The sequence below is a fragment of the Hoplias malabaricus genome, chromosome 16 (assembly GCF_029633855.1).
Source record: "Hoplias malabaricus isolate fHopMal1 chromosome 16, fHopMal1.hap1, whole genome shotgun sequence".
Taxonomy (NCBI): domain Eukaryota; kingdom Metazoa; phylum Chordata; class Actinopteri; order Characiformes; family Erythrinidae; genus Hoplias; species Hoplias malabaricus.
Genome location: NC_089815.1, coordinates 9,204,631 through 9,348,809, shown reverse-complemented (window position 1 = coordinate 9,348,809; position 144,179 = coordinate 9,204,631). Strand labels below are relative to the sequence as shown.

The following is a 144,179-nucleotide window of genomic DNA, read 5'->3' as shown; positions in this document are numbered from 1 at the left end:
ACACATAAATATAAAATTCTAGGTACACCTGGTAATGTTATGTTTTTTTTTCTTTAATGTGAAAATAAGTTATCGTATACCCAAATAAAATTAAATAATATTATAAAATATTCTTTCTGTAAATTTTAATGCATTTGAAAATACTGATATATATTCTCTATTGTATTAAGTAATTATAATCTGTAATTTTGCATTAAAGTGTGTGTAAAATGTGTTAGAATGCATCAATGCAGAGCACATCTATATTCTCTGTAATTAGAGCGATGCCCAAACATTCCGTGGAGTCGACTCAGAAATGTGTAGAATCGAATAGCCCGAATCAGTAACCTTCCGCCTGCAGTAGAAGTGCTGAGGCTAGGACCACCGCCATTTTGAATGTCTGGTCCGTTCCTCCCTCCGTCTTCAGCACAGAAGAGCGCAGTTGTTTTCTGGTGTCATTGCGGCTGGTGAGTACAGCGTGCGCTGGAGATACGGGAATAAACGGTGCGTTTGGGCGGATAGTGAAATCGGGACTCGCCCGGTTGTTTCTGTCCGTCCCCCGTTAGAGTGGTAGAGAAGGAATTAGTCTTGGGGAGATGGGGTTGAAGTTGGCTCATGTTCGTCTTTTTTTTCCACTCGGATTCTCTGCTACATCTTAAACGAAACAGCCCGAACCCCAGGAGAGTGAACCTAAGAGAAGTATAGTGAGCAAACAATTAGAAACTCGCCGCTGTTGTTAAAGTGTACTCTGGGACTGTCTGCTTTCGCTAAGCTAACGTTCCTCTGCTCGGTTACACAGCGCTGGCTCAGGGAGGCTAGGGGTTAGCTTTAGCTTTCAGCAACTGAGAGATATCAGGCGGCTCCTACTGACACACACAAACCCAAATTAGGCTTTAAATTCACCTTTCTGACAACACCGGCGCCAAATTTAAGCTTTCACTCAGCTCCCTTCAAAATAATGCGTGTGCTTTCATCCGGAAAAGACAGAAAGATAACATTACCGTTAATCCGAGCTGAGGCCTTGCTACACTTTGCTAACGACCCTTTTCCGAGTTTGAAAACGCGCAACTATAAAGACATTAAATAAACAGAGCTAAATAGATAAGGAGGCGAGCTACTGCCTTGTATGTATATCCATAATGAATGTGTTATAAAGTCGCTTTTCATATGAACACATTCCCACAGGTATTTGGAGCTGATGTTCAACTTGACTCTGGGCCTCATTTCGTTCAGCGGCTGATATGACTAAAAGCAATAATACATTTTCATCATATTTACAATTTAGAAGCGTTCATGCTCCTGTCACTTCGGAGGTTTAATATTTCCCCCTGTAGTTATCGCGATGACAGGCTCCAGAAAATTGAACTGTAACTCAGTATTTCGGGTCTCGTATAAAAAACGCATATCGTCCCTATTTATAAAATATATTTTGATGAAAAACTTAGGTTATGTTGGTGTTAGCACGTACCTTGCAGTAAAGCATCAAAATATTTAAAACAACATTTGTGTAGTTAGTGTGAATAACTGATTTTCGTTCATATCCGCTTTTTCAGCCAATGGCGGGTTATCCCGCCCCTCGCATTGAAGGAATAAGGAGGGTGTCAGCCCGAACAGCTTTTTAAACGAGGTTGAGTGGAGGGCACACAATCAGACCAAATGTCCTTTCGTATAACCGGTCTTAAATCTTCTGTAAAGATGGTGGTTTCGATCACGCTGTAACTATTCCTTTGCCCTAGGTATTGACAAACGCTATTGCCTTTTGTTAACTTTTATACCATGTCTGAAATATAAACTATTATGCGCAATACTGCATATCTTTGCCTTGTACTGAGCAACGACCATGTTGAATCTCTGTTCATCAGTACACTAATTGCCTTTGAAAAGACTAAAGGCAGCCCCCCCTTCCCATCTCACTTTTAACGACTCTTCTATTGTAATATACTATTATTTTGCAAAGAGAGAGGATCTTTCACTGTCAGCATTGGCATGAGTCATTATTTAAAACTTGATTGTAATAATAACACACGTTGTTGTTTTTATTGGAGCAACAAAACAAGAGAAAGAGTGATTTAAGACCCCTATCTGATTGAGAAGACAGGAGCATGCCATAACTCTATCAGAGATTCCATGGTTAGATTTTGTCATTAGGAAAACGGTCAGTGACCTAAAACAACACATACAAAGTTGTTTTGTATAAGGTCGACATAAAGGTCATGCAAAACTGAACTATGATGCCTGAGCTACATACATGAGGTTTTTAAGAACTGGAGTAAACCGTAAAAATATAAATTAAATTCTTTCATGTAGTGAAAAGACCTGATTGGAATTTTTTTGTAGATTGTTGAATATAGACCTTTTATATAAAATAATGACATATCGTTTAAAACCACTTAAACTTTCCGTTTGTGGCATTTCCTGTGTTGATTTTTTTTATAGTATTGTGCAAGCAGGGGCGAATAGAGGAAGTTGCCATATGCACTGATAAATGTGTACTTACAGGTTGAGCCCTCTTCTGTGTTAAAATCAAACCTTCAAGTGCAGTGTTTGAATACAGGGTACAGCAAATTTGCATTCTCTCCCTGGAAATATAGGATAAGGCTCTTTTTTTTCCTCTTTCTCTCTCTTTCCTGTACCTCAGAGTATAATTGGTAGGCTTGTTTATAGTGAACCCTCAGGCACAATGAAGTGTTCACTGTTTTAATAACTTGCTGTGAAAAAAATCAAAGTTTATTGCTGAGGTGTTCATATAAGGAAGCAAGCACGTGACTGTGAGGTGTAAAGGTTTTCAGGCTGTTTTTCTGTTTAGTTCAGTATTTTTTCTAAAAGGTACAGAGTAATGTAAAGCTATGAGTAGTTCTTGTTTAGATGTGCAGACAGTAGCCTCCTATTAAACTTGGATTCTGTGTGGATGTTCTTCTCTGGACCACATTAGTACTGAGTGGGACAGTACTCAATGTGTCACTAGGTTGGTTCCCTGTGGGATTTTCAATTGTTTGTTCCTTTTCTGGTTGCTAGGTTCATCCTCCCTCTGACCGATCCCCATTTCTCCAAAGGCAATGTGCACTGCCTAGGTGAACTGTTAAAAATCCTGCTGAGGGCAATGTTGTTGTTCTCTGTGTAAATTTTTGTTCCTTACAAATGTCAAGATAGCAGGACCAAGTTATTTAAAGCTGGAGTAGAATATTTATTTTAAAGCATTTTATGTTTGATATATGTATAGCATATGATAAGCATATATTTATATGAACTTTTTGTCAACATAGAAATTAATAAAGCCATTGCCATGACGATTAAATAGGACAATTTCTGGCCGTCATGGGACAATAAAGACACTCTATGATTATTTTTACCCCTTATTTGAGTGTCTGCTTACCCACTTCATGACCTGCCTGCATGTGCCTGCTCTACAACCTGCATACACTCTCATTGGCCAGGTGCAGTTTTTCACCTGGCTCTACCCACACATCACACAAAGCTAGCAACCTTGCTGCACAAGGCAGAGAAAATTAAACTAACACCTAAACTACTCCAGCACAAGCATACTACATATTATTAACTTTTTTTTTGTATCCGTATGAAAAGAAATTGAGATTATCATTCTGGTCTGTTTTTCCGTTATATATAAATGACCCAAACATTGCAGTATATATATTGAGAGAAAACTAATGAAATGAGAGAAAATAATGAATGAATGAATATTGAGAGAGAACTGTTTGTATTTTTCCGGAATGCAAAGGGCTGTGACCTCTTATTCTGCTTTGATCACTGAATTCTTTCTTGATCTGTGCAGCCAGGCCTTATTGACTGCATTGTTCTCCAAGCTTCCCTTTCTCCATGCCATTACAGTTAAACCAACCTGACATTTCCTCCTAAATGTCATTTGCAATCATCAGCTATGTATTGAACAGGAAGTTTTTCCTATCAAGTTAAGTCATTCCTGCTTTGATGAGGACCTTCCTACTGAAACAAATTTCAAAGGCTTTTCCAAAGAGTTATTTGGCCTCTAGAATATGCCCAAAAGACAATGGTGTGAACTGCAGCCTGTCAGCAAAGTTGGCATAGTTGAACTTACATATTTGAATGACACATGCATCCTTTGGTACTATTTATCATTAATGGCGTGGCTAAATGATGTTTACAGACAGGTATGATGTTGAAACCTGTGTTATTAAGTTTGTTGAACAAATTGATATTAATGCTGTTGTGCTGATTAGTTGTTGCAAACTTGTCTTTAGGCCTGTCAGAATGCCATTACAGCTAAACGCATTCTTGTGATTGTTGCAGCGTGATTAGGGCAAGATGTCTAGTAGGAGACCGTGTAGATTTTTGAATGAGACAGACAAGCTCTGATTATTTCACAGCTTTGCTAATGAGCTGACATACTGTCTTGTCTGTGGTATGGGAACACTTACATCATGGGCACACAATTTGGTGAGGAAAATGAAATGAAAACATGTTCTTTCTTTGTTTGCACTAACGGGTTTGCTGGCCATTGGGTTGCTGTCAAAATCTAAATAATGCCTAGTTTTCTTTGACTTGTTTCATGATCCAAAAAATAGACCATGGCTCATTTAAATGATTTATTTGAAACAGAATTATTTCAGTATTTTGTCAAGTGAATGCTCTGCATTCATCCCACCTTTATGTAATGGATAATTTGAGTTGTGCTGAGTAAGAGAGTAGTACATTTGCCTTCAGTGCTGTTTACTTTTACACTGTCTTTTTAGCAAGCCCTGTTTTCCCTGCAACATCATCAGCTGGTTTGCTGAGAGGGAACAAGATCTTAAAATGTCTTTGTTCAGCAAGTAATCATTGTAGTTTGTCTCTTGCTGTAGCAGCTTAATTATGTGCTGCATGCTAACAGATAAAAGAGACCTGTTTATCTGAGATGGCAAGCTATGAAGCCACTCTCATGAGTGTAGGCAGGGGAAATAAACATTCTGGGCATGTTTGTGGCATGCTGTTTGTAGTTGGAATTGATTAGCATATTGTACATACTCTCTTCAAGCCTTTGGGTGTGATTAAAAGTCTCTCAAGCCATGTTCCTCTCTGTGAAAGGTTGTACATACTTTAGTGTCTTTGTGCCTTCCATCCACTGACTTTGTAAACCCATTTGTGGACATGCATATTAAAGGGGCTCACTTATTACAAGCTATTTCTTCACTGTCTTTCCTCAAGTCAAAGGTAGTGCCAGAAAGCTGTGTCACATTGGATTAAAAATGTCATATCCTTTTAGCCACTGCTAGCAGTGAGTCATTTCCGGCCTCTGAGCTCTGTGTGTGTGTGTGTGTGTGTGTAAACATGTTCAAATTTTTTGCTATCTCTGCCACAGAGCAGTCGTTGAATTTTCAGTCAAAGCTAACTCCCAGCTTATACCTGTGGCTTTGATAAATGACCCATCACTCCCACCTTTGTATCATGCCCCATGTGCACAAGCAATTTGCTGTTACCTTTTTAAAATTTTTAATGAAATAGGCTCTAATCTGATATGACTGCTTTGGTCCTGGCCAACAGAGCCTCTATTTACTTTACTGCACACCTTGCAAAAAAAGGAAGCTGATAAAATAGTGCTTTGTTGTGTGTGTACTGTGAAGGCAGTTGTTTAAGATGGTTGCCATCTCTGGCCAGGTGTTTAAACTGCGGTCTGCTCTTGTAGTTTTTTTTTTTTTTTTGGTAACATTAACCTCAACACATTCTCATGCATCAGGTTTTAATACTTTTGCTAATCCCTCACCTTAAGGTTAATCTTGTTTATTTCTCTTGTGTCCTTGTCTATCAGGAAATCCATTAAATACTGGACTTTAGTTTTGGTTCATATTTGTTGTTTTAAAAGCAGGTTGTTGATATTACTCAGCCTACCAAGCTGAGTGTGAATAGGTGAGAATGTAATCTTAGCACTACGCATGTGCTTCTTTAATTTTTAATTGGATCCTAGCACACTGAAACCTTAGTACGAACCTCTGAAGCCTCATGAAGAAGGAATGGAATTTCACATGGTTTCACTGTTATCCATCACAGCTGTTGAGCATGATGAGCATGATCGTCCATTTTTGTGCATGCATTTAATGTTTTTAGTAGTAGCATAGCCTGTGTGAAGCATTTGTCAAATGTTGTGCCCCCATTGTGATATTTAATGATATGCAGGGCTCTACAGATTAAGGACTTGCTGAGCTTGATATTTGCAATTTGCTAAAGGAAGGACTTTTTTCAAAGTGACTACAGTTGTGCATAATATAGGTCTAGCTTACTTTTAGTTATTTTGTCTAAAGAATAACAACATTTGTAAGGGAGCAATAAGTGTCAAACATTCAGAAATGCAAAGATTTTATAAAACAGAAGGATCTTGAAGAGAATATTCAGTTAAAGCTAAATCTGGCTGTAATTTTTAAATAGCTGGTAATGACTGCTCTAGTTTTACCCTTGTAACATGGATTAAGCCTAGTCTTGGGCTATATCATCCTTCCAATTGAAAACCACAATTCAAAATGTTGTGTAGTCCATGGCTAGACTTAAAGGAAACATTTGTGGGGAAACACTGCACTAAGCTCCACGACTTTTTAAAGTGGAATGTATGTTTGAGGGGAAAATGACTGCTTGTATGTGTTGCTTAAGTGGAACTTGTCTTTAGGTTTTTATTCACTGTTTGAAATTCCACATAAAATCCTCATTTTTGGTTTGTGCTTTACAACATTTGGAGTCCTGTCCAGTGGAAAGAGAGGTGGATCTTTTAATATACTGATGAAGTTTGTCAGTATTTAATTTGTCCACAGTTTACTATAGTGCTCCCTACTGTCACTCGAATCATTTCAGTTTTACAACCCTTCATACAGTACTGTTAATTAAGAATTTTTTGGAATCTGACCTTGGTAATCTTATCTTGTTTCATAGCTCAGATTGAACATTTTTGAACATAATTTGTTTTGATGTGATTGGTGTTGCTGAAATAAGATTTATTGTTTGTTCACAGAAAAATTCTGTGGTTCTTAAAACCCATGTTTGATTGAAGTCTTCAGATTCTAGAATTCTTAGCTGCATGCTGGTGATAGGCAAATATTAATCTATAGTAATGGGTTCTATTCTTGTAATTAGCTATAAGAGCGCTATATTTAAAGTCAAAAATGTAGATTAAGCTAAATTACAATTTATTTTTTATAAAAATTTATTTTGGACTTTGAAGCCTTCAAAAGCACAATTTACCTTTGACCAAGTTACTTGTAAGCTAGAGTTTGCAGCAACTGTCTCTTACTACTGACAGCGTAAAGTGATCTCTCATTTATCTTAGTAAATGTGCCTAATGTTACTGCTTTAATGGCTTATTGGCTGGCATTTTGCCTTCATTGCAGAGGATGCCAGCTCCGATCAGACTTCGGGAGCTCATCCGGACCATCCGGACAGCTCGGACCCAGGCAGAGGAGCGAGAGATGATCCAAAAGGAGTGTGCTGCCATCAGGTCATCCTTCAGAGAAGAAGACAATACTTACCGGTGTCGAAATGTGGCAAAGCTGCTATATATGCACATGTTGGGATACCCAGCACATTTTGGTCAGGTATATCAAGTACTGTCTTGAATACATTCTGCTGTCAATTCTGGAAGCAATGCTATAGAATGTCTAATGTTGTGCCTTTGTGAATTTAGCCATTTTTGATATGTCATATCTCATTTTCCAGTTGGAGTGCCTGAAGCTGATTGCATCACAGAAGTTCACAGACAAGCGAATAGGGTACTTGGGGGCCATGTTGCTGCTGGATGAGAGACAAGATGTTCATCTACTTATGACAAACTGCATTAAGAAGTAAGCAAATAAGCAAAGAAGTAAGCAACAACTGCAGTCAATTAGTTGTTTTTATATTGTTGGCATCTGACTGTTTAGATAGTTGTGTTTCATATCTAATTTGGTAAACCACAATCAAAGTGAAGTGTCCTCTACCTGCTCTCTTCTCTCATGTTAGTCCTCACTGCCAGGCACATACGCAGGTCCAATATTTGCATCAACAGCTGTCCCAATGCTTTACCTTACTCATAGCCAGCTCCTGCTTCTTTGTACTTCTGAAACATTTAGTGGTCCCTCAAATTGTGTTAACTTTTTGTTGTTTCTTATTTTTTGTTTTTCTTGTCTTATTGTGTTCTCTGTAGTGATTTAAATCACAGTACACAGTATGTCCAAGGACTTGCTTTGTGTACACTGGGTTGCATGGGTTCATCAGAAATGTGTCGTGACCTGGCTGGGGAAGTGGAGAAGCTTCTAAAAACATCCAACTCCTACTTAAGAAAAAAGGTAGTTTACTGCTTTCGTGTCCTGTACAGTGATGTGTTGCTGACTTTCTATTGCAGCAGGATGAGTGAACTTTTAAGATCATGAGATTCTGTCCCTGCAGGCAGCTTTGTGTGCAGTTCATGTAATTCGCAAGGTCCCAGAGTTGATGGAGATGTTTCTGCCTGCAACAAAAAACTTGCTGAGCGAAAAGAATCATGGTGAGGGGAACAAACGTATTGTATGTTGTCATGTCAATATATAATTTTAGATTTCAAAATTATTTTATTTTATTCAAAGGCAACTAGTCCATAGACATTTTATTTTTTAATCCTTTGGTAGGGGTTCTCCACACATCTGTTGTTCTACTCACTGAAATGTGTGAACGAAGTCCTGATATGCTCACTCACTTTAGGAAGGTATGTAGCCATCCTGTAACATTTTGTTTATTAGTTTGTTTTATTGTTTGTTTGTTTTTCCTTTTTCTTTTTTATTGGGTGCTAACTTGCGTCACTGCTGAAGTATCGTTGCTCTGTATAACAATATTTTAGTAATTTGACTAGTAGATGTAGATGCTCTTTTGACTCTTGCACTGTATTTTCAATGGAGGTGAATATGGGCTCTCCCCCTCCTGTTTTCTGTATGTATTTTGCTATGCTCTGCCTCAGCCTGAACTGCTGTGCCAACACGCCCACCTCTCATACTCATGATCGTAACATTTATTTTAAGCTCTTTTCTGAAAGTGAACTCTCTTTCTTCCAGCTCCCCCCCCTAACATCTACTTCATATTTTTTCTGTCATTTGTCTTTGTTACAATTCCTGCATTGTGTTAGAATGAAAAGGTAAGAGGACATTCTGGTTTCATAGCTGGTGCATGCTCTTAAAGAATTTCACCTCACCGTGGTCACTGTAGATGTAGTTCACTTCCTGATTTTTCAAGTTTTTTGGGTTTTTTCTTAATTATTATATTTATTCATTTATTTGTCTTTTTCAATGTTGTTTTTTTTAGTTTGGGTTCTGAATGTCATCACAAGACTTTATAATTTGTATTTTATTAGTAATCCAGCATTCACCATTTAGACCTTATTAATTGCCATTCATTTGATAGACATTGATTTTTGATAAAGACTGTTTGAGCTGTTTGTTTGTCTCACAGGCACAGATAAAATTAGGCATTAGCCTAAAACTAACATGGGATCAAATGTAAATGGAACCGTGGTTATTGCTGATTATATAGGTCATGGAATTTGGGTAAATCCCATAAAATTATAATCATGACTGATTCATCCATTTAATTGACTTACCTTGAACATCCTAACCAACTAATTTCCTGTCTTAGAGCTAGAGTACCCCTACACTACACATTCTTGTGTTGTCACGGTTCTGACATACATCTATTTAACTTGATCTTATTAGCTGTTTATTTTATTAAAATGTTTTAGCAAAAGGAAATGCACAGATGTGCGGTGTAGGAATGCCCCAGTTCCAAGATTGGGAAATCCTGTCCTAACTGAATGCGTTTTAAAAAAAAATCCAGACCGTTGTAAAATGAAATCACCCCATTGTGTTTACAGTTGCTCCCCTATTTTACTTGTTTTACTTTGCTGTGTGTAGCTGTTTTGCTTTATTTACAGTTTTAATGTAATATACTCTTGAAAGTATTTGCTCTTTTTTTGGTGTTTCTTTATTATTTTTTTATTATAATTTTTTTTTACTGAACTTTTCCTAGCTGGTTCCACAACTGGTGCGAATCCTGAAGAACCTGATCATGTCTGGTTACTCTCCTGAACATGACGTTTCTGGCATCAGTGACCCATTTTTGCAGGTATACCTCACACAATTTTGGTGCTATTCTCATTACTACCAACATTGGGGGGCTTTAATTTTTTTATTTTATTTATTTATTTATTTATTTCGCATCCTACATCCAGTCAACTCATTGCACATTGTCCTCTGGATTAATTTCAGGTCCGGATATTAAGGCTACTGAGAATTCTGGGGAAAAGTGATGATGATTCTAGTGAGGCCATGAATGACATTCTTGCACAGGTGAAGCATTTGAATAAAGTGTTTACAGCTCAATGTTGTAAGCAATTGAACAGTTAAAAACATTCTTTTTCTTGACCTCTAGGTTGCAACAAACACAGAAACAAGTAAAAATGTAGGCAATGCAATCTTGTATGAAACTGTTCTCACCATTATGGACATCAAATCAGAGAGTGGATTAAGGGTAAGTGGGGCATGCTTTTGTTTATGATGTTTTGTTTAGAATGTCACTTTGTTTCTGAACGTGTTTTTGTTCATATGACAGGTATTAGCCATAAACATCCTGGGACGTTTTCTTCTAAACAATGATAAAAACATCAGGTAATGATTTTTCTTTTTCATTTACAAGGTACAGTTACCACAGTAGCAGACCTAAATTATTATTATTTTTTTAATCGTATAAATTTCAGTGTCAATTTGAATAATTTAGTTTCATTAAGGTTAATTGAATAAAAATATCCACCTCGTATGATATTAATGATGGTAATAAAAGCCATATTGAAGCAATCTCAAGTAGTTGGAATTGGCATTTTGCATCAAAGATATTTTTCTCTTCATTCTCTCTTTACAGATATGTGGCATTAACATCTTTACTGAAAACAGTGCAGACAGATCATAATGCAGTGCAGAGGCATCGGAGCACAATTGTGGACTGTTTGAAAGACCTGGATGTGTCCATCAAAAGGTAATTCATTAGTTCTTGCTTATTTTCTCTGTTCTGTCTCTGTGAATAGCATGGTAGTGAAAGACTACCTGTGGTCTGTTCTCCTCCATAGACGTGCAATGGAGCTGAGCTTTGCCTTGGTTAATGGCAATAACATCCGTGGCATGATGAAGGAGCTGCTGTATTTCTTGGACTCCTGTGACCCAGAGTTCAAAGCTGATTGTGCATCAGGGGTCTTCTTGGCTGCTGAGAAGTAAGTCTGAGCTTTAGTCCTCCTGCTGTGCTCAAAGAAAACACAGCACTGAAGGTTTTAGAGGTGGTTTGTGTGCAGAGCAGTGGGTGTTGAATTCAGTACCATATTTTTAAAGTACAATAAAAGCTGAGAATAGTGGAAATCTGTCTGTTTTCTATCTTGTCTGTCCACACATACACCATGGATTTGAGTTGCTTTGTTTAAATTGAACTGTGTGGAAAACCCACTTGCCTAGTAGATTTTTAAAGACTTGTAGACCAGAGCTTGCAACCAGTGAATAAAGATGCTGTGTGATGAATAAATGAGTGATCCATCGTCAGAGCATAACGCTGTTGACACATTCATTTCTCTGACAGCATTACTTGCAAACAGACAAATAGTAGAGCTTAGTTTAATCTGTTGTGACTAGTGTTTTACTATATTTGATTACATGTTGATGTTTCCGAAGGTGTGCTTGAAAATTAATTCTGAAATTGAATTTGAATTTTTGTATATTTGAATTATATTAACTGGTGTTTGTAATTGATTACGTTTATGTTAAAAACAATGCTCTGTTTGTTTAATTAAAAAAATAATAATTATAAATAAAACAAAAAAAAGATTCATAATTCAGATCATGAATCTAGGCCAGAGGTGAACAATCCAGGCTTCCTAGGATAGAGTTATTCAACACAACGTTTAAGTGAACACATCTGAATGTTAATGCCGCTTTAACCAGTTCAGTTGCCCAGCTTTTCTGTTTAACATTACAAGAAAACATGCATAATCTCCAGATTATTAAAGCCACAGAACATTGCTTAGTATTTTAAACAAGACAGTGTAAGTGTATGATCATGGAAATCCTGTTACTGTCTGTTCAGACCAAACTGCAAAACTGAATCACTGTATTGAAATGAAGTTCAAGCAACTGGTTTATTAACCAGAAAACATTGATAATGGAACCAGTAATTGATTTAGAAATATTTACTTTTCTGTATAAATTTTGGCAGTATATCGCAATTCTGCTCTTGGCTTTTTAACATGTTAAATGCTTGTGCCACTTCTGTTTAACCTTATACAACCTAACCCAAGTGCTCACCAGAAAGAAAAGGCTTAGGGCAGGTTTTGGGAGAAACCTAGGAGACGGCTGTCTTGATTGGTGGCCGTGAGATGATGGCACAGTGGTTTGTTGATGCTGCATTCAGTCACACTATGGAAATTTACTTTTCCTGAGAAACCCATGTGGTTCAACTCTGGCCTAGATTCATATGAGATGAATTTAAAAGGTCTGCATTCATGGATCTGAATTTCTTAAATGTAAATATTTTACCACCTCGTAATTTAAAAATTCACATAAAAAGCATTGTTAAACTTCAAATTCATAATTTGTGACATTATATCCAGTTTATCAAATGAGTTTAATTTCACCATTAAATCCATTAATATCACCATTAAAATTAAGAGTTCCCTCTTTATATTTGTGTGTGTATGTGTAATCTAACACAATGTACTGAGTGTGCCAGACTAATTTAATTTTAGTTTTGTCATGTCCACAAATGTTTGGTTAGTCTCCTTGTGTTATACGTAAGCTCACTTCTCTCTTTTTAAGGTAATTTTCTTGAAAATGTTGACTATATAGAAAAGAGCAGAACTTGCGGTTTGAAAATTAGCTCTTTCCATTTGTCGTGATGTTAATCATTGTTAGCTAAACTGGTTTCCTGAACGGAAATTCAAGTTTGTATTGTTATTATAGTGCTCCAAGCAATGCGAGTAAAGAAATTGACGTACCATAAATCTTTTTCAGGAATAAACATTTCAGGTCATTCAAAGGCTTTGAACTACATTTGTATAAGTTAATCAGTTAAAACATTTAGCCTATTAGCTTGAAAAAGTTGTGGCTGGCTTCATGTGTTTTGGAGGATAAAGTTGATATGTACTTCTACAGAAAACACACTTTTGCATATTCTAATATCTAATGAATCCAAAAATAAATTGAAAATGTGGCATGTAAAAACCTTATGGCATATATGTGTGTGTGTGTGTGTGTGTGTTTGTGTGTGTGTATGATATGCCAGTTTAAACTGTTCACTTTTTTGTAAGTCTGTAAGTGCCATTTACTTTAGTTCACATGCATTAACTTTATACTTCGAAAAAATGAACAAACATACTTTTACTGTGAATATTCAAACTTGTGTATAAAGCTATATATTTAAAACTTATGTTTGTGTGTTTTTTTTCCCTTCTCTTTCTCTCTGTCTATCTATTCAAGGTATGCACCCTCCAAAAGATGGCACATAGACACCATTATGAGGGTGTTAACAACGGTAAAATATTACGCAATTTTAGACTATAGCTTAGTTGTGTCAAAATGTAGACTGAAGTCATTGCTAGGTTTTTAGTGACATTTTAAAATGATAGATATTATATCCATTGCTTGCTGTTGCATGTTGATAATGATAATACGTTGTCTGAAATTAATTTATTTTGTAAATTTATGTTGACAGCAGCTGCACTTAAATGGTTAATTCATTAAGACATTACTGTGCTGTGTAAGGATACGATATCTTTTGTATCTTATAGGCAGGGAGTTATGTCAGAGATGACTCCGTCCCAAATCTCATCCAGCTCATCACAAACAGTGTGGAGATGCATGCTTATACTGTACAAAGGCTCTACAAAGCTCTTCTGGATGACATATCACAGGTAAAAGCCCTGTGTATGGTTTTTTTTTTTCTTCCCCCCCTTCCCTTCTTCTTTCCCCCCTCTTTATTATTACCTATGTATTTTGGCTGAAAGAATGTATAAAACCTTTTTTCTGTTTTTCCTATAGCAACCCCTCGTGCAGGTTGCGTCTTGGTGCATAGGGGAGTATGGAGACCTACTGGTCTCAGGCCAGTGTGAAGAAGAGGAGCCCATCCAGGTTAGCCTACATGACACATTCTTTGACAAATGCACACGTACATACTATCTTGCCTAGTAACAAAAATTATTTATGGGCACAGGTTACAGAAGATGAAGTTTTAGATGTTTTGGAAGGACTCCTTGTTTCCAACTTGTCCACCCCTGTAACCCGAGGTTATGCACTGACTGCTATCATGAAACTGTCCACACGTTTCAGTAGTGTGAAGTAAGTAATTTTGTGAACCACAAAGTATATAAAATTAATTTACACATTTATTTATATTTATTATTTGTTTATATTTACTTATATCCCCATGCTCATTTGTTTCATTTACATTTTCCAGCCGAATAAAAAAAGTGGTGTCGATATATGGTAGCAGCATAGATGTGGAGTTGCAGCAGAGAGCTGTGGAGTACAATGCACTTTTCAAGAAATACGATCACATGAGGTAAGAGCTGTGTTCCTCACTCTCATTGGCCACAGAAGATTAAATCAGTTAAACATGCTTGCTAAGACAGGTCTGGTTACAAGCCTTGGTCCACATCAGTTTGCACCGTTTCATGTGCCTTTTGTAAACAAGGGTGGGCTTTTAAAATGTGAAATAAATTAAGAAAACATTCTTTGTGCGTTTGTATTCCACTACTGCGTCTTAAAAACTACTGTGATTTCCCTTATACATTTTTTTAAGGATTAATAATTTGCACTATTCTTTCATCTCTCAAGGCCTGCCTTACTAGAGAGAATGCCTATTATGGAGAAAACAGCCACTAATGGCCCTACAGAGATTGTACAGACAAACGGAGAGACAGAATCTTCTGCACTGGACTCAAAACACTTGCCCAGCATTAATCAGCCAACGAATCAAGTAAGGCATCCTATTGTTAGATCAATTACTTTAAATGTGTCCTATTCAGACATGATTTAAAATTTGTGTTTAACTTGTTTAGTTGGAGAACTGTGCTCTTCATCCAAAAAATAAATGTAATGTATGTAGGAAAAAAAACAGCTTAAGTTTAAAAAAATTTTTTATTTCAAATCAGTGCTTGTTTTCTGTTCTGCAGGCAAATGATTTATTGGACTTACTGGGTGGTAATGACGTTGTGCCCGTAATCCAGACACCCCTGCCGACTAAACCTGCCTCAGCTGGGGGAGAGCTACTCGATTTGTTGGGAGATCTATCGCTGTCTGGTAGGCTAGCACTCATTTCCTAAGCTTCAAATACATGCTGTAGTTAATAGCTCACATCCATGTAGAATTTAGTCTTTTTGCCACTCCAGTGTCGCTTTTGTTTGATCACAACATAGAGTAGATCTGTATTGACAGGAACATGGTGCTTCATGTCTTCGTTGCTCCCCTAATTCCTACCCACACCAGTCTGTTCCTCCACGCTTCATAGGTGGTCCAACCCCTGCCCCTGCTCCCTCCGTGCCCATCACCCAACCCACTTTCCTACTGGATGGCCTATCCTCACAACCCCTCTTCAATGACACTGCAGCAGGTGAGCTCACTGCAATGCCCCATTTGTCCCAGTGACTGTGCTTTTAGACACTGACTCAGCAAAACATAAAAGAAGCAGACCTCATACTTCTCGTTCTTCTTTTGAAGGTATCCCTCCAATGACTGCATACAACAAGAATGGCCTGAAAATTGACTTCACATTTGAAAGGTCCAATCCTAATCCCAACATTTCAGTAATCACCATTCATGCCTCCAACTCTACTGAGGTGGACATGACAGACTTTGTATTCCAAGCTGCAGTACCAAAGGTCTGACACATTACAATATATTTGTTTCATTACAGTAGATGTCTTCCTTTATCTATTGTTGTTTATGGGCTGCATTGTTGCTGTCTCGCACATGCTTTCACACTTAAACTCAATATGTTTTCATATTTTTGTGCAGACATTCCAACTGCAGCTCCTCTCCCCCAGCAGTAACATTGTTCCAGCACTCAACCAGGGAAATGTCACACAGGTCATCAGGGTCCTTAACCCACAGAAGGTGAGACCTGTAGTGAATAATGATTAAACGTTGGGTTGCTGCTTGTGTTTTTTGCCAGTGACTGGATTAGGTACAGAATAAAGGCTACAGTGAATCAGCTGTTGAAACTCAGGTTAGATTAAGTTGGTTAAAATGTCTTTTTCATGGCAACAGGAACTGTGCTGATCATGAACTCTTGGATTAATGTTTTTGCAGTTCTTGAAAAAGTCTGACTTCTAATCTTTTTCAAAATTACAGCAACAGCTGCGAATGCGGATCAAGTTGACGTACACGTTCAAAGGTGCACCTGTTCAAGACTTGGCCGAGGTGAACAACTTCCCCCCTCAGTCCTGGCAGTGATTTCGCTGTTGCTCTTGATCTTAAAGACCCCCATCAAGGGAACTATGGGAAAGATCACCCTTACCCATCCTCGACTGATCCCTCCTGTGACATCATTGCATGGGAAGCAGTGGAATCTTATACACACACACACACCCACACACACACACCGAGAGAGAGTTGATGGTATGAAGACCATGACTATTACAACGACAATGATGAACCATCCCCCAGAAACATCTCAAGACATATCCATTTTATAAACTGCCCCCTCCCCCTCTCTGATTTGGTCTTGCCACAATTTTTGCTTTTCTGTGTTTTTGTCGGTCTCTTCCTTTTCTCACTTGTGCTCAGGTGTTTACCTCAGTGCGCACACAAACACACGCATACTTACATGCATCCCAATTTTGTCCCTTTCACTGTCTGTAAATTTAATTTATCAATTTCATGGTCACTCTGGAGAGGAGCTTGTTGGTATGAGCACTTGTTTGCTTTGTTTATTCTTGTTGGATTTTCTCTCGTTTTTAATCTTGATTGTTGGATGGGTTAGGGTCATTTTTAATAGAAAAAACTTTATGAATTATTATATAAATTGCATAGTCTATGAATGTTTGCACCTTGTCCAACTGTCACTGGCTTTTCAGAGTGTAGAGGAACACGGTTTGTGATGGGGCTTGAAAGTAATCATTGCGTGGCATTTTATTACCTCAAGAGTCCAATTGTCTCTTTACTGATCTTGTGATGTAAAGAATATCAGATTAATGCTCCAAATGGAACCTATGTGGTTGATTTGCCATGTTCATTCAGAATCATATGTTGCACAGCATGCATGTTATTGCTGTCATTTGTTGACACCACTTTCAAGATTTGTCCATGAATACTTGACAGTTTAACATCATGATTACACGTTAGGTGTCCACTTTTAAACCCAATATATTATCTTGAGTTGTTAATTTAATGCTGATGGACTAAAGTTTGGTAGCTTAGAAGATATGGATGTTGATAATGATCCCCTTCTAGGTCTATTTGTGTCACAAATTGGCATACTACTAATTCTGCCCAAGAATAAACTTAAACTTACTAGACTTTCCTAGGTGATAGAACAGTCGTTCCACAACCTTCTCTTATCTGGCATTGCGTTTTTGTTAGGCTGCATCTGTGTCAAAATACGTGGAATTTGAGGTATGGAAACTTAAGTTGGTCTGTATAAGGAATCGCATGGCATATTGGTACAATTTTCAGGTGATAAAAGCAGCAAAAGAGAATTTAGGTCAATGTTCCAGTGTCAACAATTATCAAAAAACAAAATAAATTTGAATTGATTAAAGGCAGTGTTGATCCAGGTGTTGACAGCATAGATGAAAATATACACTGTAGGTGCAAGCCATTTTGAATGTAGTTATATGCACTGAATGGATTTACTAGTTTGTTCTTTTTTTTTTTTTTTTTTTTTTTTTTCTGCAGCGATTTTGAAGTAAACATTTATTGCCTGATTTCAAAGCGATGTGCCTTTTGCCAAAACTGGTAGAACTACAGTCCTGAGATGTCTTGAGTGTGACTAGCAGCAAATGATGCCACAGGAGAAAGCAAAAAGAGTTTTCAATCTGTAAAATGAAGGACATTGACTTTACATTTCACATTAAGTTCTATTCATAGAGGGCTCTAATCGTTATGGCAGACACTGAGCATGTACCCTAGTGTGTCTACATCTTTGTGTAAGATGCAGATGCAAGGCTGTCTTTTCTCATAGGGTGAAGACAGGTGGAAACAGTAACCTAAATACCTCACACCTATTATAACTTTTATGTTTAAAGCTGGCAACAGTACCATGATAGATTTATCAAATTATATGCATGTTTTCAAGCCATCTTGGGGACAACCCTAACCTTCATAAGTCCACCACATAACTAACAAACTTACCCGGCTCTCTTGCTGCTCTTCATTCAAGTCTTCATATACACACAGTGACCAGATTTTACAAATTAATATTCACTATGCCTCATTATTTGAGTTTGGTGACCAAATCAGAGATGTTTCTTTTGGCTTTGGAAATACTTGTGAGCAATGTTATGTGTATATGGAGAAAGACTTTGTTCTGTTACTTTATTGTTCTTTCAGAATTTTTTTTTTTGACTTTTGGCTATTTCTGTACATATTGAGGGCTTTTAAGATGCAACTGTCCTTGTCATCCCATTTTTTTTAAAAAGCTATTTTCTAAAACTTCCTTCCAGTACTGCACAGTAATCATACTCAGAATCATAGTCTAATTTAACAACTTCCCTGTTTGATTGTTTATTCAGATGAAAATGTATTATCTGCTGCCTGTACATTGTATATAATTGTAAAAGATTACAAAAAAAAAAACAAATTAAATAAACTCCAATGTGAAGACCTGTGGAGATTAGTTAGGGCCTCTACTTGTACACAAGTGTAAAGAATCAACCTTGCATTTCATTTACTCTTGATTTCAACTTGTGGTTTCATACTCTTCCCTTTTGTTGATTGAGTAGATTGCTTGATTGGTGGTTTATGTGATGCACTACTGAAAGGAGGTCTTGCAGTGCAATGTGGGGACATTTTGTGAATGCATTTTTCCACCTGCTCTGCCCCATGCCCCAACCCAAAGTCCATCCTCTCACTTGAGTTGCTTACTCTTATGAAAAGAAACCGGATTTATGTGCCAGCAGAACTGCAGTAAAAATTCATAAGTTGCTTGTTGGTTTTGTCACTTTATAGTAGTTTTTTTTTTGTTTGTTTGTTTTCTTCCCCCGCCCCCATTTTTGGTGCCTCTACATTTTCCAGATATACCCCATTAAGCCCAGCCCCACACAGATTGATACAGTTAGTGATGAAATCACTTATTCTTTGGCTAGGTCTTTAGATGATTTTGTTTTTAAATAGGTGTATTGTGTCTGCGTACATACCATCTCAAAGTCTTTTGTTCCTGTACTGGATTCACAAAGCAGGGGCAGACGAATGAAAAGTGAAGAATCCTTACGTCATCGACTGTCCTGAATGTTTCTCTATCACTGTGTACCAGCCACTGAATACATTTAACATGTGAACTGTAGTCATACAGTGTTTATCATTCTAACATGATGGGTAAATGTTTATAAGGGCACTACATGTATGTGAATAAAGGAGAGGGGAAATGAACAGAAACCTTAGGGAAACATGCTGCTTTTTAGACTTACTTTATTCAATCAACTCAAAGGTGTGCGTGTGTTTGGAGAGAACCCTGAGAGAAGTGCAAGAGGTGCAGTGTCTTGTCTGGGTGCACTTTCAAGCTGTTGAGCATATTTTATTTTTTGGCTGCGATGATTTTTTTGACTCTCAGCTTCGGAGATGCATGTGTAAACCAATTGTAAATAGCGTCATTTTTACTCCTTCTGCAAACATCCTGTCAACACGAAGTTTCGATCCTTAAGGTTCACCCTGCTTCCCTAACATCTTGACATATGCTGACCTGACCTTTTTCCAAAAGAAATTTAATGTTCTGTTAACTCGAGTAAACTTTGACTGAGGTTCTTTCTTTCCTAGGCTGGAGGTTGGTTATGGGACCTGGCTATAAAACCATTCATTTGGATGTAGTTGTTTGACCAGGTGTACGCTCATAAATCACATGCTTGGATGATAACCTCCTCCATCCAAATCCCTTCTTTGTATACTGTAAAAGCTATTGGTTGTTCTTTTGGACTTGTATCTATACATGTGGCTCCTTCCCTGCTGTTTTACACTTGCTATCTGACCACAACCAAACATATGCAGGGTGAGAGAGGTGGATATTCTCTTGACTTTTTTGCCCCAATGAGTTTGACATGCTGAATTGAATCACATTGTCCCGTGTCTTCAAAGGAGTGAGTGCTGGACTGAAAATAATTTGTGAAGATGATGAATGAAAATAACTTGTAATCTATTACATGGGATATTTTAGACTTATGCTGTGTATTATTGTCTTTTGGGTTGGAGAAAATGATGACCACAAGAAATAAAAAAGTCAATACTAACATTGTATTATGTAGTATGATTATTAGTAGTTGTACTCTGACATAGACCAAATCAGTTATGATCTGCAGACATGATCTGGTGTGTTCCTTGGAAACTAACAAAATCAGAATTGTGCGCAGTGATGCACATGGAACCCAGACATTCAAAGTTCTTTAGTAGCTCTAAAAGATACATCACATGAAATAGTTACACAATGCCATTATCAGGATTAAAACAGAAAGGGATGGTAAAAACATGGATATATTTGCGCTGTAGATGTAACCCCTAGTTCTTATAACCAAATGGAATCATGTCAGCTTTTTTAAGGCAAAACACGCAATGAATTCCACTTTAAAATATTGGAACCTAGAAATGCTTTGAGAATAGATCCAGTTCAAACACAACACGTCTGCCCTCTTGTGGGAAAATGGCAGAACCACAGTATGCTGCATTATCCTGTACATCTGTGCTGTAAGATTACCTCAGTATATATTGTACCTTTCCTGGAAGTTATTAAATGAATTTACTCTTAATTTTATCTATTTGTTTAGAGGTGGGGGTGGCAAGGTTGTGCAACAGGTAGTGTTTCTGGGCTTGGCTGTTCAAACCCCACCCCAGCTAACTGTCTGTGATGAGATTTTTTTTTATTTTTTCCTCCCACAGTCCAAGACACATGGCCATACGTGGATTGGCTATTTAAAAGTGTCTGATGCCCTGTGATGGTACTGTTACCCCATCCAGAGTGTCTCCCTGCCTTTCGTCCATTATTTCCAATTGTATGCCCTTGACCCATTACAACCCAAAATAAAGACGTTATAGAAAAGAAATGAGTTAACATTTTGGTGTTTGCATTTGTACACTGATGAGCCACAAGATTAAAACCACTGAACAATGAAGTGAAAAACCTTTTACAACAGCACCCTTCAAGGGGTGGATGAGAAATATTAGACAAGTGAATAGTCAGTTCTTGAAGTTAATGCATTGGTAGCAGGAAAATGGGCAAGTGTAAGCATCTGAGTGCTTTTTATGAGGGCCAAATTGTGATGGTCATAATGTTTTGGCCTGAGCATCTCCAAAACAGCAAATCTTCTATTGTGTTTTTGTATACAGTGGTCAGTACCCACCAAAAATTATTTGAAGGGAAATAAAATCTAGCTGAGAAGTGCTACTGTTGCACAAACTGCTAAAAAAAAGAAATAATAGTGTATTTCTGTCGGCTGATTATGGGTTTCTGTGCCCATGTTGTCCCCGTTGTGTCCCTTGCACATCAGAGAGCCTTAGGCGTCCATCATTCACTGGTTCTTCTTCCTTGGGTCACATTTGGTGTGTAGTAATTATGGTAAACTAAGAATACACCCCACAATACCTGAAGATTTGCAGATGATCTGACCAAAACATTAAGACCACCACAGTCTGGCCCCCTAAACATGTCCATTTTTCCTTCTTCCATTTCCTAATATATAATTTATATAACCTTTGATAGGTGTCACTGTAAGCATATAATGTTTATTCATTTAACCTGTGAATCGTTTTACTTTTGTGGCTAAAATTTGTATTTATTTACAAACCCATTTTCCAGGAAAGTATGAATGTTTTGTAAAATATAATAATAACATTGGCGACTCAAAAGTGTCCGTAGGTGTGTGTGTGTGAGTGAATGTGTGTGTGTGTCTGTGTTGCCCTGTGAAGGACTGGCACCCCCTCCAGGGTGTATTCCCACCTTGCGCCCAATGATTCCAGGTAGGCTCTGGACCCACCGCGACCCTGAACTGGATAAGCGCTTACAGATAATGAATGAATGAATGAATGAATGAACAAGGACCTGAGAAATTTCTTTGTATTGAACCTTTAATTAACTGACAAAAGGGCAAAAAAGATTTGCAGTGTTTTCAGTGACCAACTTGAATGTGGTTTGTAAATATTACATTTTGAATCGAATGCCTGCAACACACCAAGAAAAAGGGGACAGGGGCAAAATAGGCGTTAAAAATGTAACATTAAACTATTAGATGTATATAAAGATCATTCACTAAAGGCTCGGGTTATGTGAGCAAAAGCTATCTATGGCTCATTACTTTGTGCCAAACTTAATGAGGAAATTGCCAAATAAGTCAAACAGAACATGTGCTGGGTTTTCTGGAGTCCATGTTTTATGAAAAATGAATGTTGTGCTTTCTGAGATAATGAGAAACGGGACTATCCAGATTGCTATTATGTTTTTTATCAGTGCCGACATCTCTCATCATCAATGACCACACCCTGGGTGACTTGCATACACAAGAAGTTTCTATCGATGTGGATGGTGTCTTTTTCTGGCCAGCCTGTAGTCCAGATCTGCCTCCTGTGGTGCACCATGAAGAGGAGTATCAGGCAACAGTGACCATGGATTGTTGAGCTTGCAAAACTTGAACAATTAGGGTCATCAGGTGCCAAGTGATTAAATTGTTGTAATCAAAAAGAAATGTTGTGTAACACAGTGGTAAACATGCCTCTGTGCCAAAGTTTTTGGAGTGTGTTGCAGGCATCGGATTCTTTTTTGCCAGTTTTGTCTGTTTTTGTGAGTTAAATAAAGCTTCAAGATAACTAACACAAAAATCCAAATGAAGATATTTCAAATGATGTATACTTTACAGGCCACAAGCTCTGAGCTCAACACTAGCACACACTTGTCTCAACATTTATTAGCATACACTGAACAGCCACAACATAACTGCCTAATATTATACAGGCTGCACTCATGTTGTCATAACAGCTCAAACCAATCAAGGCATGGACTCCATAAGACCTATGATGGTGTCCTATGGTATCTGGTACACACAGGACCAGACATTAGCAGCAAATACCTTAAATTTTGTAACCTGTGAGCTGGGCCTCCACATCACATTATTGGGCAGAGATCTTGGAAATTTGCAGTCCAAGTTAACACCTTGTTCCTCAGATCATTCATAACAAAATCCTGCAGTGTTATCCTACTGAAAAACGGGTATACCTTTGTCATGAATGGTTGTACTTGGTCTCCAACAGTGTTAATATCCACAAATGCCAGGACAAGAGGTTCACACAGCATCTCGCTGCTTCTGCCAGCTTGCCATATTCCTGTAGTGTCTTCTGCTGCTATCTCTTCCCCTTCTAAGTGAAAAACACTAACACCCAACTGACCACAGGAATTAAAATGTGATTCTCCAGACAAGGCCATGTTCTTCCTTTGCTTCATCATCTAGTTTTGATGTTCATGCTCAATGTAGGTGCTTTTAGCTGTGGACAGGGGTCAGTATGGGCACTCTGAGCAGTCTGCAGCTATGTAGGCCCATACTCAGCAAGCTTTACAACCATTATTATTATTATTATTATTATTATTGTTACACTTATATAGCGCCTTTCTAGACACCCAAGGACGCTTTACAATCTACACTGCTCAGAATGCTCAATTCACACACACACTGGCGAGAAGCGGCAGCCAAACGCGCACAGCGTACTCTCAACCAGAAACGACCGTCCACCTGGAGGACTGCATCGGGCACTAGGGTTTAACCCAGGACAGAGCGCCAATCCATATCTGGGCTCACACATACAGACATTCATTCACACACCAGGACAGTTATTAGAGAAGCCAATTCACCTACCCTCCATGTTTTTGGACCATAATAATTTGACCCCTTTCAAAATTTCAGACTTCAAGAATGGACTCTTCTGATATTTTTGAGTATATGCCACCTCTGAAGGGTACCACCACAGTGATAGCAAAAGTTACCACCACAGTGGCAAATTGTCTGACAGTGTGGTGCTCACTCCATAGAACACAAGAACACGATTATATTGTTACACTGCCCGATGCTGAAAGGCTGTTGTATTCGCTCTTGCTGATGCCATTAATTTTTTTTTTTCATTGTTAAAAACAACTATTTGTGTGCAATTAGTTTAACAAATACTCCTGTATCTGGTCGGGCATGGAAAACTTTTACCTACATAATATCAGATATCAAATAAGTCCAAATTAGTGCATCTCCCGTTTTTCTACTGGTTTGATCCTGTTGCACAAACAATAAAGCAAAATACTTAGATGGTACAATCAGTGCACCTGTGTGGGGCGTCAGCATGAATAATTTATGACCTGTGAAGTCCCGGAATGGGCAGTGTCTCATGAATAATAATTAAACCCGCCCTCTAATGTTTATTGAGCACGGATCTGACAGCGGAGCGGTTTGGTCCTATTATGGCGTCTCACCGAATCAGGATGGGCTTCTTGCTTCGCCAAGTCCTGTGCAGGAATTTACCGCTCTTCAACTGCTATCTTACAGCAGGACGTTTGGGTGAATAATTACAAAACGAGGTAAATGTAGGCGAGATGAAGGACGAGGAGAAGGCGGCGAGGCCGGCTCAAAGTGCCGAGGCAGAGGGAAAAAGCGGCGCTGGAGCGGAGGACGGCGGTCGGGGCTGCGCGGCGGCTGCGGGGCCAAAGACCGGACTCGGAGAGACGTCGGGGGCCCGGGGCGTGTCTGGAATACGGGTTTTAAAGGTAGTTAATTCTGCTGACATGACACCACTGGTATACGTTCCAGCAGCTAGCTAACGTTACCGAGCAGCGTGGAGAGGAGGGAGGGATGGTGCTGTTAACTAGGGCCGAGGCGCCTACGTGTAAATTCGTGAACAGCATCGATAACGCCTCGGTACCACCGACCCTCCCTTAGCAATGGCTGGGCTCTCTGTGATAGTTTGACCGTGTTTTTAACCCTACACCCGCCACTTCGTTTCATGACTTTCGCCCTGACGTAACGGTCACGCATTAACGGCAACGGGCTTTTAACTGTAGCGCGCGACATGCTAACTTACAGTAACTGTCATCCGTGTAACCTGTTAGCGCCGTCGCTAACTCTGTCTGAGGGGAACCTGTGAATGGACGTCGAAGAAAGGCGGGATATGAACCCACTTTAGAAGGTCTAGAAGCAGGCATATTGTTCACGATCCGTTATTAATATGAAAACCTTATCTCTGTCGTCACTGAAAAAAAGCATTGGTAAAATATTACGTTACAGGGCGATGACTATCTTCAAGAGTCTGAGATGGGTTGTATTTTGATGGATTCTTTTAGAGCATCAATCTTTTTTTTTTGTCTTTTCCCTTATGCTCCAAATCTTATGGAAATATAAATACAGAGGAATTTTTCATGTAATCTTTTCCTCAGAAAATACATGTCTTCTTGGTTTGTGTGGAGCTACATTGAAATAGAGAACATGTTACAGCTCAAACTGAAACATTGAATCATTACTGACGGTGAGTCAGCTAGACTGAGAGCTGTATTGATGGATGGCAGCGGTGTGTGTGTGTGAGAGAGTGTGTGTGTTGGTCATATTTTTATAATAGCCTGCAGAAATGTATTTGCTGGTATTGCTTTGCTGTTGGTGTTCTGAACCCTTGCCGTGAAGTTTGCACTGAAGCAGCCGCAGACGGCCTGGCCCATTCTCCATCTCCGCCAGGGCGTACAGCTCTGTGGACCATGATTTCATCACTCTGACTAATGACCTGATGCCTAACTGCCTGTCTGTGAATCAGGCCTGGCGACTCGCGTCAGAGTGTTTGTGCCCTGTGTAAATATTTGGGCCCCCTTGGTCCACAGTTGGGGGAAACCAAGTCTGTGTTGCTGTGTGGAATGCCATACCCTGGTTGGAGAACTGTACCATTTCACGCCGTTAATTTGACCATTAAAACCTGTACAGTAATGACTAATGTTTTGCACTTTGAGAAGTTCAGACCACAATATTTTCACTTACCCTTTTAATGTCAAGTGCACTGGTGTTGCTTTTCTAAGTGGTGTTTCTAAAACAGAGCTGATGTAATTGATTTCTTGTGTGGTCTGAGCCTCACCTCAATCTCTTCTCCTGTGTCACGTCACAGCGTAACATGAAGAGGAATGGCAGCCGTGGCTGTGTGACTAGGAAGACGCGGTTTGGTTCACGAGAGAGGGACTGGCTGAAAGGGGATGCTCTCCGGGGCTGTGTTTGCTTGTATGGGGCCACTGAGCCCCAAGCACCAGTCCCAGGGCCACAGACAACGTCTACAAGCCAGCCGGACCTGAAACTGGTGCTGTGTTCAACTAGCACCTCAGTGGAGGAGCTGTGTGCCCAACGCGGTGTCCAAAGCCTGTACCTGCAGCTGCATGGAGACCTCATCAGGTATAACACACCGTATTTTTTCAGCCATACTGACTTGCTGCTGTAACTAATCAATAAACAACACCAACACTCATCACCTCAGCACACACATGCACACATTTCTGACCTGACATGTCTGGTAAAGTCACAATCTACATTTTCTTCCTGTCATATAATGCATGAAAGCAGCTTTGTATAATAAGCAGACCTCCACTAACTCAGCTTATGGGTGTACCTTTCTCCCACTCTCTTTTTTCATTTTTCCTGCATGTTTGGTTTTATTAGAGGAGACTGTGGTCTTTTAGCTTCCTCTTACAATATTTTTGCTGACAATCTGTTTGTTTTAATTCTTAGTACAAATAATATGCACATAAAATGGAAATAAAAAAATGAGTGGATTCCTGCCTGTCATGTCATGCAACACTGTCAGTGAATGCACTTTACCACAATCTTTATTTAATTACTATTTTTTTAAATCAACATTGGGTGGCACACTGGCGCAGCAGGTAGTGTCGCTGACACACAGCTCCAGGGTCCTGGTGTTGTAGGTTAGAGCCCTGCTCCAGGAGAATGTGTCTGTGAGGATTATGGTGTTTCCTCCAGGTGCTTGGGTTTCCTCCCACAGTCAAAAAATACACACTGGTAGGTGGATTGGCTACTCAAAAGTGTCTATAGGTGTCAGTGTATGAGTGAATGTGTGAGTGTATGGTCCCCTGCACTGGACGGGCCAGTGATTCTGTGTAGGCTCTCGACCCACCATAACCCTGAGCTGGATAAGCGGCTACAGTAAATAAATTAATTTATTGACTGGTATAGCAGTCAGAATTCACACCTTGTATAGATAAAATTCTGAAGTCAGATACTTCTACATTTCTCTAATTCACCATTCATAGGTAGTTGGTTCACTTTGTTCAAGCACCAATTTAAATGACATAAATTAGGTAACAGAATACATGCTTTATTGTTAAATTGTTTACACTGGTTTTATACAGTAATTGTTATTAGTTTGTTAATGAAACAAAAATAAATAGATAATAAAGTAAACTATCTGTATTTTTTTTACTTTGATGTATTAGCTTTTAGATAATTTGTTATAATATTACATAGAGCTTATATCATAGAGGGGGAACATTGTACCCGGAACCCAAGCAGAGCTGAATTGCATAACTTTATGGCTTAGTTATCTGAGCTCTGAAGATTAGTGCAATTCACCATAAACCTAAACCTTTCGAAATGCGCATTCTACTGTGTCTTACATACTCGGGTGTGAATATGTTGAATGATATGTGGGCTACATTTTTATATTAAGGGCAATTTTTGTATGATGGGAGATTGACATGTTTTGTCAAGAAAAGGCAGACTGTGCTGTACTCTCAATATTCTGTGGCCACAGTGAGAGCAGCTTAAAAGTTGTTTTCTGTTCTGAGAGAGGGGTAGTATAGATAGTGATTTTCCAGAACTCCCAACCAGACCTATTTGAAAAGCAAACAACACACACAACTATAGGTAGACACATTAACACACATGTATGCACTTTACAATGGTGTGAATAACCTTGTCTGTCCAGAACATGATACTGAGTTTGAATTCACAGGTGGAACTACAGTGGGTTTATAACTCATTTTGGATGAAAAAGCAGAATTTATGCTAAAGAGAAACTGTAAAATAACTCTGCTAAAGTTGAAAAAAATTGTCGCAATGCTACCTAAGCTCTCTGTAGGAGTGAGTGTATATGTTTGTGCCTTTTTTTGGTTGCAGTTTTTGTGGCGTTATGTGGGTTTCTGTTCTAATGTACATACATATACAGGCCTTTTGTGTCTCAGTGTTCACTTTTTGCAGTATTTAGAATGTATGCATGTGAGAGGGCGGCATGGTGGTGCAGCAGGTAGTGTCACAGTCACATAGCTCCAGGGACCTGGAGGTTGTGGGTACGATTGGGTGACTGTCTGTGAGGAGTTTGGTGTGTTCTCCCCATGTCTGGTGGGTTTCCTCCGGGTGCTCCGGTTTCCTCCCACAGTCCAAAAACACACGTTGGTAGGTGGATTGGCGACTCAAAAGTGTCCGTAGGTGTGAGTGTGTGTGTTGCCCTGTGAAGGACTGGCGCCCCCCCAACCCCCCCAAAAAATATCCCATATTTAAAACTGGAGCATATTTACAATACAAGACTCACCACTGAACTGTGAGAGTAAAAAATACGAAAACAAAATAATCATTCAGTAATCATGGTAAAATGTATTAGTTTTTTTATTTTTTAAATACTAATAGTAATAAAATAGTTATAGTATTTTAGTAATAGTAATAGTAGTAATAGTAATAGTAATAGTAATAAATAGATATATTTAATTTATATATTTAATATAAATAGATAACATAGTTATAATAAATAAATAGTAATAAATAGTTATTACTAATAGTAATAAAATAGTAAAACTAATAATTTTATAAAAAATTATTAGTTTTACCAAAATTAATTGTGATATTGATTTGCAAAGCACTATGGGCATCATATGCAGATATTGACTCAGGTGTAATCTAACATTCATTCATTCATTCATTATCTGTAAGTGCTTATACAGTTCAGGGTCGCGGTGGGTCCAGAGCCTACCTGGAATCATTGGGCGCAAGGTGGGAATACACTCTGGAGGGGGCGCCAATCCTTCACAGGGCAACACAGATACACATTCACTCACACACCTACGGACACTTTTGAGTCGCCAATCCACCTACCAGCGTGTGTTTTTGGACTGTGGGAGGAAACCCATGCGGACACGGGGAGAACACACCAACTCCTCACAGACAGTCACCCGGGAACTTTAACATAAAGTGTACGCTAGCATTAGAATTCAAACCAGAAAATACACATGACCAGCAAAGGAGAAAATGTTTCATAGGGCAGAAAAAATAGAAGCAGCAGAACACTGAAAAAATTAAAAGTTTTTTTAAAGCTTTTATTGTGTGTCACTTGTGGCGGTTTTACACTGTATGTCATCTGACTTGATGCAAAGCTCCACAGATCCACATGAAATGTAGTTTAGATTCTGGAGATGTACACTTCAGAGAATCTGTGAACCTCTGCATGTTATACTTATCCATGACTCCCTTCTCTACATCACAGTGCTGAAGTAAAAATGTATTATTTCCTCCTCCCTTTGCCTTTCTGTTTTTCTACAGGAGACTGGACTCTTCTGAGCGGCCACTTCAGATGGTGTATGACTACCTGACCACAATGGGCTATGACGACCCCCTGCGTGTGCAGCAAGAAGCTGCCAACTCTGACCTCAGCTGTATGATACGCTTCTACACTGGTGAGTACTGGAAGTGTTTCCCAGGCCCAGCCAAATTTGTGGAATGATCAGGCCTGGGTGCCAATGGGCTGATGGGGTGGTAAAGTGGTTACAGATATATAGATATTGCAAGGGTTTAAGAGGTGTCTGTTTCAAATAAACATCTCAGCTTGAAATTTAAAATTAGAATTTTTTTTTTTACCTGGAAAATGGTGCTGGAGTCTCTTTTATTTTTGTTGTGCTGAAGGGAAATAAATGCTGATGATGCTTAGTTGTTCTGACACAGCAAAAAGACACAGAAAAATATTAGATTCTCGACTCTCTTGGGTGCTAGTTTAGCACCCCCCCTCCCCTAGTCTCTCTCTTATATTTACCCCAGAGCCAGGCAACATGCTTTACAAACGACATGCTTTGATATGCATGCTTATCACCTTATGTTGAATGAAATATGTGTGTGTGTGTGAGATTCAGAATCCCTGCAGCCTCTTTATGTCACTAGAAGGAGATTGAGCTTTTTACAAAGTGGCTTTCATTTCTGCAGCCCTCACATTGCAAGAGCACCAATCTGTCTGTGTGTGATTAGTACCCAAGACTTTGCTATCTACGCTGTGCTTTTAGGTTTTGTATTCCTCATAGTATAGTGCATTTCTGTTTGCAGGTTTATCAAGGGCTTTGACTCTCAGGGGAGTAAAATGAGGTAAAAACATAAACACAGAAAGCTTACTATTTGCCATGATACCTCCCTTTTGCTGGCTGTTTATCCCTATGGTTTATCAGTGAGGAGTATGGGTGTGCTGATTTTGAAATTCTAGATAGATTTCTAAGTTAATTCTACTTGTAGATTCTACAGTAGTATGAGTACATGTTTCTACTTGTAGAATGAAAATAACTCTAAATTCATTCATTTTGTATAACCTTGATATAGTTTAATAATACATAACATGTATGAATGAATTAATGAAGAGTTAATTAACTAATAATTCTATAATAATAACTATTATATTATGTAAATATTTTATATTAGAAGTACTTAATCACTCAATGGCAGGTGAATATAAAGATATCTATTATTGGTGTAGCAGGGGAATTTGACTGTGTTATAATATGTACCATTGGCTGTGGTATTATTCAATGTGCTGGCAATTTGAGAGAGTGAAAAAATACAGAAATTGCACAACTAATGTGTGAAAGCTAAAAACATAAATTTAGTTTGCGCACACACACACACACACTAGTTAATTATACTTAACACTTGTAATGCTTTTTGGATTCAATACTTTAATTTTGGATTTGGATTCTCATTAGTTAATTAGTGAATAGTGTTTCAAACACCTTTTTCAACAGTCTAGCAAATGATTGGAAATTCCCCATAGAGATAAAAGATACCTCTGGAGGTTGCCCTTTTTGAGCAGGTCTTGGTGAGTTGGACCAGTGGCTGTTGTATAGAGAGCCTGAATAGACATGGGGAATGCACAGCTTCCCTTGGTCCAGGGTTTTGGGCAAACTAAACATCCATCCATCAGGGCAGTAGGGGAGGTGGAATGCTATTCTTCATCCCAAGGCACCTTGGACCTGTCAGGGTGGCTGTGGTAAGCAACAGCCCCTCATGACACTCAGATTGATGACCATGAGTGCTAGATGGATAGCCTGCACCTTCTTCATCTGTACACCGCAGCCTTTTGGGAAAGGTGGGCACAACACATTAGAGTCCTCAGAGGCACACACGTGCACATACGCAGGTGTGTGGCTATAGTCAGATCACATTAAACTTGCTGATAGGCTTTGGTTAGAGAGGAGACAAGGCATCTGATGTTCTGTAATGTTGTTCCTATTAATAACCACACTGGGTGTGTGGTATTGTGATGCTGAGTCAGTGTCACACTGAGTAGCCAAGATTGTAACGACAATACAAAAGACAAATGAGAGGAAGTGTTTCCTGCCTGGTCCTTTTATAGAGCATTTTAAATGGATTCAAATCTAGTTTGAATATAAAAATTCTAATTCTATTATATATATATATATAAGTAACTATATTTACACATCGGTACGGTCCTTTAATATAATGTACATCCCAAAAAATATTAAGACAGATATGCTGTAATGTTATATCCAGTAAGGAGACAGATCTGGCTGGATTTTTGCAAGCCTAGATCTGCAGTGACTGTAAGACACAAATATTTTAAAATATATATTGATCTGTGTGTTTCATAGTCAGTTTAACTGGTTTCCTGAATGGATAACCAATTTGAACCAGGTTAAGTTCCATTGAGTGTTATAGCAGTGGTTTACACCACATCATACTTGGTTCAATCGTTGGTTGTTAATTACATATAAGAATCAGAAAAAACATTTTGGTGCAGCACAGTGATGCAGCAGGTACAGTTGCTGCCACACAGCTTGAGGGTCCTGGGGTTTGTTGGTTGAATCCCCAACCCAGGTGACTGTCTTTAAGGAATTTGATGTGTTCTCTGCTTGGGTTTCACACTGTGGCTCTCTTTCTACGAACTATTCATAAATACATGTTTGTGGGTGCGCTCATTAATTTATGTCCTGCAATCACTTTATCATGTTCAGGTTCACATTGTATGCAGAGCTTACCTGGAGCCAGGACGTGGCACTAGTTCATCACAGGATACCACTTACTCACATCCATGGACACATTGGAGTAGGCAACCATCATGTGATTTTGTACTGTGGTAAGAAACCAGAGCACCTGGAGGGAACCCATACAAACACTGGGAGAACACATCAGACTCCTCACAGTGACCTGAGGCTGTTAGCAGAGACCAGACTAGATAGACATTTGCAGAAAATATAATAATTTTAATACAAGGGCAAAGCTTAAGGAATGTAACTAAAGGATCAATACTACGCAAAGGTATGTGCTAAAGGCACAGTTAGTCCGGCACAGATGTCTCCACTCAGTACTCAGGTGAGGGAGAGAAGCCTGCCATTCCTGTTTGGAGGGCTCGGAACTGCATAGATCCTTATGACCATACAGGGAGTCCTGGGAATTGAGGTCGGCAGGAGGAGCCGTGGCAGGGAAAAAGACAGGTGCGACTGCAAATACTGTGTTAGGAGGAGAGGACAGTGTAACAAAGGCGAGTTTCAAGCCCGCAATCCCAGTACTCTTTAGCTCTGTGACAGCGACCCTACCTGTTATATCACCCATTTCTTGGTCTGTTGAAGCCAGGCTAGTGGTCTGTGTACTGGCCAGGCCTTGGGAGAGTTTATGTGCCTTTTTTCTATGTCATATAAGAACATGTCAGTCTGTACTGGAATCCTTAGATGTGCTGTCACTGGGACGGTGATTGAGTTTTTTTGTCCAAGAATGAAAACTTTTGTAAGAGGCTGTTACTGTAGTAAAATAGGGTCTTCCAACTTTTTGACATAGTTTATATTCCTATACAACTGACTGAGATTTTCTCTTTTAAGAGACTAGGTTGTGGACAAAACATAAGATGAAAGAAGAAATAAGGGAGTTAACACTAATAAATGCTGACTTAATAAAGTCCATGCTGTAGAAAAAACACAAGCTTTTGGATCATTACTCTGGGGGAGAGGGGAGTCAGGGTAGAGGGTCAGCCATTCCAGCTGCAGCTCCTGGGGGAAAGAGATGTGAGTTCTGGCATTGCTCCATTCAGCCTGGCTGGGTGTTCCTCTGGAGCTCTGACCCAAACCAACCCCACCCCCTGCACTGAATTTCAGCTTGGGCCTCTGACCACCACAGTGGCCCGTAGGAAATAAATCATCTTTGGAGCTGGCTTTGGCCAGTTAATGAGATATTGATCTGCCAGGAGCCTTAACTTAAGGGAGAAAATGAAAACTAAATAAAGGATGTGTGTGCATGTGTATGTTTGTGTGTCTCTGTGACTGTGCTGACAGGAAGGCTGGGGCTTAGAGTCTGGGATCAGATTGATACATAAGAGATGGGAGATCAGTGTGGTTCCTCTCCCCTGTCTGGAGCAGATAACTGGAGACCATTAATAATCAGAGGAGTCGGGATCCAAGCACCAGCTTAGTTGTCTTCTATGATATAGACAACATTGAATTGCGTGGTTTACGATTTAGTTTTATTGCCTGAAATAATGTACAAAATGACATAAAACATTGTATACTCTCAGCACACAGTAAAAAAAGCAAAACATTTTGATGGTTTAGAGAGCTCTTCTATATATTGCAACCTTATGTGATATCAGCATTGCAAAGTCCAATATCATGTTAATGATTAACAAACGATTCATTATGATGCCCTATTCTCCACTATATGCAACTCATATTATTCATACTGATGTTGTATCTTTACAGCTAATTATAAGGAAGACCACAGTGACCAGGGTCATCTTCAGTATGTTATGGGAGCAGATTTACCTAAATCCTTAGTGAGGACTTTTCTGTCACTGTAGTTATATTACAGAGGTTTGGATCATTTTCTATTTTGATTGTCATCGTCTTGAGAACAGTGACTAAACTGAAGTAATTCAGATGAGGCCAGGCTGTACTGTGCAATTGTAATTTATGAGGTTTGTGTTGCTTGAAAAGAGGCCAAACATGTATTGGACATAAATGATTCATTCACTTTCCTAGCCAGACCTTTATGAGAGACAGCTTTCTTATTTTTGTCATATTTTGCTGGTAAGATCACACTTTATTCAACCCCTGGCAAAAATATGGATTCATCACACAGGATGCTTAACCAGTGTACAGAATAAAGTGGTTATAGAAGCTGAATGAATTAATGTTTGAGGTATGGTTCAAGAAGCCAAAATGTTCAGCATAAAAAAAGTTTTTTGTGTGCTCTCTCCGTGATATATTTGCTCCAAGTTAAAAAAGAAAAAAAAATCTGAGATCATCCTCTAATTGTGGTGATTCTGAAAATGTTGCAAGGGGATATAAATTATATGGTATGGTGGAGGGTAAAACATGCTCTGCTGGAAGTTGGGCCTGTAGTTTGAAGGTTTGGTCAATTGATGTGGTTTAAGTTTTTTTTCCATTCCATCCTTTAATGGCTTCTCTCTATTACGGATGTCTCCATATTTTATTTTTGAAATACAAGCCTAATGTACTTAAATTTTATTTTCTTTCTAATCAAAACGCTGTGCTTTTTTTCTGAAAATCCCGTTACCTGAGTTTCTCAGAGTTGAAAACATTAACCATTGAAGCTGATGTTTATTATTACCAGAGCTGCTCATTGGTTTTAGCTGTGTCCAGTATCTTCATTTCCACCACCAGTGGCACCCCTTGCAAGCTAACTTAATCTATGCAATCTTACATAGCTTACATAGACCTAACTAAGTGGACTATTCATTTGCAGGCTATAAATGGGATAGTCCTTTTTAACTGAGCTCTGCAAGAGTCGAGACTGTCCAAGATTTTAGACTTTGATGAGGCTATTTTAAAGTCAAGAGTCTGATGGGTTTTATACGTTTCATTCAATGTGGTTCAATAAGGAGTGTTTAGTCTTGACATACCTCTCTGGCTGAGTTAGAGTAAGACTTAAATATTTTCATAATAAAGTGTGCTGTCAACAAAACACAAAAACCTGAGCCAGGAAGTGACAAAGCCATTAGGCCTAGTTTGTTTTGATGATGCATGTAGCCCAGGCCCTGGCTTAGCATTATTACATACAGATGCAGAACGATGACGATACATGCATGTTTATATATCTATTATATGCTATTGCTGATGAGACATATATCATGGTATTGACTTTTTAAATTTTTAATATCTTTCTGATATTTACTTAGCATTTTATGGAGGATCTCAACAAGCTAATCTATATATGTTGTATTAAAATGAATCAAATAGACATTTATTATTATTGTTAATAATAATTTCAATATGAATTATTGTATAAACGTAGTCATTCTATTGTGTGCATCACAATGAATATGGACCAGAGAAGCAAAGGAGAGAGTTTTTTAAAAGAGGTCAGAAAGAAAATTCTTACGTCATGGTAAACATGCATTTTTTGCCATTGCACAATGAAATGTGACTTCCACATTTAACCCACCTGTGGCAGTGAAAACACACACACACACACACACACACACACACACACACACCCACCCAAGTGCATTACGGGCATTGAATACACACCCAAAGTGGCAGGCAGCTATCCCCTTGCTCAAGGGCACCTCACCTGAGGGATTGCCTTCAGTTTCCGTGTTCATCATGGGATCCAACCTTCCAGTTCAAGCTTGTCCTCAAATCATTAGGTTGTTTCTAGACAAGCATGTTAAAATTAAAGGGCATGAAACCATCCATGCAGCTTGATGTTCCTATGACTACAGATGCAAATATTAGTAAGAATTTTAAGGTCCATGGGACCATAGCCAACCTCCCTTGATATGGCCGCAAGAGGAAATTTGATCCCAGATTGAATGGAAAAATAGAACTCCAAGGTCAAGGTGCATCAGTGTCTTATTGCGTTTGCTCAGGAAGATTTTGGGCCAAACTACCTGTTGACAGAGGTAAAACTCTCATTCGTAGCCACTGTAATGGATTATTGTTAATTATTGCTTCTAAAGCCGGGGTTACACTACACAACATTTAGCCCAATTTTAACCCTAATATCTAGTGGGGCAGAGTCTGTATTAGTTGGCTTTAGTCTGCAGACTTTGGTGCAGTTACAAGTGCCAGGCTGGGGCTCCAACCCTTACAGACTTATTCTAATGTTCCATTCCACCTAGAAATCACTTGTTTAGTTCAGGAGCTTGGGGTCATGTAGTAAATCATCCCCCGTTGTGTAGTGTGTGCCTGACCTTTTCCAGTCTCTAAAAATGGTCAAAAAACTGGCATGAAGTGTGAGATACCCTGTCTGTTTATAATCTGTCCCAAATTTAAAAGTCATGTAGTGTCTCCAAGGCTTAAAGTTAATGCAACAAACCATTAGGTTAAACATTCCAACATATTTGTTTATGCCATTTGTTTTATTTAAATATTCTGTGGAATCAAAAATAACAATGAAATTAACAATGATACATGCCCATTAGCTTTGTCAGTTTTAAGTAATTACACACTTTAATTAATTTTAGACACTTTAATATCTGCAAATAAATAAACATATTTGACTGATTACGTGTTCTGCTTAGCAGAAGACCTATATGGTTTGTGTGTGTTTTTGTGGGGAGGGGGTGGTAAAATCAGTGGTTTGAGGTTTTTCAGTGGTTTGTCCTGTGAACTGCTAAATATTCCGGGACTTGAGTAAGTGATGATGATGATGATGTACATGTGCTTGCATAACATTTTGTTTTTAAGTTGAGTTTAAGTTGAGTTGAAGGTGCATTATAATTTGACATGGTATGTCTGTATGTCTATGGCTGCTTTCAAGGGACATTAAAGCTTTTGCCATGTGGTTCTGAGGTTTACAAACAATTGGAAGAAACGTATACACTAGCAACACATTTTGTGCAACATTTCATGATAAATTTATCTTTTTAGTACAGAGCATTTTCTTTACTATCAGCAGCTGTGTTCAGTTCAGAAAAGCATGTCATGATGCACCTAAAGGCCCATAAAGGCTGACATGGGGAGGTGAACTCAGAAGTATTTGGGGAGGAGTTCAGGAATGGCTTATGAATGACTAGTAATTTGAGTACTTAAAGTGAGGAGCTCAAGCATTGTGGCAAGGTAGAAAATTGACTAAAGCATGTACTATACCAAAGGGTGTGGTGCTGTCGCTAGACAAAGGTCCTCAGTGGCATAAGCTAGAAAGTTAGAAGCTGGGAGCAGTGTGGCTGGCATGAGGAGAGGATGGGACGAAATTCCATAGCAGTACCTGAGACAGAGAGAGGGCTGAAAACTTATAGGTTGGGAGCGGCAAAGCCGGAGAGAGGTTGGGCCAAATGTCTATGAAAGGAGAAAGTGCGAGCTGCAAAGCTAGGGTTGGGAGCAGAATAGCTGTGAGCAGAGTGGCAGTAAGTAAGATCAAGAAAGAGAAAGTGTGAGCTTTACAATGGACGCAGGGCGCTGCTTGTTTGTGAGGGGGAAGGCATAGGGTGAGGGTCCACAGCAACTTCTGATGAGAGAGCACAAGCTGTGAAATTGAAGGCTAGGGGCAGTACAGCCACAAAGTGAGGTGTTGGGACGAAGGTGAAGGCAAAGTGAAGCGGTTGGGACAAACATCCACTAAGCACACAAGCTGTTGAGTTAGAGGCTGGGAGGATGAGGAGAGTGTGAGAAAATAAGATGGAAACTGTGCAGTGAGGAAACTGCGTTGAGTGCACAGGGTTCTGGGCAGAAGGCAGGCCCGCAGCAGCGGGGGTGCAAGCTGGGAAGTTGGAGGCATGGAGCGGCAGCTTCCGCATGGGGAGAGGGTGGGATGATGAAGGCAGGGGTTGGGATGCTAAAGGGAGAGGGTTGGGAGGATAGAGAAAGAAATGGGATAATGATTAGAGACAGAAAATGAGAGGGGCTGTGTCTAAATGGGTGCAATGCTGTCAATCACGGTAATAATCCGAGGGAAGGAGGTGCTGATACAGAATGAATGCTTAAACGCGCTGCCTGCTTCCTGTTCCAATATTGTCAAATGCAATCATCCTGGCAAGCACTGGATGCTGTTATTTTGGGGCATGTTACTGGAACACAGCCGGAGAGGAGGAAATGGGAGGCTCGAGGCCATGTGCTGTTGGCAGAGGTAGGGGCGGGGTTTCACGCTTGTCTCGGTGGGAGGAGAAACAGGAGAAGTGTCAGTGCGGGAGCAGGTATGCTTAAAAGTTTTAGCTGTTGGGGCATGACAGCAGCTGATCTCGTTCCCCAAACACGAGACAGTCCGACAGTTGTTTCACCAAAGGAAGAGGAAATGGGAGGCTCAAGACCGTGCTGGTGGCAGAGGTAGAGGCAGGGTTACACTCTGGATGCTACTTGTAGTGCGAGGAGAAGCAGGAGAACCCGGGTCTCTGCTGCAGAGCTTGTAGCAGTGGAACCTGGCAGCAGCCATGACAATGGCACATTCGCTATCCCCAAACTTGAGGCAGTCCTGTAGCAGTGTAGCCGGAGATGGAGGTAAGGGGATACTCGAAGCCGTGCCGATGTCAGATGCGGAGGGGTGGGGGGGGGTCACTCAGGAGGCCGGTTGCAGTGGGATGAGAAGCAGGAGAGAGCAGAGGCCGTGCACAGATCCAGAGTGGGAAAGACCGGAACACTACACAAAGTTTAGACCTGCAGAAATGAACCCAGAGCAGAGGAGTGAACTGACATTGCGAAGCAGTCGAGTCGGGGTTAGTCTCATGAGCTAAATGCAACATGTTTGTCTAACTCTTCTAAAGTGCAATTATTTGTCATTGTAGAACATACCACAAAATGTGTCGCATTTAACCCATCTGTAGCAGTGAACTCACACACATACTAGTGCGCTAAGGGTTGTGAACACACACCCAGAACGGGGGGCCAGCCATCCCTGTTGTGGGTTCAGTGCTTTGGTCAAGGGTACTTCAGCCATGGATGTTTCCTGCCGGTCTGGGGGATTGAACTGGCAACCTTCCAGTATCAAGCCCGGTCCTCTAACCATTAGGCCCATATGTATAAACTGCCCATTCTATAGCAGCATGCTCCAGTTTCACCCTTTAAGTTGTCTTTAGCTCAGTGAGTAGGAAAGCCCAGCAATCAGACACACTTATTGATCTTACCCTAAGCAAGCTTACTGTCACAGCCACTTGATTCTTATCAGTTTTCAAACAAAATACACTCAGCTTGGGCATGGAGCTGCAGTCTGATCCCTCTGGCACTCTTTTAGGTTTGCAGGAAAAAAGCTGTGCTCAATCTATGGAGGCAGACACACCAGGTCTGATCTGCTCTTGTTTCAAAGCAGCAAATTTAATAGAAGCTTAAAGGGAAGTAAAAGTTCTGTGTGTCCTTTGTGCTTTGTTTGACCTGCAATTAACTAAAGTGTGTTTGAGCTCCGGCAGAGTTTACAGTTGTGTGTGTAATATGTGTCCTTTTACATACAAGGTGCCATATCGAGCCCACATTGGCTACATAATCTGATTGCAAAAATGAGTTTAATGTGGCAAAATCTGGCTCATTCATCAACCTGACTGCAAATAGGGAGAATGATCTCATGGAACAGAGCAGCGGCCTCTGAGCTGAGCTGTATTGGTGTGTGCTTCTGGGAGGAAGTGTTTCAGTGGAGATACGCTGATACCTGGCTGTTCCTATTTCATGATTACTTTATATGAGGGTCTTAAAGTCTTCAAAGATTGTTGACCATTTAAATATACTTTAGTCTTTCACTGAAACAAGAAAAACATTTTTCAGTGATTATTTACTTTATTTTAACAAATAGAGTGGCTGTTCATCAGTTGCAGTGGCAATGTTTGTGTGTTCTGATGTCATGTAAATTAGTAAAGCCTATGACAACTAAGTGCATGCATGTGAGTCATGTCAGACAATGAGAAAGAAGGGTATGACCTCTGTAACCCAATGATACCCGTGTGTGAGTGTGTGTGTGTGTGTGTGTGGATGGGGGGGGGGTGTCTCAATGGGAGGAGAGAAGCCCATATGACATCATATGCTGGCAGCTTCATTCTCCTTCATTCTTCGTCTCCTACATAGAGTGCTTGCAACATACTGTGCATATGGCCCTAATTAGCACATGGGTGTGTGTGCATGTGTGTGTGTCTCTGTGTGTGTATCAGAATCATACTGTGACAGCTGCCTCTTGGGAGGGTTCATTGCTACAAAGAACTCTATCAACTCCACCCATTGTGTGTAAGTGCGTACTAGCCCACACACAAATGCAATTTATTTTGTATAAAGCACACTCCAGTCAGTATAATATTTTCCTCTCGTTGTTTCCTTTCTTTACTGCGTGTGCGTGTGTGTGTGTGTGTGCGCGCGTGTGTCCAGTCCTTTGCAGGGTGAGACACACTCACACATTCACTCACCCATAATGGACACTTTGAGTAGCCAATCCACCTACCAATGTGATTTTTTTGTGACTATGGGTGGGAACCGGAGAACCCGGAGGAACACAAAGTAATGTAATAAAAGCCAAATGGGTTGATTTGATACAAAAACACACCACACCTAATAGAATTTTTTTGTTAATATTTAGCTTTACATTTGTTCTATAAATGACAGTAATAAACTGGTAAATGTAAACATGTTTAAAAATATTTATCATTCATTCATTTATTCATTTATTTTCTACAACTGCTTAATTCTGATTAGTGCTACAGTATTTCTGGAGACTACCCAGGATCACAGAGTGCAAGGCAAGAACACACTTGGTTGGGCAATAAAATCTATCAAAAGGCCTTACACTCCCAACCAGTCACTCACACACAGCGGTGGGCAATTTCACATGGTCAGTCCACCTACAATGTCTGTTTATGTATTGTGGGAGGACAACAGAGCACCCAGAGGTAACCCAGACACAGGGAGAACTCACCAAACTCCTCACAGACCCAGAACCCCAGAACACTGAAACTGTGATGCAGCAACAATAACTGTTGTACCAACAGTAAAGAAAGAAACAAAGAAAAAATAACAAAAACATGTACTGCTTAGAAACATTTACCTCATGTGTACTTCACTCTTAGGTGCTGGGGAGAGCACGGAGAGGCAGAGAAGTATTTATTTATTTATTTATTTATTTTTGCATATTTAATTGCAATGCTAGCAGCCTGGAATGCATTAGATAGTAATGGATCACAAAATTAACTCAAGTACATAAGATGGCCCATACATGCAACATGCATTAACAGTTGTAAAAGACACACTTCCTTTATGAACACAGAAGCATAAACTGATGAATTCAATTCAGTGGACCGAAAGCACTAGATTTGCTTATCTGACTTGAAAGAGTTTTTTCTCAAACATAACTGTGTGAAAAATAAATTAATATATATGTATACACCCATCGCTGTAATAAAAGTGTAGGCTTGTGTAGGCTTCAGATGCACCGCAACCCTGAACAGGATGATGTTACAGAAATGTATAATGTTTGTCTGCAGAGCGGCCATTGAATGCAGACCAGCAGGAGCGGACTCTACTGAAGGGGGTCTTCAGTGTCCGGAAGGGCAAGACACAACTTCACAAATGGGCAGAGCGGCAAGTCATTCTGTGTGGCACCTGCCTGATTGTGGCCTCTGTCAAAGACAGCTTAACGGGCAAGATGCACATCCTACCATTGGTTGGAGGAAAGGTAAGTTTGGACTGATTGTACCACTACCCTGTAACCTTGCTCTCTCTGCAAGGACAGAGTCACAGCTGGAGCACACAAACACAGCTGCAGATGACAAGAAATGGGAGAAGCAGGAAAAGGAATGCATGGGCACAGTCTGACCAACACAACTATATTTACTCTTGCTATGGAGTGTTTCAACTAGTATTTTTTAGTAGCAGTTGAATCTGGATACTGGGGATTACGGCGGTAAAGCGACTTTCACTAGCCTAGTTTTCATGTTTTTCTTAGAGTTTGTTGAAATGTAGTCTGTGTTGTTTTGGTTATGGATCTAGTCTGCACAATAAAAATTTCCTGTGTTTTCATCTAATAATCAGTAGCATAGAATATACATGCGCTAAATTTGAGTAAAAGAATATGTGTCCTCAGCTCTGTCTGGTATGAAATATTACACTGATCAGAACAGTGTCATTTACACAACAAAATAAAAATCATACAGGGGCAAGAATGAATGTATTTCTCTTGAAAATGCAGTATCCATTTCTGTTTGCTTAAAAGAAGTAGAATTTTTCATGGGCTTAAAGAAAAACACTACCTTATGTTTACTGGACTAGATTAAAATAATGTACAGTCAACTACAAATGCATTAATTTCAGGTACAGGAAACCACATTACATCACAAATCAATTACACCCAACAATATTTTTATAGTATTTGTCATTCTCACTTTTTTTATTCACAGACCTCATCTATTTAAATTAATTCTCTGTGTCCAGGTAGAAGAAGTGAAGAGGAGACAACACTGTCTGATGTTCAGCTCTGCTGGCCCCCAGGTCCAGACCTACTATGTTAACTTTGATACCCTGGCTGAACACCAGCGCTGGTATCGACAGGCCTCCAAAGTGAGTTGATGGGGTTTTATCTAATCAAACCATGCATTAAGTTCTCATTAGAGAGCCCAATATCGGGTGAATTTCTGACTGTGCCTAAGTCCCATTCATTCATCATATTTAGTCCTCATTCTCCTGTCATAAAAGGTGTGTGTTGTACACAGTGTACCCCAGAGTACACACACTGTACCAACCACCTGCAGAGCACAGCTTTGCTGAAACAGCTGGCTGTGTTTGCAGTTGTGTGTATGCTGGAAGCATTTATTGAAACAAAAAACATTTTTTTTTGGCTGTTTTTACGTGGTCAGACTTGCTTGCTTTCTGCATGTAGTTTCACTTTTGTGAAACCTGATAGTTACAAAAAGCCACTAAAAACACACAGTGTTGTATGCAGCACTTGTGAATACCAGTAGCTTGTATTTCTAGTAGCTTATATTGATTTAAGACATATCATTTGTGCTTTATATAGCCTGTGATTACAGTACACATTTTTTATGGTCTTTCTTCTGTATCCATTTATCTATTTATTATTATTTACTGTATTTTTAAATTTGGATCTTTGGGTTTTGTGTATATTCTATGAGAATTAATTTAAAAAATGCATTTGTTTGTACTTTATACCAAAATTATAATGTCTAGAAAAACTAAAGCTTATCATGTCATAGTTTAACTCATTTAATAATTTTCATTTTTTGGACCCAAAAGGAATCTCTAATCATTTGGTACATAATACTAGCTACAGAATCACTACTTAAATTTAATTAACAGTAGGTTAACAAATAAGGATATATGATGGCATTTATGGTCTTGTAAATAAATTAACATTACTCATCTAGCAAACTGAGCCCAAACTGAGCAACGAAGAACCATATATTTGAAATGTCTTGTAACCTTAAGTCTGAAATGAGATTATTTGATGCCCTCGTTTTAAAATCAGTCACTAAAGCATTGTTTTATTTTGTTCATTTTTAATGCATGCATGTTGAAAAACTGTTTGTCTCCATTGAAAAGACTGGACAAAAAAAACAGTGCTACTAAAAACAGAAATGTCTAATAAGGTTCTTTATTGCAAGGGCTCAATTGTTTATAAATGTTTTCATTGTCTATTTATGTTATATAAAGTGTAAAATGAGTTGCTGGTTAATTTACATGATGTAAGTTGAAATGTAGTTTCATGTAAGTTTAAGGCAAATTAAATTTAACTGTGTAAAACCACCCTTATTCATATGAACATATATCTTTGTCTCCCTCAGCCCTCTCTTTCTGCTTCTTATACACTGGTCTTTAATCACCTAATTAATATGTATCCCCTGCATGGACCCCATCAAAGTTTGAATACTTCCATCCAGGCAGCGATCACTCATACACAAAGACGTAGTAACAAAAAAAAACCCCAGAAGAATGAAAATCCAATTAGTCAGCTTTGGTTTGGAAAGGAGGCCTGTGTGAGGGAAAGAGCTGATTACCGTAATGACATGGGGAGAGAGATAGAAAGGGATAGGGAGGTAGAGTGGAATGCAGTAAGGAATTTCAATTTCAGAATATTTTTGAAATAGTTTGGCAAGGCAGAATTCAGTTAATACATTCATTTTGCACATGCATGAATTTTGTCTCTGAGTACGTTTGTCTGTGTTGCAATGGACTTAATGACTTTGCGGCTTTTTTGGTGTGTGTGTGTGTGTGTGTGTGTGTGTGTGTGTGTGTGTGTGTGTGTGTGTGTGTGTGTGTGTGTGTGTGTGTGTGTGTGTGTGGTGTCGGGGGAGGGGGCTGGTTTATAAAGACAGTCTTTCAATTCAGCTGAGAAATGAGCTTGCCCGAATGGCAGATAGCATCAAGAGACTTCAGTAGTGCTTCTACTAAGGCTTTCTTCTTTGTTGCTCTCTCTCTCATATTAAAACAGTCTGATCTGATACCTATGCATTAAATTCAAAAGCAGCTGTCCTTGAGGATCTAGAAAATAGTATCAGTATTGCTGGTGTACAAAATGAAAATATGTTACTTTATGATATACTAGGTATGTCATTATGATAATTTATATAAGGAATCAGTAACAAGCTGAGAAACTGAAAGCTTACACTTGCTTCCTCTGAGAAACGTTAAGTCTGTCATTGCATATTTTAAAGCTGGTCAGTTTATTGTTGGACTGTTCATTGGTCAGCTTACTGTGTTTGTTGGAGCTGTAGAATGAACAGGGTTCAAAAATACACAGGAGCCACATTTAGTTGTTTCTAACATATTTGCTAAATTCACAAAAACGAAATATTGTAATACATGTTGTGTATCATGAAAACATATTTAAGGGTGACTTTTAAATGCGAAGCACCCTATGGAGCTCATATGTAACTCACTCACACACTAAATCACTCATACACATACTCAGTCATGGTTAGCGATTGGCGCACAATGGATGCTATTTCTCACAAACCCAAATACAGGGACTGCTTTAACATGTGCCTATGTTATTTTTAATGCACAATAGGTACAGCACAGGAAATCTAAATTTTTATGTGGGTTGTGTGGTTTTACCATGTTACTGTTGTGTGTGTGTGTGTGTGTGTGTGTGTAGGTGGTCTCCCAGACCATCAGCTTGGTGGACTTGTCTTGCTACAGCCTAGAGGAGATGCCTGAATACCTTTTCTACAGCCAAGATGTCACACACCTGAATCTGCGACACAACTTCATGAGTCTAGAAGGTCCTAGAGGACTCTGTAACTTCAACAGGTAAAGGTTTTCCTTACACAAATAAAGGCCCATGTGATACCGACTACCATTCTTAGGAGACAAAATTGTTTGTTTCATTCTTAGAGAGAGTTTATGTAAGAGATGATGCTATTGAATGTTAATGAAACATTTATTTTAATTATTTAGCCACCATGTGAACAGGACTAAGGGCTGAAAAGCAAAAGGACTTTTAATTAACATGTTTTTGTGTGCACAATGAAGAATGGGTCTGCATGATAGCAGTTGTTTTGCTCATGACGTCTTTCACACCTAGCTGCATCTTGCTCTCTCTATCTATCCCTGACCCTCCCTCCCTCTTTCACTTTGCTCATCTCAGCTGCACGGTATATTTAGCAACTGTGTGGCACACATTTGTGGCAGGCATTTGTGTATGTTGTGTGTGGTAAGGCAAGGTGGGAACGCTTTCTCAAGCAGCCACCTTCAGCATATGTTGTGACTCAAGCAACCGTTTACGACTACAAAATAGGTTCCTATTCTCTACAGTCAGTAATGTGTGTAGGTGGGCATGTGACTATAGCTGTCATGTATGTACTGTGGGGCCTGACTGATATAGTTGATCAATAACATTTGACTCAGTCAACCAATATTCTGGTAATAAAAACACAGATATTTATTTTCTCTGTTTATATTTTTGCAACTGTTTAAGGTACACTGGAAAAGCAGCATATTTAAGTGACACTGGAATATATTTTCAGAATTTCTGATTTTCCTCTTTGGTTTTGCATTTGTAAGCCTATAGAAAAGATATTTGTCTCTTTAATGCTAATCCAGATTGTTGTAGTTCCATTTCCCTGTGCCAGGCTAGGCCCAAAAAAAAAAAAAAAAAAAATATATATATATATATATATATATATATATATATATATATACAAAATCTCAAAAATATGGGACCATTTTCTGAAAATGCAATAAAATCTGAAATATGTTAATTCACTTGCAAGTTTTATTTAAAAGAAAACTAGAAAACTAGGCAGTTTTCTAATTTTTTTAAATTACAGCTTCAAAATTGTGTTGCTTCACTGACCTGCAGTAGAATACATCTTCGTTGTTGCTACTCTGGGCTCAGCACTGCAGAAACTGCACTATAAATTTTGGAGGAGGGTAGGAAATGCTCCTACGTTAAGAATCTATGCTGTTGGATACACAAGAGCCCTAGTGAGCATTTATACTTTTGTGCCGGTGTCTGCCTTGCTCTGCAATTACACCGCCACACCACTAGGGCTGAATCCCAAACGTCTTCCTCAACTAGACATGGTACACAATGTAGTGGTGTAGTAGAATAAGTATTATAAATCTATAAAATGTGCAAATCGAGGGACTAGATTTTTGTTTGGCACCGAGTGTAGTTTACAAGTGGTGCCCCTATTCTCATTGAGTTTAAATTTTTCCCGGGGATGTCCTTATTTTTCCTTTGTTCAAACTTTTTATTCACATGTGATGTCCACGCAATTTCTATTTCTGTACTTCTTCAGTCCATCTTAAACGATGTCTGTCCAACTGCTGGCCAGTCACTGTCATAGTGGTTTGTATTGACGCGATGCTTTTCTGGAGAAGTGCACATGTTTGCGTTGACATGTTGCCTGTGGCGTGGCTTTGACAGTACACAGTGTAAATAAACACAGCCCTTTATCACGAAAGACACATTTCTGTAAACTCTGCTAGTTGTGGTCATTTTGTGTCCACTGTTAGTCCTCAGTTGAGAGAGAAGCGTTAGGATTGCAGCCAGTGACTGTTAACACTACAACTCTGTTTATACATCCCATTTTGGTTTACCGCTTCAAAATGACTTCAAATGCGCAGTGTGACAAGCTAAATAAACAGTAACAACTAATCAATAATGAAGTTTGTTGTGATTTTTTTTTTTATAATGGATTATTATTAATTTTGTTTATTAGTTAGTGCAGCCCTTGCTTGGATAATTTGGGGTCAGATAGGTTTGTTATGATCATCCATCCATGAAAGTCCTGTGTACAAATGCCACTCAGCTGTTATATCCAGGACACTAAAGCCATCGCTGCCATTACTGCAGGCAAGCGAAAGAGGCCAGGTCAGGCAGCCACTGTCATGCCTTAGAGACTTGCCCAACTCATGCTGCTAAAAAAAGCCTAACAAAGCAGCATTGTATATTTTTATGAGAGAAGGAACAATGGGCAGGTTTACTGTGACAATATTTCTCCTCCACTAACTGCCACAAAGTATATGAGTTAATGATTGTATATCTTATCTCTGCTGTGCCAGCTTTACTGATGGGGGAGGGCTCTCTGTGTGCTTGCAGGTTTTCCCAGTTGAAGAGTCTAAATCTGTCTCACAATCGGCTAGGTGTGTTCCCCGAGACTGTATGTGAGATCCAGACCCTATCTGAACTCAATCTCTCCTGTAATGGACTCAGCTCAATTCCACCTTGCATTGGCAACCTCCAGAGGTCAGAACACTGGGTTCATAGTCTCCATTTGACACACCTATTTCCTCAATCCCTAAGTGTCTGTCTGTTTATAATACACTTATTTTTATAGTCAGGATTTAGACTGCACTGTCATGCTGTTAAAAATGTATGCTCTACAATATAATACCATAATAATGGCACTGGCTTCTCATTTCTTCATAAAAGACCGTGAGGACTATGTATTTGCCTTACAGGTAGTGAAATCTAAACATATGATAATGAGGTTGGTTATGGATTTAAACTTTTTTCGTTATCATTTTTTCAAGTACACGAACATGTGCTTCTAACATGCGCCAGTTCTCTGTCAAACAGATTTATTTTTTATTTTCCAATTGGGCCAGTGAAATGTATTATGCTCATCTATGCTTGTTATGCAACCAGATTTAATCAGGCTTAGAAATCAGACCAGGTTTAAGGCTCCCAGCTGAGCTTAAATCAGTGGGTGATTAACATAAAGGGCATGCAGGAATTTCATATTAACCAGCACTGTTGTTCACATTTTTTTTTACAGAGGGGTCACTGAGTCTTTCTGAATAGAGACATTAATATGTCATAAATGAAGCCAATTGACTTGTTTGTCTGTTACCAAGCCTGCAGACACTCTGTCTGGATGGGAATCACTTGAACTCCCTACCTGAGGAACTGGGTGGCTTGTCACAGCTTTGCAGCCTGGGGCTCTCTTTCAACAACTTCACCATCATCCCTGCTGTGCTGGAGAGACTTGTTGCCATGGACAAGCTGGCTATGGCCGGGAACGGAGTGGAGGTCCTGGAGCTTAGTAGCCTGCTTCGAATGGGCCACATCAAGAGCATCGATTTACGGTGAACCATCAGGATCTATTGTGCATTTATCTCTCTATCCAAGTACAAATGTCTCTGTCTTTATGTTAGATACTGAAGTAAACAGAGAGCCTATCACCTGGATTTTGCTCATTTTTAGTCAGAGGCAAATCCTTGGCTAACATTAGTATTCTAATATGCTTTATGAAGACCATCCAACAAATGTTCTGTTTTTTCAGGACTTGCTGCTTTTGTATGGTAACATGTATTCACATTTGTGTGACAAGCACCAGATATGGGTGTTGTACTGGATTACACATAAAGCTTAAAGCAAGTTAAGCAATTGCCACCCTCCCTCAGAACAGGATGCTCTCCATATGAGAGGTTGTTTAGCCAGCTGAATATATCAGAACATCAAGGAACTTGTGAATAGTAAACTCATTCAGATTTCTCTCAATTGGGACCTCAAAGGGCACTGATCACAAACATAATGTTCCCAAAAAAAGTCAAAGTTGCCTCTCTACCACATGAGACACATCAAGTCTGTAAGTTAGAGGATTGTACTGAGTAAATCCTTTGTTTGTCATAGTCTCTGTTTTTTAATTTACCAACCTTCCACTTTTGGGGCAAGCCTGGCGAAACACCCTTGCCACCCAACTGAATAAAATAATGTAACTAACACTGTTTGTTTTTATGTGGTACACACATACTTTGGTCAAAGTAAAATTCTCTGTTATTAGACTATATATTTTAAGGTGCAGAGATGTTCTATGAGGTCCAGTGCACATCTGGTTACTGATGTAACCGCATGATTATAGCAGGGGGGAGCTTGCCTGTGCTAGAGAAGCAGAATATAGCACATTTTCAAGTGTCTGGATGGACCACAATAATATCGCATAATTTGTATGTAATCACAGAAACAAAGCTTTTCTGCAAAAATAAATATTAATTTGGGGGTATTTTATTAAATATTCTGTTCAATATATGATATTAAATGACATTAAAATCAAGTTTAGTATTGTATCAATGTAATTTTTTACATGAATAATTTTTATTATACAATATAATATATAAACTCTTGATCACACAAATGTACATCTTCACAAAAACTGTATGGAGAATGTAAAACCTCCTGTTCGCAGGGAATAGTGATTGCATATTTTTTAAAATTCGGCACTATTACTCAGCACTTACACACTTTTGGATGACAGCACATTTGTTTGCGACTTTTGAAGGTAGCTTTCAAAGGGGTTTCTCGCCCTAAAATAATCTGTCTGAGTGATTTGTTCTGGTCTTAAGGCTACTCTTCCTCTGTTTGCTTGGATGATCTCTGATTGTAATCTTAGAATTTCAAGAACAAATGTGTCTTCTGTGTTTTTCCTCCCATTTGTTCTGAAATAGCAGTGACCCATGTCAGTCATGTCTGTTAGTGCTACATGTCACACAGACAAAAAGCATTTTTGTCTGGATACATCCATGTTTGGTATGTGCAAAATATTCAATTTCAGGGTGTGCTAATAAATGAATATGCTTTCAGCCATCCATTTTTCTTGTTTACTGTATTTATACAGCTGTACTATGTACAGTGGCTATACCTGATGGCTGACATTAAATTCAACTGCCTGCGCAACAAACAGCTTAAGTGAAGGAAATGTTAATCCACTGCTGATAGTTGGTGGCAGAATATAGTACAACCATTAATTACAAAAAATTGGAATAGTATGGAAAATGCAAAAAAAAATGGCAGTTTCTCTTAGTTTTTTTTTGACTTCATTTCATTTAACTGCAGACTGTATGAACCCATGATATTTCATGTTTTGTCTAGTCAGCTTCATTTAATTTGTTAACATACATACATGCATTTCAGTTCAGCAACACAGAGAATGCCAGGCGATGATGTGTTTCAAGTATTATTTTGTCCCATCCTTCAAGCAAACATGGAAAGTGTGCACCAGTAGAATGTAATAATGTTTGCAATGAAACGGAAATCAAAGTATATGTCAGAAAAAATGTTGTTGTTTCTTTGTTTTACTTGTTTACTTACACATAGTGCATAAAATAAAAAATGAGGTTGCAATCTTCCATTTAGTTGCAACAGCTTTCCACCAAATGCAGTAGTGTGAGGTCATGAATATATGCGAACATGTCAGTTAATGCTGTTGTGTTACAGACTGAATGGCCTTCACTGTGTGAAGAGCGAGACTCTGGAGCCTGTAAAGCAGCTTACTCATCTGGACCTGAGGGACAACCGACTAACTTCGCTGGACCTTAGTGCTGCCTGCAACCTTGAGACCCTGCACTGTCAGCGCAACCAGCTAGGGGTACTCTCACTCAGTGGGTTTACTTTGCGCACTCTACATGCTAACAACAATCGTGAGTATAATCGAGAGTGTTTCACCCTCTAAGGAATCCATTACCTATGTCATGTTGCTGAGAGAGTGTGCTGAATATAGTGTTTTTACTCCCAGGTCTAGCCACAGTGAACATCTACCCAGTTCCCAACCAACTGACAGTCATGGATATGTCCTGGTGAGTTCTAGCTTCTGATAGTAGAATTTTCAGAATTAAGGTTGACATTTTTGCACAGATGCTAAATATCAGGGATGAACAGATTCATCAATTTGTAATGTTTACTAAGGCAACCAATCTTACGACCAGAATAATCTAAAATCAAGTTTTAACTTTCTATTGACAATTAACAAGTTTGCTTGCTTCATTACAAAAACCCGTTACTTTGAAAATAAAATGTTTATTTTATATATGTACATCATGAAGAACACCACAAGTGTGATGGTGGTACTCTTCCCTGAGGATGTGGTCCCTCCAGATGTCATCCACTCTAGTTTATATCTTCAGGTGATGTTTAGCAACTGAACTGAAAAGTTTAGCCAAAGGAACAGCGACTATGAAACCAGGCAAATCCGCTCAGCAGGGGAACACACCATTGTTCACTAAACCACAACATTAGCTATTACTGTGTTTATTACTAATGAAATATGACAGTTTGGTTTGTTGGATTGGCTATAAAGAATTTGACAAAAGGACAAACTTAATGCATAAACTTTCTTCAGGACACTCAGCATTTTAGTGGTCAAATTGTGAAATGATGTGGACAAAGGCATACAATATCTACCCTTGTCAAAACAAGCTGTGCTTATGAACATGAATAACTTTGTGATGGTTTGATAGGAATCTCCTGGAATATCTACCGGACTGGGTGTGTGACAGCAGAAAGATTGAGGTGCTGGATGTCTCTCATAATCTGCTTCTGGAGCTACCTGCCAGGTCAGTGCGTGCGTTTATATGTTTTTTAATCCTGATTCATAATTTATCCGGAAGCTAAAAAATTAACTTTTTTTTCCAGTGTCTGTATGACATTGCATTTTGTGGTACTTTATTTGACAGTGAAGCATTTTAAATGATTTACATTGGCCAGAATTAGATTTACATTGGCCAGACTCTGGAAGAACATTCAGTCACTGCTTGTTGTTGGTCAGATGATAAGGTGACTGCCTCTAGCTGTCTGTCAAAGTGTTGAGATGGATGAGTCTAGGAAAAATGCACATTTTCATCTAAATCCTTATTGACAGCACAGCTAAATGTGTTCCCAAAATTAGATAATATACAAGCGGACAGTGGGTCTTTGCATTGACATGATTTCCTAGAAGCTTGAATTGTGCTGAGCGGGCATTTGGGGTTGGGAGACAGTTTGAATGAGACAGTTGATTTAGTCCATTTTTTTTTAGTTTCAGATATGATTCACATAGTGGTATCTTCCTGTAAGTCTGGACATATCTGCCTCCCTCTCTCTCTTTGACTATAGGTTGCTCAGTGGTCTGAGTCTGCGGAAACTTCTTGCTGGTAATAATGCACTGCAGAGGTTGCCTGACCTACTTGACCACATCCCACTGGAAACCCTCGACCTGCAGCACAACAGGCTTGGCGAGCTCCCAGAGAGCTTTTTCTACAAGGCCTTAAAGTAGGTCATAACTTCCTTCTGTCCTGGACACCTTCTCTCTGTTTTTCTCCTTCTTGTTTGTGAGCATTTTTTTTTTGCTTTTTAGCCTTTGTCTACTGCTTTCTCTTTCCTCTTACATTTCCTTATTCTTTTTCATAGACATGTTTTGTTTTGTTTTGTTTTGTTTTCTGTTTTTCTCACTCCTTTTCTTTATCCAGTCCTTATTTTCTACCTTCATCCCTTTATATTTCCATTCTTATCTTCATTACTCTCCCTCACTTACTCTCTCTTTTCTTTAATATTGTCACTGGCAGGTGCTGAGAGAACTACATCCTTGTCTCTCTCTGTCCTGCGGGCCTGTGGCTCTATAGTGGGCTTCATTGCCCTTTTGCAGCACCAACACAACACATGAACAGCAGCACATCAAATACCACTGTTTCCATCTGATAATGTTAGTAGATCTGGCTATGGAGATTAGTGTAAATATACTCTACAAACCATTAAATATATATCCCCCATGGCTGTACAGGGAAGGAAGTATCCTGGGGTGTAATGATGGAATACAGACTAAAGAAGAAACTTCTATCTTCTTGTAGGCTTAATCTCTGCATAGTCTGTCAGGAACCAAATTTCTAACATCTGGATCTTTCTGTCTACTCTGGGTATTACAGAGCATTACTTTATCCAGCATTTTATTTTTCTATTAAGTGTTTTCAGTGCTTCAATTAAATAATGCAAGTGTAATGATTTTCTATCTTATCTGTTTCATCTCTTACACTTTAGGAATTGACTGTCCATTAATTTAGATATGCTGGGTATCATGATTATATTGTAAATCACATATGAGTGTTTCTTTGTTTTTCCCACTGCCAGTTTAAAATACCTGAATGTGTCAGCCAATGCACTGGAGACAATACCCCTATGTAGCCATTCAGAGGAGAGCCTTAGCACACTCCAGGAACTATACCTCACGGGGAACAACCTGAATGAGAACTGCGTTGCCCTGCTGGTGGGACACCAGAACCTGCGGGTCTTACACATGGCCTATAATCAGCTATTGTCTTTCCCTGCAAGGTATTGAGAAGATTCCTTTCAATTTAAAAGTTATTAAGAAAAAAGTCTCGCCAACATGATACATAGTATGTGGTGATTTACTCCTTATGTTTCACAGTATTTATTTATGTAGTGACTACTGTCTACCCTTTCATATAAGTACTGGGCCTTACCCTTGACACTGTGTTAATGTTTTAGTAAGCTGAGTAAGCTGGAGTTACTTGAGGAGCTGAATCTGAGTGGTAATAAGTTGAAGACCATCCCCTCCACTGTATCCAGCTGCAAAAAGCTACATACACTCATCGCACATTCTAATCACATCAGTGTCTTCCCTGAGGTCCTAAATCTGCCTGAGATTAAGGTCAGTATATATGATGCAAGGACATGTGATATGGGAGTGTGTTCAGCCATTTAAGGCAGAACTGAAAAGGGAAAAAAGAAGCTTGTTAACAAACAAACATTAACAACAAATTTGTTTAGTGTGCAATTAAATTGCAGTGTAAAGCCAAAAAAGATCAAACATATACAATACAACAACACACAAACTTGGACTTTGAGTCTGGTCCAGACTTTCAATTGTGAAAACACTCATTGTTCTTCATCTCGGAAAACCAGTCCAGTGTTGATTCTTGTTTCTTGTGTTTTGTCAGAGGCTTTTTTTTTGAGGGATGTGTTTTTTCGATTCAGATATAATTGGATTGTTGCTTTCAAATAAACTTTGAGTATTACACACTCCTTGCAAAACAAAACATGAGGCAGGCCATGTAATGTACTTACATTAGAATACTCTATCCTATATTTTGTTTTAACTGTGCATTCAAAGATTACCTCAAAAAGATTAAACACAAAATATGAATGCTTTACATGTGTTAACACATATTTAATATTAATTTATGTGATGTCTATTAATTTTTTAGCTTGTGGATGTAAGCTGCAATGAACTCACAGAGATCCTGCTGCCAGACTCTCTGCCTGCCACACTACAAGAGTTGGACCTGACAGGCAACAGCAGCCTCATGCTCGAGCATAAAACTCTCAACCTGTTCAGGTGAGCCCCTGTATCCCAAGATACAGCTCTTTGTTTTTCCACTTCTAAGGCTGGTTCTAATCACATTAATGAACTATATAGTTATAGCTGTCATGAAACTTTAGTTGATGATAAATAGTTATTCCGTAAAGACGGTTAACAATGAAATTGTCTGTGTCGTCTTCATGGAAGTAAACTTTGCATCAAATGAAAGTAATCAAATAACACTGTAGTAGTAATAGTACAGTATACTGATGGCATTTTAAATATCAACAGAACAATACATTTAATTTCTGTGACATTTGTGCTTTAAAACTTTTTTTTAACACTGATTTCTCTTTTTTTCCACATATTACACTGTGGCATTGTGTAGGGTAGTTACTATTTTATTTAGTTGCCTAGTTTAAATCTCTCTCTCTCTTTTCTCTCTCTCTCTCTCTCTCTCTCTCGCCCTCAGTCACATAACAACTCTCAAATTAGACCAGAAACCATCTCCAAATGCAGGGGACTCCCAAAGCATATCTACATTATGGGATCATGGCTATGCTGAGATGAGTGGTCAGAGAAACAAGTGAGTAGCACGGATGCCCATGATATAGACATATGGCATATGACATGAGTTGTAATCTAAACTATCCTGGAGGTGGCTAGGATCAATATCAGCCAATATTTGCTGATCATAATCCACAACCTATTAATTTGGTTATACAAATTGGTTATGAAAATTTACCCATACAGTTACGTGCAAACACAAGGTGAGTTTGGATGTCTGTGTACTCAAATAATATTTCCCATTCTGTCCATCACTCTCATCATCCCCAGGTGAATTCATGGCAGTTTTGCTTTTAACATGTGCTTTGAGTCACTTTGAGTCTTAGATGGTGGAGTAAGTTGCATAAAACCTAAATGGTTCCTGAGGGTGCAAAGCACATGTTTCATCTTTAATGAGGCATTCATGTGCTAGGCTCCCCTCAGATGTACTTGACTTTGGCTCTGTTTCCAAGATTAGTATTGGATGTCTCTTTTTTCTCTATTCTGGCTTGAATGGAGGCAAGACTGTGCTTATTGTTTAAAAGGGAAAAGGAATGTATATAGGCATTTTTTTACATTCTATGTATTTTTATTACATTCTATGTATTTATAAATATATATGTAATATAAAAATTTGTTTTGTTGAAATGTCCTATGTTTTTTAATAAGGTTTTTGGTCTGTGTGTCATGTGAGGTACAAGGGAGAGGAGAGGGTGGAAGCATATGGCCTTTATGTGACACTGAGAAAAAAATTCTGTTTTTTGTCTGTTTAGGTTGTGTGTATCTGTGCTGGCAGTGGACCGTTTTGGAGACAGTATGGAGGCAGCTTATGGAATCTTTGATGGTGACCGTAATGAGGAGGTGCCTCGTCTACTCCAGTGCACCATGGGAGATGTGCTTGCTGAGGAAATTCAACACAGCAGTATTGACAATGTTTATATGTGCAATACCTTCCTCACTTCACACAGGTTTGTCATCCACATTCCAGCTACAGGAAAAAAAATGCACAAAGATGCAGATATGACAGCCTTAACTTTTAAAACATGTGGCTTTGATAGTGTAAGATAAGTAATCAAGATTGTCATTTACAGTTGGTTTATTACAGATAATACTCATTCATTCATTCATTCGTTATCTGTAACCACTTTATCTGGTTCAGGGTCGCGGTGGGTCCAGAACCCACCTGGAATCATTGGGTTCAAGGCAGGAACACACCCTGGAGGGGGCGCCAGTCCTTCACAGGACGACACACACACCCGGAGCGGGGTTAGAACCCGCAACCTCTGCGCCGCCGTACAGATAATATTCCAACATTTAAATTCAAAGTTCTAAGTTCCAATATTTCAGTTTTTCTATTATGTGGTGTTCAAGCCACAACAATACAGGAATGCACCATTTGCATTCATAGTATGTTCTATAAAACCATACTCTAAATGAAATGGGCATTGACTGGACATTACCATAGTCATTTTAGTCCACGCTACCATAGGGTAAGACACTTTCATTTACTAATCATTTAGATATTTGCACATAGTGCTTTATTTTAAATGATAATATGGATTTAAACACAACGTGAACACATTTTTACATTACTTTAAATTTATATGGCAGGCAGAACTGTATAGTGTCTTTTTTGGCAATGCTACCTAGAAGCTGGCTGCCCGCTTTGAGGCAGTTAAAGATTTCCATGTCCTGTGTTATAATACAAACCGGATTCCAATAAAGTTGGGACACTAAACAAATTGTGAATAAAAACTGAATGCAATGGTGTGGAGGGGCCAACATCTAATATTTTATTCAGAATAGAACACAAATCACAGATCAAAAGTTTAAACTGAGAGAATGTATCATTTTAAGGGAAAAATATGTTGTTTCAAAATTACATGTCATCAACAAATCCCAAAAAAGTTGGGACAAGGCCATTTTTTACCACTGTGTGGTATCCCCCCTTCTTCTTACAACACTCAACAGACATCTGGGGACAGAGGAGACCAGTTTCTCAAGTTTAGAAATAGGAATGCTCTCCCATTCATGTCTAATACAGGCCTCTAACTGTTCAATCGTCTTGGGCCTTCTTTGTCGCACCTTCCTCTTTATGATGCGCCAAATGTTCTCTATAGGTGAAAGATCTGGACTGCAGGCCGCCATTTCAGTACCCGGATCCTTCTCTTACGTAGCCATGATGTTGTGATTGCTGCAGAATGTGGTCTGGCATTATCTTGTTGAAAAATGCAGGGTCTTCCCTGAAAGAGATGACGTCTAGATGGGAGCATATGTTGTTCTAGAACAAACCTGGGCATTGTACGGCCCCCGGGCCGCATACGGCCCTTTGATTGACTCTGACCGGCCCGTGTAACGTTAATTGGAAATTACAAAATAAACATATTTTCTTATTTTACCTGATGCATGGACTGAAGCTGCATTGCTTTTATTTTGAAGTTGTTTTTTATTTACGTACATGATGACGCAAAACGTATATTGAGGCATGGGCGTGATTTGATCGTTGTCACTAGCAAGTCACAAGACGACTTTAACCCTCAGAAATGTCTGCTCATGCTAAAAAAAGAAAGGTAGATGCCGAATGCAGGGTTTTCAACAAAAATTGGACTGCTAAGTATTTATTTACTGAAGTGAGAGGTAAAGCCGTGTGTTTAGTTTGCGGGGAGCAGATCGCCGTGTTTAAGGACTACAATTTGAGTCGGCATTACGAGACGAAACATGGGGAGAAATACAAGAACGTGACTGATGCTGAAAGGGCGCGGACATCGGAAGCTTTGCTAGCTAAACTGCAAAAGCAGCAAGGCTTTTTTACCAAGCTTCTTTTTTTATTTTTATTTGCATGTTTAGCGTGTTTTTATGATGCCGTTTTAGTGATTAATTGCCTTTCCCATTGTTTTGTGAAATTCGCTTGAATAAATTACATTTTTTGGAAGGCAACCTCATGTTTTCATTGCTTAATTATAACATACTCTTACCAGCTTGTCAAAACAATGCTATTTACTGCTTTTTACAAAGAAGTACAGTTAATATTATGCAGAATTGAGATCAGCCTTTTGGCCGGCCCTCCACAATATTTTCTGTTTCTCATGTGGCCCCATGGAAAAAATAATTGCCCACCCCTGTTCTAGAACCTGAACATAGTTCTCTGCATTAATGGTGCCTTACCAGACATGCAAGCTGCCCATGCCACAAGCACTCATGCAACCCCATACCATCAGTGATGCAGGCTTCTGAATGGAGCGTTGATAACAACTTGGGTTATGCTTGTCCTCTCTGGTCCGGATGACATGGAGTCCCCGTGTTCCATAAAGAACTTCAAATCGTGACTAATCTGACCACAGAACAGTCTTCCATTTTGCCACACTCCATTTTAAAAGACCCCTGGCCCAGTGCAAACGTCTGAGCTTGTGGAGCTTGCTTAGAAATGGCTTCCTATTTGCACTGTAGAGTTTTAGCTGTCAACGGCAGATGGCACGGTGGATTGTGTTCACTGACAATGCTTTCTGGAAGTATTCCTGAGCCCATTCTGTTATTTCCTTAACAGTGGCGTTCCTGTTTGAGGTGCAGTGACGTTTAAGGGCCCGGAGATCACGAGCATCCAGTAGAGTTTTATGGTCTTGACCCTTACGCACAGCAATTGTTCCAGATTCTCTGAATCTTTTGATGATGTTATGCACGGTTAATGATGATAACTTAAAAGTCTTTGCTATTTTACGCTGGGTAACACCATTCTGGTATTGCTGCACTATCTTTCTGCGCAACAATGGTGGAATTGGTGATCCTCTTACCATCTTGGCTTCAGAGAGACACTGACACTCTGAAAAGCTCTTTTTATACCCAATCATGTTGTCAATTGACCTAATTAGTGTTAATTGGTCGTCCAGCTGTTATATTATTATTAATATACTATTATATGCTCAATTTCCTTTTTCCTAACTTTTTTGGGATTTGTTGACACTGTGAAATTTTGAATCAACATATTTTTCCTTTAAAATGTTACATTTACTCAGATTAAACTTTTGATCTGTCATCTATGTTCTATTACGAATAAAATATTGACATTTGCCATCTCCACATCATTGCATTCAGTTTTTATTCACAATTTGTTTAGTGTCCCAACCTTTTTGGAATCCGGTTTGTACATGTTTTATTTGTTATTAGAACTTTAAAGACCAAGGCTATTAATGGGAATGGACATTGATTGGAAGCATGTGAAATGGCGCATGGCTGTATATAAAATGTTAATTATAAGTAAATATACGGTTAATTGTCCTAATTTTCTACCTATTTTTCTTACACAGAAAGCTTGGAATGGCTGGACAGAAGCTGGGTGCATCAGCTCTGCTCTGTTACATTCATCATGAGTCTTCAGAACTGGGAAGCTACTTTAGCCTAACTGTAGCCAATGTGGGCACCTGTCAGGCAGTGCTGTGCCGTGATGGCCAGCCACTTGTTCTGTCAAAAGTCTTCAGTTTGGAGCAGAGTTTTGAAGAAATGGAACGGGTCAAAACTGCCAAGGCCATCATCACTGAGGTAGGACATGATTTTTAGCACATTTTCTGACAAGGGGACAGTGGTCAGATTATGTTGCACATGTAGGTAATGCTTATGGTTAATTATTTTAAATACAATTACTGACAGTTTTATTAATGTGTAAATTTATACTCTGCATCATACTGTAATACTTGACTTTCTAATCACTGATGTGTCCTGTGGACATTGTATGCTTTAGGACAACAAGGTGAGTGGTGTTACATGCTGCTCCCGCCTCCTGGGCTGCTCCTACCTGTCACCTTGGGTGTTGCCCAAGCCATGGGTCCGTACAGAGCCCCAGTGTTCGCAGGATGAGTTCCTAATCTTAGGGAACAGAGCACTCTTTCAACGCCTGTCCTACCAGGAGGCAGTGAAGACTGTGCTAGCTGTTCGAGATCCCCGAGCTGCTGCCAAAAAGCTCTGCACACTGGCCCAGAGTTATGGGTGCCGGGACAATGTAGGGGCAGTGGTTGTAGCTCTGCACACTGGGGAGGACAGCTGCACTTGTGAACCTCCTCTCACCTCTGTTGAGGTCAGAGGAATGCTTGCATCAACCACTGTTCCCATTTGTATGCCACCTGTTGACCCAGCCACGCCTTCCTCCAGCAGTGGCATTGCCTCAGAGTTTAACAGCGAGACATCTGCTTCAGAGGTAGGCAGTGAGGCTGGGTCTACAGCATCAGATGAGCACCCTTCTTCAGGCCCAAACGCACGGCCTGAGCGCCGCTGCAGCCTACATCCAGGAGCTACTATCTGCAACACTGGGGGTCCTGGCATTCTGGCACCAGGAGCTCACCCAACTCTTTTTCAGCGCCAACCATCATCTGCCACCTTCTCCAGCAATCAGTCTGACAATGGCCTAGACAGCGATGATGAAGCTCCACTAGAGGGTGTTATTTCTAATGGGAGTAAACTGGAAGTTGAGGTGGACATCCACTGCTGTGCTTTTCAACTTCGCTCTGGCCCTCCTGACAGCCCCAAGGAACTGGACCTCCGTCATGACTCGCGAAGCTCAGACTACAATAGTAAGGTACGTCGGCAAAATAGTGTAGTGGTGTCTGCAACTAATGGCTGCCTTCTGGCTGTGTGCGGAAGAGAGATTTCCGACTTGAAAAAATCCCCATCTACTTCGAGCCTATTTGGGAAGAAGCTGTCAAATGGTTCTGTAGTGGCACCAGAGGACAGTCACAACATCATTGAAGTAGCGCTTGAAGCGCCCAAGAAAAAATCTGGTTATTTTGCAGCACCTGCTCAGCAGGACCCTGAGGATCAATTAGTTGTCCCTCCAAGCCTGGAACAAGATGTTCGGGAGCAACTGAGAGGGCAGAGTCCTGTGGTTCCAGGCCCTCCACCTCCCTCAACACCTCCCATAAACAGAGATCCAACTTGGGAACACACTCAGCCTGGTCTCCCTCACACCACCTTTCAGCAGGAGGTCTATGACACTGCCCTGTAAAGGGTGCCCTAGCACAGCAACATTTGAGCATTTGTATGACATAGTGCCAGATCGTGCAGGAAAATGCAACTCATCCTGCTTCCAGAGGAATTTTCCAGTTCCAGTTCAGCTGTCATATTGTGTGAAGCTCTGCATGTGCTTACATGGTAACATTGGACCAACCAGTAATTGTCTGTAGTGAATCTGAGGAGGAGCAGACATTTCAGGACCAGTGAAATGAGGTCTTGAAAGACCAATACACAAAGTGTGAGCTAGAATACCTCATAAACTACTTTGCGTAACTGACTTGCTACATTGCCCTTTATGTCAGATGACAAATGCTGAAGCAGGATTTTTTCATATCGGTTTCTTGTCCACAGAAAATTATGGGGTTAACCATGACCAAAAGGTAAGAAAAGTGCCTTTTGCAGATGGTTATGGCTCTGGATGGCCCTCACTTGTATTTCATGAACAGCAGAGATGCCAACTCTTTCCTCTGCCCCCTTGTGGTCGTTGTGGTTGATTGAAATGCTATAATGTAGTGTGTCATGATAACTAAAACAACATAAAGGATCATCAACTCCACCCCAAAAAACTATTGTATGTAAAATGTGGGAAGCATACTCAATCTCACCTGGTTGTCTTGTTGGAGCGCAGATCAAGCATATTAAGCCATGGGTTATGGGAGCATGGCACATATTGAAGAGTGTCATAAGAGACTGAGAAACGATCCCTAAGGTTTCAGTTAAAAATACTGTATATACTGATAGAGAATGACTGGGTTATTTTTCACCCTCTATCTAAACCGGAAAACTGAACAAACTAGTATTGTTTATGAAATGTGACAATTTTTTTTTATTTACTGAACAGTGTACAAAATAATACATGTAACTCCCATGTCACATAATGTGCAGTGTATTTCTATGTGTGTGTGCATGTGACATCAAGTCTTCAGCCATGCAATGTGGGAATTTTGAGGTTCACTGTCCCTTTTTTTCTTTTCTCTTAGATAAGGAACTTTAACTAAACTGACACAAGGTCTTTTCTTAATTAGAGCTTGGGGAGTAATAGAACAATGGTGAATTTGTCTGGAGTTGACCAGGAAGGAGCTGCCATCTGGTGGTGATCTTTATAAAAAAAAAACAGCATTCCATTTGAGAGGTTTTGGATTTGATGTAGAATTAAGGAACTGTGCTGTTATAAATCTAGTTCACGTTAATTGCACTTCATTTTTATTTTGTGAAAATGCAGTATTGAAATCAGATTTAAGGCCAGATTAACCTCCTAATAGTAAGAGACATGTCAGACATCTGATTATCCAATTCACACATTTCCTACTCAAATTTGAGAGATGATGGTAGAATTTGTTCTACTTAACACATTGTAAGAGCTTGGATTTGAAAGGGACAAAAATGTTTCCAACAAATAAGAAGTTTACACACTATGGAGTAATCTAGGAGGTCAGTACTCTTTTGTTTTAAATGAAAGGCTCATTGGTTATACATCAAGACTAAGCTAAATGTTTTCATGGTTGTTTCCAGGCTCGTATATATTTTTCTGTGATATTAACAGTGTTAAAATGTAACTAGCAATGACACTTTTACAAGGGAATATACCTTTAGAAGGCATAACCTTGGGTTAGCCTCTTTAAATTACTAAACTCAGAAAGGTAAAAGCAGTGGGATTTGAATCTCACAGACATTCCACATGAATGCTAGATAATCCCTGCCTGTATCCGCACTTTGTTCAAGTAATATTTTTCTACCATTCCATTTAAAATCCACTTAAAATGAGGTTTCCTTTACTAGCATCTGGTACATTTCATTGAAGTCAATGATCTCTGTTGACCGCCCTTTGTGCCAGCGCATATGTTTTTATGCGTTATAATGTTACATACATCAGTAGTATCGTAAGCTTAAATATAATACAAAGGAGAGGAAACAGAAATCACTAAAGGCTTTGCTACAGGCTTTAGCAGGCTACTGGTGAATTAATATGATACATGTATCACAAATAGCTGCAGACCAAATTCTGCTGTTCTTGTGCCAAAACGGGTGATTTTTAAAGGGTTGTAGGGGTTTTAGAAAGGTTTAGTAGACTGGTGGCTGAGGAACCATGGCTAACTAGTGTTTTTATCATCTCTGCCATAGCCTTAAAAAAGGCTTTTGATTGCTAGCTCTGTGCTGTTAATTCCAGCCTCCTCTTTTCTAAGTCAAATGATCAGGAATTAATTTTTCGTAAATCTTTCATCGTTTTAGCAGCCTTGTAAAGCTGTTCTAATTCAGAAGGTTTTCTGGTGACCAGTCATTGAAATGATTTGCTGGAATTTTATTTTGCAGAACTAGAATCATTCACTGCAGAAATTGAGTATGAATAAAGTATCTCATAGAGTATTCAGATATATTATCATGGTCAAATACGAAAGCATGACAGTTTTATGGATTTTTGTTCTCTTATATTTCGATTCAGAAGGATCTTCTACTAAAGCACTTTCTATATAGGTTAAGAATCTTATGAATATATTAATATATTTGGCAAACACTGTATACTAGATATATGTTGAAATGCACACACACGTATAGGCCTTTAATTGTGATTATGGCGGCTGCTCGTGGCCCAGATTTCTTCTATAAGAGAAACTACTAATGTAAATGTATGGTAAATGAGCATTAAAGAAATTGTTTCTGTTTTAAGAGTGTTATAGTTACGGAGATAAGCATTTGTTTTCAGCAGAGTGGTGATAGAGCTCTCTTGAGACAGGGGACTGATGAAACCCTACGTGCTGATTCATGGTAATTGTGATAAAGGGCTGAGGGCAAGGCATTGGACTGTGCATGCTGTTGGCTAGATAAAGTCACCTGCTTTGACCCAAGCAAAGGGACACAACAGCAAATTAGGCACAAGATAACCATTCACAAAACTGACCATTCTTTTTCTTCTCTTTGATATGTATGTTCACTTGCATTATACAACATTTAGTATGACATTATCCGTGATGTTCTCAAACATGATATATGCAAAGCCTTGAGGACTCACCTGTAGATATGTCTAAGTAAGTGACTGAAATTGTGTGGCCTAAAGATTCTATAAGGATTCATAAAAGAAATTCTGGGAAGAATATTCAACCTGCTTCGTGTGCTGTGTGAGAGAGAATGATGTTGTTTTATAAACAGTGCTCAGCTGTTGTCTTACTGCTGTATGATTTAGCGTACTGTATGTTGCATAGTTGTTTAATATTGTTTAGCCTTTCAAGACTGCCTGCCTGTGGAATCTGAATATTTGAATATGTTTTGCCAAACTGGGACCAGTGAAGTGCTTCAAGTTCCTCTAAACATTTGTGCTGTGTGCTCCCTTGACCAAATTTTGTGTTGGGCCTGTTCTCTTAGAGCAGTGTTTTGAAATAAAACTTCAAATAACACTGCATTTAACATTTAACATCCATATTTTACTATGATCGCTGAAAGGGATGTATGGAAAAATTCATATTGTGTTATCTGAGTGTTAGGGTGAGGTATAAGTGCCCATAGATGTTATATGCACAAAGAAAAAGGAAATTCCCTTTAAAACCCACCTGGCTAAGAGCATATGTCTAACACGTGAAGGATATACTCCTGCTGTGAAGACATATTTTTATTTTAAAGTGGTTTATGCTGATGTAAGCATTTCGGCCATACAAATAGTGTCTATTAATTTAGCTTATTGATTAAATACATTAAGTGTCATAATTTTTTTTTTTTACTTGCTTGCCTGCAAGTAATCGTACTGCCTGAAAGTGTTCATACAGAGACGGCTGAAGTTGTTCATGCATAATGTGTTAGCTTTTGATTCTTTCTTTAAGTGGTTTGCTCCTTTGAATGTGATCTTTCTTTTTCATGAGTTATTTGACTTGTTTTCCAAATGGCCCAGGCACATTTGGACACACAGTAGTTTGGAAGTTGTTTCATTGTTTTTTTTTTTTTTGTTTGTTTGTTTTTTTTACATGTGACCAAAGTTCAATCTCTCTATCATTTATGTAAATTTTTTTTCTAGAGATGCTTGAATATTTTTTCTCAATGCCAAGAAGCTGAGGTTTATTTTTGTACGTCATTGTTTCATGCAGATTTATAGGTTGTTCAGCACAGAATTTAGAATTTAAGGTTCTATGGCATACTATCACCCCATCAAACAGTTTTGGTTAGCAAACTAATTATTAATGTATTTAATGTCAGAAGCATGCCCTATATAAATGATTACATGTAATAAAAATATATGAACAGGTGATTACTTTGTACAAAATGACAAAATTATGTTTATAAAGCATTGTTTTGAATATCCAAAGCAAAATGTATATGACAATTTTTATGTTTTTATTTTAGCATGCAAAAATATGCTGAATATTTTAATTATGTTATATTTAATGCATTAGTTTTAGAATGTTATTTTATCATTTTGGGAAAAGGCCTAAACACAAGCACTTTTACTGTTTGTCTGCTAGACCTGTATTCCTTTGAATTTTGAGGATGGGTGATGGCTCATTATTTCATTTGAGATGCTGCTATGACTAGTTTTGAGCGGAAAAGCTGTATTTTTAATTAACTTTTCAGCCAAGTAGCAATAAAAATTTATACTGTGGAACATGTTTGAAGACCTTTTTTTTTACCAAATCATAAATGTTTTGGCTCATTATTATTTTATATATATATATTAGTTTTGGGTGAAGGACCTTTAAGATGCATTACAAAACTCTTTTTACCCTGCAACTCTGGTTACTGTCATCTTTTGTCATCATTACTGTCAGCACTTTGATTATGTGACAATTCTAAATGTTTGTTATTCTAGTGGTTAGGTGTATTTCATATCAGAGCACTCAACTAATAATGATGCAATTGGGCAGGAATTATATATATATATATATATATATATATATATATATATATATGAAATAATAAATAATATTATATTATTTATTATTATTTTTTAAATTGTGGAATTCTTCTTTAATTTCTTTGAGCTGAATTCTTGTTTTGTCACAATTCAGTTCCTAAACCATCCATCCATCCATTATCTGTAACCGCTTATCCAATTTTAGGGTCGCGGGGGTCCAGAGCCTACCTGGAATCATTGGGCGCAAGGCAGGAATACACCCTGGAGGGGGCACCAGTCCTTCACAGGGCAACACAGACACACACCCATTCACTCACACCTACGGACACTTTTGAGTCGCCAATCCACCTGCAACGTGTGTTTTTGGACTGTGGGAGGAAACCGGAGCACCCGGAGGAAACCCACGCGGACACGGAGAGAACACACCAACTCCTCACAGACAGTCACCCGGAGCAGGAATCGAACCCACGACCTCCAGGCCCCTGGAGCTGTGTGACTGCGACACTACCTGCTACAAACAATGAACTGTCAAATCATTAATTTGAAAAAAATTGACAAGCTTTCTTATGAATTTGATCCTGGTTTGAAATTTCATGTCAATTTTCCCGATGCGTTGCCTGTGTGTATTAATAAATTATTACAGCCAGAAATTAATTATATATAAGGATATTTATTACAATATATAAAAGTTTTGCACCTTTTGTTCCTTCAACAGTGCATGAAATATAAAAAAATATACATTAAAAAATAGTGACCTTTCATACTAGTGTCATATCTGTGCTTTTACAGCTTGAAAAAGTTTACATTAAACTAATATTTGACTAAATTTTAGCAAATCTGATACCAATAAGAGGCTCTTTCTGGGCTGCTTTTTATGACTCATAATACAATGCAGCCAATAAGAAAAGACGTCTGTTCCACATACTCTGTCTAAAGGCACAGTAGAAAGAACAGCTTGTGTAATTCTTGGGGACAAAGTGAAGTTGGCAGGTAATGTACAAATTAACTGATACTAAAAACTACAATGAACTTATACCTAACATTAACTGTCATATATACAACTACACAGATTTGTCATAACAGAAACACAATGATCATATACAATAAGAACGTAGGATGTGGACCCTTTAAGAATACACCAATTCACCCAACAAGTATCAACAAACCCAAATATTTGATTGACAGGCCATGTCTGGGTGCAGTTGTTGGGAAGCCTATTCTACCATGTGTAAGGGTTTGTTTAGCTGGTTGATTTATTTTATAAACATTCTGTTAAATTTGGAAAGATTACCTTATGTAGATTACTGTATGTTCTGGTCTTTACAGTCCCTTCCAAACAGGCTAAGAGCCTTTAGAATTGGTTATTTTCTGCTTCTCTCTGTTGCTTCAACTTCCTGACTGCTCTGAATGCTCTCACGGCAAGAACTGCACTTATGAGAAAAAGAATGGTACCAAGCACCCCAAAAAGTCCTCCTGCAACATCTGTTCCACTGAGACTGCACTCAGAACTGCTGAGGCCTTTGCTCTTGTACATGTCTTCTCTCTCCTTACAGATTGCATTGCTGTAGATCTCCTGGAGCTTGATGAAGTAGAAGGCCACAGCAGGGATGTAGCCCAGGCTTATCAGGCCATCTATCACAGCCTCGGCCAGCAGGACCAGGGGCCATCTGTAGGGCACTCTGAAAAGCCCCAGTGCCAGCATGGCCAAAGAATACACCATCAGTGCCCCTCCACATGCCATGCTAAATATGTAAGGGGGCAGCTTGAGCTGGTAGAAAAGCTCATCAAGCTGCTTCACTTTTGCTGCCTCCTTTTCTGTAAATGACTGGGCACCTCCAAAGTAGTAATAGTAAATCCCACCCAAGCTGGCAAGGTCCTTATATTGTCCAGTGTTACTATAGGGTACTCCAGCACAGATGATGATCAACATGTTCAAGAAGAATTCCATTATCTGGCAAATGCCTAGATGGTTTTAAAGCGGGGGGGAAATCACACCTTAGATTTCACAAAGCAATGTTTTACTTCAAAAATCTAATAATATAAATTAAGCCATGAAAGGACACAAATCATTGAACGTTTAAAAGTAAAACCAAATGCATTCATTATTTTTGACATGTCACAAAATAAAGGAATAATATACATGAAGACCATTCCTTTGACAAGAGAGCAAATGTACCTACCTCTGGATGTTGGAATGTATTTCAGATTGTAAAGAGCTTCTCTGTGTGTTGTCTCATCGGCTGATGACTCTGTGTACCTACATGGGTAATCAAATTATTTTGATTACTCAAGAAAAAAGTAATGATGACTATTTTGGTAAGTTGAAATAAGCCTCTAAAGTAAATGTTATGAAGAAATTACATGGGTCATGATAATATTAAAAGGTAAGAGATGTATTTTTTTCCCCTTACGCTCCCTGATGCCTGTGGTTATAGGTGTTCTCGTAGTCAGGTGGGTTGGTGTGCATATACGTTCCCCTTTGTTTATCTCTGGGCTTTCTCTCCCTCTCTTCATCATCCCCAGTGCTTCTCTCCTCTCTGTATTTGTCACTATGGTACTCTCTCCCTCTGTTCCAGTCTCTCCTTTCATGAGTAGGATGGTCCCTGCTCCTTGAGTGATGATGTCGGTCAGGCATTGCTAGTAATTAAGTACATTAAAAATTCATAATTACAGAATTACTGATAAAAACAATTCAAGTTTTTATGTAAAATATGTAAGAATAACATTTACAAATCATGAATGTTTTTATAGATTGGGTCGTGTTGGAGCATTCATGATGAAAGTTCCTAACATTGGGTCCATTTTTAAAAATCAACTCTATCCAATCAGGTACTGCTCAGTACTTCATGACTACGATTATCTAACGATGAACTAATAACATATTCAAATTTCAGAGGCAATTCACCTCACGGAACTCACTCAATAACATACATACTCATATTTAGGAACTGCTCTACTATTTTGTTTTGTATTGCTTTGCATCCAGGACACCATGTCCTTTTTAATAAGGGACAGTCATTAATTAAAATCCCATTTCATTTTTACTATACCTATCACTAATGACGAGATTAAATAGTATAGTTTTGCACCCAATTCTCTATTTTCAGATTTTGTCTCAAAATGTCAGAGCAAGGCACACGTGTAAAAATAAATAAATAAAAAATCATGGGCAGCTACTCCACAATCATTACATGTTTTCTGTGAAGAAATATTAATTAAAATCCAGAATACAACAACCTGTGTTCAGGCATGTCCCTGTAGCTGCATTCATTGTTTATAGGGGTGTCTATAAACCTTTAGATATAATTGTATATGTAATGTTGTTTATGGTATAATAGGAGTACAAACAAAATGTTTTCTTTAGATGCTGTGCTTTAATGTGAAACATTGTGAAAATTCACACTTACCTTTTTTGAGGAAGTTTTAAAACCAGATTGTTTTTGAGAACTCTTAAATTTCAGTAGTAGGGGGCATTTTACAATAACCAATGTGAATTACGTTCTATACATAATATTTAAGACCAAATGAATTGTCGACGGAACCTCCTTTAAAAGTCTGTGTTGTATGAAGCTGAAGCTAATTGCTAAGTGGCTCGTAAACTCGGATACATTTTTCAGTCTACGGAAACCCCAGCACGAGTTATCGAACCTGAAGAAATCGAGGACACTCTGTCGTCGTTTGGCGCACTTTAGCACGACCAAGTAATACCCACCTGATAGGAAATCTGCTCAAACTGAAGTGTTGCTAGTTTTGATCTCCATTAATCTCTTCCTCTTTATTTTTGTTAATCGGAGACTCCTCCTCTTTACCTGAGTCCGTACACCTCAAATACTCCTCACTGCAGAACCAGAAATCCACTGGGTGGAGTCGGATCACATCCAGCTCCTTCTCCCCGGGAGGTTAGGGTTAGGGGCAGGTTTAGGTTGTACTGGGCTGAGCCAGTTTTAGTCTAATCCAATGAAAACAGAATGAGGGTGGAGCTGGATCACATCCGACTCTTCCCTATGGAGGATATGTTTCTCGTTACCGTCTTTAGCAGCTATTTCACACCCATTCCATATTCTCAACGGTTTCTTTAACGGATTCTTTAATTTCAGTTTTTTTCCCGACATATAGCTAAGGAAGATACACACGTCACCGCAAATGTATTTTTATTTTTGTCATTTTCAAAAATGACACTTTTTTGTTATGGAATTCAAAATGACCTTGGAATGTATTTATAAAGCACAAAACAACCAGCATCTATTAATATTGTGTAACTTTGCTTGTGTAACTGTGACTAGTTATTGTCCATCTTTGAATATAAACACTGCCTGTGCTATAATCTAGATGAAAATTGTACTTTGCTACCTCATAATTATATTTTGTGTAAGGTACACTTCACTTTTCCATAGAGTCTTCTCATCAGCCCAGGAGGGAGATGGGTGTGCATAGCTTTATTACATGTTATAACCCTCCATAATAATGTTTTACATTTAAAACATGAGAATAATGTAATTGATTTTATGAAATGTATGTTATGATTATTTCAGAATTTCATTTTTCCTGATGAATTTAAAATTGTATGCCTTCAGACTTGAATCACATTGTCTCTTGCTACAATCATGCAATCACAACTACAACTAGGATACATCAACATATTTTAAAGCATTATGTATGACTGTTATATAAATATATGATATCAAATATATATATATATATATAATAAAAAATACATCTTTAAAATCTTTTTATGTACTGTACACTGTGCCTTTTCTGGTTTATGGATGACAGACCTGGTTGGTATTTCACAAAGCTGGTAAATTAAAGATACTGTTTTATGGAAGATTTAATTCCACTTTTTAAAGGGTTTATAATGTAGTATGTACCTATTTCGCCACACACAACTCAAACTGAATATGTACAGTATTCATTTATGTTATGCAGTTTAGAGATATTTTGCTTTATGTAGTCAAAATTATAAGGAGACAAGGACATTTTATTTTTGATTAATATAGAAAATCTAATTAATATTTGATTAATGTAGAAAATGAAATAGTCTTCATTTTATTAGAAAGCAAAAACTTTGGTGTAGTATGTAAACATTGTTATAGTTTCAAAATGTATCTTTCATCCTCCAGTAGTAAAGTCTGGTTCACTGTTTTCTGGCCTAAAGCTTCTGCCACATACATATATATATATATGCTGTATGGGTCTGGTTTCCATTGCATTTATAAGTGACATATTCGTATCAAGAATGTGCTATTTTCTCATTTGAAAGCTTTGACACAATCTGCAAAACTGCGTTAACAACAACAAATAACAATAACAAATGCTTTGTTTGATATCAGGTCAAATCTGGGAAAGAATATCCAAACTGAAATGTCCTTTTGAAATATAAATGTGACAGTGCATCCTGTATGAATACAGCTGCAACAGGCTCTGGTGACAATACTATTTTAATTGGCTACCCAAGAGTATAAAAGCCACTCTATGCCCCAATGTTATGCCATTTATGTTTCTCTGTCCTTGGCATTATGTTATAAGCAGCAAACTGAAACAGGTACATGAACCCCATACATTTACATGTAACAGACGTTTAGTCCCACCCATTCCCACTTACGTTTTTTTGAGGATGTTTTAAAACCAGATTGTTTTTGAGAACAATTAAATCTAATTTTTATTTATGTTAAAGAAGTATGAGTAACAAAAAGAACCCATTAGACCCAATGAGCAAAGAAATGTAGGCTTTCCAGCTGAAAGAGAAGGTTGGAAAACAGCAGTTTATGTAATGACTGAGTAAAATTTTTGTCAGTTGCTAAAAGGGATTTGAATGATTTGCTTTTACTTAAATGTTGCAGCTACAGAGCTGATAATATACAGAAATGTTAAGACCCCACCCTGGTTAGTTATTATTAAGATAAAATGATGTCTGTTCATCAAAATGACAATTTATTTCCAAGAATATTGATCCCTTTATGCCTTGAAAGTGGATTAGAATTAACTCTACACTTTTGCTTTTATTCGTGACAGTAATGTCGAGTTTGAAAGATGTCAGAAAGTGGGAAACACCACCAACTTGTGAATTGCATCCAGACAGCTCACAAAGCCGTATATACCAGTGGTAAACTCAGGATTCCTGATGATAACTGAGTTTTTACGAGATGGGACATATATTGATTTCCCACTGGAGAAAATGACACTTTTTCTGTGTTGCATCTAAATATTATGATCAGATTTGTTATTACAAAACGCCTTAGCGGTTATTTAATGATACATCACTTTTTTGGGGCATTTTGTTTACAGCATGTTGATCTTCAGCAAAGCACCCAAAAGGAGTGAAGTTGTGTTTACTACCTAACCACCTGGAATACAATCTTCTGCTGAGCACCTGAACATAGCAGTTACTGGCCCTTGCTCTTGATTTGAAAGCTCCATCATCCAGTTAATGGATTGGCTCCTTAGGTGTGTAACGTAAGAAACCCTTGTTGCCTGAATCTGCCCGTTTGTGACTGGTTTTGGAAAACGACATCATCAAAACTGAAATGCCCATTCATTGCGTTGACAGGTTTTGTTCACGATAGCGTATAAAACACAAAGTGGACATATGCACAAGGTAAAACACTTTGTATTCACTAGAGGGGTCTTTAAATGTGCCTGACCCATTCTGCCCCGGACGTGAACGACAACGTGTGTGTCTGTGACAGAGAGGGGGAGAGAGAGCGCGAAGGGGGAGGCAGGCAGGCAGGCGAGACAAAGATGGCGGCGACGGCGGGTGAAGCAGCGTGTCTCTGAGAGCGTCGGCAAAGACAAACCTACACAAACCCTCTGAGAGAGCAGAGAGAACAGCGACCGAGAGAATGACAGAATTGAGGCAGTAGGCGAGAGCCTGAGAAAGCCCTGCGACCGCGAGACAACTTCGGCCCGGAGAGAATATCCGTCGTGTGCTTGGAGAGAGACGAATCTGACCGGGAGCGAGCATGGCTTCACACAGCAGCCAGGTAGCACTTAGCCTCAGACGAGAACTCTACTAAAGTGCACCCGTTAGCGCCTGCAACTGTAAATGTGTAGCTCAGGGGGGCGGTGGTGGGAGCCTTGTTGTGTGTGCGCGCTGTGTTTGGAGGGCGTGTGTTGTTGTAGAAATGTAAGTAAACTTGCTCGTGCTTGTGCTGAAAGCTCATTGAAACACGCAGCCCTCCACAGCGTGGTGCAGGCCCACAGCCTATTGCTTACTCACACCACCCTCGAAGCAGCGGGCCTGGGCTCTCTCTGACATTCTTACAGCTGGGCTCCTGGAGCTGGTGAAGAAACGTGTAGCTCGCGTCTCTCACGGCTGAAATATATTATTTCGAGTTCAGTTTAAAGTAAGTTTGGCCCTGTATTAGTAGGCCCGCCCCTGACGGTGTGCTTCAGTTAACGGCCGCTAGCATAGATCCCTGCTAACCTCGCTAATGTGACTAGGCAATGTGACTGCGACTCGCCTCCTGCAGCTTTATCACACAGGGTTAAACCGTAAGCAACCCTCCAAAATGAACACACTGCATTTTATAGGGCTGCACCCTAACGAGCTCCCAATATTAGCAGCTTTCCATATTTGTGAAGCAGTGCATGCTGCTGGGCAGGTGGTAGAAGCTAATGTTAATGACTTGACAGTGTACTGGGCCTGTTGATTGGGGGCGGGCTCATCCTCGTTTTAGCGATTTCATTCAAAAGCGCTCCTCGGAGCGTATTTGACACTGGGGTTTTCAAATCCACAAATTTAGGAGTCGATTTAAGTTCCTAAATGACTGAAATTAAGGAGTCGACTCCAAACTTTAGTTCAACTCAATTTGGAATTTGATATAACATTTTACAGAAACATGCTACAGCTAATATTTAATTAAATAATTGAACGTATGCTGTTGTAGTAATTTATTTTGACATGGAAAGTTAGGGCCTTGATACAAGCAGAATTATTGTAGTTGGCTGAAGTGGACCTTGATTCTCCTGTATGCTTGATCACGCTTTGGCACTGGAAACATAGTTTGTAATATAAGGTAGATTTTGTTCCAGATACTACATTACAACTTTTTCCCCTTACCTAGATAATGTGTGTGTGTGTGTGTGTGTGTTTGGACTGTCACTGTCTGATCAGTGACGTTAATACAGCTCTGGTTTGACTACCGAATTTATGAATCGCAGGCTCGATTCACTCGATTCAGAGAGGTCGACTCTATATTTACTTGCATTAATGTATCGTAAAAACCTGGTCCCACACTTTTTTTCCTAATTCTCAACACTACTGATGTTAAGTTTAAAAGTCGTCTTTATGCTGTGGTCTAACAACTTAAACTTTGGTACTGCTTTAAAATCGCCCATGCTCTGATATTAGCAAGTTTTGCTAACCTCGTTCCTAGCTCTCCTTTCCATAGGGAACGGTTTTATATCACATTCATTAATCTACTGTCGGTTTAAAACCCTTTTAACTGCCGGCTTGATTTGTCACATGTTCACAATGCGGATTGTGGCTTTAACTGAACACAGAAGTCAGCTTTTAGCATTGAATATTCTTTGTGCTCACCTGGGAAGTGTTTCTAATCCTAGCTGTCTGAGGGTTCTGTTCTATATTCAGCAAAAACAATGCTGTCTCCTGGTTTATAATCAGGGCTTTGGATTCGTGTGGGGAGGCTAAGAAATTTGTTTAAAATTGCTGACCAGAAAGTTGATGTCTAACTCGTGCATCTTGCAAAGTTTAAAACAAAGCTATTATTTGTTTCAGTCATCTTGTAAAGACAGTTCACAGGAAGCACAAACTAGTTGATGTCAGAATATGATAATGGGTCCTGTTTAGTAAATGTGTAGGATTAGAATTGCCCTGCCTGGCCCAAGAAAGTCTCAAATTATTTATTGTCCTGTGTATAAGCTCCAATTTACTTTATTAGTGCACATTGTAGTTCCGCAACTACAACCTGTTCTCCTTCTGTTGCTCTGCCTGATTTGTTAGCCCCCTTTAACCATGTTCTTCAATGCTCAGGAGCCACATGTGACCCTCAGAGATCCTCTGATATTATTTAAATGGTGGATCATTCCCTGTGCTGTAATGACACTAATGTCAAGCAATATAACAGTTGCTACCCACATACTTTGCATCAGCTCTATTGACATGGTTGTTGAGCAACACATCCAGCAGAGGGCAGTTTGGAGTAAAAATCAAACATGACGACGGTGGAGGAACTTGTAGTTCTGCATTTTAATTTTAAAAACAACGAAAAAGGCAGCATTCTAGACAGTGGTGTTCTGTGAGGCCAATAAATACTGCGTGACATTTGGATGGAGAATTTCATTCACTTGTCTTACCAACGAGGGAAATTGATGATGAATGTCATTTTCAATACTGTCCCTGGGGGACTTTCGATAACTTGCCTTGCCAGATAGCCCTGCACATCAGGCATGACAACAAGCACAGTGTGCCTGTGAGTGAGGCGGAGCAATTTGCATCACCATTCGCACGTTGCACGTTGTCTATTGGTATTGCTCTGTCTCATCCTCATTGGTAAGTTTTCAGAAAACCTGCAAATGACGTATGAAATTAATGCATGGACAGAAAACTCCATCCATATCCGTATTTAACACTGAGCATAAATGAGCTTTTAGTGTGTGGTGCATTGGTATTAGTGGCTGAGACAGTACCACTGATGTTAAGAGGATAAATAATACAAACTGTGCCACAACAGTTTTTGAATCTATAGGGTGTACCCACAAAGGTGTGTCTAATACAGTGTCCAGTTCAAGAACTCAAGCAGGACTTGCTGTGTCAGACCCACTCATACTAGAGCCACACATAAACACCACCATCACCACATTAATCTCACTGCAGGGCTGAGAATAATCTGGCAAGTAAAAAAATGACTTTGGTGGTCCTGTGCGGGCACTGACCATTTGAAGAAAAGGATGAAATGAAGCTAGTAACGTATGCAGTGCAGAAGATGAAAAGCAATTTATTTAAATTCCAGAACAACTAAGTGCATTTGTATGGTAAGTGGAACTGATAAAGTGTGTACGGTGTTTAGAATATTAATGTGTAAGTAGCATCATCTTTGCCCCTCTTCTCTCACACTCAGACAGCCACAATGACTCCTACATAATGGCAACATAAGGTGTTATTCCTTCATAATCAGCACACTTGGCAGCTTGTTTACTACTACTGCCAAGACTTGCAGATATCATTTTAGATGTGTACTTGATAGCAAAGTTAGGAGTGGTTTTGCTTCCTACTCAATCATTTTAGACTGAGTTTTCAGATTTATACATGAAATGATAATCTTGTCTTGAAGATTAACAGACGTGACTGTTTCTAGCATTTCACATGCACTGAATTGCTATTGTATAGTGTTTGTATACATATTGATATTTCACACTTGTGTGAAATGTTCATAATTTACTTTTTATTTAAGGCAGAATATATTCAGTTTATAGGTGACCCATGTGAGAAATACATTGCACACTGTCAAGGGAGGTTTTATATTGAAGCCAAATGTCTCCTTTACTGGCTAATAACATTTCTGACCCTCTAGCTTTATCTTAAGCTAAAGTGTCAGGGTAGTTTTGCCTTTGCTAACGCAATTATGACCCATCATAAACATAAACTAATATACCAGACAGCATGCATTGATTCGGACAAAAAAAAAAGCTACTGTTTTCACAGATTGCTTGTTCAGAACAGGATTGTTGGGCTCTTGTAGTCTCTTTTTTTTTTTAAACTGACCACTGTATACAGAATGCTTAGCCAAAAGGAGCCACCATTTGGAGCAAAATTCATGATGTCCATGTACTTTCACATTTATATAAACAATAGTGTCTGCCTTACTCTAGTGAATGCTTGTAATGCGTTTGATTTCTGCCTGACAGATTCTTTTGCTGTTAGTCTTACACATCAACTCTATCTTGAGCTGGTTTATGTCTCTGTTAACAGTTTGAGAGTTTCAGATGACAAACTGTTTCTACTAGAAATGGAGCAATGCTAGGTTGTTTCAACATGAGTGTGAGGGGTTGACTGTAGGAATGCTAGAATGAAGAAGCAAACTTAAAAAGGAAGTTTTACTTTAACGGGTGTGGCAGCAGCAGTCTGAATTCGTCATGCCCGCTAACACCTCCCCCTAAGTGTGGCATGCAGAGGAGGACAGATATTAAATCATATACTATTTAAGTGATGATTGAAGCTGTCTTGACACTAGTAAGTGTGTTTCAGGTCCTTTGAATTGTTAATAAATAGTGACGTGTGACAGTACTGATAAATGATAGCATTGTGGTTTCACTTTAAATAAACCAGAAAACTGAACCGTTTTACAACATACAATCTTATTTTTGCAACTTATTTTTATTGCTATGCAATTACAGTTAATACATATGCTGGTTTTTGTCTCACAATTATGTTACACAAATGGGGAGAAATCGGTGTAATTAATAAACACGTCAGCATTGCCCTTAAACTGTGGCCAAATGGTTTGAAACAGTAAAAATGCCAAATGAATCCTTGTTAAAGTTTAACACTTTATGCTAATAATTAATACTGTAATACACATTGGGACTCTTTGAGACCTATCTGGCAAGAGCATGCTTAGAGACATGTATTTAAGGCTGTTGAAAGGGGTTGTTTATGGCAGCAGCTTAGATCACTAGTTATGATTGTGTCACAACCTGAAATTCCAGTGGATCCACCGCTTTCTCTCCGCTTTTCCCATTGCCTTAAAAGATTTTGGCTCTTTTTGGTAGTGTGTATGTTTTTAAAATTCCTCCTTTTGCACTTACTGAAGAACACATTATATGTAAATATATTTCTTGGTGAAATGTGTTCCATGTAAAGTGAAAATAATATTCAGTTTGCAACCAAAGGGGCTTTGCAGACTTTCTACTTCTACGTGCTGTTTTACTGGATGACTCAGTTATGCTGTTTTTGAGCAAAATGCTAAGGTTCTCTTGATGTGCAAAATTGTGTGTACCATGCCCAGGGTTTTGTCTCTCATTCACTAATACGTATGTGTGTGAGTCTGTCGTCTCCACAGCATGTTGAAATAATACAGATGGCTAATTTGTGGTAATCCCCTCTCCAAATGACCAGCGAGGGGAAGCTTAGTGTGGTACGTGTGGCACGCCTGCAGAAAGGGGTAAAGGGACATTCTTTCTGTTGTGATTGTATTAGCCACCCAGAGGCCATCGGATTACAGCTCACTGTTTGTCACTTGTAGTGCCATTTCAGCAGTGGACTGTTGCAAAGAGTTATATATGCTTGAGCTGCACTTTCTTTTTTTCTGTGGCTCCCTTTATGTGGCCTGAGTTGAATGAGAAACGAGTTATCTCCACATTCACAGAACACATTTAAGTTTTTACTTAAAAAGAAGCTAAGCATATCCTTCTAATAAACGTTTTCCCCATGTAGGTAATCTTAGATGTTGTTATTCTAACAACTAGTTTGATCCAAATGTGAGTATTTTATCTTTATTAATTGCAGATTTCCTGTGAGTAACTCAAGTTAATGGAGTAGTTCTGAAAGGATTGTGTTACCAAAGTGTGGTCTGGGTGCACAAGAGACTTTGTTACACTGTTAGTGCTGTTGGGATTAAGTTAATTATAGCCTGCTGGGGGAAAGCAGGTTAGCTGCAGGGGCGAGGGGTCATCATACTCAGACGGGCAAAGGTTGGAAAGGCCTGGCGTTAACAGCTTAATTGTTAATGTGAGAAGCAAAGTATCAGGCACATTGTATTGTTAAATTTGGCTTCTCACGTTTTAGATAGTTGTGCAGCCAAAGATATATATGAGAAACAAACCAAAAAAAACTGACCAATGCTTTTATTTGTGGCACATGGACATTTTTAAGCCTTTTATGGATGTCAAGCGGGTTGGAACATTTTTAGACATAAACAAATGAGGATTATATTAGTTAAGCTATAACGGTGGCTAATGTTTAGTATTTCATTTACTAACCTTGTAAATCAAATGTTGAGGGAAACTTTTGTGGGCCTTGGATACCTAGGGTTAATCTCTGAACCAATAGGATTTTCGAACGTGAACTGTAGTGACATGTTTTGTCACTCTTTAGTCTTCATGACCATAATCTTTCTCAGACAGAACCTGGAACAGTGTGTGCCCGGGCACAACATGTGAAATATGTTAAGCCAGAAACATCACAAAACATCTGGCAATCTCTGTACAGCTGTTAAAACAAATGTACTTCTCTCTCAATTTATTAAGAGTATTCTGCTGTGCCAAGTCTTTGAGCCTCCCTCGGGTGACGTAACGTTATCGATAGGTTTTCCCACAGATGGATCTTCCTGAAGAGAACAGCAAGGGCAAGTCTGTTACAGGGTCAACCAGTTATGAGTCAGTGTTTAAATAGCAGACTCTAGAAATTAAATGTGTTTCAGGAGGTAAAATGTAGGTGTGTTGATGTTTTCCTATACTTTGTCTAGATTTGAGCCTGCATGTCAACTTGCAGGCAATGAAACACTTTGAATCACATTGTTACACATTGGCCAAAGTGACTTAGTCAAGTTCTTCTGATCTGTACCCTGCAAAGTAGGACATGTGTAAGCCATATTGAAATGCTAATGTTACATGACTCATCAATTTTCAGCTTGACCTGAACTTTCAACCAAACTGATAAAATCAAAATGACAGCTTTGATGTCACCTTTAACTGCACTTATATTTCCATTTTCTGCAATTGTCCCACACCACACACACTTTATTCCTTTTTTGTCTTTTGCCAGATGATAACTGTGGCACACAAACTTTGAGCACCTGTACATTAAGCCTTGTGGCTCTGAACTTCTCTCTATGACGTTTCTTTCTTACACGTTTTGCATGTTTTGTCGCAAAATAAAATCTATTGGTAGATTTCCAGGTTTTTCTTATAGATTTACAGTTAGTATAATAACTAAGGTCTTAACAAATACAGCATCTGCTAAACAGCTTTTTATATTTTTAAGATAAATTTACAATATTACTCTTCAACTTCAGTTGTCCAAATTATTTGTTTGAAATTGTGATATGAAAATATATTTATTGCTGATTATTAAACTAGAATCCTTCTCTCTTTATATTCACAGTACATCTTTGGGGAGTTCAGCCCAGATGAATTCAATCAGTTCTTTGTGACTCCTCGCTGTTATGTTGAGGTAAATTAAGGAAAAAAGCTTACACGTGAAGCTTGTAAAAACTTGTTTTTAATTTTATAAATACATTTTTTAATGTAATGTTGCTCTTCCTAGAGCCCATTTCCACAATGGCATACTTCAAGCTAATTTGAATTTACTGTGCTGACTTTTAAAATATTCAGTGTAATTCTAATTAAAATTCTAAGTGCATGTTATAAAATTTGTCATCTAAACTACTTGAGTATTGGGTTAATTGATGTTAAACTGATGCATTTTTTCACTTTCCCCCCTAAATTAACAGCTTCCCCCCTTCAATGATAAAGTCTCCTGTGTCAGTCATAACTCAGGTAAGATTTTCACATAATTCCTGTAAATTATGACATCAGAGTGGGGATCTCCCAGCTGACTAATAAAATCCCACACATCTCATATTTATTTGAGATTATTCAGCACCTTTAATTATTGTCAAGATCCTGTCTTCAGAGCCTGGGTCTCTCGCATCACAGTCAGTGGAACGTTAAAGAATACCCTACTTTTCTGTCCTGATTTGAACTTGATTCCGAACCACAAAGTGCCAAGGAAATAAGAAAAAATTGCAGTGGCATCTCAATACTGTTGATATTTACCCTGATTTGTATTAATTATTTAGGAGGTTACTGCCCTCCTGCTGTGCCTTACGTTACGGAATCAATGAGACGGCAGGTTTGCGGTGAGTTGTGGGTCCGACGAACAGTGTCTTATTCCTCTTTTCGCTGCAGAACTTCAGCCGGAAATACAGATTGCTTTCTAAACTTTGCCTTTTATCAACCTCAAACCCTTCCCTCTTATTTCTGCCTGTTTTATAATCTGTGAAGCTTTGCATGCTTAGATGCCAACACATTTCTTTCTGACAATTGCATCTGCACAGCAGGCTTGGAGTTGATGTAAGAATTTATGATGATGATGATGATTTTCACACTTCTTGGACATTCCCTGCTAATACAGCTAACTTACAAAATGGGTTGGAAGAGAACTGGGTATTACGGCAGTTCTAATGTAAACCATTTTAAAATAACATTGTTTTGTCAGAGATATTTTCCCTAAATGACTGTCCTCCCTGCTCTCATTGAATGAACCTTGTTAAATAATTACTAACAGAGAACATGGCAAATAATGGGCGTTTTAATCAAAACACAACTCAGTAATCTTTCCTTTTTTCCCCTTCATGATTTTTTTGGTGGCTTGAAGTTTTTGGTTTTGTATTTACAGTTGGATTTTTTTTTCTCTGAATAGTTTTTACTTTAATCATTAACACTTTTTTTAGATTAATTTCAAACTGTCTTTTGCTGCTTCACATCTTTGCACAGCAGCTGATCTTAGCTTTGGGGTAATGGGTAAATGAATATTAATCATCTGGAATATGGTTTGATGTACATGATTACATTTGTTATAATTTTTTTAATATATGTTTTTTTTTATTGTTTTGTTAATACATTAGTTGGATTAGTATAATCTATATATTTGAAAACTTTTGATGATTTTTATAATTGCGATTGATCCACAAGCCCTTTACCTGTGTACATGAAGCTGTAGTTCTAATCAACATTTGCCAAATTTGATGTGCCATCTGCAGGAGAAGACTACCAGCACATTGAGTTTGGTGTGGATGAGGTGATGAGTTCTGAGCCAGTGTCCATGAAAAACCCTTTGTACAAAGTTTCAAGCACCCTGAATCCCCAGGCTCCGGAGTTCATCCTGAGCTGCCAATCAACTCAAAAGTCTCTCCCTACTGCAACACCTGACACAGACATTCCAGATGGTGCAGACTTCAATTCGGTGGACTGCGCCGACTCTGAGGCTTCAGCTTTGGACAGCCAGCAGGTCGGCTCTGACCTGGATGGAGTCTCTAGCACCCTGGGCCAAAGGGAGCGGAAAAAAAAGAAAAAACGACCGCCTGGATACTACAACTATCTAGAGGGCTCCAGCAACAGCAGTGGTGGGGCTGTGGATGGAGTGGCAGGCACAGTGCTAGTAAATGGACATGCCCTCAGTGTTCCAGCTTCAGAGGACATGGTTGGCGAGGCACTGCTGGGAGCCGACTTGACTCCTGCCTCTGCTGTCACATCCACCCCTTCCACTGTTCTGGCTGCCCCATCCCCCAATCAGAGGACTTGTGAAAGCCCTGATGAATCTTCTTTTGACTTGACAAGCGGAGCTGCCACTTTGTTAGATGATAATGCTGCAGCTTTGTCGTCTTCCTCTTCCTCCTCTCAGAGTTGTGGGCTGGTGGAGGGGCCCAGGACTGCAGAGCAGCATACTGAACCCCTTGTTGTAGAGAGCCCCGAACTGCAGGGCAGTGGAGGGCACAGCCCCTGCCCAACCTCTCCCACTCCTGCTGCTGCTGTGGCTACCACTGCACTTGCTACTGCTACTACTGACGAGGGACAGCCCGAGGGCTCAGGCCAGGCTAATGGGCTGCCGGAAGCAGCTCCTGCCGATGGAATGACAGACAGACACCCAGATTCATCTGAGACAACTGAGGTTGCTTTGGTCCTTATCCCCTCAGACTCTGAGCCCCAGCCTGTGGCTGAGCAGGTGTCTTCAGCTGCTGCAGCCACGGTTTCTGTGACCAACCCACCAAAATCCTGGGCCAGCCTCTTCCACAATTCCAGGCCTCTTCCTGGAGGCCCTCAGGCCTATGTGGAGGTGAAAAATGTGCCCACTGTTGTGGCAGTTTCCCCGGCTGCATCTGAGCAGCCTGAAAAAGTCTGTGAAGTGCGGCAGGGCCCTGTTCCTGTATCCGAGGATCCAGTGGCTCCCAAACTGGCAGGTATGGTATATACACAAGTGTATGAAAAGCAGTCATACATTCAATAGCCTAAGTTCTTGGCTAGTCTAAGAAACTTGTCAGAACAAAAACCATAACCAAATATTAGTCTATTCATGCATGACAATACAGTCTGTTTTATCACAAATTTTAAAATGTTCTTTTTTTCCTTAAGTAACTAGTTGTCAGTTAGTTTGACTGTTGATGTTAAACCTTTTAGTATCAAAAAATCAACAGTATGTGTCTAAACAATGTCCACACGGTCTTTGTCTAATTGATGCAATTGGAAATTTTGCACAAACTTGGTCAATTGCTTTATTTACCTGTTCATATATTAACACACACGTGCATTAAAAAAAATTGTGCTATGTGTTCCGCTGGCCATGGGATGGCAGCAGACGATCATTGTTCTTTCTGCAAGAGGCAGATCCTTCTGCTCCCAAACACTGGGTTCACTTAAAACCAAATAATTGTGCACTCATACTGAGTAAAAGTTCTCTAGGAGTGTGTTCACCTCATTAGTAAACTGAGAAAAGGTCTGGTGGCTATGCCACAAGGCACGATTTCTCTGTTACTTGGATAATATCAGCCCAATGTTGAGGATTGTCCAATAGGAACATGACTTAGTTCTTTTTGGATTGGACAGGCTTGATTTTGCATTTATATATTCTGGCTAAACAGACATCCTGCTTTGTGGAATATCCTCCTGTTTCATTTAAACACACTGTTATGTTAAGATATAAGGTGTGTTTTTTAACTTGAACAGCAGATGGGGTCAGTGTACTGCAAGTTGTCAAACATTTTCAAATGCAATGACACATTGTTAAGTAGCTGAGAATTTTTACTGACACATTATCTCCCTTTGCAACTTGTGTGGAGGTGCCAAGATTAACGAATTAATAAACTAAGTTTAACACCGCTAAATATTTTTAGTTGCTTTAATAGCACTGTTTTTAATGGCCTTAACATATTTTGATAGTTTATCTCTATGAACCATCTATATGTTGGGGCTAACTAAAGTCCAGTCACTAACAGAGATTCTCCCCATGGGGATCACACTAATCTTCAGTGTAAAAGGCACAACAGGGACCAAGCAGGAGACCAGAGGCTCAGTTGGGTGAATGGGAATAAACTGAGGAAATTGAGTATGCTGAACAAACATTTGTTTGTTCATTTGCATGTTGATAATAATATAACAAAATATTGCCCTTTAATTCTTCACCATGTTATGTGGTGGTTCTTTAAGTGAGAAGCCACCATGATAGAAAATGTAACACTTGTGCATGGAATAATACAGACCCATAATTAGACCCTTTTTATATATATATATATATATATATATATTAATTTTCTAACACAATTCCAGTCATTTGAAACCCAGAAGGATATTTTTGAATTGTTAAATATGATTGAGGAAAGAAATCTTAATAACTTGAGAGTAGGTCACTTGAAAGTAAGAGTTTTTATATGCATGATATGTTGAGATCTCACAGGGTTGGTACTGATCAACATTAGAAATAACAAAACCACTGGTTATTAAGGCTAATTGGAAAGAAATATTTCAGACGAGTAAAGACCGGACACAGTGAGAAAAGGAAATGTGGACTCAATACTGGCTTACAATATTTAAGGGCTGTAAGAACATCAGGTTTAGCATAGAAACACATGACGGTATGGTCCTATAATAAGTAGTACCCACTGTACATGCATCTGGAGACATTATGGTCTGTTGTCGTACATACATTGCCTCAACATCTCAGCTTTGATCGCTTTAGAGCAAAATATCAAGCTGATGCCGAGTAGTATCTTTTTGTTGCTGGCACTGCATAAGTGGTTCTCTCCCATTTTTTTTAATGACTGTAATTTGGAGTATTAACTGAAGTGATCTTGGTGTCATAAGAGCACAATGTTAGATAAGATGTTAGTTTTGTTTCTTGCGGCTTAAAACACTTCCTTTCAGCATACCCATGGTGATAGAAGAGCATGTCTGTTCTAATGTGAAAAGAGCTTGTTCTGATCTTAAGGAATTCTTGTGATGGTTTTCCAAGTGCACAAATAATTTCCCTCCAATTTTTTTAAACAGAAGCGCAAATGTGCATATGTAGTTTTCTCTAGTTTGAGCAAACATAGGTGCAAAAAAGGTTCATTTTTTTGCTTTTTCTTTTGTTTCTGACATCTCTTTGGGAGTTAGAGAAGAAGAGAGAATTGTTAGAAACTGTATTCTATTCATTTTATTCCACGTTTCCTTGGGAACTGTGCTCCTATCACAGCTTCCCTTCCTAGGCGTGGTACAGTGTCCTCCTCTGTCTACCTGCACAAGCCTCAAGTTTGTTAGTTATTTGATGCCCGCAGAGACTAATGGGACATCTCAGAAATTATGTTCTCTTTTTCTGAAGAGAGACAACATATTTTGCATAATCTTTTTTCTGGTTTTCTGTCAGAGCTTATCGAGAATGTGAAGTTGATACACAAACCAGTGTCTTTACAGCCAAGAGGACTGATCAACAAGGGAAACTGGTGCTATATCAATGCTGTATCCTTAATTCTTTTTTTTGTTCTTTGGAAGCACTGATATGTAGTATTGTCATTGGGTGTTTGTTTTACTTTGTTGCTGGCTTTTTCCTTGACTCTTAAGTGAAAGACCCTACAGGCACTGATTGCGTGTCCCCCAATGTATCACCTGATGAAGTCTATTCCCATTTTCAGCGAGACACAGCGACCCTGCACCTCAACCCCAATAATGGATAACTTGTGAGTGACTTGCCTTATTTGTCTTTTTTTTTTTTTAATAGTTATAAAAACTAATTTGCCTCCACTACATGCTTCTTTGACAAGAGGGGGGGGGGGGGGGGGGGGGGGGCGTTGTATTTGAAGAAAGTCAGGATGACCAAATTTTTATGGTTGGCTTATTATATGGTTTTACATTGCAAATGTTTTTGGCTTTTCCAGTGTTCGGCTTGTTAATGAATTCAGCAACATGCCGGTTCCTTCTAAAGCAAAACAGCAAGGTAAGCCTCTATTCTGTGGCAAGGACATTTTCAATAATTGTTGTAGTGATTATTATTAATATTGATCTCTGGTTGTTTTTCACAGCTGCAGGAGAAAAGATAATTAAAGATATAAGACCAGGCGTTCCCTTTGAGCCCACATATATTTACAAACTCCTCACGTTCATTAAATCCAGCCTTTCTGAGAAGGTAAGGGATTTTTTTCTGATCTCTGACATTCATGAAATGTAAGAAGGAATACTTTTTGTTCTTTGTATTTATAATTGGTCTGAGAATTATTTCACAGTTTTTAACTGTACAGGAAGAAATGTTTGTAAATGTTTGAGACAGCTGTATTTACTAAATCAGTGCCCTTTTAATGAAGTGAAATCAGAGCATATTAAGCTGCTGACACAGCTGCTGTAACACATTATGGGAGGCCTGCTAATTCAGACATGGCTTTACAATTCACATCAGTGGGTAGTGACTAATTAATCCCCATCCTTTTTTTTTAAATTACCTTGTTTTTTTTGTATCTGCAGGGTAGACAGGAAGATGCAGAGGAGTATCTCGGCTTCACCCTGAATGGACTGCATGAGGAAATGCTGGCACTGAAGAAGCTTATCTCTCCACAGGAAGAGAGTGAGGGTCCCCCCCCCCCTATTATTTCTTCAGAATTTGTGGTCCACCAATAATAATATTTAAATTGTTTTTAGTATGCTGAATTCCAGACATACATTATATTACTCTATAAAGATATATTATATAAAGCTCTGTTGCTTTAAATCTGAAGTGAAGTACATGGGTGTTAGGGGCCTATTTGGGATGGGATACAGTTTCTGGGACACATTTTTCAGAGAGATACATGGCACATACATGAATGTGAACTGTTCAGATAGCCAGTTCAGATTTAGCATTGATTAATGCTTTGCTTGAGGCTTGCAATTTGAACATTAGACTTTGTTCTCAGTCTGTTGAACTTGAACATGGTTATTTGATTGTTTCTAAGCAGAAGTGTGCACACCCAATGGGCCAGGCTCTCAACCTTTACCTGAGGAAGACCCTGCTGAGAGGGAAGGAGAGGAGGGCAGCGAGGACGAGTGGGAGCAGGTGGGACCCAGGAACAAGACCTCGATCACTCGGCAGGCTGATTTTATCCGCACCCCTATCACAGACATATTTGGTGGACACATAAGGTAGGCTTCTCTGAAAGTTTTTATTGTAAAAGTGAGCTTTAACTTAATTTAAATCTTTTTTTTTCCCCTGTCTTTCCAATTTGGATGCTTGCAAGATGACTAGAGATTTGAGTGCTAGAACTCTGATACCAACAGAGAAAACACAGAAAGAGTGAAAGAATGGATAATCCCTGCTTCGGTCTGCTAATGCTTTACAATGATGAGAATAACATAACATGACAGTCAAAATGCAAATTATAGCTATTTGTGAAGATGACATTGGTTGTTTTTAGCCAAATGCTTTTTAATTCAAATTTTCCTTTCAACCTTAAATGACCATTTAAATATCCCATTCTATTTAATAGCTTAGCTTCCAGAATGTATTAAATGTGATTGTCAGCGTTTTCCATTTTGTTGTCTTGAATCTTGGTTTCTTTCGGCCAAGGATATGCTTCTCAGAACAAAATAATTTAAAATGCATTTCAAGTTGTGATGCACTAAGTAGAGGGCAATATGGGATTCCTATTCACTTTTGTTTTATTTTGTATCTAGCATATAGTTTTAATTTCAGTTGAGATTTTTAGAACAGAAAAGATGTCAGGTCATCCTTAATTTCTCCCTCCTCTTAGCACTCGATATCTGAACAGCTGACAACTTTGACAGATAAAACTTACTAACTATCCATTTATGCCCTTTTTCCACAAGATTTTTATTCCCTGTAGGGGCCAAGCCTTTCTTTTTATTGGCTCTCTGCCTTAACCTTAGGTAGCAGAGCCAGATGGTCCCTGTGCCATCTTCACTGCAGTCTGCTCTCCTGGCATGGCATCCAGCCTTCGAGCTGCTTGCCTGTAGCCATCACATACTGAGCCAGGAGCAGCTGCCTCACTCTCTCTCACTCACTGCAGTGGAACTACCTCTCTGGCTCTCACCCCATAGCCCTGCTGCCCAGCCAGCCACACGGGTTTACAAAAAGCCTTAACCTGTCGGTTGAAAAGGCTTAAATGACACCCTTTCACGTTGTGTTTGAGGTTGGAGCTTGGCATGCTCCATGGCTGAATTTGGAGAAAAACTGCCTAAAGGGATGATGTTTGAGTAACCTGGGCAAGAGCTGAATTCAATATAAAAGCAGTCCTTTAGAAGTCTAACTGTGACAAATGTGATGTATTTTGCCTAGTCTTCAGGTTCCTGTAGGCATGTGCTGAGTTTAGTTATTTTTTATCTAAGCAATTTAAAAAACACTTTCCTGAGTTTAACTTTAATTCAATGTGATGTCTCCTAAGAGTTTTTGTTTGAGAGCAAAGCCCGGTGCTACAAAGGAATAGATGGCTGTCTATGGGGTGATTTTGTGTGTTTGTATAATTTTAAACATATAGACTGAAAGGTATTAACTGTTTTTACACATTTTAATAATAAAATACATTTGTATGTGTTTATTTATTTATTTTTAACCATTTAAAATCTTTCATTAAGTATTTATTCCAGATCATTGTGAAGGTGTTCCGTGTTTATTTTAAATGATCTGTATGTCACTAATATATATATATATATATATATATATATATATATATATATATATATATATATATATATATATATATATATATATATATATATATATATATATAATATATATATATATATATATAAAATGTGAATTTTTTTTTAGGTCTGTGGTGTACCAGCAGAGTTCAAAGGAATCTGCCACTCTGCAGCCATTCTTCACCCTGCAGCTGGACATTCAGTCAGAAAAGATACGCACAGTACAGGAGGCCTTGGAGACCATGGTGGCACGCGAGTCTGTTCAAGGCTACACCACTAAAACCAAGCAGGAGGTCAGTACATTGAATCTTGTTGCAGCAGTTTAGAGTATATAACATATCTTCCTCAGATTCATTTTAAAATGTGTATTCTAAAACCTTCAAAAGTCCTTGATCCTACTCTGTAAGGAGAAAAGTCCTTGTTTAGCTCAAGGCATGGATGTATTGAGTGTTTAGTTTGTGTGTTTATCTCTAGCAGTGCCCAGATATTGTATTTGTATTGTATCTTTTTCTTAGATAGTTTTACACTCTCAGCAACTTTCAACCAAAATCCACTCCTCTGGTATGGTACTGAGCAGTAATCTTGAAGGTGGTGTGGTATTTTTGTCCAGGCCCCTTCTTTTTTCACGAGAGCACTGCATGTACTATCTGTGTTGTGTGAAGCTGTTCTCACTCTTTCATGAGTAAGAGAGGATTTAGAATTTGAAGGAGTGTGATTTAACCACTTTTACCATCTCCTTTCGCTCTTTTCCCTGACTACAGATTGAGATCAGCCGGAGGATGACCCTAGAGGAGCTTCCTCCTGTGCTAGTGCTTCACCTCAAGAGATTTGTCTTTGAAAAGACTGGTGGCTGCCAGAAGCTGATCAAGAACATTGACTATCCTGTTGACCTGGAGATTAGTAAAGGTATGACTGTCTGCAGGTCCACGTAATTTGTAAAGCAAATGCTACTAAATAGTTACTTACTAAATGAAGTGATTCTCAAACATTTGAGTTTGTTTGTACATTAGAATCACTTGATTGGCCAGGAATTTTTCTCTGCATTTTAACCCAATCCGTGCAGTGAAACACACATTTACACACTCATTAGTGAACACTAGGGGGCAGTGAGCACACATACCTGGAGATGTGGGCAGCCATAGTCACGGTGCCCGGGGAGCATTTGGGTGTTAGATGCCATGCTCAAGGACACTTCAGTCATGACCTGCCGGCTCTGGGGATCAAACTGGCAACCTTTCAGTTACAAGCCCATGTTCCCTAACCACCAGGCCACATCACTATGTAAAATCATCCTATACATAATTGTAAATCACAGTACATAAATTGACTATTTATTTATTTTAAAAACTTGACAGCAAAATCTACAAAGAATTCTAAATTCATTCGTAGTTTAAGGCAGTAAGATGGAGATTTCCTGTAGGTTTTTTTTACACTTTTAATAAGTAAATATTGGAAAATCATGTCATGTCAAAAGTAGATCTTGTCATATAAACCTAGCAGAGTCTTCACTTCTGTTAGTGTGTGTGTGTGTGTGTGTGTGTGTGCGTGCGCTTACTTGGAGTGAGATAGCACTCCATCTGCCAGTCAGCAATTCATGTCTGTTCTTCACTTAATTCCAATCCACCTCCTCACTCAAATGCTCACAGCCTCACACACCATCAGTCTACGGCTACTTTTACCACAGTTGCCTGTTCAGTTTAGACCTAGCCTCTGCCATATAGAACTGAAATATTTATAGCCAACCTGTAATCTTGTAAACCCCTCAGCCCTCTCTGAAACCTCAAAAAAAATCTTGTGCCTTTGCCTAGTTTGAGCACAAGCCACTGTCTTTGCATCCTCGTAGAGGCTTAATGCTCCCACAGAATGCAATCTCTCCCAAAATAAACAATGAAAACCCTTTAAAAAAACACCCTAGAAAAAACCTCTTTCAAAAAGAAAAAACAAAACAAAAAAAGTGTAGTTTTACGCTCTTGAATGTAGGCTACATCTTACTCTAGTTAAAACGCTGAAGAGCTGCCAGCATTCTGGTCAACTTAGACAATAGTAAAACATGTAATCTGGATTCAATTTAACAAGTGCTACAAATATTTCTTCCCTTATTAATGACTTGTTTATTCTCAGATTCTTTGACCCGCTGATGTTTACAACTAGTGTTTGAAGTCATGTAATATGCTGCAGAGATGGTTTGTGCCTCTTGTCTCTTTGCAGATCTCCTCTCACCAGGAGTGCGAAGCAAAACATTGAAAGGCCAAAGAACCTACAGGCTCTTTGCAGGTATGTGTGGTGTGCCATTGTGCTTGTACATTTTATTCCTTAATGTGTTGTAATATGGTCAATTACCAAATTCCAAAATTAGACTTTGTACATAAAATGCATTGAAAACTGTTTTGCCTGTGATGAAATGACAATTAAAAAAATATATTTTAAATAATACTACTCTTGATTTTCAAGGCAATGTTTTTGAGGGAATTTTGGTTTTAGGTTGAACAAATAAGTGTGTGGGTGGGGAGATCATATTGTTCACTTGAACTGGGTATTCTTGGGGACAGTTGCCCCTCTCTGATATTAATAATAGTACTTTTTGATGCATAAAGGATATCGGTGGTGTTTATAGTTAATATGGAAAAGGCCATTCTCAGCACGAAGCACATTGATTTTGATGTGCACAACCACACCAAGTCAAACCCAGTTGTCCTTGATAGAGCTCCATCACTCCAAAGAATACTTTTACTCCTTTGTAGCCTAAATCTGGGAGGTTCTGATCTTCTAACCCTATCCTGCTTTTCTCTCTCTCTCGCTTTCACTCTCTCCTGTGTGTACTATGTTCATTTTTTGAAAACTGTATGATCATTTGAAAAACATGTTGTAAATAATTGAAATAATTATGACATTATAACGTCATTCTGGGCGGCACAGTGGCGTAGCAGGTAGTGTCGCAGTCATGCAGCTCCAGGGACCTGGAGGTTGTGGGTTCAAGTCCCGCTCCAGGTGACTGTCTATGAGGAGTTTGGTGTGTTCTCCCTGTGTCTGCATGGGTTTCCTCCCAGAGTCCCAAAACACACGTTGGTAGGTGGATTGGCGACTCAAATGTCAAAATGTATCCAAAAGATCTACTAAGCATATTATGGACCCCATCAGTGACTTGCCTGGTCATGTTTTGGTGTCCAAGTTCCCTTGCTTCAATTGGTCAAACCATCATTTCAGGTACTTTTATGTCCAAAGGGGTGTACTACAAAGACAGAAATGTCCATCAGCTCTTTGCCCTTAAGTTACATGACTAAACTGAGAAATCCTGATTAGTGTAATCCCCCAAGGTTTAGTATGTTGTGTATGTGGGGAGGGTGAGTGTTTTTTAAATATACATGTTTGTGGACATATGGAGACAAGTTGGACATATTCATTGTGTGCTGCTTTGGTGAATTCACACAGATCAGTTCATGTTGGAAATAAAAATATTAGCATTTTAGTCTGCATCTTCACTTATGTGACCTTTGTGTCTCTCTCTACAGTCGTTTATCACCATGGGAACAGCGCCACAGGCGGCCATTACACTACAGATGTCTTCCACATTGGGCTGAACGGCTGGTTGCGCATTGATGATCAGGCAGTGAAAGTGATCAACCAGTACCATGTGGTGAAGCAGACTGCAGAGCGCACTGCCTACTTGCTGTACTACCGTCGCGTCGACCTGCTGTAGAAACCCCACACATTCACACACTCACATGCACGCACTCTAATACAACACTCACACACGTACAGACGCATACACGCCTCAACAGGAACACTGCCCAATTTTTTCTCTTGCGAGATTTTTCCTCCTGCCTCCCTCGACTCCTTGTCCCGTGCTTTTCCAGACAGCCAGCTTTTCCAACAAGTTTTTTTCTTCATTGACCTCTTTTGTTGTTTTGGAAGAAGAGGGGAAACTCCTACATATAAAGACTTTTGAGATGGAGTCCTCCCTCCATATGCAGCCTCCCCACACACCATGGGTGTGGAAATATATAGGGACAGTAGGGATGAATGCTGAAGAATTTGAGGGGAGCCTCCACACTAGAGAGTATGGACTGCTGACACTTCAATATTTGCAGCCTTGTTTCGGACTGGCGCACAGTAAAACCTCCAGCTAGCCGAGGCTTAAACTGAGGGACTGCCGGAGAGAAGACATTATTTTTCTTTTGTTTTTGTTTAATTTCTTATGGCGTAGCGAGAGGAAAAAAAGTGTTTTGCCTTTTAGCAAGGGGTATTTGTTTGGCCGAACAAATTGCAGCAGTTCAGCAAAGCCAGATGAAAATCTTGACTTGAGTAAAACTAGAGGCCCTGCACCAGCATACTACAACAAACAATAATTGTGTAGATCGCAATGTGCGAGTTTTATCTGAACACCCCCTGAAGCAAGACACCACTCCACCAACTGCAATCACCACCTCACTGTACCCTATTCCTCATGATTTTGACGGTCTTAGGCCTAGCTGAGCTAACACTGGAGCCATTGGATGAAACAATACCAGGTTGGGGAAGAGGTGCTGCGGTGGAGAGAAACAGAAAAAAAACGACAAAAAAAAACAAAACAAAAAAAAAAAAAAGGAAAAAAAAAAACCTTTAATCGGCTTCTTTGTTTGCAAGAACCTGGGTGTGGTTTCTGGGTGTAGAATTAGACTGATTATCTAACAATTTTAATGCGCTTTAGGGCATAAAATGATTTACAAAAAGCTTCTGTGCACGTACACTATAAAATTGATCAATAAAAGTCATCGATCGTGCACTGCAATGCACACTTGCAGATATTTAAAAGTTTCAATATAGATTATGGAGCAATCTGAATCTGGGTTAACATTGTTCAGCTGCCTGGGGAAAGTTTGTGCTGCTTGCTAGGCTTTTTGCATACCTCACACATGCATACACACACACAGACATACATGTTGGCCAGATTCCAATGGCAAGTGAGGTTTGTTGGTTATTATTATATTTTTTTCCCCCCTTTCATCTCATCTCAAATATCACCTTCAGTCCTGATTGGTCCTGTTAGCCTATATTTGTTTCTTATAGGGGTCAGTTGTCCAGTGCCTGCCTTGTCACACTGCAAGCTCAGCCATTCCTGTCTCCTTGTTTTTGAGGAGGAGGCTGCCTTAGGATGGGTACACTATGTTGTCTGAGGTCCTGTCTGTCTGACAGCCTGTCCTGTGCAGTCAGCCTGTCTGTACTGTATTTGGAGCTGTACTGATTTAACCTTAAAAATGATGAATCTGAGTCATCTGCTGGATGTTTCATCTTTCTTTTCAGTGAATGGCTTCTGTTCCTAGAAGTGGACCCCCGCTTCTGCATGGCTACACAACCTGATAACCCCTCGAATGGACAAACGCAGGCGCACACACAAGAATCATGTTTGTTTTTCTTTTAGACACCTTTTTAATACCTTCAGTCTTATTCATTGATTGTATTGACTTTTCCATTTAAATTTTTCCCTTGTTTTTTTTTAAAATATTTTCTTTCTTTTCATGTCATCTGAATTGATATTTGAAAAATATGACCCAAGATAAAGCACAATGAATAAAATTCTCCTATGCTTCATTATACGCCCCCACCCCATCTTTGGTATTCATAAGTTTCCACACAGTAGCAGCACACTGGGCCTGATACAAGTTTATGTTCTTTAATAACTGCAACCACAATTTCACTAGATATTCCTCTTTGAACATTTTTCCTGAGAGGTTGTGAGATCTGTATTCGAACATCTTTGATTAGTGTTACTTAAACCTTTAATGTTTGAACATGTTTATACACATGCACACACAAACTTAGCTGGTAAATAAAGCGAGGTACCGTAGCTTTCTGGAGCAGGTCCCTTGTACTGAGGTATTTTATTATGTCCTTTAAATCAGACAGGGGACCTGTCAGATCAGCAGGGCATGCATTTGGCTCCAATCAGGGTGTTCACGTTCCCTCTGTCACTTGACGACAATTCTCTGCTCAGACTTGTTATAAATGTTTTTTCCCTTTGCACTAATTGGCATTGCCAGATTTCTCAATGCACATGTGCTAGACTGGTTTCTGTTTTATTAGTGTAAATACGAGCCCTCAGCCATGATTCTTTTCACCAGAGATTTATATTTCAGGGCTACCCCTTTTGTCTTCTATTTACGCATTTTAATTTGGTTAGTTTAACCGTCTGCATAAAGATAAACGTGCCCCAAAATGAAACCAAAGTATGCAGAGCCTATATGAATATCTATATAAATATATATAATGTTGCCTCTCGTGATTGTTGTACCATAATATGTAAGAAATAAAGTTATTAGGTTTCTTCATTACACCATTTGATTTTTCTGACCTTAGGATTTGGTTTGGTCAGAATTCATTTTCAGTCATTACTCGTTTTAAAGTTGGTTATTAAAATTCACAGTTAAGGCTCCCATGTTCCAAATGGTTTTGTCAAAACTAATGCACTGGAGTCTTATGCTTGATTTTTTTTTTGTTTACCCCCCCCCCCTCCCCACACACACACACACACTGAAAATTTTGAAGAATAGAGATTGTGAACCATGCACAGAAGAGTTGTTGGAAGGTGCTTTATGTTGTACCAGTTCAACCCTGAGACTTCTTTCCTGAGTATAAAAGCTAGGGAAATATCCTTGCGTTTAGCTTCAATGATGTCTCTTCTGTTTGATTTGTTGCTTCCTAACACTTGTCTGCTGAAAAAGCTTGACATGTTGGGAAATCAAGAGAAAATATAAAGTATATGCTGTCCCTAATCATTGGCCTTCAGCTTATGCTTCTTTTTTTTTTTTTTTTTTTAATTTTATTTTATTTTATTTGGTCAACTTTTCAAATAAAAATAAAAGATATTGTGGCAAAGAGGTGTTTCTACTGTTTAGTCCGAGGACTGTGCTTCTCAAACACGGGGCTACTGTATTTGAACAATGTAGTCTGTTCCTCTCTTCTGGGCCTCCTCACTTGAGGAATGTGCACTGTAACCAAAAGCAAACATGAATAAAGGAGAAACTGATACCCAATGTCCATAGAACCATGTATTGTAGACTACTAACCAAAATGTGATTACATTTCAAGCACACCCTGTCCACTGTTCAACATGTTTGCCATACTTCTGCTACTGTCCTGACTCCTCCATCTCCTTTGCATTTGTGGCTCATCTGGCTGCCTGCTAGTCCTGGGTTCAGTCTTTGGCTTAGCTGGCCACTGTTTGCTTTCTGAAGCAGGCGGGTGAAGAATTCCTCCACCACCCCCTCCCCCTCCTCCCTTCTCCTCGTACCCCCCCCCCCCACACACACACACACCACCTCCCCTCGCTGCATTTCTTCAACACAGACATACAAGGATGCGGTTTTGGTCTCTGCTACCTCGTATATAATTAAATGGGGTATTTTCCTTGTTAATGTCATGATGCTGTTTAAGTTTGTTACCTTACAGTGCCACAGCCTGCGGGGGAAAATTGCACCCTCAGAAGGACCACCTAAAGGCAGAGAAGAGGCTCTTTCAGCTCTAAGGAGAAAATGATACAGCTTGTTTTACAGCAAAACTTTTATAGCTTTGAGTGGTTGTTTATTGTCAGAATATATATACAAGCCCACTGTCTAGTATGGTTAAGTTATAAACTGGAATCCAAGGCAGTTTGGCAGGAGAGTTGATATAGCTGCTTTAACTGTAAACATAATAATCAAATGTGATCTTGTTTCACTGTAAATGGTGAAAGTGCATTATTGAATTTGCACGTTGTTTTACTTGTGTTCAAAGTAATCACAATGGACTATCATGCATAAATGAAACCTGCTGCACTTCATGAAGATATAACTTAAAAAGGGGTTTCATGTGATGGTCTTCAAGGGATTGGGTTATTGAATAAGTACATTGTGTCTTCAGCTTAAAAAATGAGTGCCTTGTAGGAGAGATACGTCCTCTAATGTTGTCAAGACGCAGGCACTTTTCACTACAAAAGACCATTTTTGGACTTGTAACTAGTGGCTCACTTTGGGATTCTGATCTTGTAGTAAATTATAACTGTACATTCTGGTATGTGGGGTTGTATGAAATGGAATGCTATGGTGAAGATAATGTCATGTCTGCTTTGACTGACCTCACGCAAAAATATGATTAGTGAACAGAGAGGGAAATTATAGTTTAGATTCCTTTTCAACAATACTTGGACTTGGTGCTGACCATCCTGTAATTTGCGTTTAGTCTGACATGGAGCAGTTCCCATTTTTTATGATAATATTGGCATCTAACCTAGGTTCACTTAAAGTGCTGGTACTGGAATTGCTGCTCCTCTGCCAGTGCCCTACTGTACTTCAGGCCTCATCCTCCAGACTTTATCTGCTGCCTTTACAAACTCATTGTCTGCCGTGTTAGACCAGGCTGTCAGTATTTCCAACCTTAAAGTTCATGAATAGCTTACCACCCACCAGCTTGTCTCTCATTCCATGATGTTTTAATCCTGGGGCCCCACAAAGCTCCTCTGAGTTGCTAACAGAAATAAAAAAGGTACTGTCAAGACCTCTTTTGCCCTATCACCGTAAATGCCCATGGTGAGTGTGACCCACTGTCTTTCTCTTCTCCACAATGGGGACACGGCTAGCTAAACAGTTTGGTTGTTATCCTTTGACCTGTACAAGGAGAAACTGAATACACAATGAAAGGAGCTCAGTCCAATACCCTGATGAAAGTCTGTATTATGCAGCATTTTCTGGGTTCATTTTGCTCAGAAAAAGCAGTCTAGGTTGGATCAACATAGTACATCATTTTCCATTATACTACCTGTGATTCTAATGTTAAAAGTTGGGATTGGTGCCCTCTGGTGTCCACAGAATCATTTCAGAGGAAGTGCTGGCTTTTACGTTTTCCAGTAAGTCATGGACTTCAATTGAGCCAAATGATCTTGCTAACCAATTTCGACTGAGTCTTTGACCTTTTGTAACCATGAAGGTGATTTCACAGGTTACTGCATCATATCCTGCATGAAAAAATGGGAACTGTCCAAAACTGAATTTCCTTGTTACTGCAACAAATCACTTGTTCACTGTTATTATTGAACGTTTCCCAAAACCAACAGAATACCCCCCTCATGTGAAGCTGTGATGTGTGTGTGTGTGTGTTCATGAATCACAGCTGGGTCTAAAAGTGCCAGGACAAACCCTGTAAAGATGAATATTACAGAAACCCCTTTCAATGGGTTGTCGGCCTAATGTTCCCATGGCTTGGCCAGCTTGGGAACAGGGCTTTGTATATTTGAACTGTGGAGCTTTACAGGGCGTTTCTCTGGAGATGGGTTAATAAGGTGTTCTCGTCCCTTGCTCCCTCATTGCAAAACATACATTCTCCATTTTGGCAAAGAGTTGAACCTCTAATCCTGAAATATAAACCTCTGCATTAACAATAATTTTTTCCTTTCCTGCCACTGGCCTGTGATAGTATTGACACTACTGTAGAGTAGTTATATCTGGTTTCACCTGAGTGCTCCAACTCTTTGTGTATAAGAGTGATCAGAATACTCTGTGTATTGGGGGAAGTGGAGTAATGTATGCGGTATGTATCTGTCCAGTGACAAGCATCATAACCGTGAAGTGAAGACCTGGGGATAACTTTACATCTCTTATTGCTGAGGGATATTGTGGGCTGTAATCTCTACGAATCTCCATAAATGAGACTTATTTTGTTGTCTCGGGATGAAAACAGGGTCATCTCTACACTGACTGGTTTAGCCAAATTTTCCATGAAAGAGGTCTGTACAGTTTGCCCAGTTCTTACATATTTTATATAAAAAAAAACATGACTATTGAAAAAGAATCTACTGAAAAAATCTTAAGTTGCTACACCATCTTATTGGTGGAGCAGAAAGTGTGCTGGTTACGTGGTTGACCAGTTTGATCAAATACGTTCAACAGTAACTTGTTTACACTGTTTTTAGAACTGACTTTGAGGGTTGAATTGAGTTACCAGCGTGAGAGGAACCATCAGAACTATACTAAGGTCAGCTACCAACATGGGGCATGGATGAATGCTGAGGGAATTTAACATTTTCACTAGTGCCTCGATGTAATACCATGCACAAACCTAGCACTTTACAGTCTTAACTCTATATAACTTCTGTATAATTTCAGAAATTTCAAATAAGAATGGAGTGATATAAATTCAACTTGGTGGTCATGACTAGAAACATTCATTGTCTGTAACCGCTTATCCAATTCAGGGTTGCGGTGGGTCCAGGGCCTACCTGGAATCATTGGGTGCAAGGCAGGAATACACCCTGGAGGGGGCGCTAGTCCTTCACAGGGCAACACAGACATACACACATCCACACTCACGGACACTTTTGAGTCGCCAATCCACCTGCAACGTGTGTTTTTTTGGACTGTGGGAGGAAACCGGAGTACCCAGAGGAAACCCACGCGGACACGGGGAGAACACACCAACTCCTCACAGACAGTCACCCGGAGTGGGAATGGTGTGTTCGAACCCACAACCTCCAGGTCCCTGGAGCTGCGTGACTGCGACGCTACCTGCTGCGCCACCGTGCCGTCTGACTAGAAACAGCTGCAGCTAAAACTCACAATCACAAATGCACCATGATGGTTAAATGGATTTTGCTTCCTAGACGACCCCACAAAGTCTGAATACTATATTGAACCATTCTGCTTTGAATTTCATTTTGATCCACAGTGTAGCCTTGCTGTATATGATATAAACTCCAAAACGTAAACAACTTAAATATGGCAGCTAATAATGGGATGATCCTTGTAGAAATACAGCATCTCAGTTTCTAGCCTTCCTGCCAAAAACCCAATCTTATTTTCTGGCTCTTGAAGGCCAGTTAGCATAATCCAGTTACAAAATATTTGTTTTGCTTTGCAGATGCTAAATGTTTGGGGGCCATACATACTGGCAGAACATTGTGGTCTGACTCCTATATTAAACAAGATAACTCTGCAAAACCACCAAGTTCACCCATGTGTGACTCACAGCATGGCACCCCTTGTCACTAGTATGAATACATTATGTACCCTTACTACAGCTTTCAGTGAGGGCTAAAAATATACCAGCTCAGCAGAGGCGTATTGTCCAAAATACGATGAGGTAATGGTAAGGGCTAATAAAAATGAACTGTTTATGGTTGTCTTAATAACATGGCACAGAGAAATGATTCAACAAGTATGAACAGTTTTGTTTATTGTTTAACATGTTACTGAGATGGGCGGCACGGTAGCGCAGCAGGTAGTGTCGCAGTCACACAGCTCCAGGGGCCTGGAGGTTGTGGGTTTGATTCCCGCTCCGGGTGACTGCCTATGAGGAGTTGGTGTGTTCTCCCCGTGTCCGCGTGGGTTTCCTTCGGGTGCTCCGGTTTCCTCCCACAGTCCAAAAAAAAACACACGTTGCAGGTGGATTGGCGACTCAAAAGTGTCCGTGTGTGAATGTCTGTGTTGCCCTGTGAAGGACTGGCGCCCCCTCCAGGGTGTATTCCCGCCTTGCGCCCAATGATTCCAGGTAGGCTCTGGACCCACCGCAACCCTGAATTGGATAAGCGGTTACAGACAATGAATGTTTCTAGTCATGACCACCAAGTTGAATTTATATCACTCCATTCTTATTTGAAATTTCTGAAATTATACAGAAGTGATAATTAATGTTACTGAGATGCATTATGCTTACAATCTAAATTGACCAACTCTAGATTCTCAAGTGAGCACATTAAAACACAACAACAACATACAAATTCAGATAGGCACCTGTGGATAAAACACCTGTTACTAATGTGAACAAAGCGTCCTTGCTGTCTTTTGCCCTGTAGGTCTGCAAATTATTGTTTGTTGTTGGTGTCACCAAGGTTTAGCTACATTTTCAAAAGGACTGTGTTCAAGACTTATTTAAATCATATCTGTTCTGATTGGCTGCCTTGAACTGTGCCTCATTCAAATAGTAGCCAGCTGCTGACTACACTTCTTATAACTTCAGTGAATTAACTGTACTAAATCATTGTTTGATGATCAAGCACTGTAAATTATGTTTTTGTGACATCACAGAAACTATTAATACACATTGGGCTGGATTAGATTTAAAACTACATATTATATTTGAAATGTAATTTATTTATGGCTAAATATATGCCAGTGTATATTTTGTTAAGTTTGTAACAAATCTCAACAATATATTTGCTGACAGATGTTTCATCCCCCAAAACATTTTACATTAACTTATGTGTGGGGATTAGTTAACAATAGCATTTTGCTAGTTAGCTTTTTTTTTTTTTTGTTTTTTTTTATTATTAATTTAGTATGGTATACTCTACTAAAAATACATTTTAAAATCGTATATATGTTAGAATTAAATGCTATGTATTGAAAAAAATATATAGATCGTTAGAAACTTTATAACTAAATAACATTACTAGGTTTTATCAGTTTCTTTTACTTTTACTTTATCAGTGTATCCTACAACGACACATTATTTGCCAGCGCAGTGAGATAAAATCACTTTAAACAATTAAATTTGTTTAGTAAATATGAAATGATCTTATATCTTTCTTACAATAAACTATTAGTGAGGACATTTCTACGACTTAATGATAAACTGAAGTAGAAGTGATGGGCACTGCCGATTTACATAACATAACAAGCTAAGTGTTTTAAAAGTAGTATTATTACAACTGTGTTCCCGTCACAGTCTCTACCACTACAACCAATCAGAAAAATAACAGAATTTATATTACAGTATATTAGAGGTACTCAGCTGCTGTCGTTAAATTGGGAAAATATTGTCCTTCTGAAGTGCGTGACGCTTCTTTGCGTCTTCGTCTGACCCGGTTTCGTCAGAGCTCTCTCTCTCTCTCTCTCTCTCTCTCCCTCTCTCTCAAGCTACTTCAGCAGGCTCTCCTTCTCTATAAAAGGAGCTGAACCCTCTCAACACACTCAGTCAGAATCAGAAAGCCTGCCAGCTCAACTCCTCAGACTTGTTTGATTAACAGGGAGAACCTGAGACTCACAGCTTCGACCTGCAGGAGCCTGTGGAGTTGCTGACGGAAAACAAGTGTGCCTGGTAAAGTCGTGTGTTACTTTTTGCATTTTGTTGGGATGACTGTTGGAATTTGAACTGTGTGTCTCTTCCCATGATTGTTTCCAATGTTTATAGTTGTAGCTCTGTTGAAGTTCTTCATGTGTCTCTTTATTGGTTGGGTAAATATCATATAAATGTTCACTGTGACAAATCTCTAAAGGTGCCATGAAAGTCTGCTCTCAATCTAATGATTATTTCTTTTCGACTGAACATGCAGTTTATCAATGTTTGTTATTGCCCATGTGTATTTCTCAAGTCCATCTGCTTTCCAGTCATGTTTGGACTGACCGGCTTTGTGTGAATGGTAAGGCCAGGTGATACCAATATGGTGGGTGTTCCACACAGTGGACTGAGCACAGTGTTGCATGTTCAGCATAGTTTCTTAGCCAAATTCACTATGGGGATGGTAAAGAGAGTGAGAAGGAAAGAAGTGTGGGGGTGGGTGTTCTCATTGGCAGGCAGTGTTCAACATGTAATGAAGCTCTCAGGTATTTTAGTGTCAGCACTCGCACCGTGCTGGTACAGCACATGCCGGAACAATTACCACATTAAGATAATTTTCACAGCTAACAGTCATATAAAGACTGGGACCTGAATGGTGGAAGTGCTGATGCTGACAGGAACCTACAAAAATAAAGGTCCTCTAATGGTTCTTAACTCGGGAAACCTTTCACTGGTATACAGCCTTTACATTAAGTGAATGCTTTAACAGAGCCCATCTACAGGTACTTACGTCATTCAGAGACTACTGAAGCTTTAATGTAGAGCATTTGCAGAACCTTTACATTATGTGGACCTTAAAATAAAACTTTGAATTACGCAGACCCTGTCAAACATGGTAACTTTACATGGCGTGCAGGGTTACAGAGCCTTTACCCTTTATTAGTTTTCTATACGCTCTGAAGAGTTTATTTTGTTACACACTTTATTTCTAAAAGTACTGCTGTGTTATGGGCAGGCCGGTACATAGGGTCAGGCTTTGTAAGTACATGTAGACCGTTTGCCTGGCTGGCCTTTTTCTGCCCAATCTGTCAGGGCAGTACAAAAATCCAGGAGGGAATGGATGGGTGGCAAGATGCACGTTTGTGTGTTTATGTGTGAAAAAGAGCGGGAGAGAGGAAGGGGTGTGGTTGCCTGACTTCACAGAGGACTGTAGCTGGAGCGGTGACAGTGTGTTGACAGAGCCTGGGTGTCAGACCTCAAACCAAGAGAGAGACCTGGAGGAAGCAGTGCGGCTCCATCATGTCTCTCTCTCTCTCCTCTGAGCTCTAGGCTGCATGCTGGTTTAGGAGGAGCTGTGTTTGACTCAGAGCCGGCAGGCGGTGGTTGTCGCTGGCACACTGGCAGGAACTCCAGGAGCTGGCAGTGCCCGTCAGCAGAGTGACACTTTTACTTCAAATTCTCCTCTAAAGGAGGCTCATTCATATCTCTCTCTCTCTCTCTCTCTCTCGTTCTGTGTGTTTCTTTCTTTCTTCTCTCTCTCTCTCTCTCTCTCGCTCTCGCTCTCGCTCTCTCTCTGCACTCCAGGATTTTCCCATTCTCTAAGTCAGTCTGGGACAGTAATCTGTCTGGTCTCTCTAATGAGGAAGGACTAGTGTATAAGCCGTTCTGCTTTCTATTAGAAACTTGCCGCTGTAACCCTCACCCAGCAGTCCATTTCCACAAGAGAAAATTAATGAGATTTCCCAGGAAACCTCTCGACAGAGATGAATAAGAAACCCTGAGGGTTCTCCGTTTCTGCCACTCCATCAGCAAAGGCACACTAATCAAGCGAGATTGTTTTAGCAGCCTGTTACGTAATCAATATTTGCACTGAGATCACAATGGCTTATTGTTATGAACGGTACTGCCATAACAAGTACAGTATTATCAATGAGATGAAAGGGCCTTTGGGCTGATTTGAGTAAGTGGGGGCTGGGGGGAAATCAGATGTGATTTAGCAGCAGCGGTATGATGGACAGGGGTCCAGCTGGAACACAGAGGCACTTTCCCGTTTGATGTGGACTAATGCGGCTGATTTAATTGCCTCACCAGTGGGTGTTGAAGCAAAGGGGAAATCCTTTGTTGTGAAAGGCCAATGTCATCACAGCAAGACCCTGTAATTCTGTTCAGATTGATGGATGGCATATGGGGGCTTTTTATGAAGAGTGCAATTGTGTGGGGAGCCAATGAATGACTAAATGAAAACAAATTCTTATCACCGTGATAAGGGTAGGAATACTGTTATATAATATTAGGGTTAGGTTTGTTTTGTAATATTCCTTGTGTGGAGTGTGATTTGACTTCTCTACTTTTCTATATAGAGACCAGTTGTGTTAGATGTGAAAAGGTTTGACCCTCATAGAGATCGTTCTGTTTCCCCAGACTTTCGTCCACTTTCCAACTCCTAACACGAGGTTAGAAATCAGTTGTTGCCATGGCCCAGCTGCTTCACCTAGTGCTCTTGATGCTGACCACCAGACTGGTAACTTCCCTCTTCTTGCCTGACTCGCCGGAGCTAAGAAGACTGCTGAGTCGCTATGAAGATGAGCTTGCACCCAACAACACTGCCTCGGGTTCACGCGTCCGCAGGGCCATCCAGTGGCCAGACCGAGAGGAGATCCTCGCTCTCCACAACAAGCTGAGAGGAGGTGTCTACCCAACGGCCTCCAACATGGAGTACATGGTCAGTGCATGAGAGTCAGGACACAAACTAAAATTCCACATATTAATATAACATGAATAATTATGAGTAAAATTTTCCTTTTATCAGTTCACATACAGCACTGTTCCTAGTCAAATGTGTCACCGATATTTATTCTCTGTTTATAAGGAAACATGCTGTGTGTGTTCTATAAGCCCTAACAACATTTACGGAACGCTCAGAATATCATATTACAGTAATAGCATGCTAGTTTCTGACCGTGCAGAACGGCTCCAGCCGTAAACTAAGAAAACAAACTTCATACACTGAACATGTCTGTGAGGATTTACTGCCTTTGAGGTAAGGGGAAATGTTTAGTTTTTTGGCTGAAGCACTGCATTAATGCGATGGAGTTTGCACAGAGCAAATTTGCATTTAAAAAAGCAAGTACTGCATGAGGTGGATTAGGACCTGTAGCAAAGCTGGTGTAGCTTTAACGCCAGCCACTTGTGCAGACTATTCTAAACAGCAGTGCTGAATTATAAACACGCTGAGCCCAGTCTGATGCTGTTTGTATTCTGCGTCACACTGCTGATGCAGTCACCTCTTCACTGGGGCTACAAGGCGCTCAGGAGAGTCTGTCAGGTGCTTGAGTTTGACCCAAACGTGAAGAACTGTGTTGATTTTATGAGCGTGATCTTGGAAAGATGGAAAAGATGAACTCATGAAAGGACGCTGCCAGTGTGGCCCTGTTTTTACTGTGGAGATAATTACACAGAGTCCATGCTGAGAGAGAGAGCATGCCAGGGAGAAAAGAAGAGAGGGGTAGCTGTGCCAGAGCAGAACTGAGGGCAGTGTGGGCACAGCAGAGGAGGCTTGCTTAGCATTTACAGGCTGATATACATTCAGCTTGTGACGTTTGTTAGTAACAGGTGTTTGTTACAGGTGTAACAGCTTTAGGACAATATATTAAAACAAAATATTGTATATTTTCCATCTTTTGTTGAAACCACTGTCAATAATCAATAATTAATCAATCACTACAGTTCCTTTTTTGGAAAGGAACCATTCCTTTAAAATCACACACTGTTGTTTATTTATATTAATGTATGCAAATATTTATTTGTCTGAAGCCAGCAGAGACGTCCCAGAGCTGGGAGGATCTTATTCATTAATAATATACAAAGCATCTGGTTTCAGTGTTTGTAAACAGCGATGGAGTAAACGGGAAGATCTGGGTTTCACATGTTTTACTAGTGCTCTTTGCATCTTGAGCCCTTTATGTGAACACTGCTGAAGTGCGGAACAAACAACCTTCATTTGAAGAGTAAATATATGACAAATTTGAAAGAAGATGGTGGGTGTTCCCAAGTGGAGTAACCCTCTAAGCATTGGCCCAGCACTAGCCCTCCCTCTCTCCCCATCTGTCAAAGTAATGCTAGCTAATGTGGGTGTCTGTTACCTTGTGTAACAGAACTGGGCAGTTAGTGTTCTCCTCTAAGTGTGCTGAGTTCCAAGGATGTTGTGTTGGCAGCAGTTCAAAAAAAGATGCAGTAGTTGGCTTTACAGGAAAGCCACAGTCTCAGAGGTGTGCTAGCCTTTACGGCTTTACATGATTTGGGGAGTCCTAGCTAGTGTATGAAATTGGCAGTGACTAAAAAGTTGGAGATACTATAGAGATCATTTTTAAGGCAGTGATAAATCATGGCATAATGTATGCTTTGTTGTTAAAAAAAGTGAATTCAGAACGCTGAGAGTGGCTAAAAGGACACAGTGTTGAATGTGGTTGTGTGTTTGTTAGTGAAGGGGAGATGAGAATTTTAGTTCATGTGGTCTACTCGGTCCAGCAGGTTGGGAGCAGTCCCCCCCACAGACCCTGTTCCATGCCAGTTCTCAGTGAATAAAGCAGCAGTTTCAGCATGCTGCACACATCCTTGAGTCAGCCAACACCTCAACACTGGACACTGCACAGAACAGGGCTTATAGAGTGTGTGTTTGTGTGCGTTTAACACCATGTTGGAAATTTACTGAGAGTACGGAGGAGGCACAGGGAACTCTTCTGCAGTGTGGGTGTATGAATGGAAGAAGTGGAAAACCCCCTCCCTTCTTCTTCAGGTGGAGAAATAAGCCAGAGAAACGTGTTTCATTTATCCCTGATTGCATAGGATTTATAGTGGAGAGGAGCCAGGCTCTGATGTCTCTATTGGTGTAGTCACTATGTTTTTGTTCTATTGGGCCTCGTTCCCATCCCAATTATGATGCCGACTTTAGTGAACAGTTGAACTGAACCTAAAAGGCTTAGTCAAGCATACATAATTTGCATATTGTAGATGGAAGGGGTGCACTGTGCTGGCACTGGGTCTGTATTGGAAGAGATTGATTTTCATTTGAGTGTGTGTGTGTGTGTGTGTGTGTAGGTATGGGATGATGAACTGGAGCGTTCAGCTACACACTGGGCTGAACAATGTCAGTGGGAGCATGGGCCACAGGACCTGCTTATGTCTATTGGCCAGAACTTGGCAGTGCACTGGGGAAGGTAGGAAATGCACATTTACACATATCAAATCAAATAAAAAATGTATTTATATTGCGCTTTTTACAACTGACAAAAAGCAGCTTTACATAACTGTCAGCTTCACAGTGTTTGTGATTACGTCCATTATATTACTGAATGCTGTACTTGTATTACATCCAATATATTACTGAATACTGTACCTGAGCAGTAGTGTTTTTGTGAAATGTTCTGCTATTGGCAAAAATATATTGATTATCTACATTTTGTGTGCAATTATAAATTCTACATTGAAGTAATATTATAATCTTAAGTGATATTTCATTCAACAAGAGCTAAATGACAGATAATACCCAGGTAATGCTTAGTTAATTATATATGCTTTAAATATTAAGATAGATTTCAAACTCCTGTCATCATGAACTCATTTGATTCTCACACACACACACACACACACACACACACACACACACACACAGTGCCTAGGCCTCGAATAATGAATTGCAGAAGGAGTTTCTTCTGTTTTTCTACAGAATATCTTAATTCTGTGAATCAGCACATAACACCAACGCTACGTTTCCTGTAATATGAGAAGTAGTTGAAGTATAAAGCACAAAGGCCTTGACTTTTTTTCTCACTGTTTACACAGACTTACACCAGACTTAAATTACAGACTTACATCTGTTCTCTAAGTAAAAACAGCAGTAAGGTTTTCAGCATGGTTCACACAATTTACTTTGTAAAACATGTTCTGTGTGTGTAGCAGGGCATTAACATAACTCCACACTTGATACCTTATTCACATGATCCCTGAAGGTCACTGAAAGTTTTATATATATATATATATATATATATATATATATATATATATATATATATATATATTCTAACTTTCTCTGCTCTCAGTTGCTCAAAGCAGGTGCCATTTCAGGCCTTCTCTCATTCCCATAACCTTTCCCTCTCTTCTGATGCCAGCAGAGAGAGCTTTTTTCCTTCCTCCATTTCAGGACTTCTCAGTGCCGTATAAAGCAATGTTTAGAGTGAACAGGCCTAACAGATTGGTCAGGGGGACACAGTGTATTTACTTTGGAGAAATAATCTGGGCTGAGAGCAGATAGTGTGTCTGTGCGTCAGTGGACCACACTTCAGAAGAGTGCTGCACAAAATAGAGAATTCTAGCACTTTTTTTTGCATCTTGTGACAGGGGTACACCTTGAAATATATGAAAAATGCGTCATCTGATAATCTTTGATAATGTTATGGCCTTCATTATTTGGGTCCAAATAATATATTTTTGTTGGATTGCACTAAAGAACAGCAACCTGATCTGCAGCAGTGATTAGTCAAGATGCTCACAGCAGGGTTTATTGAAAGTGGGATAATTTAATATCAGTATTTTTAAAAGGCTATGTGTTTTGGTAAGAGATATATAAGATTTACAAGCCTATTGCTTACATTTGAAAGAAGCTCACTGAAGGAAATGCTTTTGATTTTACCCTCCAGTGAGATCGTTAATAGTGCCTCCCTCTTGATGTTGTGTGCACACTGACAGGTACCGCTCCCCTGCCTACCATGTTCAGGCTTGGTACGATGAGGTGAAGGACTACACCTACCCTTACCCACAGGAATGCAACCCCTGGTGCCCCGATCGCTGCTCTGGACCCATGTGCACCCACTACACACAGGTGAGAGTCAGATTTAATTTATGAAATATCTGTGTATGTGTGTAACTTTGGTATGACTATATTCAAATTAAAAGTAGAACTAAACCAGTTTAAAAATGTATTCATTCATTCATTCATTATCTGTAACCACTAACTTCTAGGTCGCGGTGGGTCCAGAGCCTGCCTGGAATCATTGGGTGCAAGGCGAGAATACACCCCTGGAGGGGACGCCAGTCCTTCACAGGGCAGCACACACACACACACACACACACACACACTCACACCTAAGGACACACTTTTTTTTTTTTTTTTTGTGCACCATGGGAGCAAACCAGAGCATCCGGAGGAAACCCACGTAGACACAGGGAGAACACACCAAACTCCTCAAAATCAGTCACACGGTGCAGAACTCAAATCCACAACATCCTGGTCCCTGGAGCTGTGTGACTGTGACACTACCTGCTGCACCACCATGCCACTGTTTTAAAAATGTAGCATTTTTTAATATAGACTCATGAAAATGTGAAACCACAGCACTGATATTATCGACCTATAATATCAGTCAGATTCTGATTACAGAGATTTTTTTGGTTAGTTCAGATATTTCTGCTTTGAGGTTTCTCACTCACATTTGATACCGACCTATTTTTGTAATTAATGTGATCAAATCAAAAACATACACATAAATTCTGATCTGACCCTTTATTGACCCTATATTCTGATTTGAGCAATGGGCTTTAAAAAGATCTGTCACATTAGGCAAAAAAGAAAAAAGTCTAAACAATCAACCATGTAATTTGAACACAACCTTGACCAGCATGGGGCTCTCCCCATGGTCATCTTAACGAGCAGCATGTGTGACCTGGCCACGTGTGAAGGCAGGTATTCTGGGCCTTCCCTACAAACAACATGTGCTCTGCAGTCCTGACCACTGGTGTTCATTAGAGAGAGCAAGAGAGCGACAGAGACAGAGAAATGTTTATGGAAAAGGCCATTAATTAAGCAATTTTTTAACCATCAACATAAAGGGGTTATCTATGAATATTTGACTCCTCATATTCTAACTAATCCTTGTCCTATTAACTACATTCAGTGTTCTGCCGTTAGCCATCAAACCTCTTTTTAAAAATGGCATTAATAAATCTATTGAATATATAATTTTAGTTATTAAATAAAATGGACATCTTTTAACCAATAGTGTTGTTAACAATATAGTTAAAGGTAATAATTAATTGATTAGCTATTTACATTCCTGGTAACACTCCATATCAAATATGAAAGTAGCAGCAAACAGAATAGTAGCATGTGTTAGCAGTGGCATTGTGTCTTCTCAGACTTTACTTAGCAGCTAGGATGGGTTGTGAAAACACTCTCTCTCTGAAAACAGGTCACAAGCATCTGGAAGAGTTTCCTAGACTGTGGGAGCATTTTCTTCTTTGACCTGGATTCCTTTTAAGATGTTAAATGACAAAGAAAGTGTGCCAAGTCACCACGCACTGATTCCCCTGCTCCTCTGCCCTCTTCTCTGTATCTCTCTGATGCTTCTGGCAGGGGCAGCAGGTTTGCAGGGGCTACAGCTCTGCCCTTCTGTCTTCTCAGTGTCAGTTGTTTCCACAAGGATCAAGCAGACTCTTAACCTCAGTGCAGGGATGCGTGGAAGGAAAGTAGAAGGCTCTCAGGCCAGCCGCTTTGCTGAATAACTGTCCCATAGCCGACATTGCTGTGGCCTCTTTCTGGCTCCAGCACAGGAAGAGCATTCCTCAGAGAGGGAGAGAGAATGGCTTTTTTAGCCCCTGCTCTGAGGGGCTGCAAGCAAACCTGCTGTGCAATTTAACGGCATGTGTAAGAGAGAAAGCCCTGAGTAAGCAAGTCCCATTCATTTACCGGTCAGACGCTCATGGCTTATGCAGAAATGGTGCACTTGATGAACTCTTTTATGCTTGTTTTAACCAGAAAAAAGCCTCAGTCTCAGTTTAAAAATCAATGGATTTCATGCCAGCCTTCCTTTATTAGTTCAGAGAGTGAGGACGATCATGCAAGTTCACAGGAAACCGACACCAGTCACACTTGAGCTCCAGCACCTTCCGTTCTGAATGAAAAGGGTAGTTTCTCTTTTCTGCCCCCGTGGGCCCATCAATCTGACCATGCTGCTCCAGCCAGGGGAGTAGCTGCTTCCTGCAGCAGGAGCAGGGCCAACCCAAAGGGGGAAAAGAGAGATACCAGCAGAGATGAAAATACAAAGAGACCAGTGGGTCTGTATTTTTTTCCCTTAGTATGACTTTCAGTTCTAGAGCAATAGACCATGGTTCTCCCTGGAGATTCCAGCTCTGGTCACCAATGTTTTTGTGCTTTGCTCCAGTGATGGCTTATCTAGCTAAATTAAAAGGTTTGTTAGTAATTTTTTACAGGTAACTTCTAAACAATAGTGAGTTAAGACTAAACTTGATCGTTTTCTAACGTGAATTGGGACAATCTCAGCTATCAGCCATTTCACAACTTTGAGTCACATCTTATGTGGAGGTCTCCTGGATGACACAACAAACTCATAAAAACTACAGGCCTGTATCAATCACAGTGGGCAAATGATAAAATAAAAAGAAACAAAAGTGCGGGATACTGGATCTGTAATTGATCGCTTTTATGACCCTGGGCTCCATACTGAATGGGAAAAATCTTGGCATTTTCACATCCTGAGCCCCAGAATTGCAGAATACCAGGAAATTGCTGAGTAATGTCAGGAAACCGTCTGAGTGACAGCACAATGTTCTCATGTCTGTCCATCCACTGCTGTTGTGTGAGGTTTTATTTAGACACTTGTAGTAAAGTCTTTTTTTCTTTTGCAGTTGGTATGGGCCACCACCAGTCGTGTAGGTTGTGCTGTGCACACATGTCCACGCATGAATGTTTGGGGAGAAATCTGGGAGAATGCCATCTACCTTGTGTGCAACTACTCACCAAAGTAAGACTACTGCACATCTCTTTTCCCTAATAATTTATTTATCTACTACATTAATGATAAAGTATCTAATCCTGGCATTTTTGCAATCCTTTGATTTGTAGATGGGAGAGTTTCCATGCTTCTGCTGGAAAATTAATAATTGGTTTGACTTAGGAAAGAATAGCATGCATGTTAGTTATTGCCAGACAGTTCTAATGACTTAATTGCTGGGGGGAATTGAGGAAGTGTTTTTGGAGAGCTGGAAAGCTTTGGGATAATGTGCAAAGAGCATTAAAGCAATTGGTATGTAGAGTACTCAGTCAAGCATGCTGGTTTTATAATTAGTCTCAAACTACTGCTGACCTTTATGGGATCTTCTCCAGGGGAAACTGGATCGGGGAAGCTCCTTACCAGCATGGACGCCCATGTTCACAATGCCCCCCCAGCTATGGAGGAGGATGTAGAGACAACCTCTGTTACAAGGGTAAGTGTTTATCTGCAATATGACATTTATCTATAATCTAGCCCATTATGAAATTGTGTAACATTTCGTTGAATTACTGAGTTGTTAATCAACTTTTAATGTCATTGCAGTCATAAGCAAACCGGATTTTATTGATCTGTTTTTCTGAACATGTCCCTGCAATGTCCTTCGTTTTAAAAAAAAAAAAAAAATGAGAATGCCTTCATATTAAAGTGAAGATAAAAAGAAAATTACATGGTTCTGCTTTCAGGAGAAGCTGAGCGTCCTGAGACTCCAGACATGAATGAGGTGGAGGTGGTGCAGGCGCCAGTGCAGCCTCGGACCACCCCATCAAAACCTGTTTCCAAACCTAAAACCAAACCTTCTGCTCCCAAGAATCCCACATCAACCAAGACCAATCGTTCCAATTTCCTAGGTTAGTGCTACTTATATACAAGTATTACCCAAAAATGCCTTTGCCCATTCTTTAACTTCCTGAAATGAACATGCTGTATGGTGCTGCCAAACATACGTAACAACATCATTTCCCTTACAGTTCAAAACATCAAGTGTGACACCAAAGTGAGGGATAAGTGCAAAGGAGCAACCTGCAACAGGTCTGTAATGGCAAACTTAACTTTTAAGAGTTACATCAAGACTTGCATAGGACTCTTATTAGAGCTCTTGTGTCTCATTTTCAATTAGGTACAAGTGTCCAGCCAACTGCCTCTACAGCAAATCAAAGGTGTGGGGAACATTGTACTATGATGTGGTAAGTCCGATTGTTTTCTGCTTATACATGGTCAGTTCAAGCTTTTAAGTGATTTTCTATTATAAATAAATAAATAAATAATTTTTGTACTGTTTCACAGCAATCCAGTATTTGTCGTGCTGCCATTCATGATGGCGTCATTGACAACAATGGTGGTCTTGTGGACATCATAAGGAAAGACAGCTTACCCTTCTTTATTAGGGCAACAAAGAATGGCATAGAATCTTTAAGGTATATAGTGTTTTTGTAATTGCATGTAGCTCATTAATGCAGCCTTGCATCATTTTACATCATTTATTTAAAGACTAAATTGCTTTCATAAATTTTCTTCACAGTAAATACAAACAAGGCAATGCATTTTTTATGGCAAAAGTGGAAAGTAAGTGAACCTAAACTTTTCATACGTTTTAATAAATGTGTATTTTTAAAAATGTATCATATCCTGTGCAATTTTAGCCTGATTTTTATTTTTTACCCTTTTCTTTATAGTTAAATCAGTGGACTGCTATTCTACTGTTGCTGAAATCTGTCCATTCCAAGACACTGTCACCTACTATTGCCCAAGGTACGGTACCTTAGATTTACTGACCCACATAAGCCTAATATCACACATATTATACCATAATAATACAACAGGGTTTGAGCTCATTTTATAAGTAGTTTTATTTTGTTCTTTTCAGGGTGCTCTGCCCAGCTAACTGTAAGAATGAGCCATCATACTGGGCGCCAGTGATTGGAACCAGCGTTTACTCTGATGTAAGTAACAGCTACTTGGTTCTAAACAGTCCATCACATAAGAGAGCTAAATTGACCATGCAGATTATTGAAGAAGGGGTTGATTAAAAGTCTAAATTCAGTGGGAACCTAACATATGAAAAGCAGTGAACATCTGTGTGGCCAGCAGAACTCTCCTTGACTTGGAATTGACCACAGAGTTACTGCTGAGGCAGTTATGCTGACTAAGTCAGCTCTGAAGCAGCTTTGCTCTGAATCAGATGTTCTGTCTTCTCTGAGACTGAAGCTGGGGCAGTTCTGTACACTCTCAACTCCCCTCCCTAAGTCACCATCTTATGCTACAATCTGCCTGAAATTACTGTGTGGGGCTTTTTTCTCACATTAGATTAAATGCTTTTAAATGCCCACCATAATCACTCTGATTGGTCCTGTGACATTGTCGTTAATAAGTTACACGTAAACTGTCCAAACAGTGGTTGTCAAATTATTTGCTCTAAAAGTAATAGAACTACATGTCCTTTCTCATATATCCACCTCCTTTTCTTGCCCTGAAAATGTCTTGTCTCTGCTATATTTGTCTTCATCTTGTTTGAATACTGGAGCACTATATTGCTTGTGTTTGTGTGAGCCCATGACCCTGGGATGGAAGCCTGCATTTGCTGTGGGTGAACTTGGATGAACTCCCTGCCTTTTGGCCTGGCCAGCACATTCCAGTGTAAAAGCCCTGTGTCCTTCCAACTGGCCACAGATCAGAGCTCTCTCCAGGGACTCAAACAAAAACTAATTAACTCTCGCAACTCACTGCTCTGAAACAAGTACTTAATGAAGCTGACCATTATGGAAAGAGTACTGTGTTTGATGCATCAGCAATGAGACGATGGCATTTATATAGCATAAGCACTCAGACGTGGTGGATGTGTCACACTTTAATTACTTCAGGCGGACGTGGGATGAGGGGGGTGAGGGGACCAGGCAAAATTCCAGCAACCCTGCACTGCCTCTGAGGGTTGAACGCTAAAGTTCTGGCTTGGCTTGAGGAGAGACGAACAAGGTCTACTTCAGGCTACAGATAAGGCCTGTGACTGTATCAGATTCTGGAGCCAGTCTGCGTCATAGGGCTGCATGAGCTGCAGTGATGACATCCGTTTAGGGGAACCCAGACAGATGTCATGTAGCTTACCTTGGAACAGAGTTTCCTGCTTTATGAGAAACACTGTCCTTTAAATTTTTTTTAGTTATAAAACCTGTATATTGTTAAATTAGTTATAACATTTAGAATATGTCTCATATATGATCAGTGAATGTTGAGAACTTGTTTAAAGGAAGTGTGGTATTAACTCCACATATTTTTAAACGATCTTTGCAATTTGAGGAAACACCAAATATTGGGTCAATTTAACAAACATTCATTTATTGTCTGTTACTGCTTATCCAGTTCAGGGTCAGAGTGGGTCTTGAGCCTACTCAGAATCACTGGGCGCAAAGCTGTCCTTCACCAGTCCTTCGCCGAGCGACACACACTCATATATTCACACCTATGGACACTTTAAAGTAGCCAGTCCACTGACTGATGCACCATGGTGCTGCTCTTATTAATAAACAGATGTAAAGAATAATATAACAAGTAATAATTGATCATGTATGTAACATTTCTATGAACAAATATACAAAATGTATCCTATGTTTCTGAAAACTGGCTTCCCAGATATAAGTTAGTTGTGAATGACGTACAGTGATTTTATGAGCACCCAACCGAGAGAGAGAGAGAAAAAGTGTTTTAAACATGGCGAAATATTTCATGCAGGCTTGAAGAGTTCTTTTCAGATATGCTCCATAGATTTAAAAAATGTTGTCTAAACTCCCCCCTAAAGAGGTCTCTCTTTTGTTTAATATAAACACATATGGCATTAGTATAAGGTCTCTGTGCTTCAGTGCATGTAATGTGAGTATATAAATCCACTGGCGTGAAGGTCACTGCAGCATCAGCCAGTGTAATGGGACTGCTGATGACTGTGGCACTAAGAGTTTGGAAGAGAGGGCATGGTAACTCAAAGAAACCTCTTTTGTCTCCCTGTGTTCAGAGGTCCAGTATCTGCCGGGCAGCTATCCACGCAGGAGTGATCAAAGTCAGCGGAGGCTATGTAGATGTCTTGGCTCTGGATAAGAGGAAGAGCTACGCTGGCAGTCTGAAGAATGGCATTCAATCTGAGAGGTATACTTATCATTTCCCTTCTGTCCTCCACTCTCTCCTCCTTACCCCATCCAGAAATACAGTCCAGTTTTTAGAGATGCCTTGTCCAGGCAGCTCAGAGGGCCGAGTGTGCCTGTGGCACGTTAGTGGTCTCAGAGTAATGGTGTGGTTTATTCTGTGTGCACAGACCACACATGGACTCTTTGCTTACCCTAGTACAGCACTTCAATGGTGTGTGCAAAACGCTGCATGGGCAAAATCGGCTCCAGCCCAATGAAACCCGATGCTGTACTCCAACATCCTCTCCCACATTGACCAGATTGATGTGCCACTAAGTGTAGAGAGCTTGGCCCACCAGGCTGCAGGCACAGCTTACTAAAGTGTGCCAAGGGCAGTCTGGATGTCTTTCCTCTCGTCGGCCCGTGTCAGGCTGTTGACGTGATGCAATCCTTGGGAAACGAGGGGCAACCACTCGTGTGAACTATGCCTTATTAACAAGAAAATAATCACACGCTCTCCAGTTACCAGCGGGTGGAAAGCTGTTGGAGACTGACTCAGTGGTTCCCTGGTGCAGATAATTACAGCTGATCTGAAGCCAAAGGCCTTCATTCTATCCCACTGTTCTCTAACATGGCACAGCCTGAAGGCCACTGCACTAATGAATTAATAACAAAGCCTTAAAGCCAAGTACAATACTCAGTAGTAGTTGTTGGAAAAAGGTCAATTACTTAGAACAGTACCACAACACCAGGAACAATGAGCCAGTGTTAATCATGGATTCCACAACTATTCACCCAATGATTACTGTATGAAATTGAGTAGCTGAATGTTGATTACATGGTGTTGACTTCACCGAGCTAGAGTACAATTAACAAAATCAACACTTAGCCATAATTCATTAGATCACACTGAACAAAATCCTCATTGTTTATTTGACCTCCCCAAATATGATCACACCATAAACAGTGTTTATTAAGCAATTTTCAGTTGCTGAGTTGTTCTGTTTTTTTTTTTTTTTTTTTTTCCAGTAAAACACAGACAGAGGGTGGATCCTTCCGTATGTTCACTGTCCGGGAGTGAGTTCACATGCACAGAACATACCATCGATTGCTCCAGGGGCACAACCCCATCCACTCTGAAAGGACAGAATGCTCCATCTATTCTGTCCCTTGGCCACTTTCTCTTAATCTGAGAAGGAGAGCACCTACACATAACCATTGGACCTTCCTCCTTCTCCACCAATAAAGAATCTCTGTCTTACTGTCAGCTAATTAAACTAGGGAGGTTTTAATACTTTCCTGTTTCTGCATTTTCATAATGCCACACACAGTATATAGAGAAATGGACTGTGGCACGAAAGGAAAATTTAACAGCAGTGCTGGTTTTGTACATTACACATGACTTTCAATTTGATTATTCCAAACAAACAGTTTTTGTGATATCATTTTAATTATTAGGTACCAGAAATCTTATACACAGGAATGTATATTGGTTACACTGTATTTAATCATTTTGTACAGATCATTTGTTCAGTGATTTTTCTGATTTCTTTTTGCCATTTTTTTCTGTTTTGTATTCCAGTGTGCCTTAACAATGTTTCTACATTTTTATAGCCCTGCTATGTTTATGTAGTGGAGGGTGGCAGGCAGTGGTTTTCCATGTCTGGACAAATGTATATTATATGGGCTCTGTTCTTGTGGGCAGGGGAGCCTTCAGAGGATAGTCAGATGCTCTGCGTAGGAACGAGAAAGGAGGGAGGTGGGGGGGGGAGGCAACTTTCCAATGAAAAGAGACCTTTCCTTTAGAATGCTTTTGTGCCTTCCAGTGTCAATAATGTGCAGAGGTTTCAGGGAAGGTATAAAAACAATGGAGCAGCATTCAGTCCTTGAAGAAATTGGAGGCAAGTGTATGTAGAAGCTGGACATTCACCATGGTAGCATGGCCACTTCTATAATCTAGAAACTAGTTGGGCTTACTGTTTCCTTTTTAAATTTGAAATCTTTGCTAAACATTCTTGTCACTTGATGAAATAGAATCAAAAATTAGATATCTGAAATGGGCCCACCTGAGACAGTAGAATGCCCATTATATATAAACTTTTCCCATTTGGTAATATGGCCCAGAGACCCACATGACTGCCAAAAGCACTTTCATCAGTTTAGCTTAATTTTCAATTCTTACATTTGGGAATGATTTGGAAAATACCCAGTTCATACAGAACATGTATCTGTATAAACCACTCTTCCATAACAGTGTAATAAAAAGATACTTAACTAAAGGGATGAAGGAAAAAGGGATGCTGACTATCTCAAGTCTTCACCTTAATATTATGTATTTCTTAGTGGGATTATGTTACAATTTAAACCAAGGATTTGACATCTATGTTAATGTAACTTTATATCCCTCTTTAAAACGCCACAACAATACAGTTTAACTACCACTTATGAAACCTTCTTCAATCTGCTTCTTTGGTCTCTCTCTGACTCTCTCTTCATGGGCTACCTCAGTCTTGCTGCAGCATTAGATTTAAGTATATGGGACATATAGGGAAATCATAACTGTACAGCTTTTGACAATTGTTTTGTAAATATCTTTGATTTATTATTTCATTCTGAAATAGTTGTGGATATAAAAGTATGTTTTTACAAAGGTGTATGTTTTTTTGTCTGTTTTATTTGAATAATTTTCTATTATATGGCATCTGAAAAAGAATAACTACAAATTAAAGGAACCCATACTTCCCAACCCCTCCTTCCTTTTAAAGCTTTGGCAGTGCCTTAGATATGAATGAAACAATGGCTCCTATGTGTGTGATGGCTGGGGTTGAACACCAGTGTTTTTGTTTGGTGTTAACTGTAGGTATTGAAAGTTGTTTTGCACAAACGAGAAAATAAAGTTTATGATATCACTTTGGTCGACTGTGAAAATTTGCCTTGCCTGAGCTTGACGATCACTGCAAAATGATAACTCAATAATGAATGCATAGGTTTTAAAGATTAAATATGACCTGAGAGGCCAATTTAGACCACAGTGCAAAGGTAGATAACTTCAGCCACATAAAACACAATACATCACTTATCTTGCTGGGTTTCCTTCCCTACGCCAAAAATGACATGCAGTTTCTGCAGTGCTGAGCTCAGAATAGGCTTTATTCTCACTAGGTCAGGAAGCATCACAATAATTTTGAAGCTTTAATTTTAAGGTAATTACAGAAAGTCCGAATCCTTGCCCTAAACCCTTCCTTGAAGTGTGTAGTTTAATGAAGTTGTAGGTGAGCAAAAGTGGCGAGAGGGTTCATGTGTTCTAGTGTTTTTCCCCCTGTAACAATGCAACAATATACAATATCCCTGATAGTAAAGAGACGGCGAACCACTGAGGGCAAAGTTGGAGGTCCACTAGTGTTTTGCACAGCGTTTTCTGGGCGGACCGCTGGTGTTTAAACAGAAATGCCACATTTTAGCACTTTTCCATTCACAGTCCAATTTACAATTTTTCCTTCATTAGGTTCTTTTGTTATTCTTTATACATAAGATTAGTAAATAATTTAAATCCAGCACAGTGTCAATATTTTTTATCATAATCATTTTATATCAGGCTTATATTCATTATTATACCTCTCAGTTTTGGTAATATATGTATTACTTTGTTTTCCAGAATAAAAGTCTCTGTGAATTTAAATTAGATTAAATACTAGTTATATCCTGTACACAGGACAGTAATCTGAGTGGTCCGAGGGTGGACCAGCAGTGGACCGATATATGCTCGCTGTCTGGAATGGGACACACCACAAGTCTCTAGGAATTTTTACAGATTTTTTTTTCGCGCGCTTTTGCGGGCGTAAATACAGTTGACTTGTTTTCAGCAGAGCTGTACTCAAAATTACAAAGATTTACAAGCGCATCGAACAGAACTGCGTGGAAATTTGTTAAGGTAATTTATCATAATCTCTTTTTTGTTTGTGGAAGCCTTTTTGTGACCCATGGGCCTTTCATTTTCAGCTCTATTTATTAGCTACAAAACTGACAGTCATCTCGTCTGTCCCTATAGACTAGAATACACGGACAAATCCGACCGTTACGGCACATCTATTTATTTAATTACATTATACATGAAAACTCCGGTTTATTAAAACCAGAACACCAGAAAGTGAATAAATATGCTGTGAATTACATACAAGTTGTATCAGCCAGACTAAACCTAGGAATACTTTGGTGACAGAATATCTTTATTTGTAGTTTATTTGTTATTATTGTTTAGGGCCAAATGCTGAATTGAAAGAAATCTGGCCATAAAGTAATTTGTTAGCTGTCTTGTTAAAGAGTATCTGTTTATTGTGGTCGTAAGTTAAATTCGACGCTGTACACACACGGCACCATGCTGCCAACCTGCCCAACGTGTCCTCCTTTTTGAAAACCAAAATATGTCCACACTAGTGTAGTTAATCTTGTGAGATTCGAGTCTCATCCGTTTTTGGCAGAAGATGAAGTGCAGGCAATCCCTGGAAACTAGTAACTCCACAGCATCCAACTTGAAAAGGTCTTTAAAGAGATGAAGAAAGATTGAAGTATATCGAGCCGTTGGTGTCTGGGAGCTTGTGGAAGAGATTTTATGTTAAGAGAAAATGCTATGGTTTAGCCCCCATCAGTAGGAGCAGCATGGGCCATGACAGCCTGTCCATGTATAAGTATTTATACATCAGACTGATTCTACGAAGAATGAAAAATGTCAGTTGACGACAACTTTTGTGTATAAAATAGGTTTCTGTTGCTGTGCAACCGTTTATTTGGTTGATGTGCTGTTTTTTCCGTTATTATATAATGGTTCTTTGTACCCAAAACAGAGATAATTCAGTTTAGCATGACAAGTTTCTCTTTATCCCCTAGAATTAAATTGTTTTTGATTTGTGTGTAAATAGGTGGGGCTAAACTGCTCTAGGCTGAGAAAGTGGACCTCAGTAAATAAGTTGGTTCTGTGACATCATTGTTTTTGCTTTTTGCATTGTTTTGTTCCCATACATGGACTGAATGGGTTTGGAAGTACACAGTAAATTTTGTTTTTAGTTCAGTAATATTTACGCCGTACGTCAATTTTCCATGCAATTGACCATTTATACCATTCTGATGTTGGATGATTAGTAGTGGTATGTTAGAAATGGCACTACTACATGTCTAAATTGTTAATCTCTTCAGATTCCACTCTACCACAGCCCAAAAATGTGCTGTACAGGTTATATTATTCTTCGCTAAAGGTACATTTAAAGGTACCTCAGGAGTCTTAAAGGTGGTAATACACCCTGGAGTGGGTACCAGTATTCGCACGGTGACACACGCTCACACATTCATTCATTCACTTACACTTATGGACACCGATCACTTAAGGAGTAGCCAAGCCACCTACCGTTGTGTTTTTGACCTTTGGAGGAAACCAGAGCACCATGAGGAAACCCATGTGGATATGGGGATAACACCAAAATCCTCACAGTCACCTGGAGTGGGGCTCAAACCCACAATCCCAGGACCGTGGAGCTGTGAGAGAACGACACTACCTGTGGTGTAATTGTGATGCTCCATATGAATTTATCTGAATACAAGTGTATGAATCTTTGGAAAGCAATTGCAAAAAAAACCTGAATTTTGCTGTTTCACTCTTCTTCTGAGCTTCATCCTACTACTATCCTTTGTCCATGGCATGATTGCTCATATCTTATAATCAACCCCAAGCTGGAAGTAATTTCCAGGGCAGAGTGTTGGGTGGTTAAAAGAGCAAAGGGCGGGACAGGATGGAAGGAAGCACCTCTGGGTTTGCAGGCCACTCTGGCTTTTATCACAGACTTCTGTTCCGTCTAGATTTAATGAGGCAACACTGCTGTAAGCACTTCCGAAGTTCCCCACACAGTGATTCCCCGTGTGTCTCTGTCTTAAGTGACACTACTGCTACACATTATGTCAATCTTATGGCCCATATCACCTGTAAGACTTGCAGCTCAATGAGCCTTGAAGGTCTTTTGGGCTATTGGTAGAAGGTTAATAGAGCTGAGGTTTTAGTTTTGAAATTACACAAGCCCTAGTGTACGACGGAGATTTAGGGCCACTGCACTGAAAAAAATTATTCTAAGAATAAAGTCAATATTCTAAGAAGTCAGAATAATTCAGAGAACAAAAAGTAAGAATATTTTGTTGCAAGTTTAGTGAGACAGACAACACTTTACAGTGTAATTGAGGAATGTAGTGTATTGCTTAAGTCATACAATCATATGTCCTCTGGCACACCAGGACAAGATTGTGATTAGTATTTAAACACTGTATCAGTTGTGCAAGAACCTGTTTATTTAGAAGAGGGCATGTAGTTGCACAAGATACAATTAGAATGATAATGAAAATGATCAATCCAGAGGAAGAGGAACACCAACGTGCCATGAGGCAAGTGTAATGTCTTACGGACTCATACAATAAACTAAAGCCGTATGCATTGTAGTCAGTGGCTGCACTGTTGGGTTTAGTTGTCATGTCATGTGGTTGGAAGTGTATAATAAATAATTTTGTTTACTTAACTGCTTCTTTCACAACTCACTCTATGGCACACATACTGGGAGTCTGTATATATAAATATTATAGTAGATAATAATCCAAAGTATTTTTCTAAATATTCTGACTTTATTATTGGAATTATTCAGACTTTTATTCTCAGGATTATTCAGACTTCATGCTCAGATTTATTTCAACTTTATTCTTAGAATTCTGACTTTATTCTCAGATTTTGTTTTTCAGTGATGTGATGTCAACAAAAGTACTGTTATGAGGCCCTGCTGCCATTTTTAATGATCTGCTTGATTTTTGTCCATGGCAACTGGAATGCTTTACATACAATTTGAACCCGAGCCTCAGAAGGGTTATGCAAAACTGAGAACCAGATGCTCGCTAAGACAAATACAATTAGGCTTTTCTTCTTGGACCATGCCTAAGATATCCTTGACACTTTGTTGAGCATGGGGAAGTGCTTCAAGATGACTCATAGGTTTCACTTAATTACAAATGTTCTCTCTGTTGATTATCCATTGCATTATAAAGTGGAAACAATTTCTCTCTTCTTTTTCTTCTTCATTTTCTGTACACAAAACTGTTCAAACATACAGCTGACATATGCACCAAGCTGTTTTTTGACTTTGAGATAAATTACAGCACGCCAGTAGCAAGCTGCATGATTAATATTTATTAGTATGGCCTCTTTGCATGTGGGAAACATATATCCCAAAAGCTAAAGAAGATGAGAGCCAGCTGTTGGACTGGGAGAAGAAGATTACTGAGTTATCTGTGGATTAGCATATTGGAGGTGAGCTGTGTTTGTGAGGCTTCTTGGATGAAGGAAATTAGGCTAGGCAAAGAACAACACGTGTTAGAGGGAGGAACCACAGCACTGGTACCAAAACAGTCCAGAATGCTGAAATAAATTAACATGAAAAATTGGTGTCAGATTATGTAAGTTTTGAATTGGATGTTTTTCCATATTTTCCAGCACCGATCATGCCTGGGGTAGGGGTTGAGAGGAGTAGAGTTCTGTTATGGAGGAGGATGCAGGTTGAAATGAAAAAGAATGAGTGGGAGACATTTAGAAATGATTATGGAAGAAAGTGTTGAATGGAGGAATATGTGGAAAGACAAACTAAGACTAAGCAAAGGTGGAGGTGGGGGTTGCAGGTTAATGTAAGTTCATTGCCCCCTCTTACACTTTGAATCTATCTCTGGCAAGACCACTGTCCACGTCACAGACAGCACTGTGTCACACAATGAAGGAGACAGAGGACATCAGCACATCATTAACAGGCTATATATGACTGCCAGGTATAATACAGTTGTTGGTAAATACGGTTGTATTTTTTTGAGGTACATCTAATAATTAGATAAATTGTTTGGTAGTATGTATTTCACTTCATTTGTACGACAGTAACCCATTCAAAATGAAGTTTGATGATGCACTCTGAATACATGCCGACACTACATTCTACACAACAGTGTTGAATTTGGATATGATTTGCTTGGTTGTGGCCTGTTTTTTTTGCACAATTCTCATCATTCTGATTTGAACCCTCTAATGCTGAGGATGTTTATCTAACTTCGTTCGTAAATACTTAGAACAGCTGTGAATGGCAAAACCATATTTGAGAGTCTATCCTACAGCCTAAAATGTATATTTAAGTTCCATGAAGAGGTGGAGAGATAAATATGGAATTAAATATAATCATTCTCCATTTTATACATCTACTTCACATATAGTTGCACTTTGTAGCTCTACAATCACAGACTGTAGTCTACTAGTTGCTTTGCATACTTAGGTAGCCCCCTTTCTCTCAGGTTTTCAATGGCCAAGGCCCACACGGTAACACCACAGAGCAGGTATGATTTGGGTGGTCAAGTGGATCAGACATAGCAGTGCTGCTGGAGCTTTTAAACACCACACCAGGTCACTGCTGGATAAGTAATAACCAACTAATCCAAAATATCCAGCCAACAAGAGTCCTGTGCAGCAACAGATAAGCTGCTATCTCTGACTTTACATTTTCAAGGTGGCCCAGCTAGGTTGATGTGCCTAATTTTGTGAACAGAGGGTGGACAGAGTGTTTAAAAACTCCTGCGCTGCTGTGTCTGATCTGATGTATATGTGTTGTAAGTTTCTGTACTATGCACCTAATAAGTAAGTGAAATTTGCAAAAAAAATAAAAATGAAAAAATATGTGGAATTCCACATTATTTGATAACAACTGTGTTTCTGCGGGAAATTTATCTCACAGTTCCAGTCTTACATTATTGTTGTATCTTATCTTGTAAATCTCATGAGATTACTTTTTGGGTACTTGGATTTCTGCATTATTCATCATTAGTAACAATACTGATGTCTCTTGTGAATTAAGAAATATTATTCATTCATTCATTCATTAAGAGAATTCATTCATTCAACCCTTATCCAATTCAGTGACGGTGTGACGGAATCACAGAGCACAAGGCGGGAACACACACTGGAGGGAGCGCCAGTCCTTTGCAGGGTGACACACACTCACACCTATGGACACTTTTGAGTCCCCACGTGTGTTTTTGGAAACCGGAGCACCCAGAGGAAACCCACGCGGACACAGGGAGAACACACCAAACTCCTCACAGATAGTCACCTGGAGCGGGACTTGAACCCACAACCTCCAGGTCCCTGGAGCTGTGTGACAGCGACACTACCTGCTGTGCCACCATGCTGCCCCTAAGAGATATCATATACAAAATGTTTTCAAAGTAACTTGGTTCCATTGTTGTTTGGTTGTTGGTGTTGAACATTTCTATAAAAGAACTACAAAACGTTAGTATAGGACACTACTTGTTGTATCAAATGAGTGGTGACCTACAGTATTGTCAGATTTCTGTATATGAGGATATAAGCCAAAGGCAATGCTGCGTTATTTAAAGTATTTAGTATTGTTTGCCTGGGGTGATATTTTTTTCTTTTGTTTTGCCTCTCCTACCAGACTGCAGTGAAAAGGTCATGCCCACTGGAGGTCAGAGGTGAAGGCTTTTAGGGCCCTAGGGGGCCATCCAAAACAAGAGAAGAGGAAATGAAGGGTACCTCAGGAGAGAGTAGTACAGAGTAACAGCCATAAATCACCTGAGGTATGGGAACACTATCAGAACCACACTACAGTGGCATAACAGTCTGTTTGACTGTTGGTCAAGCATGATACACCTTATTACTGTACGATGAACTGTGTAATTCATTCTAATCTCAATTGTATAACTTGTCTGTGACAAAATATATGCCAAACATTCAAAACATATTTACTATAGGCACACACAAAGACAAGAAAGTGAAAAGCTAATATTTATTTGAATGGGACTCAAAGGATTCCTCTTCTAAATTATGAAAGCTGCAGTTACTTGAACATGCAAACACTCTAGAGATTATGATGTACTATTGAGGCAGTCTAATTAAAAGAACGCACAAACAGATGCCTCTTTCTGTTGCCAGAGAACAAAACAGTAAATCCTAAAATGCACGATTCTGCTTTAGGCCCTTTGTCATTCTCTGACAGAAATCAAGCTTGTTTCTTACTTACTGTATCCCATGGGAAAATGAAATTGTTTACAGATGATCATGAAAGCCGAAGCAGCACAAACCCTGCTGAAAAACAATGTGTCCTTATTCAACTAGATGTACAGTACAAATAATGCTGCAATGCTTGTTTTTACCAGTTTAACTGTTAAAATCACATTGCAAATATTTAAGAAATACAATTGTTAAAATTTATTATAGTTAATATTTACAATAATTGTATTTATCACAGTATTGTGATGGCCCAGAAGTCATTTTAGAAGATGTCTATTTAAATGTCTATATTTCCTATTATATTTGTACTGCCTTTGTATTTGCTGATCTCTACCACCACATCAAGCACACAGAAAGTCTTCTTTCCATATCAACACTTTTGCATTTTGAAACACCAATGGAATCCTCCTTTGAAAAGATTTAATTGTTTTTTTTCTCATTGCTGACACATTTCCTTGCTGAGAAAAAAGCACAGAATGAGAAAACCTGAATAGTGGACGCAATGTGTAGTCTCTGAGCTAACTGTTTTAGGGGCTTGGAGGTCTGTTTGCCACGAAAGCACTGAGTTCAAAAGCCCTCGGATCTTTATTGTTTCTGAGCATGTGCCAAACCTGCAGTAGATATAGTACAGAAAAGATGTGTGGGTTGTTGAACGGGACGATGAATTCATAGATGGTTGGTGTAAAAAATGAGTAACATTGTGGAGCCTGGTGAATTCTGTACATTGCAGCATCCTTGGCACATTGAAACACAGTGTGTAATTTTACATACACTACATAGGTGGTCACCTGCTTATCCAAATTTCTTTGGAAATTAACAATATTGAGGGGGATGCAGCACGGTGGCGCAGCAGGTGATGTCACTATCAGGGACCTGGAGGTTGTGGGTTCAAGTCCCGCTCTGGGTGACTGTCTTTGAGGAGTTTGGTGTGTTCTCCCTGTGTCCGCGTGGGTTTCCTCCGGGTGCTCCTGTTTCCTCCGGGTGCTCCTGTTTCCTCCCACGGTCCAAAAACACACGTTGGTAGGTGGATTGACGACTCAAAAGTGTCAGTAGGTGTGAGTGTGTGTCGCCCTGCAAAGGACTGGCGCTCCCTCCAGGGTGTGTTCCTGCCTTTTGCCCAGTGATTCTGGGTAGGCTCCGGACCCACTGCGACCCTGAACTGGATAAGTGTTTATGGACAATGAATGAATGAATGAATATTAAGAGGTAGTTTGTTACCCTGTTGTAGTAACAGCATCTTCAGGGAAGGCTTTATGTTAGATGTTGGAGTAGTTCATGATGTTTAGTAGCATTACTGTGATCAGGTACTGAAGTTGTATAATTTAGTATTTGTCTTATCATCTCATGCCAACCTACAATCAGCTCTTGGCACTGAGAATAGTGACTTTGTACAGGTTATGTACATCTGCTCCACAGAGCAACATGTTTAGTTTTATACTGTTCTGTGGAGATTGTACCAGCTGTGCCAAAATGTCTGTGTCAGTAAATGGTGCACGTTAAAGTAACTGAATTAATCTTGCATACACTTATAAAGAATGTACAAACCTTTGGACATAGTGTATATAAATACATACCTCACATGCATGAATTTAAAGTATGAAATATATTATGAATAATTTGGCTAGACTTAATATTGTATGTTACATGCTTTTAAGTGTTTTGTGAGGGATTGTGCTGATTTAGTAAATTAACAAACATTCAGAACCCCTCAGTACCCTGAGCACAGGGTTAACTCTGCTAGAGTAAACTTCAAAGATGTATACGGACGCTTGACGATTTGACATTTTGTTTTGAGGTTCTCTGTGATGGATGGTGGGTCTTTTATTGCTGCCATATGTTCTAAAGTTTCTGTGGTCAAGCCTCAAAATGGTTCCTAAGGAGAAGACTCCTCTCTCATGCACAGTTTCTCTCATGGTTTGCTCTAGACTGCTGTGTTTAGAAAGGTGTTTCTTACCAGGGTCGTTTCATGCTATCGTACACCTCGGACTCCACCCAATGGAGCAGTCTAAACAAGGCAACGTTATGGTCAGTGTCCTTACTAAGGTCAAGATGGAGGATACCCACACTTGGCTAGTTGTGCTGTTGTATGTGCTGCATGATGTAAATTTGTGTACTTTATGGATTTTCAAGCTTGTAGTGTTTTGGCTTTGTGAGCATGGAATGAAGAACCTCAGCGCTCTTGAAATTATGTAGTTGGAGCAGGGAAGCAATGGGGAGGAGAGAGTAGGTAAACAAAGCTAAGCAGCGTTATTGTGTGTTTAGACAGAAGTGACCTGAGAGGGCTCAAGCTGGGTTGGCGCCAGCCTCTGCAAGGAATTGTTTGGGAAAAAAAGAAAGTGTTGAGATGTGCTCCCAACATATGAGAAGCATAACACAGTGGTTCCTATTGACTTTGCTCTGACAATGACACACCTGGTCCATACCCAATGCTGTTCTTATGTTATATTGCAGTGATGTAGAAAGTCCATGTGTGTGAACATGCATGTAATCCACTACCTGGCATCATGCCTAGTCCCCTCCAAAAAGAAGCATGGCGGAGGGGGGTTGGGTGAACTGGTAGGTTATGGTCAAACAAAAATGAGCTGCAGAGCCCTTGCCAGGCTGATTGATGAATTTCCTGATTGTGTTGGCATACGCACAGGGGAGTGCACCACTTTCAAGGTTTCTGTATATTGCCTACATCAACCTGGCTCTAACCAAAGCCCAGCTAAGATAAAGGAATATCACCCATGAATTCACATTTGTCTGTATACTGCTGAGTTATGCCTACTAAAGGCAAAATACATTCACCTTTATTACTAGTGTCATCTACTTGGTTGCAATTCCCTAATATTGCCCAGATGTTCATATAGTGATGTGTTTCCTTTATCTTATGTAACTTTGCAGTCTGCAGCTAAACAGCATAGTCCTGTGTGAAATCCTGGGAAATAGCTACTGTCACGAAGAATTCAATATGTGCGGGATTACCCTGCTCAGATAAATCATTGCCCTGGCGTAGTGAGCTCTGGCCTGTTCCAGGAGAGGCTTATAACATGTTTTCAAATGAAGCTCCACTAGCTATAGTGTTAAATGTGAATAAAATCCTTTACCTTACACAGCAGTCTTATTTAACTCATAAAAACATTCTGTCAAAGATGTGCAGATGTGCTCCCATTCCTTCTCGGAGTAAAGAATGAGCAGTTGATAAGACTTCGCCTTGGGTTTCTGTGATGAACGGGTTAAGGACTAGAATGCATTTTTCATGATGGTATATGTTACGAGGACAGATGTTTAGTCCCCATGTGCAGGACAGGTGTTGATGCCCCCTGCGTTTTAAGATATATACTGACAAATTAAATAGGAAAACATGGAGACATTATGAGTGGAAATGTAGTGCAGGATGTAATTATGATACAATGCTTCCTTGCTGTGTGGCATGCATAAAAATATTGAGTGCACCCTGTTGACCTTGCACTTGAAATCAACAAAGCAAAAGGAAAAGATTCAAGTGATTTGTGACTGACGCTGAAGCTCAGAGCTGTTTCAATTTGATCCATAGACCACTGAATTTATATATGTGGGAAAACTTTATGGATAAACTTTGTGGATAAGGAGCACACATTCAATGTATTGAATTGAATACAATATTTGGGTCAAACAATTTGTGGAAAATATCGAATTGTAAGGTTTCATATATAGATATGGTATATACATATAGTGGTGTAAAAAGTGTGCGCATAACTTAACTGTGGTTTATCACACCTGAGTTCAATTTCTCTAGCACCCAGGCCTGATTACTGCCACACCTGTTCTCAATCAAGAAATCACTTAAATAGGACCTACCTGACAAAGCGAAGTAGACCAAAATCTAGACATTGTGCCAAGATCTAAAGAAATTCAGGAACAAATGAGAAAGAAAGTAATTGAGATCTATCGGTCTGGAAAAAGTTATAAAACCATTTCTAAAGTTTTGGGAATCCAGTGAACCACAATGAGAGCCACAAATGGCGAAAACGTGGAACAGTAGTGAACCTTCCCAGGAGTGGCCGGCCGACCAAAATTACAGCGACCAAGGGCACAGCGACGACAAGGCCATTCTTTACCACTGTGTGGCATCCCCCTTCTTCTTACAACACTCAACAGACGTCTGGGGACAGAGGAGACCAGTTTCTCAAGTTTAGAAATAGGAATGCTCTCCCATTCATGTCTAATACAGGCCTCTAACTGTTCAATCTTCTTGGGCCTTCTTTGTCGCACCTTCCTCTTTATGATGCGCCAAATGTTCTCTAAAGGTGAAAGATCTGGACTGCAGGCTGGCCATTTCAGTAGATGGGAGCATATGTTGTTCTAGAACCTTGAACATAGTTCTCTGCATTAATGGTGCCTTTCCAGACATGCAAGTTACCCATGCCACAAGCACTCATGCAACCCCGTACCATCAGTGATGCAGGCTTCTGAACGGAGTGTTGATAACAACTTGGGTTATGCTTGTCCTCTCTGGTCCGGATGACACGGCGTCCCAGTGTTCCATAGAGAACTTCAATTCATGACTCATCTGACCACAGAACAGTCTTCCATTTTGCTACATTCCATTTTAAAAGACCCCTGGCCCAGTGCAAATGTCTGAGCTTGTGGAGCTTGCTTAGAAATGGCTTCCCCTTTGCACTGTAGAGTTTCAGCTGGCAACGCTGGATGGCACGGTGGATTGTGTTCACTGACAATGCTTTCTGGAAGTATTCCTGAGCCCATTCTGTTATTTCCTTAACAGTGGCATTCCTGTTTGAGGTGCAGTGACGTTTAAGGGCCCGGAGACCAGGAGCATCCAGTAGATTTTTACGACCTTGACCCTTACGCACAGAAATTGTTCCAGATTCTCTGAATCTTTTAATGATGTTATGCACGGTTGATAATGATAACTTAAAAGTCTTTGCTATTTTACGCTGGGTAACACCATTCTTTCTGCGCAACAATGGTGGAATTGGTGATCCTCTTACCATCTTGGCTTCAGCGAGACACTGACACTCTGAGAAGCTCTTTTTATACCCAATCATGTTGTCAATTGACCTAATTAGTGTTAATTGGTCTTCCAGCTGTTCGTTATATGCTCAATTTCCTTTTTCCAGCCACTTATTGCTACTTGTCCCAACTTTTTTGGGATTTGTTGACACTGTGAAATTTTGAATTAACTTATTTTTCCTTTAAAATGTTACATTTACTCAGATTAAACTTTTGATCTGTCATCTATGTTCTATTACGAATAAAATATTGACATTTGCCATCTCCACATCATTGCATTCAGTTTATATTCACAATTTGTTTAGTGTCCCAACTTTTTTGGAATCCGGTTTGTATATATAATGACATGTTCCACAATTATTGGCACCCTTAACAATTTCTTGGAAATAAATGTATTTTAACCATTTATGTAATTTCTACTGTAGTGTATAAAGTGGATCAAAGTATCTAGGACCCTGGGGTATATATATATATATGGCGTTACACAAAGACCTATTTCTCTTACTCTCTCTTAAACATGGAAAAGACAAGAGAACATGATATTCAAGTAAGGCAGATGTGTGTCGCCCTCCATAAATGAGGCAATGGCTACAAGAAAATAGCCACTCACCTGCAAATTTGGAACAGTTCTGTGACAAACCAGCACGGAAGAGGATGCAAGTGTATCTTGCCACCACACCCAGATAGAAGATTGGTAAGGGAAGTAAAAACTTTAAAGCTCACTGTAAGAGAATTGAATCAAATGGTATCATCTTGGTTTTACGAGGTCTCCCAAACAACCATTAGGTGCTATGTACATGCCAACAATATGTTTGGGATGCATGCATGAAGAAAACCTTTTCTGAGTTATACTCATTAGCATAAACGGGTGGAGTTTGCCAAGCAGTACTGGGATTTTAACTGGGACCGTGTGCGTTGGTCAGATGAGACCAAGATAGAGCTTTTTGGCAACAAACACTATAAGTGGATCTGATGTAACTCCAAGGATGAGTATGCAGAAAAACACCTCATGCCCACTGTTAAGTATGGGGGAGGATCGGTGATGCTGTGGGCCTGTTTCTCCTCCAAAGGACCTGGGAACCATGTAAGGATATGGGATCATGAACTCTTTGAAATATCAGGACATTTTGAATATGAATCTGGTGGCCTCTCTGCCCGAAAGCTGAAGATGGATCGTCACTGGGTCTTTCAGCAAGATATTGACCATAAACATGTGGCCAAATCTACTCAAAAATGGTTCACAAGGCACAAAATCAAACTCCTCTCATGGCCATCTCAGTCCCCACACCTCAACCCAATAGAAAACCTGTGGGGTGAGCTGAAGAGGAGAGTGTGTAGGAGAAGACCCAGGATTCTGGATGATCTTTCTGTATTCTCCCATCTTGTGAAGAGTTATAGGAGAACATTAAGTGCTGTCTTGTTGGCAAAAGTAGGTTGTACAAAGTACTAACACCAGGGGTGCCAATAATTGTGGCACACATGATTTCATTCAAAATATTTATTTCTTAATGTGGGATTTTTTCCCCCCACCAAATAAAGGCACTTGAATTAAAGTTTAGATTTTTCTCTTTTTTGCATTGTTGTCTTTTATTGTTTTTATTTATTTATTTATTTATTTATTTATTAGAAGCCAAAGAACACTTCTTAACCAGGGGTGCCAGTAATTGCTATTATTTTCTAAATAAGCTAGTTTTATAACACCAAGATTATGTAACTTTAATTCTTTTAGCTCTACATGATATTTTGTGTACAGCAATGTGATATATAAATAAAAACTAAAGAGCACCTGGTGACTGAGAATGTCAATGGACAATAAGTTTAGACTGCGTAAGAACCAGACATCCACAACTTTATAGAGAGAGATACTATAGTATGCTTGCAGTGCTTAATCTTGTTTTTACATAGGCTAATGCACATTTCAGAGTTCATTGGTGGAAAAGCACTGGTCCACAAAGGTATGGAAAAATGCCACGGGTTTACAGAAATGTGGAAAAAGTGATAAAGTCCGATGAGATATGTTTCATATTCTCAGAAAGTGGTCCATGTGGCAAAAGTCACAGAATGGCGTTTTGAATTTGAGCATGATAAATCACATTCTATGGCTTTTGTTGTCACTAAATCTCGATCCAGCTACATATTCAGTAACACTTATTGATGGGATATATTTTGGAAGAACATTGTTCTAACCCTCCAGATTGGATTACAAAACATATTTATTGAAAAGTTGGACCAAGCATCTATACATTCCTTTGTGATCTGTTGCTCTTTTTGTTGCAAAGTTTAAAGAAATCAGCAACTCAGATTAGCTCATTGTGTATCTAAACTTTGCAGAGGACATATAAACTATTTTTACGGCAATGACTTTGATACAGATAGACCCTGCAGGCATGCACGTTAAATTAAACCAACTCTATTTTTATGCAACATGTAATAAATATAGTAATGTTCGTGATCTACACTGACAAAAATAATTTCCTTGGTCCAAGCATGGTTAACCCATCTGTTCTTTGATGAATGATGCGAGATGAAGGCTTATACAGTGGGAGAATTTTCAAATATGGTGTTAGCCATCCACACAAAATACAGATCAGGTTGTCTGGCTTTTATCCAGAGTAGGTTCATTATAAGAGTGTTTATGATAGAAAAATGATAGTAATTGTGAAATGACTGTGAATATAATTGGGAAATGTTAGAAACAAAATGGGGACTTACAGATTTGTGTAACCACTTTGTTTTCTACAGCTTGAACATTCCTCAGATAACATGTAATTTAACCAGCAGTAACTCAGAAAATCAGTAACAAACTAAATAAAATGTGGCATTAATAAGCATCATAAAATGCTTATTGTCTCTTTTGAAGTTATTCCAAGAAAAAAAATCATGGGCACAAAACTGGATCAACCTGTCAACCCATTTCCACCACTCAATTATTTAGTGTCAGTTTTGTTGTGGTTCTTAATGTAAAAAAAAGTCGAAGAGGGGGCTGCTAAAGCAAGCCAGACCATCTGCACACGTGAAAATATCTCCTTGCACTTCCTCTACTATTGTGAAATAAATCACATTTGCATTTCGGGGACTCGACCAGAATCCTCACCTCATAATTCAAAATTCTGTTATTTTTCTTGAGATCTCTCACAGGAATTATCCCATATGCAACACAGCTTTTGTCCTTACAGTGTTTTTTGCTGCTTAGAAAGCATATCTGCAAATCCTGTCAAGCTTGCTGTATTATTTTCATAGAGAATAGGTATATATTTTACACCAGAACGTTTCACAACCTGGGTTATACAGTTTCTTGAAAATGCTGGGCCAACTACTTGGCCTCTGTGTCTTATTAAGGACTCATGGGAACTGCCCATATTTTTTTATCATGGGAAGTAGCTCATGGGTTTGTGGTTGATTATTATCATCATCAGAACAAAATCATCATTGCTAGTTTCTTTATTGCTCACTGGGCTTTGGTAACATTGGCTGCTTTTTTTCGTCACTTTGTGCTATTGCCAATAAAAATGTCCCTCGGTCTGGACACTGTTGTCCATGTGATATTCCTGTCAGGCTTGTAATGGATGGATTTTGTGCTGCACTGAATGCCCCTTTGGGGTTTGCAGGTCGTCCTGCTAGCCCTACTGGTCAGGGCTCTGGGAAAGGTTTAGTTCCCAGACCAATAGGTCCTAAGGCGTAAAGAGACATTTTTACATGACCCATATAGTTCTTGGAGTCCAACAGTTCTGGATCGCAACAATGCTAGAGAGCTTAACAGGCCACCTGCCCCCTAGGCAATGTTCCCACTCAGCAGCTGAAATGTCAGAGATGTCGCAGTGTTTTTTAGGCCTGAGGTATGGAACTGTCTGCTGTTGTCTCTGCTTAACTTAATTTCAGTGTTGTGGAATGTTTTCACCATGATGTTTTAAATAACAATTACACCAGTGTGCTTCTGAATTAAGACCCTGTTTTTGGAGATATTATATTTTTTTCACTGCTGGTCACATGACATTTTTTAATCATACTGTAATTATCTGAATATATTATTGGAGAGACTTAATTGTTAGACAGAGCAGTGTGGAACAGTTGAGATTGTTGTTGAGAAGACACTCTGGCTTCAAGACCCATAAATTAGACTTATGTTGGTGGTTTCCCTTGACGTAGCAGCTCACTTGTTGACTGTGGTGACTTCTGGCTCTTTTGAGGCTGAGGGGTTGTAGTGGCAAACCACTGTTGATACATTTCTTATTTCCCTAAGAGAGAAGCAGTCATCTGACATGATTGCTGAGCCATGGCTGACGTACATAGCCAAAGAAAGGACTGGCCAGGCCTTCTGGTCACTGCCAAAAGTTGTTCCTGGAACTGACGGCTTCAGTTGCAGGGAACACAGGACACCTAGCAAAAGAAGCTATATATGCAGTGCCTTAGGGAAAAGAGAAGTGCAGACTGTTCCTTTTTAAAAACAAGAAAAAATATTAACAAAACAAATTTTTACTAGCTTTCAAGCACATTGGCCATTCTAGTGATAGCACTAAATGTGTCAATGTCAGAAATTCTTGGCAAAGCTTTAGCAGTGTTTTTGCTTTTAATGTCCTGACTGCTCCTCATCTCTATGATACATCAAGAAAGCCGAATTAATTTTCTTAATTAACACAGAAAATTATAATTACATACACATACCTCACACCACCCCTTTCTCCCACTGATATCGTCTGTCCTATTTAATTTCCTCTCTACTTTCTAGTAGTTATCTATTTGGAAAGTGTAAATAATGATCTTTCTGTAGAAGTTCCAGTTCCAGAGTTGAACCTCAGGCTATGCCTTTTTCTGCTGAAAGCTATCTTTCTTCAAGGGCATTTTTGCCAGACTGCTTAATGGTCCTGCCTAGAAGAGTTTTTTGCCAGTTGAATTATTTTGTTGACATGCAGATGCATGAAGATGGTTGATTGTGGGGGAGTTACTTGTCTGTCCAAATCAACGTTAAGTTGGTTAGCTTGTGGAGTGAGCCAAGCAAGTTTTGATTGCCATGTGGTAGATTATAGCATTATAGCATTCACCCTGTGTTATATCAGGAGTGAGTTTTAATTGCTCCAGTTAAACTCATGAAGCAGGCTTTATTCACCCAGCGGTAGCTTGCTGAGTGGGCTCAGGGGAAGCTTGTGGGGCAGATATAGTGAGTTTTAATCTCCCCTGGGTAGCTCGCAGAGTACATAAATATAAACCTTGTGGAGTGAGCATAGCAAGTTTTATTCTTCTTGTTGTAGCGGGCAGAGTGGGCATAGTGACTTTTAATTGCATCGAGGTAACTCATGGAGTGAGCTGATTGAGGTTCAATATCCTGCCTACAGCCTCCACACCACAATCTCTTTAAAAACCTACAAGAGGTGGGCTTTTTCATTGTGCGTATTGTTTGTGCTAAATCAACATTTAAAACAAAATTTGATCAACCCAATATTTTAATTAATTATTTTTTATTATATTTAGAGTTTAATGTCTGGAAACAGCTATGTGGAAAGCTATTGCCTCTCCAGAAGCTGGTATGTAGAATACTGAGCACTGATGTTTGATTTATTGTTAATTTTGAGTTGGTGGAATCAATAAAAAAATTGAATTGAATCAAATTAACATCAAAGACTGATTAAACTGTATTTGTTTACCACTATAAGGGTTCTAATTTGGCTGATTAACTAGTTAGCTAATGTTTATGCTAACTATTAACTAACAGAATGTTTTGCACACACACAATATTTTGTTTTTTGAGAAGATGTTGTATTATCACTCTTGCTAAGTTATAGTCTTGATAATTCTTATTGTATGTTTTTGTCATGTTATTGTTTTTTTAGGTGTGCATGGGTAAAGTAGTCGACAACTTATCTTATTTTCAATATAATATTATTCATTCATTCATTCATTCATTCATTCATTATCTGTAACCGCTTATCCAGTTCAGGGTCGCAGTGGGTCCAGAGCCTACCTGGAATCATTGGGCGCAAGGCGGGAATACACCCTGGAGGGGGCGCCAGTCCTTCACAGAGCAACACAGACACACGCACATTCACTCACACACACACACACCTATGGACACTTCTGAGTCGCCAATCCACCTACCAACATAGGGACACAGGGAGAACACACCAACTCCTCACAGACTACCTGCTGCGCCACCGTTCCACCCATAATCTTATTCAATATAATAGAATATTTTTATTACAGGCCTCTGAACTCAGACTCACTCATGGAGCAGCATGCTTAAATTGACAAACACACAGCAAAACTCTCTTCTCCCAGCATTCCTTGCATAGGCTTAACATTACTTAATTCAATGGGGTGCTATATAAATTATACCACACATTTAAATAGAATAGAGAAATTAGTGTTGTGGTAGCTTATACAAAAAATAAATAAATAAAAAAACAAAAAAACCCTAAACAGTTCTAAGGAACTTCTCAAAGGTGAATTTCAAAATTAAATTAAAACTCAAATGTCATAATTCAAAACCATTTGAACACTAGGTCTGAAAGAGGCAGAGGCAGGACATTTGCAGGACACATCACCAAACAATTTTTTTTGTCCGCAGAAATCTCCATCAGCTCATCGTCTGGGTTCGCAGCTTTTTCCGCTGTGGTGCACATGAGTACATCAGCTGTACAAAGGCTTTTTCCAGGAGCATGAAACATTTGTAGTAAGTGAGTATTATATGAGTCTCTTTATAAAGCATCGGTCATGGGGATAAGAAATCCAGTGCTCGAGCCCACAGGAGGCTCTGAATCTCTTGCATGCCTAAGTGAGCCTAAGGGGTTATTTTCTCCCTGTGCATATCTCTGTTTAATTTGCATGAGAGGTAATTTCTGTAGCAAAACCCAAAGGATGACACGTCTACTTTGTCTTTTTTATTTGGGTCATACAAGGCGAGTACAGGTGCAAATGACAAATCCTCTTTCAGGTCATTTAAAGCTTCAACTTGGTCTGATCCCAAAACAAGCAATTTACTTGAACAAATGGTCCCTGAGGACTTTGTCTTTCTCTGCCAGCTGTGGTATGAATTTACCACCCAAAATCTCTTTAAACCAAATGACTTTGGCTGGCTTGGGCATGTCTTTGACTGCTGCTGTTTCCTCTGGGTCAGGCTTCACCCCTGTATTGAAGAGGATGTGGCCTAGGAATTTCAATTCATGCTGTGAAAGGGCATACTTCTCAATATTCGGCACGATACCATCATTTTGCCTCTTACCCAACACAGAGTGAGGCGTGTTTTATGCTCTTCTTGAGCCTGGCCGCAGACCAGTACATCATCCATGTGGGAAACCACACTGTCTAGGCCCTCAGTGACTTCTATGACCATACAGTTCTGAAAATGTTAGGGAGCTGACACTATGCAAAATGGTAAATAGTTGAAAAACTAGTGCCTAAATGGTGTAATAAAACTTGTGTGCTTAGCTGACTCCTTAGCCAGAGGGATTCGACAAAAATCCATGTGTTGCATCTAACTTGCTAAATATTTTAGCACCAACAAATGAATCAAGTATATATTCAACTGAGCGGAATACGCATTTTTCTCTTCGCATGGACTCGCTGGACTTTGTAAAGTCTTCAAAAATGGTAGGGGGATGGTCCACTTGACAGTGGGCTTAAAATAAACACATAAAAGGTGCTCTTTTATAAATCATGTTTTTCTTTACAAAAAAGAATACTTGAAATCCATCTTTGTATCAGTGTACATACAGCTCCATAATCAAGCTCAGTCCTTTTAATATGCTGTCTAGCTCATCTCCCATGCAAACCATGTGTGTATTTACCTGGTTGTCTTGTCTTACTGGCCTGATGGAAATGTATTTTAATGACTTTTAATGTTTAATGATTTCCATATATATTTGACTTTGTTTCCTGTAGATAATGAATGAAAATCAACAAACTATGTTCTATTTTTGTTGTAAATAGAAAATGACAGCTTACTATTCCTGGAAAACTTCCATGCTCTGCGGAATGCAGCATATGATCACACAGCAAAAGGTCGACATTGACCAGAAAATGTATAATTACAGCTTATAAAAGACAGATGATTTAAAGGGGCTTTTTCAGATGATTTGAACTTTTGGTTATTTTGAGTATAATACCTGCTGTTTTTTTTGGATTGGAACATGACTTTCCCCTCCATTGCTCCCTCATGTTGCACATGCTGCCTTGGCAACACAGCAGGTCTGAAAGACACTGGGCAGAGCCTTGGCCAAGACCCAAGAGCCTGCCTACGTCTGGGTTGTGGGTCTTTTCACCAGAACATGGTAAAGAGTTGATGGTTGTGTTTATGTCTGAAATGACCTGGTAGCAGGTCTGAGGTTATACCTGTATGTTTTGAAGTCTCACCTAAAGTGAGACATCAGGATCCCAAAGTCTTTGTAGCTCAATATTTATACTTTATGTGACTTTTATGGCTTTTATTGCATCTTATGGAAATAACATTTGAGATGACACATGCTTTGGTGCTTGAATCCAAACTGTAGCATACCTGTGTGTCAGAATCTTCCAAAGAGTTTTGAATGTTTACTGCCCTTCATTTGAACTTTAAGTTTCAATAAATCAATTTTTACATACTAATTTTAATGTCTGAAATATGAACATATTGACAGACATAGAACGTTATGTTTGATAAAATATTAAAACAGGAGAAACTGTGTAAAGTTTCATTTTATTACTTTGGACCGTTTAACATAAGCAAGAAATTAGTCTAAACTTTCTGAAGGTTTTAGTTAGTAGTGCTAGTAGTGCGTAGTGTTTTATCGTATCTTGTCAATGGCCCAATGTGCATTTTTTAACAAACTGAGGATATTCATTGTCATCTCTAATGTACATATGACATTTGACAAGTTAGTTTTGAACCAGGCTTAAGAGGCTTTGAAGCAACCATGCAGTTATTTATATGTTTAGCTTGCTTGCTGCATTTCATTTTAGGCTACAATAGTCTTAAATAGTAAAATAAAAGCACCACCAGGCAACAAACACCAAACCTGTCTTAGCTAACTGACAGTAGGAGATATATTTGTAGAAGGAAATTTAGGAAGTGTAAACCTATTTTTTAAAACTAAAATTTTCTGGTGATATAACCACATTGACTGAAAATGACAGTGTTCTGCTTGAGAAATTTAAAATCGCTGTCAACTGGCTGATGACAAAATTGATGACACTGAAAGAACTTTATCCAACTCTGTTTTTATCACATGCTTGAAGACCACAGATTTTATGATCAGACTTTCAGTCTGTGACAGTATTATCATGACCAGCATTGCATGCGTAACCCTGCTTTATGGAAGAACACCAAATTCTGGATTTAACAAGACCAAAAGTGAGATAATCAAGGAGGAATAATTTTAAGGTTCAGACACAGGGCTAGAGAATGACATATTACCAAGTGTAATACTTAGATATTGCTTTTTGACATCCTATACCTTTAAAACTAATCCTGAGTGGAAAAGTACTCTACTGTCTGTGGCCTCAGGTGTGACGTGTAAAGCACTGCTTAGTTTTGTGTGGCTTTGCCTCTCTGGGGTTTGTGTATGTGATCAGGTGTGTTGGAGACTCATGCCACAATCCTACTGCTGCCAAGATCCCATCCCCCTGTTCACCCACAGCCTCTTTCCCTCACCCACGATCCATCTCTTAACCCTGCAGCCAGCCCACAAGTGGGTGAGTATGTTTGGTGTTTTGAAGCACACATTTTCACCTCTGTTTAATTCCATAAACTTAGACTGGAAATGGCTGGAAAAGGTGAGTTTTATACAGTAAATGAATAGCTCACTACTGTACTTCCTTGAACTGTATTTTACAGTTATGTATGTGTAATCTCTGAAAAGTAATACATTTCTAATTATTGTTTTCAAACTGTAATGATATTACTTATTCATTCACTTGTTCATTCATTCATTGCCTGTAACTGCTTGTCCAGTTCAGGGTCATAGTGGGTTCAGAGCCTACCCGGGCACAAGGCAGACTTTATTTTAGGTCTGTGCCATGTCGTATCCTGTGCAATAATATCACAATTTTTTCGAAACGCTAAAATAAATCAACAACGTGATTATAGTGATGTTCGGACTGGTTCGGACATGACACAAGTAATAACATCATGCTTTAACCTTTAATATGGCATACATTCATTATGTCATTTAGGCACAATGACAGGTACGGTGGAAATTTGCTCTACGTTCCAAGATTTGCTCCAAAAGACGAGTGACTACTGTCGTGTGAAGATGGTTTGAATATAAAATATCAATATTATAAATGCTTTTTATACTATTATAATCTTGGTAAGTTATAGTTGTTTACAAAATAAGCAAATGTTTATACATGTATTTGTTGTTTCCTTTGAATGTTTGAAATGGTTAGATTTGTACTAAAATAAAATGTAATAAAATATAAATGAAATAAGAAATTAAATATAATATTAAATATAATTCATACTAATATAGCATTTATTTTGTGTTCTTGAAATTAATACAATTATTTTCTGTGTTTTTTTGTATCAGCAATATCGTTATCACCAAAATACTCAAAATACTTTCGTGATACTATTTTAGGGCCATATCGCCCACCCCTACTTTACATATTATTTCCTGGAAATGGTAGTTTAACTATGTTGGTCCCTAAACCCCAAAAAAAACTGTACCATTAAAAAACATTAACATCTAACATTAATTCTGGCTTAGACTGGCCACTCTTTGATTGCCCATTCCTGGACTAGCAACCTAATATTAATTTACTGCAGAGCCATTCTGAACATAGCTGTGATGGGTAGCATTTGGAAGTCACTTTCTGCAGGGATGTTGCACCAACAGTGTGTATTTATACGTAGGGTAAATGCAGAAATAAACCTTGGTATTTTGCGTTAGTTGGACAGTAAATAAGGAAGAGGGTGGACACACATTCCAGTCATGTCACATTAAACACAGCTGCCCCCATACCCTCATATAACCCCCTGCTCTGTTTGGGGGTTATTGTTCACCTCGGCCCAGAAGGCCCTTGGACAAACACCAGTGAGAGGAGGACCACATGCAGGTTCCGAGTGTCATTCTTGGAAATGCACAAAGAGGAAATCCCAAGATGTGACTGGCATATCAGCTCAGAGAGCAAACATTCCAGCAGTGCACTTGATGCCCTCTGCTTAGCCTGCTATAGCTGCCCAAGACTTGTGGAATCAGCACTTGCCTTTACATTAGAAACACACCCTTTCCATTTCCGGGGAGGGCGGAAGAGTGAGAAGGAAGGTGTGAATAGCACCTTGGGTTTAAATGAGCTGACAAAGACTCCTCCTGTCGTATATCATCCATAGCTTTAGGCTCAGTATTATAAATTAGTGCTCTGGTCAAACAAAGCGGACACGTGCTGACCTAGCTGCCTCTTGCCTTGTCTTTGGATTTTAATTAAAGTGATAAACAATGAGTTTATGCCCAACAGCAAATTAATAACAAAACCTTTGTGTCTGCTTTCTAATCAGTCTCAACCACACTTATTTGAAAATGGACTGATTTAAAAGGAATTGTTTTGTAGAGGCTTGTCTTTAATTAAAAGTTTTAAAGACATTACACCAAATGAGTAACAGCTTGCAAAGTCCCAGGATGAACTGTGTTGTTCTTGGTTGATTACAAAGCTGGCAAACAATGGGCTTTATCTTGCTGCAAATGCCTGTGATATCGACTGTGTTGATGAATGTGTATCATCATTGTGTTAATAGTCATTTTGCTGCTTATCACAGTGGAAACAATTGTTCTAGTTTTGATAAGCTATTAAAATGCATGAATAGGCTGCAGGTGCCCATGTCTTGAACAAGATGTGAACAAGAAGGTTTAAAGTGTAATTCCAGCAGTTTTCCAGTGCCTGTATAATTGCCTCATTGATAGCCTCATTGATATGTAAACAAATTCATTGAGAATGGTATTTTGCACCTTGAGAAACTTCAAGTAATTTTCTTAAAGGTTGTGAGAAGAACAAGATATTTAAAGAATATAAAGCTTCTACAAATCATTTATTATTAAATCTATGGTATGAGGCCATAGATAATAATATTGTCTACATTTAAACATTCAACAATATAATTATCTAGAAATTCTATGTATAAAAACGTGAAATCCCCTGTTAAATAAATTCTAGGCCTCTAGACGTCAGCATAGTTTCTGACAAAGTGTGTGGCTTCCTTTTTGTAGTTCTATATTTATGCTTATAAAGATTTGAACCTGTGTGTATCCCTCATCAAGGTATGCTGATTGAAATTCAGGTTGCGGAAGTAGAACCTCTCTGTATGACTATATTTAAGCAGCCTGGTTTCCTGTCATAAATCCGTTACACAGTAGAGACTCCTGTCGGTTATGGCTACCTGAGAGAGCAATGGAAATGTCTGGAGAGCTCACCATTCCATCCTAGCCAAAGTCATTGACTTTATTTAACTTTGCTCAGCTGGTAGAACATACCAACAAAAGCAATGCATTGAAGTTATTAGCAATATATTAAATTCATGTATGTATGCGATAACGGTTTATTTATGTGAGTGAAGTGTAGACATTTGGATAAGTTTCATTGTTCTTTACCTTAGCAGTTTGTTTATAAATTATTTCCAATCTTTCTGTTAAGTAAAACACATGTTTTTGTGTATATGAAATGTGTGACAGATATAATTTTGCCCTGTTTTTTTCAGTGCTCTAACATTCAACTGGCAGTTCAATATTTATACAAAATTTACTGTACACACTATATATAAGTACGTAGTGCAAACAAAAATATTGCTGTTACTCTGAAAAATTAAGTGCATTATACTTGTAGCTGCTGATGGACTGCCATATAGTGAATATCTGTTGCAGGCGGAGGGTCATTGCAAAGTAAAAAACAGGGGGTTTCTTTAAAACTGAGCTATTTATGACCTGGATCAAGAAGGTTTAATGAGAATCAGGCCTGGTTGCTAAAGCATCTTTAAATTCTTTAGTTTATGTGCTTGGGTCTCTGTCTGTGCTTGGCGCCAGAGAAGCACCACGATAGACACCAATCCCTTCATGGTTTCTGAGGGTTTTTAACCATGTTTTTGTGACTCCTGGCACTTTCCACCTCTATTCTCTTCTTGGTAAACTGTCATAACCTTCCAGATTGGGTTTCACTCCACTCATTACTGTGACGTCATTAGCTGTCTTTACTGCTCTGCTATTGTGGGATATAAGCAACTATACCATCCACTTTTTTGGATTAAAGAATAAGACAAGAGACATTTTAAATTAACAGTCTGCTCGCCCACTCGGTTTGTATGCTACGTATAGGCTATTTTTGAATGTGTGTGATTAACATTTAGAGCCACGCCAACCCATGCTTTGAAACTTCAAAAAG

At 39.3% G+C, this 144,179-nt stretch overlaps 5 protein-coding genes and 1 long non-coding RNA gene across 9 annotated transcripts; 5 read left to right on the top strand and 1 right to left on the bottom strand.

Annotated features, from left to right (window-relative positions):
• Positions 1 to 318: 318 nt before the first annotated feature.
• ap1g1 (adaptor related protein complex 1 subunit gamma 1) lies at positions 319 to 21,157 on the top strand. Its single transcript, XM_066648171.1, has 23 exons — positions 319 to 446; positions 7,323 to 7,526; positions 7,648 to 7,772; positions 8,114 to 8,255; positions 8,356 to 8,452; positions 8,574 to 8,650; positions 9,961 to 10,056; positions 10,200 to 10,280; positions 10,363 to 10,461; positions 10,543 to 10,598; positions 10,849 to 10,962; positions 11,054 to 11,194; positions 13,443 to 13,497; positions 13,754 to 13,876; positions 14,004 to 14,093; positions 14,176 to 14,300; positions 14,419 to 14,523; positions 14,799 to 14,940; positions 15,137 to 15,263; positions 15,472 to 15,573; positions 15,681 to 15,841; positions 15,978 to 16,076; positions 16,314 to 21,157. The coding sequence occupies exons 2-23, from the start codon at positions 7,326 to 7,328 to the stop codon at positions 16,413 to 16,415; spliced, it is 2,460 nt and encodes an 819-aa protein (XP_066504268.1). The 5' UTR covers positions 319 to 446; positions 7,323 to 7,325; the 3' UTR covers positions 16,416 to 21,157.
• Positions 21,158 to 24,625: 3,468 nt separating this feature from the next.
• phlpp2 (PH domain and leucine rich repeat protein phosphatase 2) lies at positions 24,626 to 66,193 on the top strand. Its single transcript, XM_066648136.1, has 19 exons — positions 24,626 to 24,897; positions 26,274 to 26,551; positions 29,702 to 29,835; positions 41,772 to 41,962; positions 42,718 to 42,843; positions 45,398 to 45,552; positions 47,849 to 47,995; positions 48,607 to 48,837; positions 50,966 to 51,168; positions 51,264 to 51,324; positions 51,985 to 52,080; positions 52,619 to 52,774; positions 53,627 to 53,827; positions 54,005 to 54,167; positions 54,724 to 54,854; positions 55,291 to 55,404; positions 56,138 to 56,332; positions 59,666 to 59,897; positions 60,097 to 66,193. The coding sequence occupies exons 1-19, from the start codon at positions 24,727 to 24,729 to the stop codon at positions 61,351 to 61,353; spliced, it is 4,242 nt and encodes a 1,413-aa protein (XP_066504233.1). The 5' UTR covers positions 24,626 to 24,726; the 3' UTR covers positions 61,354 to 66,193.
• Positions 66,194 to 66,845: 652 nt separating this feature from the next.
• Positions 66,846 to 73,566, bottom strand: marveld3 (MARVEL domain containing 3). Of its 3 annotated transcripts, none has more exons than XM_066647162.1 (4): positions 73,412 to 73,566; positions 68,607 to 68,832; positions 68,376 to 68,452; positions 66,846 to 68,157 (listed from the first exon to the last, which is right to left on the bottom strand). In XM_066647162.1, exons 2-4 carry the CDS (start codon positions 68,828 to 68,830, stop codon positions 67,547 to 67,549), a joined length of 912 nt encoding a protein of 303 aa, XP_066503259.1. In that variant the 5' UTR covers positions 68,831 to 68,832; positions 73,412 to 73,566; the 3' UTR covers positions 66,846 to 67,546. The 3 variants fall into 3 exon arrangements, with proteins under 3 accessions (XP_066503259.1, XP_066503257.1, XP_066503258.1); XM_066647160.1 differs by lacking the exon at positions 73,412 to 73,566 and adding an exon at positions 69,908 to 70,086; XM_066647161.1 differs by lacking the exon at positions 73,412 to 73,566 and adding an exon at positions 69,603 to 69,898.
• usp10 (ubiquitin specific peptidase 10) lies at positions 72,875 to 95,802 on the top strand. 2 transcript variants are annotated; one of them, XM_066647157.1, is made up of 15 exons: positions 72,875 to 73,175; positions 80,258 to 80,326; positions 80,607 to 80,652; positions 80,955 to 81,014; positions 81,918 to 83,114; positions 85,553 to 85,644; positions 85,753 to 85,862; positions 86,061 to 86,119; positions 86,205 to 86,308; positions 86,641 to 86,740; positions 87,111 to 87,294; positions 88,940 to 89,105; positions 89,574 to 89,718; positions 91,021 to 91,086; positions 92,322 to 95,802. In XM_066647157.1, the coding sequence occupies exons 1-15, from the start codon at positions 73,155 to 73,157 to the stop codon at positions 92,507 to 92,509; spliced, it is 2,607 nt and encodes an 868-aa protein (XP_066503254.1). In that variant the 5' UTR covers positions 72,875 to 73,154; the 3' UTR covers positions 92,510 to 95,802. The 2 variants fall into 2 exon arrangements, with proteins under 2 accessions (XP_066503254.1, XP_066503256.1); XM_066647159.1 differs by lacking the exon at positions 80,955 to 81,014.
• A 5,935-nt stretch (positions 95,803 to 101,737) lies between these two features.
• On the top strand, positions 101,738 to 118,650 carry crispld2 (cysteine-rich secretory protein LCCL domain containing 2). Its single transcript, XM_066648266.1, has 15 exons — positions 101,738 to 101,853; positions 104,236 to 104,536; positions 106,912 to 107,030; positions 108,559 to 108,691; positions 111,514 to 111,629; positions 111,992 to 112,092; positions 112,343 to 112,507; positions 112,628 to 112,688; positions 112,777 to 112,843; positions 112,944 to 113,074; positions 113,179 to 113,222; positions 113,333 to 113,408; positions 113,524 to 113,599; positions 115,660 to 115,790; positions 116,798 to 118,650. Exons 2-15 carry the CDS (start codon positions 104,288 to 104,290, stop codon positions 116,847 to 116,849), a joined length of 1,521 nt encoding a protein of 506 aa, XP_066504363.1. The 5' UTR covers positions 101,738 to 101,853; positions 104,236 to 104,287; the 3' UTR covers positions 116,850 to 118,650.
• An 884-nt stretch (positions 118,651 to 119,534) lies between these two features.
• Positions 119,535 to 141,099, top strand: LOC136671272 (uncharacterized). Its single transcript, XR_010795684.1, has 5 exons — positions 119,535 to 119,699; positions 125,275 to 125,416; positions 137,404 to 137,512; positions 140,385 to 140,504; positions 140,985 to 141,099. It is a non-coding gene; the product is annotated as an uncharacterized lncRNA (long non-coding RNA).
• The last annotated feature ends 3,080 nt before the right edge of the window (positions 141,100 to 144,179 follow it).

What these genes read in the sequence shown, in the direction of transcription:
- ap1g1 (XM_066648171.1), top strand. Translation starts at nt 7,326, where the DNA reads ATGCCAGCTCCGATCAGACTTCGGGAGCTCATCCGGACCATCCGGACA. An exon ending in AATCAGAGAGTGGATTAAGG is followed by an intron (nt 10,462 to 10,542) that starts GTAAGTGGGGCA and finishes TTCATATGACAG; the next exon opens with GTATTAGCCATAAACATCCT. An exon ending in AAGAAATACGATCACATGAG is followed by an intron (nt 14,524 to 14,798) that starts GTAAGAGCTGTG and finishes TCATCTCTCAAG; the next exon opens with GCCTGCCTTACTAGAGAGAA.
- crispld2 (XM_066648266.1), top strand. Translation starts at nt 104,288, where the DNA reads ATGGCCCAGCTGCTTCACCTAGTGCTCTTGATGCTGACCACCAGACTG. An exon ending in TTGGCAGTGCACTGGGGAAG is followed by an intron (nt 107,031 to 108,558) that starts GTAGGAAATGCA and finishes GCACACTGACAG; the next exon opens with GTACCGCTCCCCTGCCTACC. An exon ending in GAACATTGTACTATGATGTG is followed by an intron (nt 112,844 to 112,943) that starts GTAAGTCCGATT and finishes ACTGTTTCACAG; the next exon opens with CAATCCAGTATTTGTCGTGC.
- phlpp2 (XM_066648136.1), top strand. Translation starts at nt 24,727, where the DNA reads ATGAAGGACGAGGAGAAGGCGGCGAGGCCGGCTCAAAGTGCCGAGGCA. An exon ending in GGTATCGACAGGCCTCCAAA is followed by an intron (nt 42,844 to 45,397) that starts GTGAGTTGATGG and finishes GTGTGTGTGTAG; the next exon opens with GTGGTCTCCCAGACCATCAG. An exon ending in ATCAAGAGCATCGATTTACG is followed by an intron (nt 48,838 to 50,965) that starts GTGAACCATCAG and finishes GTTGTGTTACAG; the next exon opens with ACTGAATGGCCTTCACTGTG.
- usp10 (XM_066647157.1), top strand. Translation starts at nt 73,155, where the DNA reads ATGGCTTCACACAGCAGCCAG. An exon ending in AATGAGACGGCAGGTTTGCG is followed by an intron (nt 81,015 to 81,917) that starts GTGAGTTGTGGG and finishes TGCCATCTGCAG; the next exon opens with GAGAAGACTACCAGCACATT. An exon ending in AGTGGCTCCCAAACTGGCAG is followed by an intron (nt 83,115 to 85,552) that starts GTATGGTATATA and finishes GTTTTCTGTCAG; the next exon opens with AGCTTATCGAGAATGTGAAG.
- marveld3 (XM_066647162.1), bottom strand. Translation starts at nt 68,830, where the DNA reads ATGCCTGACCGACATCATCACTCAAGGAGCAGGGACCATCCTACTCAT. An exon ending in AACCACAGGCATCAGGGAGC is followed by an intron (nt 68,453 to 68,606) that starts GTAAGGGGAAAA and finishes TTACCCATGTAG; the next exon opens with GTACACAGAGTCATCAGCCG. An exon ending in ATACATTCCAACATCCAGAG is followed by an intron (nt 68,158 to 68,375) that starts GTAGGTACATTT and finishes AAAACCATCTAG; the next exon opens with GCATTTGCCAGATAATGGAA.